This window comes from Falco cherrug, chromosome Z (assembly GCF_023634085.1).
Source record: "Falco cherrug isolate bFalChe1 chromosome Z, bFalChe1.pri, whole genome shotgun sequence".
Classification (NCBI taxonomy): Eukaryota; Metazoa; Chordata; class Aves; order Falconiformes; family Falconidae; genus Falco; species Falco cherrug.
The window spans coordinates 44774136-44888455 of NC_073720.1; the positions used below are offsets into that span (position 1 = coordinate 44774136).

At 40.3% G+C, this 114320-nt stretch overlaps 1 protein-coding gene across 4 annotated transcripts; it reads left to right on the forward strand.

The window, feature by feature from the left end:
* Positions 1–7164: 7164 nt before the first annotated feature.
* On the forward strand, positions 7165–102319 carry DAPK1 (death associated protein kinase 1). 4 transcript variants are annotated; one of them, XM_055698522.1, is made up of 26 exons: positions 7165–7733; positions 8995–9143; positions 51207–51428; positions 62557–62695; positions 64648–64777; positions 65056–65104; positions 65245–65271; positions 65695–65847; positions 65994–66039; positions 67697–67786; positions 69022–69114; positions 70697–70816; positions 72458–72556; positions 73332–73430; positions 74545–74643; positions 75918–76115; positions 77149–77346; positions 80713–80811; positions 86049–86126; positions 88825–89047; positions 91710–91898; positions 93690–93887; positions 96194–96332; positions 97535–97655; positions 99120–99308; positions 99930–102319. In XM_055698522.1, the coding sequence occupies exons 1-26, from the start codon at positions 7596–7598 to the stop codon at positions 101160–101162; spliced, it is 4518 nt and encodes a 1505-aa protein (XP_055554497.1). In that variant the 5' UTR covers positions 7165–7595; the 3' UTR covers positions 101163–102319. The 4 variants fall into 4 exon arrangements, with proteins under 4 accessions (XP_055554497.1, XP_055554498.1, XP_055554499.1 ...); XM_055698523.1 differs by having other exon boundaries at positions 7165–7406; XM_055698521.1 differs by lacking the exon at positions 7165–7733 and adding an exon at positions 8428–8572.
* The last annotated feature ends 12001 nt before the right edge of the window (positions 102320–114320 follow it).

The window sequence follows — 114320 nt, forward strand, 5'->3', positions numbered from 1 at the left end:
AATAGAATGTAATGTAAAAAGAAAGAAAGAAAGAAACAAACAAAACCACAAAACCCAACCCAAACCAACAAACAAAAAAAAACCCACAACCAAAAAAACCCCACCAACAGTGCTTTGTGCAGTATTATACATTAGGTCTTTGCAATAACATGATAGCTGCACATCAAAAAATAACTGCATGACAGAACTCCTTCTCCTTGCCTGTCAGTTATATTAGCTGCTAAATATGGTTTCAGGTACAAGACTCATCATTGTTAATGCACGCCTTTGTTAATTCAGGAACAAGACATTCTGAATGCTAACTTCCCATTTAGTAATTCTTTATGGATACAGTAGTATCTATTTAAGCACTATGCATGTAAATAATGTATCATTTTTCTAAGGTGAGTATGAATGAATCATGATGTTACTTTTATGCTGAGAATAATAAAGTAACATTCTGTATTTAAGTGGTGGACAAACCCATGCTACTCCCCACGTCTTGAAGTCAAGAGAAGCCTCTGGGTTTGAAAAGCAGTCCCTTTATTTAAGCACGAGTAAGAATTTCACCCTTTGTTCTGCAGGGTGATGCATGCTTGGAGGCTCACCCAGCAAAGTGACTACAAACTCTCCAGCCTGTACCTATATGAACAGTGGCATACTTCACCAGATTCAGAGTTCACAATGCTGTGTCTAGCATCTAGACCTCCAGATCTCTTTTGCCGAATCTCAGCTACAGATTCCTGCAAGAATTTTCCATCCTTATGGGCAACTGTGACAATCACTAATAAAATTAAAAAAAAAAAATTTCTTTTGTCAATGACAACAGTAACACCATTCATCACACCAGTTCTATTTATAGCTGATGGGCCTCTAGGGTATTTGGAGAAGGAAGGTCCTTGACTCAGGATGTAAAATCTTACTGGGACAGTTGAGTATGTAGGTATATGGCAGCTACTCTTCCTTTGAAAATTGCACAGAAAGAAAATAATTGCCAAAAAGCAGAACAAACCATCCGTCCATCCTAGTAGCTCAACTCATTAAGAGACATGTTCAGCTTTATCTGTGACACAATAATAATTAAAGGTTTACAATACTATGTGAATTAAAGTCATGCTGGGAGGGATTAATTCAGCTGGGGAAAATAGATTCTACCTCCCTTTTAAGACACTGTGCATCATATGACATGGGAGGTGCTCACTGCTGGCCATCCCCATCGTAGCTGCATCCTGCATTGCTTTGGAACATATTTTTTTGGCTGAGAGCCCTTTTTCCACCATGGTTATTCCCAATTCACTCCCAGCAAAAAGGAGCTACCAGAGAAACTGTCATGACTCCCTGATCCTTGGCAGGTTATCACAGCCACCTGTACCAAGGTGGAACATACTTAGGTTGCATTACCTTGATGTAACAATGCAGCTAGGGGAAATGAAGGGGATAGGGAGGGTCAGGGGACCAAAATTCAGCAGGCAATGGCTGAGCATCACAACCGTTACTCTTTACACTAAATAAAGTTAGAGATCGGCTTCAGAAACTGGCATTTCATCAGGACAGATTTTTTCTATATACCACAGAGAACTTCAACTGACCGGATTACAGCACTCAAACAATACACAGTATCTCTTTAGTCAGCCAGCCAAGATTAAGTGTCACTTACACAACAGAAGCCTCTTGTACTTTCTTCTATACTCTTTTGCTTGGTGAATTCACCAGTCTGCAAAAGCTTAGCTATGCTTCTACCTGGCTTTCTGCATGGCATGTATGCAAAAGCACTCTGCAGGAGCAGAGTGTCATGCATAGTACAGTACCTGGGCAAAGAAATCACACACAAAGGAAACAGAGCGCAAACTTCAAATTTCTTTCTTCAGAAATTACAGCACAAATGTTTCATTGCTTACTGTATGGGGAGGCAAGATAGGCAGATGGAATGTATGGACATGAAGCACGCCAAATGTAATTACTTTGTCTCCCAAACATCTAGGTGACAACTCCATGGAGACATACTCAAGGATGTTGTAGATTCATACTCAAGGATGTTTTGCTTTTGGAAAAGCCCAAATACACTGAGCAAATGCTGCATAACAGTCAAACAGACAATTTTTTTATATGCTAATGATTTAACACATAGGCATTTCACCAACAGCTGGAGAGTGCTAATCTCTTAAGGCTCCCCTTGTAGCTAGTCAGGATGCCAAGCAGCTGATAAGTTCATCCCATCCCATGATTTTCAAACTGCTGCCCTTGGTTGCCCAGTATTTTGAGGAACCTGTATCATGTACTACTAATCCAGCAAAAGAAATCCCCCACACTTTTACCTTCAAATATCACCTGCTGTACGCATTCTGGTTTAGCACTAGTCAAGTCTTGAGTTATGACCTCTTCTCCTACAAAAATTGTGATAGGCACATGCAAGCACTGGTGTGAAGAGTTTTGGATCAGCACAGCATACAGATTTTGAGATCCCCTTGGCAAGTTTTTTTTTTTCAGAAGAGAGGACACAATAGCACTAGCTGTAGTAACGAGCTACTTAATATGGACTCCACAACATTATATCTGTCATGCCAGACCTACTGAGACAGGAAAAATCTGGGGCAGCAGTTAGAAGCATTAATGACTTTATGTCTGGATTTTCACAGTACATCCTCAAAGGAAACACCACCATGTAGGTGTCTTCACTCACAGGAGCTGAGGGATGCAGTCTTAAGGAATAGATGGAACAAGGAGTTAAGCATTAGGATAATATCTTTCTCCAGTCATCATCACTCGCTTCAAGTGCAATATTGTGTAAGTCAGACTGATCCTCTAGACATTCTGCCTGTACAGTTTAGTCACATTGAGCTAAAAAGAGAAAAAGAAAAATCACTTTCAGCAATTAAATACACATCCGTAGTTTTGGGATTAAACTCCGTATTGCCCCTGCACTTCCAATGCCTTATCTGTAAAATGATTACATTAAATACTATTCAGCATTAATTTCTAAGGATAAGGCTATGACAGCTGTATTACCATACTATGCCAAAGGAATTTGAACCCACAAGTGGCTTTGCCAGGCAGCAAGCCAAGGCCAAGTGTCAGCAAGCATGTTTCCCTTCTAATAGCTGACATCGGCAGGAAACTGGTGTGAGAGGTTTGGCTGACTACAGCACCAAAATACACCGCCACAGGCACTATTCCATCGACCTCCTCTGCCCTCCACGTGGCTTTGTCTAAAGGTGGTTCTCATCCCTGGCAAGTGCAGTGAGTGCCTGTTCAGCAGCTGCAAGCATAATCACTTAGCAACCCTTGCTGCTACAGGGGTGTAGCAAAGGATAATTAAAGCAACCGATGTTTGCAAAGTGTTTGGGGACTGTTCAGTGGAAGTCATTATATAAATTTAATTACCCTTATTAACTTTTTTCTTTTATATATATAGTTCGATTTTTTTGTTTGTCTTGTGACTTGGATTGTAGAACTTCCCTTAGAAAAAGAAAAAAGAAGAAATAGAGAGAAAGACAGGACAGCAAGCGCTACCTCATCCTGTCATCTACTACCTTTGGAAGCCTACTGATCTGAGTAAATATGTTTTCATTGTATCATATATGACTGATAGGTGTGCTGAACTTTTACATTTCAAAGCTGAGTGGCAGGAATTCTAGTACATATTGCGCAAGAAACTGATGCAAAGCCCATAATTTTATGATAGTAAATGTTATAAATGATTATTATTATTAAACATGCATACCACAATACGGAGATGTCAGTCAAGTTCAAGGTTTATAGCACAATATACTGTACAAATAAGGCCTTCAATTTCCCTGTAAAATTCCTGAAGTCGTTTGAGAATTACCAAGGATTTCCAGCAAGTGTTTTCTTGATTTATTCTTTCAAATGTATGTTAGGAGTATTCTTTGGTCTGACTGCAGAAAATTTGCCAAACATGCTGTTACATGTATGGTAGGTTTTGTTTTTGTAGAAAAGCAAACTCTTTGAGCTCAGAATTAAAAAGCCAAACACTCCAAGGAATTTCTCATGCCACTTTAGAATACATATTTTATCTCAAGGAATATGTAATCCTATATGCAACATAAAGATACGTTATACTATTAAAAGTAATATTTTAACTAAATTTTAACAAATTACACATTTAACTTACTGAAATACACAATAACAAAATCTTTGTCAAAATGTTTTGACTTGGAGTAAATCTCTCCAGAAAGAAATAGTACTGCCAAAAATGTAATCATTTGCCGTTTGTTTTCTATTAAATAAATACACAATAACACAGAGACCAAATCTACACGGCAGAATAGTTATAGGAAATCCAAGTCAAAGAGGTGTAATTGCTATTTAGTTCTGATTGTGGTTAGTGGTTATTCTTAGGTCATTTGCCCTAAGAATCTTGATCTTAACTCAGATTCAGGGAAAAACCAGTCCACTGTAGATGTGAGTGTTCCTTTTTCCATGGACAGCTTGAATTTTTCAGTGCCAAAGAGCTGCCCTATGAGGGCATCATTGTAGAAGGGATGGCGTACAGCTTCGTAACCCAAACTCAGGAATGCGTTGCCCATGATCTGGGTTTGGGCTTCGATTCAGAGAGATGCTGAAACATGCACTTTTAAGCCCTGAAGTAGTTCAGATAATCTGCTACTCACTGGTCCAAGCCAGGAATTCAGTTAATTGCCTTACCAAACAGAGGCTTCACTGGGGGATGTACGTGATACGGGCTCCTCAGGAATAAACACATGAATTAGCAGGTCCTAGATTAGCTGTAACTACCTTGAGAGATGAAACACTTTTTTTAATGAGGAACTGACATAAATACCTAGAGAATATAAGAGGAACTAATCTTTCTGTGGCGCTTTCAGATAAGTGATGCTGATAATTTTCTATAAACCTGACTTCTATGTGTCTTCCAAAACACAACAATAAAATGTATTTTAGCAATTTTGAACAAAATAGTGTTTTGTTTATTGACTGAAATGCTAAGGAATGATTTTCCAGCCTGCAAAATTTACTCAGCACCACTTAGTTGAGTCTAGTTATAGTGCTAAAAGTATTGCCTTATGAAGCTACAGATTCTGCTGCCTTTGTCAGCAGCTTCGGGCCTCTGTGAAAGCAATCGATGGACTCAGTCTAAATGTCTGAGGGATGTGAGCCCTAATCACAAAAGTCACTGGCACATCTTCATCTCCTTTTGTAGGAAAAATGCTTTGGGTTTACAAAACCTGAGTGGCTCTGTGACATTAATGATCACCCTCCCATTCTGGTGTCATCCCTGGCATCTCTGATGAATATGGAAGAGCGCCTTTCAGGGGCAGCAACCAGATTGCCTTGTGAGAAATTAAAATAGGTTTGAAAAATCTATGAATCACCACAGAGAACATCACACACAACCCAGGAAATTTATTTTATAGTTATGTCAAAAATAAATGCTGATCTCATAAAAAGAAAACTATACACAAAAGAAATAATAGCCAGTCTAAATAGTTTATGTTCTTTGCCATAATTAGTATCTTACATTATTAGGAGAGACATCTTACTTGAATGACAGAAACAAATCCAACAGTGATCTTGAAAAGATTTATCCTGAAACAATACACTTAATATGCCTCCTTGTCTTTATCTTCATGTAGAAATGGCTGTGTAGATTCAGTAGCAAAGTGGCTAACAAGTGCTATAAATCACTTGACTTGCAGAAATAATGCAGCTTTCATTTCACTTAACACTGCTTGTGGATACAGATGCTTTCTGCAAATTTTAATTATTTGTAATATTTATTGAGAAACAGAACACTTGTTTTTCTACATAGTAAAATATACATGAACCACACGATGTAGTAAGCTGGCAGGCACAAATCAGTCCTTTGAAAACACATTTGTTGTTACTAATCTTGCTACTGATCCTCTTTCACACTGAAATAATCTTACCGACATCATCACTCCTGATTTACAACAGTATAAGTAAAAGTTAATCTTACCTTATTATTTCTGCTATATTGCAATAAACAAAAAAATACACATTGGCTTGAAATCATGGAACCATGAAATCATTGAGATTTTGCTACTGAGTTTATTAGGGTTGGATTTCATCCAATGCGCTATTAAACCTGTAAGTGTAAACCACAATCACAATTGCTGAATTACATTTGACAGCAGTTTAAAATTATTTTTCCCATTTACTACATGTGTAATCCAATATCATTGTCATGGAAGTTGATGAGCATTTTGAAAGTATAGAAATGGGGCTGGGTTTTCACTTAGATTAAACGTTCCTAGACTGCAAGATGAGCACCACCAGGAACAGACAAGCCCTTTCAAAGTGGACTACATCAAACACAGCCGGTTCGGTATTTCTCTGAAGAGACAGGAATGGCGCTTCAGCTGGCAAACATCCTTTGTACCTGTGTATACCAGGGCACAGAGGTGCCTCAGTGGCTGTCTTCTCTCAAGTGGAGTGTGACTCCTCCTCGTGCACACAGCATGGGGACATGTGCTGTTACTGCTGTCACAACAGTATTCAAATACAACTCTCAGGTTCATTGAGGGGCCTAAACAACAAAATCCAGGCATCCCAGACCTAGACAGAGAGGCGACAGAACAAATTTCCCCCTTCAGGTGTGGGCATTAAATGAAAGGGAAAAGAAACATTTTAAGTAATTAATTTTTCTGTTGATCCTATGCATCTCGGTAATTACCTCAGTTATGGCATATTGATTCCAACGTGTATCTGCTCCTACTTGAATCAATAGTGAAATTTCAATTCTTCAGTTAAAGTGGGACTGGGTCATAGAGGAGGAACTGAGTTGCATGTTTGAGAAGTGCTTGCAGTGCAGAATACATACAAGCTACAACAAATGTTACTGTATGAGCTCAGGGCCATCATAAAAAATCCCAAAACAAGTGAAAAACATCTGGAAACCAAGCAAGGCTAGAGTGCTTCAGATTTCAAGGGCTGGCTCCAGTGATTGTCCTCATTTCCAGCAAAGGAAGAATCTCTAAAACCAAAATGAACTTTTGAACCTGTATCCAGTGTTTGTTAGAAACCTTGAGCACTGTTGAAGTTCTGACAACCTGAAGCATGCAAGTCATGACTTTGAAAACCTGTTGGAGATAAATATGTAGAAAACAGGCTGAAGTCAAGGCAGAGCATCATACTTCTTCCTGCATGTCTGGCTATAAATCAAACAGCGAAGGGTGCATAGTTCTGAATGTAACTCAGTCTGAGGAGACACCACTGTGCTGCCCTCTTTGAAGATGGCTTTATGTAACTTGCCATCCAGCGATCCATTCAAGTGCCCTCCCTTCATTTTACAGATGACATCAGTGTAGGCACAAAAATTTTTGACGCTTGCCCAAGGTCACACTGTGACTCACTCAGAAAATTTCAGGGCTTCTGTACTTGTTGCCTTGTACCTGGAGGAGGCCAGGCTCTCTCAAGTGCTAAATCAAGTAAGTGTAAAATCATATGGCCGCGCTGAACTTTTTTTCACCTTTGATGAGTAATTCTCTTTCTGAGAGACCTCGAGAGTTCAGCTGGAAGTTAAAAGCTGTTCAGTTACCCGACATCATGTACTGGCGCAAGGCTGAACAACATGAATGGAAGGAAAATAGAGCAATGAGGAAAAATCTTGTGCAAAAATGCAAACACCGGTCAAAATTCTGACTTGGCGTGGTGGGACCAACACGCTACAGGAGCCATTGCACACTGGGGAAGCTGAACGTGAGCAGCACCAGCACGCGCGAACGCAGGGAGTGTTGGCGAACACAAAATACAAGGTGCAACACTCTGCAGAGACCGTTCCACGATTTTGTATTTTAAAAACGCCCATTGTTCGAGCCTGGTGATCAAACGGCACCTGCAGACCGCACCGAAACGCCCACTGTGCGAAGCGCCCGGGAGCCACGGCGGCGCCACGGCCCCCGCCCTGCGGCGGGCTCGGTGTGTGCGGGCCGGGATCCCCGGTGCGCCCCGGGCGGGCTGCGGCCGCCCACCTGCCCTCGCCGCCGGCGCGGCCCCGGGCAGCTCCCGCCACAGCGGGCGCGGGGTGTGTGCCGGGGCCGGTGCCGGTGCCGGTGCCGGTGCCGGTGCCGGGCGGTGGCGGACCATGGCGGTCCCGCGGGACGGTGACCCCCCCGGCCCCGCCCTGTCCCGCGGGGACCGCTTTCCTGACAGCGCAGGGCGCGGCGGCGGGCGGGAGGAGGCCGGGGCCCACCGCCTCCCGGCTGCCCCCAGCCCCACCGCACGCTGCCCGCGGCGGAGGCGCGGCCGCCGAGCGGGGCGGGGGCGGGGGCGCGGGCGGCGGCGGCGCACACAATGGCCGCGCCGGGAGGCGCTGGCAGGCCCGCGCCGGGCGGGGGGGCGGCAGGGCCACGCCGCCGCGGGCTCCCCCCGCCGGGCCGCACCTGGCCGCGGCGCACGGCGGCGGGGCAGGGGCGGGCAGGCCGCGGCGAGGGGCGAGGGGCGGGGGGCGGCTTCTCATTGGCCGGGCGGCGTCGCCCCGCGCGGCGGCGTCGCGCCGTGCCTGCGCGCCGGCCGGGAGCGGCCGCGGGGCTGTCGCCGCCTCACAGGTCGCGGAGCGGCCGGGGCGCCGCGGCAGGAGCAGCGGCGGCGACGGGTGAGGGGCGAGCGGGCGGCGCGGAGGCCGGCACCCGGCACCGGCAGCCCCTGCCCGGCGGCGGGGAGGGGAACCCCCGCCTCGCCCTCCCGCCCTCGGCCGGGGTCAGGTGCGGGGATGCCCGGGGGTTCCCGCCGCAGGCCCGGCGGCACGTCCCGGTTGACTGGGCAACGGAGCCGCGGAGGAATGCGGCGGGCGGCCGGCTGGGCGCCGGCGGCCGGCTGGGCGGCGGTGCGGCTTCCGCGGAAGGGGCGGGGGCGCGGGGCGCCGCTTTCTTCTCCCGCCGCCCGGGCAGGGGCAGGGAGGCGCCCCCGGCCCGCGGGTGCCGCTTCCCTCGGGGTGGGCAGGGGCGGGGGCGGCCCCGGCGGCGGGCGGAGCTGCCCGGCGTGGGCAGGGGCGTTCACGGCCGCGCTCCTCCGCAGGTCGCGCAGTCGAGCGCGGGGCGGCCCCGGCGGCTCCGGGGCGCTGGTGATGAGGGCGCCGAGCAGGGGCTGAAGCGGGCGGCGACCATGACGGTGTTCAGGCAGGAGAACCTGGAGGAGCACTACGAGACGGGCGAGGACCTGGGCAGGTGGGTGCGGGCCGGCGGGGGGGCGCTGCCGCTGAGCGCGGCGGGGCAAGGGATAGGGGCGGGCGCGGCTTCTACCCCTCGAAATGCCCCGCGTTGCCTTTCCGCCCGCTCTGGGGCGCCCGAAGCCGGGAGAGGGAGTTGGATCTTGGGAACGGTGCGTTTGGCTGTTTCATACGTATCTGAGGGGGCTGTGGAGCCGGGCAGCTCCCAGCCCTCGGCTTGGCGCCCTCCCGGGCGTGGTGCGGGCCGGGCTGCCGGCGCCGGGGCAGCTGCGGCAGCGTGGGGAGCGGGGCCGGCAGCGCGGCGGCGGACGTGGTGGGCTGCAGCACGGGAGTTTGCATTGTGTTGGCAGTGAAGGGCTCGCTGTGTATTGTGTGTTCGGTTTTACTTCAACAACACGATTTAAGAAGCGAGAGAAACTCTCGTGTTTCGTCAGTCGTGCAGCGGTGAAGTTCGCTGCCTGGGCATCGCCGTTGGAGCTGGAAGTCATATCCGGGGACGCGAGCGGAGCGCTGCAGGTGAAGCGCTGCCTGCTTGAACCTTGATTCTTGAATGCTGTGCAGTGATCTCCTCCGACCTCAAGCCTTGTCATGCCTTGTTTTTTCAGCGCTTTCCGTTTTTCAAAGCTTCTTTTACGTGCAAGGCCTTTTCATCACCTGTCCCCTTTCTTTTAAGGGGGAATCCAATTGCCTTTTAGCATAGCAGTATGGCAGAATCCATTTCTAGTGTTCATCTTGCCAATTTCAAAGCTTGGGATCAGTGTTTAATTGTCACAGGGCAGCGCGTGTAGGGTAGATGATCCCATGTCTGTCTACTTGTGTGTGCCTTTCCAGTGAAGGGTCCAGTAATAGCAAATGCAGTGAACAGGTCATTGGCATAGGAAGAACTTAGAAAAACAACACAGCTTCTTAAAAAAACAAAAACAAAACCAAAAAAATAACAACAAACCAACCAACCAAACAAAAAGCCCTAACATTATGAGAAAGTTCATTGGACTGTATTTAAAATAAACCTCACCCCATTTATATACAAGCTTGTTGCCATGAGTTCTACAGGTATGTGATGAATATGTGCTTTTATTTTCACATAGTGTTCTTTTTTCATACATCTAGAATGGCAGGCTGTGTTAGACAGCGAAGTCATATTAACTTACTGGTTATCATGGTAGAAAGACATGTTATCATGGTAAACCATAAGTTTAGGTTGAGTGGTCGATACTCTATTTGGATAGATAAAATGTTTGAATTTGATTTCCATGCTTTTTGCAAGAACACAAAGTGTACTGAAATTCAGGTTTAGGTTTCTGCACTCTTAAAATTATCCTTGTGCTTACAGACACTGATACATGATTTACTTTATAGAAGGAAACAAAGACACAGATCTTGAAATTATCTTATATTCATCTATCTTAATTTTCTTAAGGCCTTACGGGGAGATGATGATGTCAATGTGCTAGTTCAGAAAGTGTTGAGGTATATGTAACTTCTCTTGTATTTATTTTAAAAAGAAAGTGTCAAGTGTTTGGTCCCCCATACATATGTATGAAATAGAACAATTGCCCTTAGGCTAATTACGTAAGAAATGTTTAAATATACGGGGATTTTTCCAAACAGACATGCTTTCAAAGCCACATGTTAATGTTAAGCTCTACTCTAGTTTTTCCTTTAAAAAAAAAAAAAAAAAGGTAAAGAAAACTAAGGATCTCATCGTTTTTATCTACTTTTGTGGGACAATACCAGTGGATGGTAAAACATTGTGAAATGTTTGGCAGGGCTTTTGCTTTAAAAATTGAATGCGATTATTTAAAAGAGCCAAGGCTTTCACTTCAGCATCGCTTTGAGATACCAGGATTATTCCACTGTGAAGCATTGCCATAAAACCATAAGAGTAAGCAAATCTCGGGATAATTGTTGTATGGTTTAGTTCAGTGGTGTTTTAAACATCTTTTTAAACTGAATTTTCTAGGGTTGGTTGCAATATTCTCTTGTAAATCCCATCCGCTTCCATTCCTCCTTTACCTTTTAGGTAGGTTTCTCACTGTTACGTTTGCATATGAATGCAGTTGCAAATGTGAACCCTGAGGCTCAAAGCTCAGAAAGCAGTGAATATTAAAAACACCTCTGACTTTAAAATTTCTTGTGCTTGTATGGGAACCCACATTGTGATTAAATACTTGAGCTAAGCAATGATGAAATTTTAATTTGGAATAAGCAAAATTCCATTTTGCAATATCAAGGTGTTTCCTCCCTTCTTAGGGAAGAATTCTTTTATTTCCTCTTACTTAGCTGCAGTCATGCAGCAAACAAGGTGAATAAATGAACAGATGAGTTTTTATTAACAGAGGTGTGTTTGAATGAATGGAACCTGAAGTTCCTAGGCCAACCTGCCTTTTGAGAAAGCTCAGTGAAGATGCAAATACTCAAAACTTTAATCGCCACTATATTCCCTTGTAAATTATTTAGCAGTCTTCATTACCTTATAATAGTTCTGACAGTAACTGGAATAAAAATATCATTTGAATAAGAAAGTGATGTAAGAAAAGTATCTTGAAGAAAGTAAATAAGTTGTGTAAATGAAATTTTTGATAGAAACTCATACAGCAGGTTTAAACGCGGCTTGACATAAAGCCTAGAGTTGTTGGAAACAAGGAAAATGGATAATGGTTTGCCTGGCTTGAAATAAAAATGCACTTTCTAGTTTTCTGGCATTTCATAGTACCTTTGCAGAAAAAGTAATAAACAGTCCTCTCTCATTTTGCCAAAATATTTGAGTTCTGTTCCATTCTTTGGTTTGTTTTGATTTAAACCTGGGGAGAATAAAGAAAAGAGAAACTTGGGATTGTGAATGCTGACAGCATCACCCTTATTTGTCTTGCTTGTACATGATTTCTTCAACACGTTCATGGCTGTTGAAGTTGGCTTACCTTAGGCTTTTGTACCAAAACAGTCCTGTGAGACCTGTGGATCAGATGTTGTCATTAGCACAGAGCATGGAAGACTGAGCTCTTGATCATTGTGTATGTTGCATTGCATATACTTTTTTTCCATCATAGAAATTTGAAGTGATACTTGCATTGTTCAGATGCAGGCTACCTACAGATGTGTTAAGTAATCATCCAGCCGTGAAATTTCAAGAGGTGGTAGAGATTATCATGAAAGAGCAACAAATTTACTAAAGCTATTTTGTTAACTTTAATTCTGCCTGCAGTTGCGTGTGCATTTTAAATACCCAGCAACAGTGTCTTTACGTCAGTCTACCCAAAACATAGGAATTGGAGTTCATCAGTATTAAAAACCTCACCATGGTGAGCATGCAAATGAAGACCTTAAAACCAGATCAAACTAATAAATTTATTATTTTTTTACCCTCCTGTGACTGGCCTTCCTTGGGAGTTGCTGCAGTACTGTAAGAAATGCAGCATTGCTTAAATAATTACAGGGAGAGGTACCCAAATAAAGCTATGGTATACATGCGTGCTGTATCAAATTATGTGAATTGAAGAGACTTCCTGGTTTTACAAACAGCTCCATTCTCTTTCACCCCCCACACCCCCCTGTTTAGTTTTTTCTTTAAACTTTCATGTGCTTCCTGAAAGAGATGCAGATTACTGCAATAAAGGTTTGGACTTGGAAGAATGGTATTTGGATTGCACTATGGTTTGCAGTTTTTAGAATCTTGTCAATTCAAAATGTAGGAAGAGGTATCTAACAATTTTAAACTTCAAACTTGTTTGGACCTGTTGGACTCACTAGGCAAACATTTGCAACTTGTTTTATAAAAGCTATGATGAATCTCAGTGGTTCTGGTAACCAGTTTGTTTCTGCTTAGTAGCTTACTAAGCAGAGACACTAACAGTAAAAAGCAGTAAGCTAACCCTGCTATCTAAGGTATCTAATAGCTGTATCACTTGTGAGAGAAAAATGCATAGGCTAATATGCTGATAAGTGAGAAAGGGAGTTGTGCAAATGTGTATTTACAATCTGAAAAATGTTCTTTTGCCTTTGAGTGTTGCGTGAAAAGAAATAATTTTTTTATCTTCCCTCACCCTCTGTCCAGATGCTGGAAACTGATTTCTGTAGTCAGCAAGCTGCAAAGGCTGTCCGTCATCTATCCGCACGCCATAACTGTGACTACATTGCACTTCTGTGTTGGGAGGAAGCTAAAAACACCAAACAGAAAATACTTGGATGGCAACTAGAATTTGACCTGTGTGGCACTTTTCAGGCTTGGCAACCTAAAGTAATCTTGCTAACTAACCGACGTACTAAAATTATGCAAGTATTGACAAGCTCTGTTGTGAGATGTATAGGATGTGAAATTCCTTTGAGGTGATACTTCTTTCAGAGTGATCACTTTTAAAACCCATGCCAGTCATCTTTAATAATTGTTATAGTGTAACATTTTTTCCTATGAATTATCAGATTAGAAAATGATATGTGGAGGAAGGAGCAATGTGAAAGATGGTCTGGTAAGGCTGAAAGTATTGTATGTAAGGCATAAAAGTTTTAACTGTCATACACTGACACTTTCAGTGTCTGTGTTCTTGATTTTCTTGCTGTAACCTCATTTGCATTGCTCCAATAAAACGCATGTGTTAACTGTTTTACCCCTGTATGAAAGCAAGGTTAAGTACTGAAGATGGAGAAGGTGCAAACCTCTGTGGTGCTGTTTCCTGTGTTATTTGTACAGACACAATGATAAATATTGCACATGTGGAATTCATTGCTTCCATAGTACATATATATATAGAGATATATATAGTATGTGTATGCAAATTCCAGTAGAACGTGATAATTACAGCACATTAAGTGAAATATATGAGTTTTTCTGGGACAAGGACCTGGGAAGGTCATGAAAAACTGGCTACAAGTTGCTGTTTGAGCAGGTAGCATGGTTTGTTGGTTGTTGATGGTGTGTGTTTGGCTTCTTTTTTTTTTTTTTTTTCCCTCTCTCCAAGGGTTGAAAATTGTGAAATTCAGATTACAGCAAAGAACTCTTTCTGTGCTGTTAGTGAGCTGTGTAACTGTTGTATCAGTCTTGTTAGCTCTCAGAGGAGATGCTGGTTATTCTGTGCTTGTCAGCAAGTCGTGGCCCTGGTGGTTGTACCGGTACTGAAAAAGGCGGCCTCATAACTGGAGGAAAGTGTGGTGGGAGGAATTATTATTTTGCCTCTCAAGTTACTTTACCTTCTAGCTGTGCCTCAAAATGCCTCCTTTTCGCAAATGCATAATAACCTACAAGCTGCTGATTGTGCAGGCTGCAAGAGGCTGTCACCATACAGTGCTGCTGGTGACAATTACTGCCTTGTAAAATGTGCTGAGAGGTTTGCTTCATAAAAAGCACAAGAGGTGCAGATGGTTTTTGGGTAGAACTGCTTGGTCCTGCTTAGTTTTATTTCTCGCTCTGGGGGAGAATAATGCCTGCTTTGTAGGTTTTTTTAAATGAAGTGTAATTAAAACTAGAGCTTGCTGATTATTCTGTGCTTTCAGTTTAAAAGCACAAAGCTTTGTAAATCTAAACTCATCAGGAAGCAGATAAAAATGGTCGTCTTTGATTTCTTTTCTAGCCAGGCTCAGTGAGGCACAATCAGTACCGGAGCTGGTATGTTAGGGGTGTGCTGAAACTTCTATTTATGTCTTTCTGGGCTTTACTTTTTTGTCCTTCTTTGTTTGGGGGTGGTGGTGTTTGGTCTGTCTTTTTTTTTTTTTTTTTTTTTTCCACTCCCCATTATCTCCCTTTACAGATGTTTGGAGTACATCACTTTGTCTGCTGCAGCTGTGTGTACCAAAGAGAAACTGGCTCCTTTAGCTTAGGAGAAGGGAGGCCGAGACTATGTTATCATGGGAGCTGTGCACCAAGCTCAGTCCACACTGCTGGTGGCTGAAAGGAGCAGTATCACTTTCCTCTGTTGTGTGTTTCTGTGTAAGGTGGTGTTTGGTGGTTTTTTATGTAGTAGTGTGGTCAAAGGGGGGAAAAAAACCCACCACCTTGGACACTCAGATCAGCTGAAAGCAGTATGAAATCTCAGCCTGCATGGAGTTGTGATTGCCTCCATAAATCTATGTCAAGTTAAATATGTAGGAGGGATGGAGGTAAAGAGTTACTTTACTACAAGGCAGAAGAACATAAACCAACAACAAAGAAGTTAAGCTGGAAATTAGGAGAATGACAGACAGTTCAGTGATTCTAGAGTAGCTTTGACAAATGGTTGTTGCAGTTGCTCAGAGGTATTCAACGGTGTATCATCAGTTCTTTGAGGAAATGAAATGTTTCCTGTGAGACCCACAGCTGGCCTTAATGGCCAGGTGTCCTCCTGTTTTTGACTGGCTTGGTTAGCAGACCTGTGCAACGGGTTGGTACAATTTAGTATTCTGAAGAAAAGGTGCTAGTTAATGCTGTAGCTCAGTACTTGCTGTTTCCTGGATGGTAGTGGTTTGCATAGGAGCTCTGTTTCAAATAATACTGTTGTTTCTCAGACTGTATTTTGACCCCAGTGCAGGAAGGTAGGTGACACAAAGGAGAATTATCCAACAATCCTGAAAAGCATTCATCGACTTCATTCATTGACTTCCCATGCTGTCATGGTTTAACCTGGCAGACACTAGCTGCTTACTCCTGCCACCCATGCCCCTGCACCTACTCCCACCCCCACCCCCCGATGGGGGAGAGAATTCGAGGAAAAAAAAAAAAAGTAAAATTTGTGGGTTGAGATTTAGTAGAACTGGGTACAAAGGCTGTGCCAGGGAGTCTAATATAGGTAATGTTGAACTCTGAGATTTCATCACCTAGGGGGTGATACAGAAAGAGTGGAGCCTGCATGTTTTGGTCAGTTGTTGTTTTCCTGTTGATTTTGGTGCAGTTATGGAACGTGCTAATGCCAGAGATGAATTGAAGGGCCAGGTGTCTCCCCATAGCCTTGTGCATCTTGCTACATCCTCCTTTATATGGTATGCACAACTCTGATTCCTCCATTTCAAAGACTGTTGCTGTTCTGTTACAAAGTGAAGAAGAGATGCTCTGGTGATGAAGCTGTGAGGAGAAGCTTCTTGAGAGGAGATCTAAGACTTTGCTACATTTAGCCCAGCACCACAAAGCTTGGAGTGGTGTGACTTTTAAATGCACTGAAAGAACAAAAATACTTGGGAGGTACAGAAACTTTAGAAACTAGATTTACATTTACGGTGTTCGCAGATGAATCTGCAGGCTGGAAATTGGAAGGCTGTTTGCCTCCAGGAGAGTGAACTTGAGGACTTATCTTTGAAGTGAAACCAATGTGAATGGAGAACCTAAATTGTATCAAGACTGAGCTTGTAAAATTAAAGGGAAGGACTGCATGATACTGTCCTAGGAAAGGAGGAAGCTGGTAAGGATACAGTCATTGTGTGTATCTTAGATTAGTTTTAACCCTGTCTTTCAGAGTTCCGTTCCCAGGCGTATTGTAGTCCTTGAGGATGTTGTCCTTTTGTAGTAAAGGTGTTAAATTTTTAGTGTGTTGGAGTTCGGTGGTTTCTTATTGTTGTGCAACACGTTGATGCAGTGGAGAACATCTTGTAATAGGTGCTTTTCAGTCAAGTCCAGAATAGTTCACATGGTTTAAGACTGCTGTGAAACACTGCACTGAGTAAGACACATGATGGTCTGCGACCATATTCTCTTTTGATGTTTTATTTCCTTTCCTTTATTCCTTCCTGATGAGACAAGCAAATGTGGCAGACAATTTCCACTTCAAGAGGCGACTCTGTTGAGGAGGAAGCATCATTGCATGGTTGCCCAGACCATGTGCATGCATTGAGCACCAGCAGCAGGGACCTTGCTAGTGCAGTGATGTACCACTCTGCTAAAGCAAGTCTTCACCAGTGTCATCTGCCTGCGTGTGCAAGCAAGTTAGGAAGCTTAGATGGTCTTGCCTGTACTTAAAAAAACAAACAAAAAAATCTTTCACTGGGTGTTCACAAACATATTGAAAGCTTGGAAGAGTTCACAGTCAGTGTAAACTGTAACTGTGCATACAACCTGATTGAAAAGTATAGTTTAATTGAATTTTTTGCTGACTTATGCAGAGGAGTGAGCCTTTGGAAAGGAATAATTCTGCTTTGGGCAGTAGCATTCTGTCTGTGCACTTCTTGGTTAAGCAGGATGCTAAGTTAGCCTGTAACTGAACAGGTGGACTGGAAATACTTGATTTCCACAGTGTCTTTATTTGTGGTCAATTAATACTGTGTTTCTAAGATTTCACAAGTTATTTGAGGAACCCTGCTTTCTGTCTGGTATGTAAATTGGGCTTCCGGGCTCTTGTTCCTTTCCTCAGTTTTCTCTCAAGTGTCAGTAAGTAGTCCTCTAAGATTTGAGGTTCTGGGTGGATGTGCTGATAAAGTGTTCACTTAGAGTACCTGCCCACGTGCCTGCCATGGGAACTGGTGGAGGGACATTTTCCCTAGGTCACATAGTCTGTTGAAGCAGTGGTGTTTCAAAGTTGTTACTCCTACAGGACAGAGAAAGGGTGTTCTTTTCTGGAGTCTGGTGACTTTTAAACTGTCTTGTGGTAATAGAGAAGTGATATGGGGCCTCTCGTCTGTTCTCTTATTTCTGTTTTCTTAATTTTTAGTCATCTTGGTGACTATTGCAGGGCTGTCTGCTGTTGCGACGGAGGGAAGACACAGTCGCTCAATATGAGTGATCAGCAGACTTCCTTTATTGTCCCTTACAGTCACCTTTTATGCCTTGTTATAATTAGCTCATACATATTACAAAAGTTAAGCTCATTATTGGTTAGTTGCCTAAATACCAAGCCCGCCCCTTGTTTCTCTTCTGTAGTTATCTGTTCCCACCTGCAACATTCTTTTCCCACCGAAATCTTCCTGTTACTGTGTAACAAGGACAGCCAAAGACAGTGTATTTTGCTTTACTTCAGATAAGCTGAGAGCGATGTGCATTTTTGTCCAGCCAGCTGGACTATGTCTATGTGACCCTTTTCAGCTAGCCAGTTATCCACAATTCCCCCGTTTTTATTTTGGGCGACATAGGCTTGGTTGACCATTTTCAATAACAGCGTTTTAACACAGGAAAATACACAGCCAACTTATAAAATCTCAGTTCAGAAGTATAATTCCTGAAATACTTGAAAAATAAAGTTAGCTTGAAGCTTTAATTTAGATGCTCTTTCTGTTCCAGTGATATAAAAAGTTTAAAAACATTCAAAGGTAATTTTAAAGTTCTGAACATGGACTAATGCAAGCTCAAAACCCAAAAAGAAACCAAAATGATGTTTGACTAGGAATATTTGCAAATATTGTAGTGGAAAATCCCTGACCATTAACAATTTTCTGTCCAAATAACAACTGCCCTTATGCAACCAACCAATCCATACATTTTCTGAAGAATACCTCATTGATATCAAAGAATTAACAAAGGGAAAAAATTAGTTCTAAGCTATATACATTCATAAGTGGATTTTTCAATAGTTACATACAGATTTACACACTAAGCCATAATGGCTTGTAGGTGATACACACAAGAAGAGTACGTTGCTTATCTGTCTGAATGTCCATGCTAAATTTGACAACTATGCCACAAGCCAAGCCTACACGGGTGCTGTGTTATGCACGTTCCTTAACAAACAGAAGTATAATAGGTAAATTCCCAAGATCTAGTCCCCAACCTAATTATATTATTTTGTAGCCAATTAAGGAAAATAACACAAATGTGCATATCTGCATGTGTACACACCTTTTAGTTCAGAACAAATCTGTGATAAAAGGCCTTAGCCTTATGGCATCATTGAATCTTAACGAGTACAGTAATTAAAAATGCAGTCTTACTGTAAGTGCGATTTATGCTGACATTCCCTCAAATGCTACACGTGAGAATTTCTCGCTCAACTGCCTCAAGTTAAAATAGTAGTATTTGTTAATATGTATTAAAAAATCATTAATTCTCTACAATAGCAGTTGACTTCCATAACACTATGTAAGCAAAAGAGGCCTAAGATGGGTTTTCTGAATACTAACAATTTATTTTAGACTGTCTAAACTCAGGTCTTGAAAGATTTCACTCTGCCAGACGTAGGAACACTGTTGCACTCCAGTTGTGATATCCCTTTTCCCAAGTTGTCACATGCACATCTTGCTCAAGCAACATTATTGTTAAAGTTTCTCTCTGCTACATAAAAGCATATTGCACTTGTAGATATAAAAGACAGCAGCCTTACTTAGATTATTACCTTATTACCTCATAACTCTTAGTATACCTTGTATCTCTGATTTCATCACTTCAAAAATTCACCAGAAGCAGATAAAACCACAGCCTCAGACTAAACTACCCCTTAACTGTTGATTCAAATAAAGGCATTCTCTTCAGATATGCCTAATGCTTACAAATAGTGTTGGCTGGTTTTGATCAAGAAACTATTATTACAATAATGATCAAAAATAATAATCCCGTTTGCAAAATGCCTTTAAGCCAGCCTCCTAGTCCCAACCAATTTCCACATTCAGAATACAGCATAAATACAGAATACAGAATAAATTATCTCCATCAAGGCAAAAAGGCTTCTTTTTAAACACAGAAATGTTTGCTAGTTCAAGGCAGAAACCCATTTCTTGTAGGGGACATCTGAAGCACTTTTTTTGGTGGGTTTGTACTCAATTCCGTATTTTTCCTTCAGAAGCTTAAGCTGTTCCTCTTGTTTCAGGAGTGTTTCCAACTCTGATTTGTCGAATAGGTCCGTATTTCCCAAAAATATCATACATTTCCTCCGCTGTGATTTCATACGGCAGGTTCCGAATATAAAGGATCCGATTGACCTCTGGGGGCAGCCAGATGTCAGCTCGCTTGGCCGCTTGCATCGCCATGGCGCCGATCGGAGGGGGGGGGGGGTGCCGCCTCGGAGAGAAACCGCGGCCGGGAAGGGGCCTGCCGGGCTGCGCCGCCGCTCGCCGCTGCCGCGGGGGTCCCGGACGCTATCCCATACGCTAATAACCCGGGTAATGCCTTTTTACAATCTATGTCCCGAACGCTCCGCTTTTCTAAAAAGCATATGAGCGAATCGTACGTCGCTTGTCTCTCCATACCTTCGTCAGCGCTGTTGCAGCCTTTGCGAGACTCCGGCGACGCGTGGCCGGCGGGACCCTCTGTAGGTGCTCCCGGGCGCGGGGACTGTGCCCTTCCGCCTCCTGCGCTGCTTTCAGCACCGGTACCCGAATCTCCGTCGAACCGTGGCTCGCAGGTTCAGCCCTCTCTAGGGTCCCTGTTCGGGCGCCATTTGTCGCGACGGAGGGAAGACACAGTCGCTCAATATGAGTGATCAGCAGACTTCGTTTATTGTCTCTTACAGTCACCTTTTATGCCTTGTTATAATTAGCTCATACATATTACAAAAGTTAAGCTCATTATTGGTTAGTTGCCTAAATACCAAGCCCGCCCCTTGTTTCTCTTCTGTAGTTATCTGTTCCCACCTGCAACATTCTTTTCCCACCGAAATCTTCCTGTTACTGTGTAACAAGGACAGCCAAAGACAGTGTATTTTGCTTTACTTCAGATAAGCTGAGAGCGATGTGCATTTTTGTCCAGCCAGCTGGACTATGTCTATGTGACCCTTTTCAGCTAGCCAGTTATCCACAGTCTGCAGCTTAAGAGGATGTACTTCATTGAGACGGTCCTTTGTAAGCCTGTATTTCTAAATGAGACTATGAAAGACAGTGCTTAAAACTTAGAATCATATGTACTCTGTGTGGTGTGTGTTATTTGGTACTGTGCTTCCTTTGCCTCGTCATGTAGGTATAACAGGGTAGAGGTAACTTCTATGCTAATACCGTATTCTGTTCTGGCACGGTTTACAACTAAATTATTCTGCCAAGTTTAACAGAGATTGAGGTGTGGGATTTTTCCCCTTCATCCACAAAGGAAAATAATATTAGTGGGTGTTTTGCTTGGGTCTAACAACTCTGTGGCCAAGAACTCAGCATTTTCAATAGCTTCATCAATAAAACTGGCAGTTTATTATTTCTTCAGGAAAAAAAGTGGGAGCAAAAAAACCATGGGAGTCTTTGATGGTAATAAATCTTAACTTTCTTTCGATAGCTTTCTTCTTGCTGACTAATTCCTTTATTGGGATACTCGGATCTTTTACTTTTAATGAAACTGATGCAGATGTAATCCCAGAGATAGACATTTCACCTTATCATCTTCTGCTTTCTTTATCTTTTGGGCTGTTATGTTTTATGTGGGTCTGGGATATTTTTTGTTCTGCAAGTGTAGACTTCAAACATTTTGGTATGGGAGTTAGGACTTTTTTGGTATATTAATCTGTCTGGCAGTATTTTCTTATCTCGGTGAACAGGGCCATCTGCACAGAATTGCTGTTGAATCCCTGGGAAAGAAAAGCACATCAGGGAAGAGCTTAGTTCCTTATGTCTCATCTTTCCTCATTGCTTTTTATTTGAAAGGGCCTCTGCTACTATTTACTTCACATTCCTGTGTAAAAGAAGGATTGTTTTTCCTGCTTTTGTTGCCAGTTTTAACATTAACTGGAGAGCAAACCATTTCAGATTGTATCTTATAAAGCTGGTCCACTTCTGCTCCTTTTTGTTCCTTTAAAAAGAAACCTTTATGTTATTGTTCCTCCTAAGGGTGTGATAGTTCTTGGTCAGCGCTGCCCTACCTGCCTGCTGGCCTGCCTGGCTGTTCTTACAGGGTGGCTAAACCAGCCTGATGAGAGGGCCAGTGAATGGGATGATCCTGTTCCTCATTCGCTGAACTGCATTGCATTCTCCTGCTGCTTCTCCTGTGCCGGCACTGGCACTGTTCTGAGCGCAGCCTGGAAGCGGGAGGGGATTACAGATTGAGCTCCCTGAACTGGGTCACTTCGGGCACATCAGGCAAGTGTCAACACGAGCCCCACTGGCAAGGGCATAGGAATGTGTGGCCAGGGGGATGGGGAAGCCTCCGGCTGTGATGGATGCTGCTGGCTCAGTCTACTAAACTGCACGTAAAGCCTGCCTGTGCCTTTGTGCTCTGCATCAGTGCCATGCAGGTGTGGCCAGCTAAGACAGCGTGGAAGAACTGCTCTAAACTGGGAAGTAAAACCTGACTGTCAATGAACACTGGACAATGAGATTGGTGACTGCACGGTCTGAGTATGTTTTCCTGCGGCAGCAGCCATAGGGTAGTCAGACAAGCCCTCCTTTGCACAGAGGTCAGAGGGGGCGACTTGGAATATTTTTTCTAAGTGTTTTAAATTCCTAAGTGCCCAAGCTTGTCTGCGGGAGTGAGTAGTTGCGAATAAAGGCTGAAGAACTGGGGAAGCAGGCAATTACTTGGCTGTAAATAGCAGCTCATAAACCCATAATGTATATGGACAGTTACTAAGGCACTTGGTATGGGATTTGTGTATGCGAGACAAACTGTGCTTTGTTTGTAATGCCATGTCTTCTTAAAAACCTGTCTTCAGTCAAGAAAAAGCAGTATTTTTATCACTGGCTTAAATTTTTTTTGCTCAAATGATATATTTATAGATTGTATTGCTTGGTGAGTTTCTTCCATATTTAGCTAACATCAAATTAATAATTGGAGGAAAAAAATGCAGAAATTTTCCCAAGAAAAAATTACTGCCATCTTCTGTGGAGTATAAACTTGAGGTTGTATGTTTCTCCTTGTGCTCTGGTACTCAAAGGTTAGTAAGATACCTACAGATTTTACAGTGATGCTTCATACCTGATGGGAAGTATTGAAACATGAACACACCTTAACATCCACACCTTAACTACTCTGTTGTTTCTTGGAAAGTTGAGTCATAACCTGTTTGGGGCTTTGCCATCCATCCTTACTTCTGCTTTCAGAGATTAGATTTTACCCTCTTTTTAGCAAATGTTTCATGAATGGTCCATACCCTATCACCATATTAAATGATTTTTCAAAGGTACTGAAAAAGCAATGTTTTCTTATGCATCTAACAGGTACAGCTGTGCTGTGAGTATCATGTAGTTGTGTATTTTTATTTGTGGCTATTCAATGTAGGTATCTTCCAGCATCAAAATCTGCATAGTAATGTTGCCTAGAGGCACGTTGTTATTGCTTATTAAGATCATAGGTCATATGCAATAAAACAGGGAGGTTCTGAAAAGGTGAACTAGAGGAAAGCTGCTCATTGTGATGGAAGAGTGGATGTCATAACTGGGGTCTGATAAGCATTATCATGACATTCTTCCTTCTAAAACTGAAGGACAAGCACCCACTTCAGGCGTGCTTCAGAACCCGTTGCTACAGAAGAGAAGCAGGAAACTCAAAACATTTTATTTATGAAATAGCAGCAACAACATCACAAAAATATTTCTTCAGCTGGTATGTTTTAATATTCAGTCCAGGCTCCTGGTGTAAAAACTTCTGAACAAGGGATGACAGCTTTTGTGTTCAGTTCTGAGTCAGATGTTTGTCACATATCTTTTAACATTTAACAAGACTAACTTATGATTTAATGTTAATTGCTGAGCTGCTTTACGGATTTCTTGAAAAGCTGAAATAAAGGGGAGAATAAAGTACTAAAGAACAATAGAAGCATTGACTCAAACTCCAGTGTTAAGTACTAGCATGGTATATTATGCTATTTATTTATATAGGTACGTACTTAGGCACTGATCCTTTATGTACCTGTATGTGCAAGCTCCTTTTTAATACTGTAAATGGCAGTAAGGGTAGCACTTTGCTTGAAAATGTGTGCATTTCTGTGCATTATCCCACCTTCTTTCAGGCTTTTTCCTTTCCATCATAGATGTAATTATTACTTTAACTGTTTACAAGTATGCATACTCTGCTTTTCATATTATAAGATGGTTTCTGAAAAGGCTTTAGCAGATGTACATGTATTCAGATCAAATGGGTTTCAGCAAGCTCCAGCCCAAGCATCATTAATAGGAAATGGCTGACATCCAGCTGCCTTGGAGGTTGTACAGCTGTACATATTCCCTAGCTTATACATTAAATACCACTACATTTCGGCATGGACTTCACACTGGTATTTTGAACCAGCATATCTGTGAGTAGACCTCTGTCTGAAGCATTTCTTCAGTACTTGCTTAGGCAAATAAGATAACACCTAGTTCTTTAATCACTGAAGTATAAGTACTTGTGTTAGGGGAGCTTGAGGCGTGGGACCTTCCCACACTTTCACTTTTTTGTTTTTACCGTCTCCAAGTTTTACAAGAATGATATGTGTGTGTTTAGACTAAGTTCACTTTCATACTGGTTGTGTATAACTTTTATTTGTCATGTGATATAACTGACATCATGTTTAGTGAAACTTTTTCCCTGCCTGCATATTGACAAAGGACCAGCTCCAAAGTCCTCTAGAGCAGGTCAGTACTTTTTCCCTTTTGTTACAGTGTCTTAACAATGCACATGCCAAAGATCAGTGACTTTGAAGTGTTCTTTGGGAGGGAACCACAGAATACTGAGCTTCTGTCCATCTGACACTGCACTGGTTTTGTGTACTGCAGAGTACAAATGAGAGAGACAGGAAAGTGTGGTTTAGCACTGCTGTCGTCTGTATACTAGGAAGCTAAGAGCTCTTGAGCTTTGTGATATGGCTTAGTGTCATATTAAAAATAAAAATTAAAAAAAAAAAAGGGATTAAACATACCATGGAGAAGATTGTTTAAAAACTAACTGAAGCTTTCAAATTGTATATATAACAGATGTGCAATATATAATAGATGTGCACTTAGGCCATCTCACGTTGAACTATATTAGATGAAATTTAGAAGTGAAAAGTAGTTGCAGGGTAAAATGAATCCTCAACAAGGAACCATGGAAAAAATTGTTTATCTCTTCAGCAGTTTTATAGCCCTTAGAGGGCAAGTTACAGCATTTAGATATTATGCATGTGTTCACAAAAGAATAGCCAATGAGGGATTTTGTTCATTGTTTTATTTTTTTTTCCTGATAATGTTGTAATTCCTGTTCCTGCCTAGGCAATAACTGGATCAGAGAGTAGAAAAAAAATAGTGTCTGGTCATTGCTCAGCCTCTTGTAAAAAGTTTCAGTGATGTTGATAAAATTGCGTTTCTTGTCTCGTTTACTGGCACAGTGACAAGCACGCATGTCTGGTGTTACCCAGACTGTACAAGCGAATGCTGGATAATATGAAACTGAAGACAGAGCTGAATTGTTTATATACATACAGGAAGCAGGGAAGGTTTTGTGTGTGCCTGTCTGGTGTTTGTCTCTCACCCACCTATTCTAACCGTTAAAGCAGAAAGATAATTTAGTCTTTGTTTGGCTGCTTTTAGACTTAAAATAATTCCGTGAACTTCTTACAGCAATCTGTAAAGTTGTTTGTATGTCTTCGTTTTGTGTCTGCAGTAATTTATGTGTTTCCAGGACAGAATCATCAAACCATCAGCAATGCTTCCAGCTTTTTCAGTGTGTCTTTGCCTCTGAACATCTGCTGCCATCGTAGACCCAGAGTACTTTATTCATTCAAATTTGCATTTCCAAACCCCAAATGTGAATAGAAAAAAGTCTGACATCAGAATTCCTCCTCATGCAAGAGAATCTGTTTGAAAACAACAGAATTATAGAACTCCATAAAAGCATGTAATATCTCTTTGTTCTGGTTAACGGCAACAAAAATCTTCTTACTTACCTGACTATTAAGCCACGTCAGTCCATTGACAAAAGTGTACTTTGGAATGAACAAGATGGTACTGGTGAGCACATTGATGTAAAGGAGCTCCTTCTTGTTTCTGGGTACAGCTTGTAACTTTGAAAACCACTCTTTCTATTTGTACACAGATGCCAGTTTTTTGGTGCCAAGAATGTTCCTTTCATACACTATAAAGTTCTAACAGTGCAACTCCTCTTTCTGGCAAGGACTTTGTATGTGCTTGAGAGTTAAAATAAATCTTTCTACTCCTTTTCTGCTTCATCTCCTCCCCCACATACTTTCATTCCTTCACCTTCAACTGTGCTAAACTAATTTTCAAGAGCATGGTTTGACCTAATTGCTTAGCAGAGTATGATCATGGAGATATCGCATATATTGTCTGCTAACCCTGTGGTCATAACTTCTTTAAAGTCATGTGCTCCTTTGGAAGAAGATGACCCCATTGATGGGAGGGAGGGCTGTGTGCTGGTGCTGTCTGTGGAGGATTTAGCAGCTGCAAGATCTTTTCTTTTGGGTTTCTGGTTGTTTTTTTTGTTTTGTTTGGGTTGGGGTTTTTTTTAGGTTTTTTGGTTTGTTTTTTTTTTGTCAGAAATACCACTGTCAGTGCCAGCATTTCTTGAAAACCAGTCCTTCATGCTGTGTGGCACTTAAGAAAGAGACAGAAACTTTTGTATCTCTGCCTAATTGAATCATGAATCTGTACTTTCCTCAAATGAAAAATACCTAGGTGTGCATTCCTACATGTTGTTCCTTAGAAGGCTTACATGCAGGTGTAGGGTAAATTTGATAGACTCTGATGATTTGGAAACATAAATAATAAAAGACCAGAAAACAAAGTAAAGCAGGAGATGCAATGATAGCTGTTAGCCCCAAACGTTCAAGCAAAGGTGGTGAGAAGACAGGGAGTGCAGCTGCCTCTTGTTTGCGTGCTTGCACCCAGGGAGACCATAGTGCTTTCCTCACCTGCAAAACTTCAGCCTTCTTTTCAATACTGGTGGTGCTTCCTATCTAGTTCATCGGGGCCACCTCTGAAAAAATACGAAGCTGTAAGCTGCTGCAGAGCGGATGCTCCCGTCTGTTGAAACCTGGTTTCCTGCCCTTTGTTACAGTGGTGAGTGCAGGGCTACATTGTGAAAACTCTCTTAACACACGTCTGGTTTAAGCTCTGCATAGTGTAACATAAATGAGAGTTGAGTGCAAAAATGTTTCTCTGTCGCCTCTATGAATCAGACAGAAATTATTTCTGAATTCCTTGTATATGTCTATCTGTATAAAACAAGTCCAAATTGAAGTGGGGCTGCAGGAGTTTTTCTAGCCTGTGGAGTAAATTAGTGGCAGGAAAATCGACTTGCGTGTCACGTGAAGTTTTTAAGGATTATTGGTGTTAATGTTCTGCAAAGTGTGGTGCAAGGGAAAACATCAGTGTTTCCTAGCTGCCGTTGGATTCTTTAGCTAAATAAATGAATTATCAGCTATTCATTTTTATCTTTTCCTGGAGGACTGATTATGCCTCTGTAGGAGACTTCTGTATCATTGTGCAGCTCCTGCTGAATTCAGAGCTTGTCTGTTGTAGCATCTAGTAGTATCCTTCCTGCTGTTGTCATGCCCCTGTTTGAGTGGAGAAAGTAAGCTGAGGTGGGAGCGTTCTTTTGACTGTCACTTTCAGTTGAAAATTAGAATGCAGAAGATGTTGATTTTTTTATTGTTTTTGTTTGTGTTCTAATATTAGTTATCCCATTTTTCTGTCTTTTTTTTCATAATTAAAAAAAAATAGGGAGAAAAAGGTGACTGCCCTTTCAAATGTCACGTGTGTACTGCATACCATGTGTTGTCAAGGGTGTCCTTTACATTAATATTATTCTTTTTAAGCAGTTCTATTGTTCCAGAATTTATATTGTAAAGTTTTATGGCCCAAGGTCCTTGACTATACAACCTTAAGTCCTCCTGTAGTAGGTCTTATAGAGGTAAAGGCAAATGAGAATGTATTTGTGAAGGAGCTTACTCACTTTTTCTTAAAAACAAGGGGGGGGGGGGGGAAGAGGAAAGGCTTTGTGTGCCTGTTTGTGGGAATGTACAGGATGTATGGTATTTTGGTTTCTGAGCTTGTTTTTTCTTCCATTTTTACCCCACACATGGTATTGTAATCATCATGTTTTGAGAGGTCCTGTTCAGTCAGCTGCATAAAATGGCTTAATAAAGTTCTGTTCCCTCATCCCATTATATTGATCATTTTGGGGGGATTATGAATCTTTAAAAGCCTTTTAAGCTGTCTCATTTGAACACAGTTTTCTTATATCTATGAAGTAATGTTTTCTTTAGATAGTGTTTATGTGCTGGTGTTTTTTCATACCTTCTCAAGAATGACGAACTGCTGACATAGAGAAAAAGAGGTATCTTACAGAAACAGTTTCTCAGCTACAGTTAGACGTGAAACACTGGAAAAAGCAAGGTATCATAATGTGATGCTTCTTGAATCTATGAGAATTTAATCCATCCTTTTGGTAAAGAAATGAGCTTTATGGATATGGCTAATATCACCCTGTTGGTGGCTGTAAAATATGCATGCATGCTTTTGGGTGGCAGGTGCCTGCATGTAGGTGGTAGGTAATGCATGTTTATCGGATGCACCATGTAGCCTTATGCTGGAGTGAGAGCAGGTTTACTCTACTTTTACAATAGGTATATGTAATAGCTGTGTCCTTTTGCAATGTGGGATGGTGCAAACAGAAGTGAAGCAGAGCTGCAAGTGTCAGTTATTGCCTGAAGTGCTGCTACTCACCTTGTCTTTTCAGTAGCTTCCCCATGTTTCAAGGTTGCACAGAAAGAGGCTGGTTAATCTTTGTAATGCTCAGACCAAGTTAAGTACATTTGACAGTTTGTTTTTATGTCTAGCTTTGCTTAAATCAACTATTTTCTACCTTTTCTTCTCCCTTCTTCCTCCTTGGGTCAAGGTTGAGTTGTTTCCATATGCGATCAGAAACAACACATCACTGCTTTCTGGTCTCTGTCTTGGGTGTTACCTTTGTTTACATTTGCTTTTTGTCCTTTGCACTTTGCCAGCTATTCAATCTCAACATGATACTTGCTTCCTGATGCCTGTTGGATTTTTTCCTTGACGTTATCGCTGACTATCAAAATGTACCATGCTGTCCTGAATCACTTAATAAACACCCAGAAGCTGGGATTTTTCATGGTCAGGAAAGGATGGAAACATCCTGAGTTTTAGTCTGAAAGAATCTCCTCTATCTGTGATGTGCTCTTAGCCCCTTTTTGTCCAACATCCTAACTGTATTACCTACCTCAGAAAGTTACCTTGTGTGGTAACAAGCCCACCTTGATACTCTTTTTTTGGGGGGGGGTCTTTTTTTTTTTTTTTTTTTTTGGTAACTACAGTCATAGCTGTTTTAACCAAAAGTTACCGGAATACTGTTAGTTCAGCTTAAAAATCAGTCACAAAACAACAGTGAAGTTGGGATCGTTACTGTCAGAAGACATCTTATAGTGAATTCTTGCATTCATCTTAATTAACATTGCTAATTGTTAGTATTTATCTTGCTTATGCAAATATAACTGTGGTGCACATTTTCTCTGTAGCCATTTAGAATTTTTATTCTGAAAATTGTAATTGCTCTTATGTAGGGTAGGAGGATGTTGAGAAAAGAATTAGAGTAGATGTCTTCAAGTTTTTCACCTTCAAGTGCTTTTGAGAGGCCATTAAAGGTCAATTTACTGTTCCTTACTTGCCATTTACAGTAGCTGCATTGCTTTTTGAGCTCTTTTTTTAGGTGTTTAGTGTATGTAGTCTTTTGCATTTTAGGTTCGAGGAGGTTACTCTGAACCTGAATGAAATACTGTTTCAGAGATGAGCCTATAATGTGGCCTTTTTATCTGCTCATAATGAAGCAACAGTTCAGTTAATCACTTGTGTTTTTTCCTTTGGAGACACCAAAGTTGGTCCTGCATACAATCTCACTCTTGTTCATACAACCTTCCTGCTGAAATTCCCAAACATCCAAAGTGCACACCAATATGTTTCTGGGATGAGAAGACTACATAGTAAAGGAGTATCTTTATTATATTATTCATTTCTATTGGATTTTAGGTTTTAGGGGCAACTGTAGGTTTTGACCGTTCTGGTCATTTGAAGTGGCTACTGCTGGAAAGTTAGTGTAACGAAGTTTGATCTTTTCAATTCTGCCCCTTCAGCTTCATAATTCAGGGAGGAAGTCATCTATAGGGAAATTTTTCTGACCTGTTTTGCTTTTTTTGTCTGTTTCAATTCAAAACATTGAGCTTATATTTCATTTCAGGTAATCCACCTCTGTAACTACCCTATATAAAAATCAAATTTGATGCTTGCAGAATAGTACCCCAAATTTAGTGAACTAGCTGTAATTTCTTTCAGTTTTGTTTCTTAACCTGACTGTAATTAGCTTTCTGTAGTTGGAAGAAACTGAGCACTGTGGAAAAGTACTGGAGTTTTTGACTGAAACCCATATAAGTCCTAGTTAAGCTCTCCTTAGTCACATCATAGTGCATAAGAAATAACCTCATCTTTGTCTTTGGTGATGCATCTTAAAGGAATAGAAATTCTAGAAAATTATGCTGAATAACTACTGGTTGCTGAGAAGCAAAAAAAAAAAAAAAAAATCCACAAATCCAACAACAACCCCTCATGCCACCCTCAAAATTTATTTCCTTTGACTTCTCTGGCTAGTGTTAATGACTGGGATATGGCTGGGCAAGCAGAGGACTTGTGTGAGATGTTTTGCCATCACAAATGGAAACTGAGGGCGTAGAAAACAAGAACTCTGTGTTTGCAAACAACCTTTCTTGTTCAAAAAAAAGTAGTATAAAAGAAGTTGAAACCATGTCTGATATAATAATTTTTTAGTCTGCCTAATTTTCTGAGTTCTCTTCTGTCTCTTTTAGAGTACAGTCCTGCATCTAGACTTGGAAAGACACAGGACAACATTGGCTTTAAGAATTTCAGCTCATTGCCATTTCATCCTATGACACACAGTAGCACCTTCCTCCATGATTTGTGTGAACACCTTTTTTTAAAAAAATAATTATCTTTTAAACTGAATCATTGAGCATTAATGGTTAGATGTAATTTTTGATTGTGTGAGATCAGTTGAAGAAGAGGTGTGATGACAGGAATAAGTAGTTGGGCATGCAGGAGAGTAGGTAGATACCTACCTTGGGTAGACATCCTTGAACCAGCTTCATTTTTGAGGCAGAGTAGGAGAATATCAATATGTTGGGCACCTTTTCTGTAGTGCCATATGCTGCAGAATTGCCACTGTGCTAGCAATCCAGCCCAATAAACTTGTAAAGTATATGATGTTAATCTGAAAATTAGTTAAACTGAATTATGGAAAAATACTATTTTTGGAAGACAATGAGTGGAGAAAATTACCCAATTGATAATAAATAGCATAGACAAACCTCCTGTTGTTTTTCTTTATAGTACTGCTTTTTAAACTGATTTTATGCACTCTCCCGATTTTCTTAAAATGTTTAATATGTGGCCTATATAGCCTTTACCTTTGGAGCAGAGCTTTAGAATTCAAAAAAGCTATTACCTTCCCTGTTTTCATTTTTAGGGTTCCAGTGTTGGCCTGTTTTGTGCTACCCTGGTGGTGTTGACTGAAGGTTATTTTTTCTGCTAGTCACGTGGCAGATGGGAAGAAAAATTACAGCATAAAAAATCACGAGACCAGAAAAGCAGTGACTGTTTCTTGGTGGTGGTCTGGTTTCCATGTGGTTGTAGGTTTTCTGTAACATCTTCAAAGACTGCAGTGTCCCTTGGGCTCACTGTAATTCCAGTACCTGCTGTATTTGCCGTCATGAGAAAGCTGTGTTTGTCCTTAGGTAGCAATAGCAGTAACATCTACAGCCTGCTCAGCAGAGATCACGTTATCTATCTTTCATGCCACTTCAAGCCATTTTGTCATCTGGTTTCATCTTATCATCACATTTCCATCTCTGATAAACAGTCGTCTTCTAGCACCATGGTGAAATGGTTGTGTGCAGGGTTGTTTACAGCTGCATGGTCACTTGTCTTTTCCCGTGTAACTGCTACTGTGTTATGTCTTCCAAAAGGACATGGACTTCTGAGAAACCTTTGTTAGGAGGAGTTTGTGCTCACTGTGAAGATATTTTATATCTGTATCCCGTGCTTTGAGAAGGCTTTCAAAAAGAACAATAAGTACCTGAAGTTGTACCTAGTGAACAGGTAGAACTTGAGAATGACAATGAATTTAAGCTGAAGAGGTGTTACAGAAGAGGCTTGCTGGTGTGTCTGTGGCGTTGCCAAGATAACGAAAAGTAATTCAGAAGCTTTTCTGACTCTTTGGGTGTGATGGTAAGTTTCAGACAGGAAGGTGTGTTCCATTTGACGAATTTCCATGTCAGGCCTACAAGTCAATCTTTAACTGCCAGCCTTGCAGTAGTTACCATGTGTTATGACAACAGAGCTCTGCTTTTTTTTTTTTTGTTTTTCACCACCAACACACTATCACTTCAGTGATGTTTCTGGCAGGTAGACAGTCTTACAGTTACACGTGGAATAACACCTGTGTGAACTCATTAGTTGCTATAGAAATTTCACTAGTATTGAACTAGGAAGTAGGAAGGGAGCTGTCTTTATTGTTGACCCAGTGCTCTTCCACTTCTGGCAACCCGTCTTTTTTTTGCCCACCCCGAACTCCTTTTCCTTCTGGCATATTGTTGGCATTCAGCCCTGACTGTGGGGCCTTGAAGCTGTGGGGCCAAGGCGGCACTCTCACTGCAAATATGAGAGAAACACCTGACCTGTGAGGGAAGGGGGACTTTGACACGTGACTCCTGCTCTGCAGATGCAAACTTGGGTGTTACCGCTTTTTGTGGACAGGCTACCAAGACAACAAGTGGCTGTCACTAATTTTTTTTTGTGACTGCTGAGGAGTGTGCCACATATGGTTGGTCATGGTGGATGTGCTGTACAGGTTGCAATAACAAAACTGTATTTCCTGCGGTGACAGCCAGTCTGTCCAGGATGCTGTTTGCAGACCAGCACACTTGCCTTCCTGACAGGTGAAATGCTTCAATTCCAAGCATGAGGCAGGCAAGGGCAGTGGAAGAAACCAAGATTTTCTGAGGACCTGGGCTTGCTCTCCTTGGGCAAATGGAATGTGGGTTTTGGTCCCATATGCTTGAACTACATAGCAATAGAGACGTTCCCCCTGTTGTAGGAGGTGCGTGCTGCCTGCTGTGCCTGCTTTAGGGCTGCCTTCTGGCCTCTCCCCAGTCAAATGCTTGGTTGTGTTCCTCATTGTGTGCCAGGCTCTCTGGCTGCAGCAGCAGCAAGGAGTGATTCAGAGGTGGTACTGACTTCATCTGTGCATCATCTCCCTCCTGCTGGTGGAAGGGTCTGCTTCAGGACTCCCAGCTATGCCAGGGATGATGCTGGCTCAACCAGCTCCTGATCAGTGTGGAAAAAGGAAAAGATTTTCTGGAACCCAGCATTTTGGTATTAGTGAAATTGACTGAACAGCTAAAATGGTTTCAGAAACACTGAGGGGTAAAGGGGTAGCAGGACTCTCATTTCAAAAGGAGAGTTTTGCACACTGAGCAACAGAGGACCAAACACTGGCTTTGAGATGGGTTTCTGAGATGCTATGAATAGCGACTGAGCCTTCCTATGAAAAACCACGCTGCCCCCCAGCTTCACAGAGCCCTGTTTTGAGTGCTGACCTCCAAAGGAGCAGCCACTGCTGCCTTCTCTGGCTGGGTGTGAGACCTTTATGGGAGGTAAAACAAGAAAATGCTGCTTGCTATGCTCTGCCTTCGGCAGCACAGGTTTTCTTACTAAATATGGTAAGTCTTTAAGACCTCTTTCCCCAGAATGAAAAAGGACAATTAAAATTTGGTGTTCTTCATCAAACTGTTCTGCAAGGTCAGTTGTGGCAGATGCACTACTACACTGATCTCTTGCTCTCTTGTAGTTCCTCATTGATGTTTCCTCATGTAAAGAACTGAGAGAAATCCCCCATCAGAGTGATTTTTCTTTGTCTGACAGTTTAACATGAAAAAGAACAAAATGAAGCATTGAAGCATGACACTGGGGGAGAGCACATTGTGCTGGCCTCCCTGAGACAATTTGTATTGAACTGAAAAGCTGGTGGCTGGCAGTAAGAAGGGCAGGCTGCTGTTTCACCGGCACAGGGGGTATGTGCAGAAAGTTGTGGAGAGGCACATGGTCATCAGACATAATGTTTTTTATTAGTTCTGTGCCTCTGTGAAAGAAGCAATAGTAGTCCCTGCTAAGACAAACCTTACTTCAGGTAATGTTTCAAATAGATGTAACTCATGCAGATGCATACTGCTTTATGAGAGAAAAAGGAAGGAAATGCATAAACGGAATTTGTGTTCTTGAGACCACAATAAAATGCCTCTGTGAACTGGATTTGTAACAAAAAATATAGCAAAAACTAGTTACAGCTTTGCTTGCACTACTGGAGCTTGAGTCACTTCTGTTTCCTTGGGGATTACACCTTTTTCAAGAAGGCAGTAGATACAAGAAAATTTCAGGAATTACTGTCATTTAATACTTAAAATCTTTACTTGAAAAATCTGTATCTAGAAAATCAAATTAAAATGGACTATGGCTTGTGAAGTGAAATACTTCAGGATTGTCTGTCATTTATTTCCATGCGCAAAAATATATAGTAACTAGAACAAATGTATCTTCCATAAAGCAGTCTGTCACTTGTGGGGAACCTTTAATTAGAATACCATGTAATACAGAAACATCTGACCAAAACTTGCCAGAGAGCTTTGGGGCAGAGTAAAAATTAACTGAAAGCCTTTTGTACCCTTCCAGCATGTCAAGAGTACTCCTCCTCCCTAAGCCTCTGAAATCTATTACATAAAGAGTTAATGATTTTGAGGAAGTGAATTTCTAATGTTACTTTTGAGGAAGTCATGACAGCAAAAAGGGTGCAGTAAATACCTCTTGAAGTACGGAGGGGAAGTGAAGTGATGTACAGAGAAAGTTTATTGGAAATACTGAAATGCCACTGGTTCTGCTTTTTTCCAGGGCCTTGCTCATCTTAGTTGGGATGCAGGGAGGTCCCAAGTAGAGGCAAGATGAGGAACTGAATCTAGGGAGTGCACTGCTGGTAGTAGCAATGGGGAAGAAGTACAAATCTCGTTCATAACTCTCTGGAGTAGAGCACAACTGAGGGATAGACTCGAGTACTGTTCTCTGTAGGGCTACTACCCTCTTGTTTGCCAGCTCGAACTAGAGAATACTAGCCTTCTGGAAGGATACCCTAGTCAAAGCTCTGTTTACGAAGTAATTTGTGAGTTCAAATATCACTTTGTTTTGGAGCTGTATTGAGACATACTTCATCCCTTAACCAAGTGTCCCCAAGTTATCCCACCTGTTTTATCTCTGGTGTAGTACCGTATATCCATAATATATAAAGCAAGAGGGTGGAGCAGGGCCAGGCCAGGTTATGTACAATGATTTCCAATTCTGCAGTGCAAAGGTCTACAGAAGTACCCCTTGGTTAAGACCATAATTTTGAAAATGTTTCCTGTAGTTTGTGCACTCATTTGCTCCTGGCCCTTGTAAGGGGAGGAAAGGATTTTGATTGCAGCTTGCAGTGACTATTGTGCTGATGTCCATGTGACTGCATTTTTATTCTGATGTCTAACTCTTCATCTGAGTAGAAAGAGCTGCAGCACTGAAAGCTGGAATTGATGGGTGGGAGTCTTTTGTAGACTGGATGAATTACTGTAGGAAGTGAAACTGTTCCAATGCAACATTGGTGTTTATAAATACACAAGTGTTTGGAATTACAAATCTCCTGGCACCCTGTTAGTCAAAACCAAACTTAGAAAAAGGCTCTCTGTTTTGGCACAGAAGCTGAGTTTTAGGAAAACTCTTTTTAGTAATGCTCATATGGACTTAGAACTTTTTTTAAGTTCTCACTGTTGATATTCATTGAGCAGATTGTTTGTATTAATGAAAGTATAGGCACTGCTTAGAACAGTCTCCAGCCTTTCCTTCAATGTAAGTTTTCATAGCTTTCATAAAGGTCACAGAAGTAGGCATGTGGCCTTTGGGCTGCTTCACAATGCTGACTGTTGAAGTAAGAAATTGAGGTGGTGTGTTAGGTAAGAGCTTACAGGGGAGAGTTTGTGCACTACGTTCACACGCAGGGGTACAGCTGGAGTAGAGCAGGCATGCCATGCCCACACAAGGATAACCAAGAGACAGCTTCTGCTTCAGATGGGTGGCTGCCTGTGCACATGCTGCCTTGCAACGTAGCTGCAGTCCTGCTTTGAGTAAGCACAAGTTGCTTTCTCTAGCAAGTTTAAACTTAGAAGCTATGCAGTAGATTAATCTTTCAGCCCAAGTACAACTTAAGAGCAAAAATAAAGCACCACTTGCCACTCAAGGAACTTAGACCTTAAGTAGGTTGTAGTAATATTGGAAGTATGAAAGTCTGAATCCCAGGTGATGGGATTTGGGTAAGTTCTGGATGTTGTGGTCTCCAGAGATCCTTTTGTTCAGATGATTTTAAATCTGGATAACTACATTTTCCCTAATCTTTCTTGAGGCACAGTAATTTTTATACCTACATTGAGTAAAATACATATTTTGGAGCATTTGGGAAAATATGCATTTTTAACTATGAGCTGGGTTGTATACAATACAAAGCTAGAACATGATGACATCTCTAGAAATCACTTAATCCATGTCTCTACTTCAAAAGAAGATCAAATCAACTGCATGTAAGTACAGGAAAAATGTTTGTATTCTCTTCATGGCAGCACCAACACAGAAATAAAGCTTTTAATGCTCTTTTCTTAACTAAATGCATATTGCTGACATTTCATGAAGGGTCAAAGTAAGTGCTTATGGACAGAAAGCATATTAAAAATGGTGCAAGGATAATCAGATGTTTCTTGTGACGAAGTGGATACCACTGAATCTGGAACACAAATGGACAGAATCCCAAAGGGGGGTGGTGGTGTTACTTTATTTCAAACAATTAAAGAGAACCAATAGATGAAAAAAATTATGATGCACTTATTTCTTTTACTCATTTGAAACAAGCTTTTTAATTTTTAGTGATCTCCTCTTATTCTTAAGTTCTGAAAAAGTTATTCAGTCAGCCCTCCAAAGACTTGACATTTTCCCCTCTCCTCAAATTCCGCCTGGAAGTCTTAACTGGAAACCTCATTCTTGTTCCACAAGGAGCACTCATGCAAATAAAATGCATGCTTAACCTGAGCCTGTGTAATTATTCAGCAGTCATGCTCCAAATTTGCCATCTCTCTTAGTGCTGCACAACAGCACTTTCAAATCCCTACCAAAAGAAGAGAACACTGTGTTTTTAATGAAGGGAAGAAAGCGGCTGGTTTTGGCACTGGTGGTTTTCATCCGTTACTTTCACAAGTACACTGTGATTGTTGAAGCACAAAGTCCTAAAATGAAATATTTCCATGTTAAACAAAACCAATATGAAAGTAACAGAGAGCAGCAATCTTAAATTCAGCATATTGCAGCATTTTTATGTGTCAAAGTGAAAATGCATAGATTGAGTTTCTAGGTCACAGGCTCTGTTTTCCTTGGAAGGGGTTGGAGAGTTTGTGTTGAAGAGTTATTGGGATTTGGGTAGAAATGGTTTTAAACAAAAACAAACAAACAAAAAAACCCTTCACAAAACTTATTCTTATTTTCTCCCTCCCCTTTCTCCAGCTATTGAACTGTGCTGTGCACTCAGATTAGTGAGCGTATGAATGCTCCAGACCTTTCTGTCTTTGGAGTAACTTTTAAAAAATATTTAGGTGCTGTAAATAGGAGCTATATGCAATAAGCCAAAGAAAAATTTGCTATGTTTTTAGACAGTTGTTCTATTCAGTTCAGTTATGGTGAGACTGTTAATACCACTACTTAGAAAAACTGGGAGCTGGGACAGAAAGAAGTAAGAAACCTAAAGCAAACCAGTACAAATTATGTTAACAACTTTGGAAGAACAGTGGATTGGAATTAAAAGAGATCTGTAAAACTTCATACATAACAGAATTCTAGGAAATGAAACATCTTGGTGAATACAGAAACCGCAGGTAGTTTTTACCTTAACCGGAACAGTACTTAAAACGGGTCTGGCCTGGGCCGAGAAGTGAAAGGATAGGTAAATGTCCAAGATTTTCCTACTGAAATACCGTTACTTAAGGAATAGGTTTGGGTGGGTTTAGTTTTAGGGTTTTTATGCATGTGAGATGGGAGGAGGCAAGAATACGGGGCAGGGGCAGGTACTTTTCTATACTGATGCTGGTTATGCAGCCGGATTTGGAGATTAATCCTTTTGCCAGTGCTGCAGATTGATGGGTAACCACATGATGTGCTGTCTGCAACCTGGTAGTCAAGTTAAATTTAGACTTTGTGCATATATGTTTTTATTTTTCACTTGTCCCTTAAAACGCTTGTTACAAATGTTATTCAGCTATCTAAATAAAAGAGAGTAAATAACTTTGAAAGTTAGTAGATTTGTATTTTTTTTAGTATGAGGTATGTAGAAGCTTTAAGTTACGGTTTACTGTTTATTCCTTTGTTTAGATTATAGTAAAGAATTTGTTTAAGACAGTGTTCTAGCTAGAACATGCTGTGAGTCCATCTGTCTCATGTATCTGTCGCTGAGACCTTAATAGGTTCTGACTGACTTTCTATGTAACAAATAAGCTGTAAGGTGCTGGGAAGGTGTGAATGAAAGGGAAGAGAAAGGAAGTGTAACTGTTGGGGTCGGTTTGTTGATTTTTTTTCCAGGTGTGTTTCTTTGGTGTGCTTTGCCATATTATTGCAAAGGTAAGCTGGGCAAGTTGGAAGGAAATGAAGCATTGTGCTCAGGACACAGTGAGTGCAGCAAAAGGGTGATTTCAAGAGGGGTGTCTCTGCTAGGAGGGGCTGTGGGGAGTGCTGGTTCATTTATTTGACTGTGCCTCTGGAAGAGGTGAATGTGTAAGCCCAGGGAAAAGCAATAAGGAACAGAGCACAGTGGAAGAAGTGAAGAAGACTTTTTCCAAGTTTTGGACACTGTGGCTTAAATGCCTAGATCTAACAAGGTACAGAAGGGGTAGACTTGAGAGTGCAGAGGTTGGAGTCAAAGGTGGAGATCATAAAAATCTGGAATTAAGAGGGCTTAGTGAGCAAAATACATACAGTGGGCTGACAGTTACGAAAATAATGAAAGGAAACCTTTCAGTTATATTAAAAGAGCACAGTGAATGGCATGAAGAGGGCTGAAGATGGTAAACACCAGAGACAAACAGCCTATGAAACCATGCAGCTTATTAAAAAATTAGTATTTCAAAAAAGGTGAAAGGCAAACAAGCAGTGTTTCATTTGTACTGTGAAACTTTGTCCAAGAAAGGCTACTAGTAATTGTCACGGTTTAACTCCAGCTGAGAACCAAGCCCCACACAGCTGCTCACTCACTCCCCCTCAGCCAGAGGGATGGGGAGGAGAATTGCAAAGGAATGTAGAACTCGAGCGCTGAGATAAGAACGATTTAACAATTTAAAAAGAATAAGAAGGAAAGAACAATAACAACAACAACAATAATAATGGTGATAGTTATAATGGAAAAGGTGGGGAAAAGGATAAAATCCAAAGGGAAAGGGAGAAAGGAAAACACATGATGCACAGTACAGCTGCTCGCTGCCCGCTGACAGATGCCTGGCCAGTTCCTAAGCAAAATTCGCAGGCCCCAGCCAGCCCCCCAAGTTTATATACCAAGCATGACATCCCATGGTATGGAATACTCTTTGGCTGGTTTGGGTCAGTTGTCCTGGCTGTGTCCCCTCCCAGTTTCTTATGCCCCTCCAGCCCTCTGGCTGGCCCCAGAGAAACTGAAAAGTCCTTGACTTAGTGTAGACATTACACAGCAACAACTAAAAACATCCCTATATTATCAACATTGCTCTCACAGCAGAGCCAAAACACAGTGCAGTACTAGCTACTAAGAAGAAAATTAACTCCATCCTAGCCAAAAGCAGGACAGTAATACAGCAAAATGAGTGCTGCATGATGTTGCACAGTGTGTCATCACATTGCCATAGTGGGCCACTCGGTGACAGCAAACCTCATTTATGGGATATATTGTAACCAGGAAATCAATTCATGATTGGGGTGGAAGAAAGAAAAGGAGGGTGAGTAGTAGGAGGTGCCATATTCCAACCTCTCTTAAATCTTGGACTTGTCAGCTTTGTTTGCCCTGCTAGTATTTCTAATCAGGAGGTGGAGTAAATTCATCAGACAGTTGCAGCTGTATGTTTAAAGCAATAAAAGATTTTATTCAAAGGTCTTCACTGGAAAGAAGATGGAGTATTACATTTAACAGATGGAAGCTACTTCCAGCAATCTTCCAAGTGCTTCCTAAAGTGATTCTATCATACCAGTGCTGAAAAGAGAAATACTACCTAGAGAAATAGTTGGAAGATTTCTGTGTGAATGCTTAAATCTTCTGAAATATCCATCGGTAGTATAAAGTCTTACACATTTATGTAACATTTTGTATGAGGTTATTCTGTGTCATGTCTTGATCATAAAGTAACGACTTCATGTCTGCATTTTTTCACTTACTTTGCATCTGAATTGTATAAATTCCTCTCTTATTGGCTATGAAAAAGAAAATTATAAGGGTTATTTTTAATGCCATAAAAAATTTGAAGACAACCTGGGAAAATGGAACTTAAATTAATTTTACAGTTATCTAAATTGAGGGAAATTGAGTCATGGGGAAACTTTTCCCCCTAAAGAAAGATGAAAAATCAGTAAAAATGTTAAGCTGAATCTAAGACTAAGTAATGTAGCATATAGGAAACACGACTTGGGCAGATTTAGAGGTTAAACTTAAGAACTGTGCAGAGACTTTAAGATGCACCATTATTGCAAAGCATTTTCTTCTGAGCAGGTGGCTTTTGAAGGACTTTCAGAGCTCTCTGTTACACTATTGAGTCGCTGTTTGCTGGTTTGAGTTTATGGGTGTTGACTCTTATTTAAAGTCCTAGGTAAACTTTATTATTTAATGTTTTTAACAGTGATGAAATGCCTTGGTAAGCCTTGACTGTCTCACAATTACAGCCTTTGTGTGGCAGTTGAGTTTAGATAATAAATATTTATTGAAGTATTGTATATACAAAAGACTTAACTGGTTTGTACCGAGCTTTCCATTCTTTGCTATAACTCCCGTATTCTTCTTCCTTATTATTTTGAACTAAGACCAATGGTTTCCTTAAATGGAGACATATTTGTGTTCAATGCAGGTAAGGTCTTCAGAGGTGATGTTCTTTGTGTGATTTCTTTATATTAAATTTGCTATACATGTTTCTGTTTTAATCCTTGGTTATAATTTCATATCTTTGACTTTATTCTGGGTAATGAAAATGTTCTTGAACATTGTTCCTATACTGTAGTGTGTGATGCACTGTGACTCAAGTACTTATCTAAACATCCCTTTCAACTAGTGAAGTAAGCCACAGTTCAGTCACATCTAATTAAATATCAAGGAGGTGGACTACATAAGGAAAACAGAAATGGCCTCTGGTTCAAACAGAACCTACACTGCTATTTTTTTCAAGTGTTTTCGTAACTGTTTTCACATTGAATCACACAATTAAGCATCTCTAACTTTGCTTTTCGTAAGTCCTTCCACTCTTCTCCCCAGTCCAAGGTCATAGGCCAATGCTTGGGAATCGTGCAGAGTAGATATTTGCAACTTTGTGGGGATATCTGGTGTTACCCAGTCAGAACATACTTTGCATGCTGAAATCCTGCTCAGTTTAGAGACCTGACTTGAAACAAAGCCTTCCTTAAAGGGAAAAAATGTTGAAGGCACTCTTAGATAAGAGGACTGCATTCTGAATTGGCTACATAGCAGCCATACTTGGCAAGGGCTATGCATTACTCTTCAGGCAAAGTACATCAGCAGGATGCAAATATTGCAGGTTTTTTGATTCCTTTTAATCTCTCTTTCAAGGTGCTATGTTTCTAATTAAAACACTTTTCAAGGACAGTAACTCAGTTACTGTTTACAAAGCTAGACTATATCAAATATCTATGCATTCACCCCACAGTATAATGTGTATAAAATAAACAAGAAACAAAATATCAAGTCATGTTTTATTTTTATATCCTGCTTTTACAATGCTGTTGTCCTGATGTATAGAGAGGTACTGACATATTTATACTTACACAGAAAGTGAGTGAAAGCATTTGCATGTATTGCATGTAAACAAGAGGGAAAGAGCTGGGCTGTTTTTATTCAACTCAGCCTTTTTTCCGCTTCATGAAATTAAGCCTAATCATTGCTAAATTACATTTTTTTCTAAACTTCTTGTTGCTAAATGTAAACAATTCTTTAGTCATCTGCAGTTGAAGTTTACTGTCAAAGTGCTGATATGTAACATCCGCTTTTCATCATCTCTGTGTGATGGACTGTACTGGTTAATAAGTGCTTTTCAGCTCAGCAAATGTATGTACAGGTGTGTGCATGCATGCATGTTCCAACAGTTTGTTAAGCATTAACTATGTTAGAAAAATATTGTCAGTTCTTAGAGCAGAATGAAAAAACCCCAAGCAGGTCAGCTCCTTTCCTTTAGGTGACTGTGTTGGGGGGGGGGGGGGGCTATAGGAAGGTATGCTGGTGTGCTTGGTCTAACTTGCAGCATGTGGGTACGATACACTAAAAATGTTCCAAATCTAGCTCTCTTTCATCATCCCCTTTCTCTGAGCCAGCCAGAGCCATCTGATTAATCTGTTCATGTTTGACAGTAATTACTGTTCTGGGGAGCTGTGTTCAATGAGATGCAATCTTGACCGAATTTGTACATGGATAACGGTCTGTGTTGTAAGCCTTGGCAATGCTACTCACAGCCTTGATCACTTGCCTTTTTAAACGTGTGGCCCAGAAAGTGATGTAATACTGTAATAAACTGGTATCATGAAGACACTTTGTAATATAGCCTTCCATTCAGTACTGGGTACAGACACATGTACACAGACAAAGTAGTAGTCTTCTGTATTTCCATTGTCCCTCACTTTTCCCCATGTAATTATTCCTCTGAAATTTTTCATTCATGACTCGGAGCAATATAAAGCACATAAGAAATAATAAACAGCAACACTGTAGTCTCTTTCTTGTGCTCTGTCATAGATAAAGGCCTTTGCCATGCTATTATGTCCTCCCTTAGGACTAGTGGCTCCTCATTGTTTTCATAGAAAACCAGAAGAGACTGAAAAATCACTTTTCTTGTAAGCTTAGTAAACATCTAGAGAAGTCTTTTAGCAGCCTAATGAAACTGCAGAAAGCAGCAGAGCAACAGAGACCTCCAGTTTCATCAGTGTATTGTGCTGAGGCTGACAGCACAAGAGGACTTCTGCATGAGATAAATACATAGCTGAAATGCATGATGAGTTGCTTTTAAAATAACCAAACCACAAAAATATGAGGCATGACCTTATAAAATGCTGGAGAAAAGAAAAGATTGGACAGATTCCCTACTTCTCTGATTCTTCACTTTCTGGTCCATCCTGCAACCTGACTTCAGTTATACAAAGTTATGGTAGGTAGTTTAGTCTGTGGAGGAGCTTCAAAAGTTAACTTATCCCACCTGCTTCACAGAGTGAAATCTCACGGTTCGATTGCTTCATCCTGTGATACCATCTGCTATATATACAATCAGAGCATTTATCTTTCTATTAATTTCATTAGCAAATTTACAGTTACACTGTTAGAACTGTATTTGAATAGGTAGGACAGCAGATGTTTCAGTTGATTTATGCAGATGAAAAGCGGTATCTGATAATGTAATGTTTTTTCTAACTGCAAGTATTTCTTAGAATATTAATACAGATTATTTTGGAAGTTTGTTTTTTTTCTTAAAATACTATATAAGGGAAGAGTTCCTTTTTTACTTTGGATGTTTTGGTAAAACTAAATTAAATATTTGATGTAGTCATACTGAAGGATAAACTATTTTATTGTCACATACATTGAGCCACTATATTGGGATCAGGGTACTTCTGAAACCCTGGTTTAATTGGTGGTAATTTGACACCAAAAGAAACTCCCTTTCCTAATTTCTGACTTAGAGTATAAGGGGAAACTATGGAGTTAATAAGTGTATAAACATATCTGTGCATAACAAGGAACTCAGAAGTTAGGAAATAGCAGTTTTTAATACATTTGTGTCTTTGCTTTATAAATCTTTCATGATTTGTTCCTCTGTTTCCCCTTCCTTGTTTTTCCAAAATGTGTCTGCATGCATTTTACTGATGGCTGAAAACTGTAACTTGATTCAAACTCCATACATGTTGGAAATGTGCTGCACAACTGCATAAGGTGTGTTACACTTCTGCCTTTGTACTTGCAGCACTCTACTATTCATAGTTTCATAGTCAAGTTTAATTAAGTCCTTGTATTTGCTTTTCTATATTAGTAGTAGTTGGAACAGACCAGTCTTAACAATGTCTGTGGTGCATCAGATTTAAGCTGATTTATTCTCCTGCTTAGTCACTCATATAGCATTTGAGGAGTATTTTCTCTTTAGCTTAAAAGCTGTATCACATTTAACTTCTCTTCCACCTCTTTTCTTTAATATTGTTTTTTGTATGTCTCCCAAAGTTACTACTTCTATTGTGGTATGACCAGTGCACCCTTTCCTGTAACAAGTGTTTATGTGCAGCTGAAATGTGTTTATGGTGATAAGCAGGTTTCAGGTGCTGGTGGGTCTTTCTCCTATGGAGTAATCGGGTGCTGTACATGTTAGAGTGGTTGAGTACTTTGAGTGCTGCCACTTGGGCTCACTGTGGGCTGTGAAAATGCATTTCTCTGCCGTGGACACAAAGCAGACAGCTCCACTGCCAACTGGGAGGTGTGTGTCGGTGTCAGACTTGAAGTCTAAACTTGTTACTTACATTGAAAGCTGTTTTGCCAGAGCTGTTAGAGAAAAAAAAAAAAAAAAAGACAATAAATAGCCTAATCATCTCTCCAGGATCCTGTATCCTTCAGATACAGCTGTCCTGCCATGTTCTCATCTTTGTGTTGTTTGCCATTATTTCTTTTCAGAGCTATCCAGTACTTTGAGGGCTGGCAGCTAAACAATACTTCTGGCATTTTCTCAGTGCCCATGCTAGAGAATTAAACATTGCAGGGCAAGGGAAGTAGCACAAAAATTCTGAGCACTGTACAAGTATTTCCAGCTTTGAGAGGCTAAACAAATATGGTACAAGCTTATCAGTCAGTCCTACATTCATTCCCTATCTGCCTGTACTCTGGTTCGCTGCAAAATTAAAAATGTGATTTGAGGAAAGGGCCCTTATGTTCCCTAACATGCCCTCTCAGGGATAAGAAAAGTTGTGCATGCACATGTAGAGAAACTCTACCTGGCAAGATAACCTTGTTTTAGAGTATCCCTTTTTTTTTTTTTATCTGTCAAGATCAATGAAGAGTTTTCCTTGCAGGCATAATGCTGGTGGCTAGTGCTGAAGTTGCTACTCCATGAAACAGGTTGGCTTTTGAGCATGGTACACATGAAAGACTACGATTTTCCAGTCGCATCTGTTTGGAGTGCTCTATTAGCCTCTTAACCATGGCTTAGCCCACCCTGCTAATGCTGATAATAGCTTTCCTCCTCAATGGGGCAAGTGTAATGCTTTGTGCAACTGACTCTCAGCTGCAGTACTGCAGACATTATACATGCAAGATTGGCTCTCAAGTGCCTCATAAAGTTTACTGTCTTTTTCAAGACCATAAAGAAGGAGAAAGGAAGGATGGGAAAGAAGTTGCCTCCAATTTGGCATTGCAGCTGAACTGAAAATGTTGTTTCACTTGATTTAGGAGGTGGAGAGGGACTTAATGTAGCTGTAACCCTTCACAGTTTGTGGAGAAGTGTTCCTTTCCTTTGGAGAAGACTTAGTGAGGTTCTGCTACATCACCAGAGAGCTTTGTGAGAGTTAACCTTATTAGTAGAAGCAGTTCAGATGCCCTTGATGACAGTCATGGGGTGGCAGTGGTGACTGGTGGAGCTGACTGAGGCTGAGATGCTACTGGAGGTGGAAATCACCTGCTCAGCTGGCCTTCCCTGCTGCAGATCTTGAAGGAATGACAGAGGTGTCTAATAGTATTATGTCTCTTTCTTTTTTATTAGTATAATTTTAAAAAGTAAAGCAGTCAAACAAATAGTAAAAGCAATTGGATCTTAATAAATCCCGTTTTCAGAGTTGAGTAGTGAATACCAGATTTTTAAAACAGGGGAAAAAAAAGTGCTTGTCAGAAACATACCAAGACATCTTACTACTCTGATATGAACATAATGTTCTTTTTCTTAGTCTTATCCTCTGCCCCCATTAAACTTTGTTTTTTGAATGCAGCTCTTAGAAGCTGGCATAGAGGATTCCCCCATGGTTGCCCTATTGTGGAAATAAATACTAGAAAATTGGTCCCTGGAGGTTACTTGAGCATCTCTGTGTCCAGCATGGACCTCGTTTGGAGGCTTTCTGGGGCAAGAGTTCCACTCCCCACAGAAGGAGCAAGCTGGGAACTGCTGGTGCAGAAAGCTAGAAGTGGGGAGGAGTATAGGGTGTCTGCCACCACTAAACACTGATCATCCTTCTGGAAAACATGAAAAGACTTTTTTGTTTTTTCCCTTCGATTCTAAAACGTCCAACTCTGTAGTTAAAACTTTCCATAATTCATGCTAATGAGGAATAGTTCTGTGATCTCACTAAGCCAGGACCAAAAGAGGGTAGAGTATAGGCGCTTTATTGGTGAGTCCATCACCTTTCTGCATAACTTTTGCATATATATATGTGTGTGTCATCTTATGATGTAAAAAAGATGGAGAGATGCAATGATTAGATAATGGGATAAGTACTTGTTCTGAAGCAAGTCTGAAAAATCACTGGATGGGGAGATATCATGCCAAGTGTCCCAAAAAGAGGAGATTTAGGATAGTAATTAACTGCTGGTTCAGTAAGAATTACAAGCTCACAAAACAAATTACTGTTATTACCAGAAGTATTTGTTCTCACATGGAGCTGTCATCCTGTTTCGCTGTTTAACCTGAGTCTGCCACATGGGAAAAAATTTACTTCTGTTTTTTTTTTTTTTTCATTTAATTGTCTCTTAAATGGCAATCATTTTTTTTACTCCACCCACTTTAAATCAAACCTACAAAAGCAAGTGAACTTAAAGAAATAAAGGGGTTTTCAGACTTTGAAGATGCTGTATGAATGAATGCTGGATGTGAAACTATAGGATCTGTGGGAGAACATTACTGGAGATAAATGTGCTGGATCATACAGAGCTGACTTACAACAGCTTGTCACTGCAGTTCTGTGTGTTAAAGCCCAATAAATACCCTTTGATTTACACCTCTCTTCTGCTTTAAAACAAGAGTTTAGAGTTGTAAAATGGTGTGGCTTAGGGATCCCAGGCATGAAATAGCCCCTTTGATTGCAGCTTAAGTGTGATCTGCGTGTGCAGCATTTAATAACAAACAACTAATTGTGTGGTTATGTGCTGAATACCACAACAGCAACAATAAGAAGGTTATTTGGTGTATAACTGGCACGTACTCTAGATACCTGTTAGTTGATAACTTTATTGCAGTCTTGAGCAATGTCAAAGATTTCTGGAGCCTGACAGCCTAATAAATAATGGATGGGACCAATCTATAGTCATGTGGTTTTAAACAATGTGTTGGTCTTCTGATAACACTTTTGTATTGAATTTTGATAGATCGGGACATTCTTTAAACAGGTGGTTGTAGTTGGAGAGAGAAGAAAATTAAAAGACTGGGAAAATAAAGCTACATAGCTCAAAAGGGGAGAGAAGAGTTCTGCTTGTCTTATGTGGCCCCCTTTGTTTCAGTAGGTCAGCCTCATGCTGTAACATCATGGCTGACCCATTGCCAAAGTAAGATTAAACAGCCTTACCCTTAAAGGCATCAGAAACATGAAGTGGCTTTGGGGAATCATGTAATTCAAATATATCCATATTTGTGGAATATGTGTCCAATAGTGTGGAAAAGTCATCCTTCTTGGGCTTACAGATCCAAAGCCAGTGCATGTTTAAAAATACTTAGTGTTTTTTATTTAGGAAAGACTAAAATGCATTATACCCTTCAGTGAAGAAGAGCTGAAGGAAAGATTCTAGTATGGTCTAAAGATCAGAAACCTGAATGCCAGAATCTTCCAAAAGTCAAGGATATATGCTTTGTCAGTAAAACATAGATAACTCTTAATCCCAGTCACCTTTTATATTTAAATCTTATTGGATATCAATATGTATTGTATGATTCAGAGTTACTTTTCAGTCCCAGCTTCTCCAGAGCTGATGTCAGCAGTAATTTTGGGTTTTGTTGTTGTTGCCATTGTCTGGTGTGTGTTGTGGGTTTGTTGTTTGTTTGGTTTTTTTTTTAAATGAAGCAGTAGCTTTTGCCGGACTTAGGGGCAAGCATTGATAAGAAAGTGGTTAGCCACACAACATTCAATCCTATGGCTAAATCATGAGCAGAAATATTTTTCTTCCTTTGTCAGGCAGTTTAGCCTTCTAGCCTGAAAGCTAGCCAGGTGGCCAAAAGGCAAGCAATGATTTTTTACTTTTTTCTGACCTGCAAGCTTGAGTAGCTGTTCAGAGTTGTGGTGATGCCTACATCTGTCTACTGCCTGACTGCAGTTTCTCTGGAACTGTGAACTTTCTGAGAAGCTGATTGCTTTTTAAATATAGCTGAACATCTCTATGAGGTGTGCATGTTGTGGGTGAGAAAGTGAGATAATTGCTTCTTTTCACCCTGTCGTGGTTGAACCCCGGCTGGCAACCCACGCAGCCACTTACTCACTCCCCCTGACCCAGATGGATGGGGAGGAGAATTGGAAAGGAACATAAAACTCAGGGGTTGAGGTAAGAACAATTTAATAGGTAAAGCAAAAGCCATGCATGCAAACAAAGCAAAACAAGGAATTCATTCTTATATACCAAGCATGATGTGCCGTGGTATGGAATATCCTTTTGGCTAGTAGTTCGGGTCACCTGTCCTGGCTGTGTACAACCCCCACCCCCTCACTGGCAGGGCCCAAGAAAACAAAAAGTCCTTTACTTAGTGTAAACATTGCAAGGCAACAACTAAAACAATCCCTGTGCTATCAGCATTGTTCTCACACCAAATCCAAACCACAGCACTGCACCTGCTACTAAGAAAAAAATTAACTCTGTCCCAGCTGAAACCAGGACACTCACCCATAAGTGAGGGCCAGAAGACTCTGTTTGTACTTCTCCGCAGCAGTGTGAGTACCTAAGTGCATGCTCCACTCTGGCTGGCTGTCCACAGTGCAAAGTTGCTCAGACCATGGAGATCAAACCTGGAGCCACTGTTGCAGGGAGAGTTGCGGAGTTGAACGGAACCAAGCAGAGGGTTGATGTCCCTTAGAGTACATTGTCTAGGACCCTACTGTCAGTTTAGGATGATGCAGATCTTCTAGAGGTCCTGTGTCTCATTTGCAGTCCCATATGAATGTCTTGGGTGTCTGAGAGCATCTCAGATGGCACTAGCTGACCTAGCCTAGGCAAGTGAAGCAGGTGTTCTAGTCTACATGTAATGAGCAAGAGGATATGGTGTGGTGGAAAGCAGTGCTCTGTCTGCTACGGTTTGTAATACTGTGTTGAGCCCTGTCTGGTGAACCTGACCCTTGACAACTTTGTGCAGAATTTGGGGGAGGGGGGCCCAGGAAATTAAGGCAAGGATTTTTTTTCATGCATCCTGAAGTCATTTCACAAGATCATAAACTGGTTTCATGAAATAATGAAGAATGAAACTTGAATGGTGATCGTAACATTGAAATACAACCAAACCTCAAAACTTAAGACGACTGTTAACTGCTTTTCTCAGAGTTTACTTCTCTCATAGCCCATGGATTCATTCAAAGGCTTCCCAGCTGGTGGTGGCTACTCTGGAGTCCTTTTCCAGTTCATAGGAGAAAATCCCATCTCTGCCCTGCATTCTGTGGGTGACAGTCCTTTAAGCCTTGCCCAACTGCATGTCCCAGTTCAAAACAGTTTGTCACCTGGGGTTCTGTATGGGATCAGCATGGTAGTGGTGACCCAGCAGCCTAAAGTACTCTCATCTGATCAGCCCTCTAAAGTAAAAAATCATGACTGTGATTTTTCCTTACAACATTTTATTATCTTCATTTATTGCATAACACTGTTGCTTGTCAGTTATCATCTTCTGTATTCTATCTGTCATGCATTCCTTAATTAGAATTATATGTGCCTACATGTTACATTGCTGTAGTCAAGCCTGCTAGGCTGGCCTTTGATTTAATTGCAGTTCTGAGTCTACTTTAGGGGACACTGCTTCTTCAGTTAACAGCTAATTAACAGCTAATTAATTTTCTGGCTAACTTCAGAAAATTTTCTCATTGTTATCACTTTGTAATTTTGTGCATTCTTCGTAGAGTGAAATAGACCAAGAGCAGAATTGGTAGAAAATCCTCAGGAAGAGATTAAGAAGACTTAAAGGGAAACTCGGCAGTATTAGAAATCTTGTTCTTGCTTTAACTCAGCATTAGATTCCTGGAGATTTCTGATCTGAATCAATGTATACAGCTAGCAGCAACAGGCTTATACGTGAATGATAACGTGCTGAAGTCAGCAGCTTCCTGGAGTTTCTTTTGGTTTGTAATACAGTCACAGGTTTTTGTTCCTCACTGCCTTGGTGCTTTGCTCACCTTCAAAGTCTTCTTACATAACAAGATAACATCAAGAATTACAGTTATTGTATTACTGCATTTAGTCAGTGCTTTTAAAAACCAAAGCAGTGTCCTGAAACCCAGTATGGTTTTAAAAACTTAGTAAAAACCAAATGAGGATAGAACAAAGTGAGTATTGACATGCCACATAGGTTGAAGGAAACTAAGGGCTGTCTCCCTTGCTGAACAAAAAAAGTTATCCTCAACATGCATATGGAAGGAGAAATCCAGAAACCATTACTTTTGCGCAGTAGTCCCTGATGTGCATATTTGTCAGAAATCCAGTGGTCTACACAGGTGTTACCTTTTACTTACAGATATGTTGGAATGTGTATGTTATGTATGCTTGTGTGATGTAAAAGCAGCGTCTTAACTTTTCTGCCTCCTCTAGGGTTTTTTTTCAGGTTTTCCAGATTGCATAAAAAATAGTCATGTGCTTTAGTTGAGTTAGTAATTCAGAAGTAGAGCTGGTTTCCCCCACTGTAGTAAGCAGATGCTAAACTTCCCTGAATCACTCATCTTCATTCTTTCCTTCTTCTCCTTTTTTAAACTTTTTTCTTTTTTGATTGTTTGTTTTGTTTTGTCTTGTTAGTGGGCAGTTTGCTGTAGTGAAAAAATGCCGTGAGAAAAGCACTGGTCAGCAGTTTGCAGCAAAATTCATCAAGAAACGGAGAACAAAATCCAGCCGGCGTGGAGTGAGCCGGGAAGATATCGAGCGAGAAGTTGGCATCCTAAAAGAGATTCGACATCCTAATGTGATCACGCTGCACGATGTTTATGAGAACAAAACAGATGTCATTCTTATCCTGGAACTGTAAGTAACTCTAGAGACTGGGAGGAGTAACAATATTTTTTGTTTGTTTGTTTTAAAAAAGTAGATACTTCTCTGAGAATCACAGTGATTTAGTGGATGTTTCTTACCAACCCAAAAGAAGATAGATACCAGCCTGAGAATTCTTTGTTTTAAGTCAGAGTTGTAGCTTCTTGATTTCCACACATATTTCTCATTCTGAATGTACTATAAAAGTTAAAAAAAAAAAAATGCAGCGTATTTAGGATTTGTTTCTGCTTGTTATTTTAATCATTATTGATGTTATGGATCCAGAAGAATAGCTTGGAGCTACATAAACTGATTTGAAGATTAAAGCAGAGGGAAATAGAGATTCTAAGTGGAGATTAGTTTAGCAAATTTTACTGTGTTTTGTGTTGCTATAAAACAGCACCACGGACTACTTTTTCTCTTTTTTTTTTTTTTTTTTTTTTTTTAACCCCCATAACAGAGAACAGTTTTCCCAGTTCTGTCTTGTTGAAATGTAAACTGAACTTTCATATCCTTGTTTTAGTTCCCATTTTTCTTCCAAGGTTATTGCTAATGGATTGACGTAGATATATTGGCAGAGTATACTTCTGTGTTGTTTCAAGTCTGACTTCCAGTTGCTCAAAGATTGCAAGTTTATAAGTTAAGCTTTACTCATCTGTTACAGTTTGGCAGTGTCTGCTGGTGGGACTTACATGTCTTTACATAGTTTGGATGCCTGACACTACGTTATTGCTATACTTGCTCTCTATCAGTTAAACGTGCTTTAGAAGAAGTATTTCATGCAAGCAAATTATTTGGTACCAGAAAACTGGGAAGTAGCTTTGGAGTTTCATCTTTTCTGCAGTATATACATGAATGATACTGCTTTGTTATGTTAGAACATACTTTTGGACTTTTAGTCCAGCATGTGATGATTTACTGTAATACTGGTAGTCTGGGTTGGTTTTTTTAGTTCCAGAAGTATACGCTTGCATTAGTTTGTCAACTTTGGATAACTTAAGCCATTATTTTTTTACAAAAGCTAAATTATCAACCTGTATGAAGTAAAAGTTCCTTACATTTCTAGCAGAGTATCTATCATTTCTGGGGTTTATTCAGAACTCTTTACATGAGTGGTGAATACACAGCAAAATTAGTGTGATGCTTCTTCCTCTCACCACTTGATACTAGCTCTCACATTCTTTCTGTCTATAACCTTACTGTTGGTCTGTCACTGCTTCTGCAGTACTTTCTGCTCTGTAATCTCTCCAGCTGAAATCAGGCCAGTGAGTGGTCTTGAAAGCTCAGAGGAAAACTCAGTAATCATGGGCAGTGGCAGGAGGCATGTGGACTATTCTGCCCCTGCCCTTTCTACATGGGATGGGAGCTCTTTTGGCAGCAAGATTTCTGTGTCTGTCTATGTGTACCTACTAACGTTTACTGAATGGAAGCAGATATTACTTCTGACAACGTGTGTTAATATTTCATAAGCTTGATAGTATGAAGCTCAGCAAACTATTTGTATTGCAGTTTAGCTAATTGTTTTGCCTGCTAACAATCCCCATACAGTTTCCGTTGTAGCCTTACTTTTTTGTCATTTTTCTGAACTGCCGTGTGAGTGTTTCAACTTGAAGAAGTGCTATTTGGGGTATCACGAATGTAGCAAGTTTATTTATTTAAAGGGTCAAAGAGGGAAAGATGGCACATTAGGAATCCCTTTGTAAACTGAACATACTAATTGCCGTAAAGTTTTTGTAGTTCTCAAAATCACCATGGTGTTACGTAAAGCTATTGAAAAGGCAAAAGATTGTTGTTCTAATCGCGTGCTTTGACACTTAAATATGTAATCCCTTTCTTCTAATACTCGCATTTTGCCTAGGGACCTACTCCTCTGACATTCTTTGTTCTTACAGAACAGTTTCAAACAAACAGAAATAAAACTGAAAGCTTATTTAATAACTTGTTTTGCTACCTCAGAATTCATCCGAAGTGGCCATTTTTCCTTCTGATTAGAACATAGGATTTTTCCTGGGGCTTGTGTCCCTTTATGACTGCAAGATGATACAGTATATCACATACAGACAGGATTGCATTTCAGTCAATTTTTCTAGTATTTAAAGAGGAACTAAAAATCAACATTCTAGCTATGTATGAGAAATTCATAACAAAACAAAAACCCAGAAGAAACACTGATTTCCTATTAGTAAGCAAGTGTAGTAATGCAAGCAGCAGTGAGGAAAAGTTTTTCTGGTTTCTGTTCTTGGTAGAACCTGCAGCCCACAGGTGTCAAGGCACTGCAGCTGCCCTTTTGGTGCTGCCATATGTTAACATGCACAGTCTCAGTGTAACACGGTGTGTTGCCTGTTCGCTATTGACTTTTATTTCCTGGTTGAGCAAGCAGTTTGTAGTATTGTGTGCAGTCTCCTAAATATTTTTCTGCACTGCATCATTAATCAGCTGTTTCTCAGAGGTAAGCGACTGACTGTAGAAGTTTTCGCTTCATTCCCTTGCAGCAAATATTAAATCAGTCAGCAAAGTATTCAGGGTGGTGATTTGTATGTGGAAATGTGTGAGCAGTTAGTTAATTATTGCAGTGGCAGGGTCCTCATAATACTGAATGCAAAACGGAGCTGCATGTCTAAACGTTTATCGACATGGGTGTTTGGAGGGTTTTCTCTCAAACCTACCTTATGTTGAGAAGCTGGCCTAGCAAAAAAAAGTATTACCAAACATTTACTTTCTAAAACTTTTGAAATCAAATGGTTCCTTAAAAGATTCAGCACTCACACTCAATCATGAGATATCCTTGAAGAGCCTTACTTTATTACAATCTTTTGGTATATTTAGAGAAATTGGGCATATTTTCATGTTTCTAGGTCTTACTTAGTGGGAAGTGTCTCCTTGATTTGGAAATAACCTTTGAAATTCCCAGTCTGTGGACACTCCCATCTTCAAGGAATGCTGTGCATATTGCATATGAACTAGAAGACACTGTCTCTTCATTTTCTTCTTTTTTCCTTGTATCACACAAATAACAGAATAAGTCAGAATTTTATACTACTGTTTTCTATCCAGGTGCAGTAACTAGTCTCTGTTATGTGTTAGTGATAGTAAGCTATTTCTGGTGAGCTCTGCTGAAGCCATGATTTTACTGGACTTCACAGACTAGAAAACACAGATGCCTCTGTTGCACAGTGATAAGTATTTTCTTTCTTTGAGCACATTTTACACCTACTTGGTTCCCCTTTTGCTGGCCTTGGATACATAATATCTGTCTTTTCTAGTTTTTCCTTCTACTTTACTATGTACTCATTTAGACTGCACACCTACAAAATATACTCAGTTTGTGGTGCATTGTGGAAGCTTGGTTATGGTTTCCCAGTGTAACCACAAAGAATAAATACCCTTATCCTAAATTATATAGTAGTTCCTTAGAGTGCTCAGAAGTAATGCACATGGTTTCGCCTTTTAATATAGCTTGATTGCAGTAGCTCACTTTTCTCACTGGGAAGCTGTGGAAGGAGTTAGGTATTCATCCTTCTTTCTGCAAAAAACATATGAGAAAAAAGCATTCCTTGACTGGAAATCTTAACTGAAGACCATTAGTTCTTGTAGCATAGTTCTGAGTGATTAATATCTGTTTTAAAAATTCAAAAAAAGGAGTAGAAAGCTTTGAAAGTCTTAGCTCAGAAAGACAGGAATGACATTAACTTACAAGTGATTGTGCATTAAATACTATATTTCTTGCATTTTTAAGAAGTTAGTTCCTGTATGTTTTCTTTAAAATTTCATCCTGTGCATCCCAATGTCTCAGAGAGAGTTGCCACCTTAATAATATTAACCAAAACAACACAACAGAGCAAGGAGAGAATGATAGATCCGTGTATAAAAATTCTGATGATGTCATGAGTTGCTCATTGAAGGTAAAGAAGAACAAATAACGATGAACTCTTTAAATTCCCCTTCTATCTTATTGGGGAGTTAATTCAACTTGTTATAATAGCTTGGCTGCCAGAGAAGCTTGAAGTCTGCACTTCATTTTGAAGTCTTTTATTTTCAGTTGTCTCTTGATGGAAAGAGCTCTGAGGTTTTTGTGATTTTTCCCTGTAAATCATACAAAAGTTGTTCTTGAGTGGCCTTGTACTGAATTTTGAGAGGAGGATTGAATCTTTAGTGCTTACTGGGATGTAATAGCAAGTAAGCAAGCTCTGCAATGCTAATTTGTTTTGCCACTTTTGACTTGAAAATCCTGAATTGCAGGGCCACAGAGGACATGTAGATGGGTAAGAATGAAGGCTTGACAGGGCTGAAAAGAAAGATGCTAGAGCCAGGGTGGCTGTGCCACACGTTGAGTTCATCTTAGAGGGAGAGCACTTGGCTTCTGGGCTCTGCAGTCCCTAAGCGAAATACATGGCACTCTTGTGTGCTAAGTCTGAATGCTCTTTGTATGTTAAATTTGAATGTCTTGGGTAAGATCAAAACACTAAGGTAGTCTGCTGAGCCAAAGTGGTGGGTTAACAATGTGCATTATCCAGACTCTGGACATTTACAGAACTTCAGTGATGAAAACCTAAATATTAGCTGTGTTTGGGTGCATGAAAGATTCACATTCATTAACATCATCTTCTTAGTAGGACTCAACTGCTTAAATCTTAGTCTGGATGTTGGTGCCTGTGTTCTTCTGGATGGTCATTCTGAAGGCCAATACTTCTTGTTCAATGTAATTGGAAAAATTAGGCACACTAGAGAGGATTTCATGACAGTTAGCATCTCTGATAGAAGGTGGACAAATGAAAATGATACGGCATAGTGATGCCATTAAATGTCTTTTGATTTTTCTGGTAGCTACCTAAAGAAAAAACTCAGTACAGTGTTGTTCAGCCGGTAGGTAAGGTAACAAGCTAACAGCCCTGGTCTGCTCTTTCAACATATTTGGTACACTTTGTACTTCTGAGGAGTGGGTTTGTAACTGAACGATTGGTAAAGGCTGTGAAATGAAGTGGATGATGTAAACCCCCTTAACCTTAAATAAAACAGATGTAGCAATATTTTTGGTCTAGTCTTGGACTGCCAACTTCTGTTTCAGAATAATGCAAGGAGTCATACAAAAGACATTTGACCACAGAATCCTTAGGGAAGACATTTCTTTTACAAGTTGACAGGAGGAATTTTTGGATTAGAGAAGAATACAGATAATGTATCAAATTAAATCTGCTTTAAAAAATGGAGTACATTGTTTTTGCAATTCTTTAACTTTACTAGCTAATGTTGTTTTGAAATCTAAGCAACATACAGTAAACCTTGTGAACTTCAACTTACTGGTTAAGTTTCTTCCAAACAAGGGGTTTGAGCTTAGGTTTTGGGGTTTGTGTGTGGGTTTTTTTAACTTCATTAGAAATAGTTAGATAATCATTAATTTCCATTTAGGTGCTATTACAATATGAGCAATGTGACCAAAGTGGCATGTGACTGAGTCATTACAAGGTGACCATGCTGACTTTGAAGGTTAATTGTTTCTGAGTTCCCTTTGTAGGTTCCCATAATGACTTCCTCTGAGATCTGGTGATCAGTTCTGTTTCATAGTTAAGAAAGCCTGGCAACTTGCAAAAGCACTGTCAAGAAGTCCTTTTTCCACCGGTGTGATACATCTTTCCCAGAGGAAGATATGTGAAGCAAACATACCTGTCAGCCTTCCTTCAGGAAGGCTGCAAAATGCTTTTACCACTGTGCATTTTGTGAGAAAGAATGCCACTGACCCAAGGCTTTATTTTACTTGTAGCAGTTCAGGAAAGCTAGCACCTCTGCCTAGAAATATCAGGAAAGCAACAGATACCAGCTTTGCTCTTAGTAAAAATGTTTATACAAAATATTTCTAACAGTGTTCTGCTACTCAAAAAAAATACAAAATGTAGTCATGTTGTGACACTGAAAATATATTTACTCCTTCTGTGTTATAACATGGTCAGTAATAATAATAAATAATAATAAACCTTTAGGTTTAAGGTGTGACCTTCATCAATCATAAATTCTTACTTTATTGAGCAAAATATTTGAATAGTCTATTATGACTGAAAAATTGTGATTCAGTTTGAATGTAAACAGAAAGGTTTTATACAGGAACATTAAAGAATTCTTGCTTTAAAGGCAGTATGTGAAGGTGAACACAGAAGCTTTGCAGCCATAAAGGAATTTAGCTGCAGCTTGATTGTAATCAGGCTCCTCTGTTAATCTGCAGTGGTATAAGTTGTTGCCCATCAGTTACTTGCTAGCACTTTGGAGATCAGATTTGCATTACAGCACAGATCAACAGCTTAGAAAGATGTCTTGTAATTCCTTACCAGCAAACATAGAAATTGAACAGAGAGAAGCTCAGTGCTTCCAGAGGATACTGGGTATGGATACTCTGAAGTGCTCTACAGGTAGAAAAAGACTAGTGCTTGGTGAACTGCTTGCCTCTGCTCCCTTCAGGAAGCAATCTTTATCCAGCTGGTGATTGGCAGCAGTCTGTTAGATGCATGGCGCCCCTGCAGAGCCCCAAAGGTAGGCTAGGAGTGAGTTTGCATGGCTTTGGAATCCTGCACAGCAATCTGGTTTCAGCCAGTTTTCAACAGGGTGTTTGTGCACCAGCCACCCCAATGCTAGCTTAGAAACAAGGCCTGGGGCATTCTGCTGGAAGTGGAACCAGTGTACTTCTGGGGAGAGGGTGACATTCAAAAAGATCAGTCATAGGGGCTGATATATGGAGTTGTCTGCACCTTCTCCTTTATGTTAAGACAGCCTCTGTACATGAGGTGGGATGTGCACAGGTATATTGGTGAAATGGGGTTTTCTGCTTGTCTTCTGGCTCCAACTCTGAAGGTGACCGTGGGCTAGTAAAATGGGCAGTGTTTCTTTACTGTGGGACTGTGTTATCCTGGCCGAGGCACAGGCCTGGACTTGAAAACCCAGCAGCTTTTTCAGGACATTTGAGAAGAATGCAGTAGCTTACACAGCTGATGTCTATACTGGCTCATTCTAACCCATTTCTTGATCTATGATATCTGGAAGTCCGGTCAAGATCATGTAGTGATTCTAGATATATACACTGGTTGTGAAATCTGTGAAAGCAGGCTCTGTGCTGATAGACCTGGCAGCACTATAATCCGGTGAATTAACTGTGGAGGTGAAACTTATAAGGGATATTGACTGTGGACCTGTATTAATCCTCTGTGACTTGCTTGGAGTAATTGCCTTGCAGTGATACCATGATTGTCTATATACCTGTGGTGGTGCAGCTTAGTATCAGACCTGCTAGAGTCAACAGGAAGGCAGGGGATAAGCAGTTGTCTGATGGGTGAGAAGAGGAAGCTAAGAAACACAATCTGTGTTACTGAGCTCCTGTGGAGGTGTGGGTCGCAGTCCTTCATGTATGGGAAAGGCCCCTGCAGGCTGCCTGGAGCGGAGGGACCTTTCTGGGAAGCTGGGGTTTTCTGAGCTTCTCGGTCATCTTGTGTGGGCTGGTGTAACGTTGTATTCATCATTGCTATACAACCCCATTTCTCCCATGCCTTATGTTCCTGCCGGTGAAAGTAAGCAGCAGCAGAAGCTGGCTGGGCACTGTGCTTGCCAGCAATGGTGGTGCCCAAAGGCAGAACTCAGGGTGCTGAGCCCGACTCACATCTGAGGAGTTAACAACAGGAGGTCGCAATGGCCTGCCCTGTGAGGTGAACCCATGTAGGATCTCACCCTAGGCATTAAGGGTGAGGTGTGTAATGTGAAGGGGCACGCTAAAATTCTGTAGACCAGAGGTGCAGCTGCTTCGGAAGCGAAGCTTTTGAGTGTATTACAGCCAGTCCCTTCTCACTCATCTTAAGCAAGGGCTGAACCTACAGAAGCACACAATGCTTTGGAAATATCTACCACTTTTGCTAATTAGCTTCCAAATTTAAAAAATTAAGAATTTAGTGTGTTAGTGTCTCAGGACCTCAGTTTTAAGATTTGCAAGCACTAGGTATATTACCTGTGAAATACAGCTAACATTTTATTTGGCGCTGTTACAAGGACTATGATACGATTAAGAAGCGTCAGTGTAACCTGTAGCAAAGACAGGAGGATAGTACTCAGCAGTGCTAGAGAGGAGCTATATGCAATCTCATGCTACTAACTCTTCACAGATGCGACATTTTTGAGACACAGAAGAACACATGTATGTCAAACTTGTAATTTCATACTGTCTAAACTTTCAGGGTACAAAATTGCACAAAATGGAATGATTGCAGATAAGAAGAAGCTGAAGATGAAGAGGCTCCTTCCATTTTACACAAATGCAGTTATGTTTCTTTGTTAGTTGTGTTGAAAATAAGTAAAGTATCTTTAAAATGCCACCAGGAATTAAGAGTGAGCTCTAACAGCCATAAAACATCCCCATACCTGCATGACACTGTCACAGTCTGTTTTGGACTGCAGAGTGGGCAGCACAGTGTTGCAAGTTGGCATTGCTGAAAATGCATCCTCTGAGTACTTCTGCTGCATTTGTGACAGCTGGTGAATGCTTTAGGCATCAGCAGGTGCTTTCAGTGTTTCACAGGTTGGGTGATCTACATGAAAACTAGACTGGATAACTGTGTGTTTGTTGCAGTCTTTCAGCCCCTTCCTCAGCTGAGGGTCTGGCTGTGCTGGCTCGCTGAACTGTGTGACTGTTAGCCCAGTGCCAAGTCAAGCTGAGTGCATAAAGGTGCTGTGTTTTGCTGCCATGGCTGCCCACAGCTGGGGAAATAGCCACAGTGAGTCTGTCTGCTCCGTGTGGCATGGCTGTGCTCCAGTTGACAGCCTCCTGGCAACTACAGCAAACGTTCACTTGGTAACATGTGGAAACAAGTTCCATGTGATGTGTAAGGCCCTTAGCTCAGTAATTGGGAACGAAGAGAAATGCCAGCACTGTCACCACCCACGTTTCTGTTCATCATCACAAAGTGCTGCAGCGGTACAGCCTGAAAAACTTTTTTTTTTTTTTTAAGTCAGAAACAAAGAATGAGCAAATATGCATGTGTATCCATTTCTAAGATGTTTTTGACCAGCCTTTGTAAAATAATGAACTGTATTTAATCTTTAGGAGTTCATTTTAATGTTTCTACAACAACAACCAAAAATACTAAAATTACCTCTCTTCCTTCCAGTCTGTAATTCTTATATTTAATGGTACTTGTCACGGTTTAACCCCAGCCAGCAACTAAGTACCACACAGCTCCTCTCTAACTCCCCCTGCACCCCTGCCTTGGTGGGATGGGGAGGAGAACCAGAAAAAGACTAAACTTGTGGGTTGAGATAAGAATAGTTAAATAATTGAAATACAGTTTAAAAAACCCAAAACAACAACAACAATAATAATTGTAATTAAAAGGAGAGAGAGAGAGAGAAGAATACAACCCAAGGTGGGGCAGGGTGGGGATGGGACGTCAAGTGACACAATTGCTCACCACCCACTGACCGATGCCCCTCCAGTCCCCAAGCAGTGATCACCAGCCCCGGCCAACTGTCCCCAGTTTCTATACTGGGCATGATGTTCTATGGTATGGAATATCCCTTTGGCTAGTTCAGTTCAACTGTCCCGGCTGTGCTCCCTCCTGGCTTCTTGTGCACCTGCTCACTGGCAGAGCATGGAAACTGGAAAGCCCTTGACTTAGGGTCAGCACTACTTATCAACAACTAAAACATCAGTATGTTACCAATGTTGTTCTCATGCTAAATCCAAAACACAGCACTGTACCTGCTACTAAGAAAATTAACTCTATCCCAGCCAAAACCAGGACAGCACTTTGTTTCAGTAATTGCTTTCAGGCAGAAAATATTACAACAGAAACAATAACACAAAACAATACTTTCTGTATTGCCTAGGAAGCTTAGTGAAAGCTCCGAGAACTCATTAAAATACACTTTTCATGCAATTTACATTACAATAATGCAGATTACTCTTTAAAAGTAGACATGATAAAGAAGCCAAATTGTTTCCAGAATTTTGCCCACACTTTTTAGTTACTGTTCTCTGTTAATCCCATTGTTTTTCATAATCAGAACTTTAAATCGTGAAGAGGTTATTTTCTTCCCTGCAAAAAGGCAACATAAATTAAGGTATATATTCTGAATTTTTTTAAGATATCAGTACAATGCAAAATATAGGGGATAATATGATAATCTTTGCAGTCTCTAAGACACTTATGGTAATAATGCTGTTTTTATAAACCAGAAAAAGTTTGCCACGGTGGACAGTCATCCTCAGTGTATGTCCTTAAACTTAAAGGAGATGGGTTGTGTTTTAAGAACAGTTGTAGTTCATGTTTACTCTTCACTTCACTTCAGTATTTCTTTTTCTGTTGACAATTACTGTCACTTCAGTGAGGCTGCTGGCTGAGTTGAGAAAAGGGTCGTCTTCAGTTTATTTCTCTCCCTCAAATGCAAACATCAAGATGTACTTATGTATCCTTCTCACTTCTTACCTCTCTTCTTTCTGCCTGTGCAGCTCAAACTCCTGCTAGAAATAGTCTTAAGGGCAGTCATGACTTCTGCTTGTAGGAAAGGTGTGGTAATGTTAGACTAAAAATGCAACATATGTGCTGAGTGTAATTCACTGTTTCGAAGAACAGAATATATTTTCAAAAAGTTGAATGATTTGAGGAGTTTGAAAACTGAATAGTAGGACTGCTGCCAGTAAATATTTTAAAATAATCTTTAAATCCTGTATTTTTCAATGAGGGTGGTGGACATCTTTTACTAGCATGAAACAAAGTTTTGTTTTCTAGATGTCCCATTACATGAGTATGTTTTGAGTATACATACTTCCCATTTAATTTCATTCTTTTAAATGTGCAAACAGAGAGTAGGTGGGGTTTACTTCATTTAAGTTTAGATAGAGCCAACCATCTTTGGTGGTTTCTTTTAAACCTTTTTTTGTTTAAAAATAAGACTTTTTTTATTGTATTCTTTTCAGGGTGAGGAGGGGTGGTTACTAACTATTTTGAGTATTGAATTAAGTAATTTTAATATTTTTTTGGTATTGACAAAGTTTAAAGCATCTGGATCCTTTTCAAAACTGGTTTGAGAATAGCTATGCTAAAAACCCATTGGTTGAAACAAAAGCTCATCAATAACTCTGCTTCTGTTCTCCAAGTGTTGCAGGTGGAGAGCTGTTCGACTTCTTAGCTGAGAAAGAATCTCTCACAGAGGAGGAAGCCACAGAATTTCTCAAACAGATACTTAATGGTGTTCAGTATCTCCACTCTCTGCAAATTGCTCACTTTGATCTTAAGGTATGTTGAGCAGATAAAAACTTGAATAACTGTAAGCAACATCCGTTCAAGTCCTTTTTAACACCAGCCACAAATCTGCCGTCATGCAGATCTTGGCCATAGTTTCGTTTGCTAACTTGTGTAGACAGGGGAAAGCTCAGCCACTGAAAAGAAATTACTGAACCGTAAATAGTTGCCATCTGGTTTTAGTGTGGGATTCTTCATGGAAAATGGGAACTTCCGATGAAATTAAACAATTCTGAGCAAGCAGTCTTGAAATAAAAAATATTATGATTTTATGGAATGTGGTTGGGATCTGGATGAAACATTCTAACAGAATGCCTTTTTTCCAACTGTTTGGGGGTTTTTTGGCTGTTGTATACATCTTATGTTCATGTGAACATTATTTATAGGTACTATAATTGAAACAGTACAGAGTTAAGTACAAAGGTTCTTGCAAACGAAACATAACAGATAATTTCCTCTTCTGTTTTTTGTTTTTGGGGCTTTTTTGTTTGTTTTTAGAAAACCTGTTAATTGCATCCTTTTGGTTATAAGAGAGCTTTTGTGTCTAAACTCAGTTACCACTTTTTTTAATATTTTGATTTCAGAGTATTCCTCTATAAGATTTTTTTTTTTAGAGGTAGGCAACTGAACATTCCATGAAGTCTGCTGAAGTCAGCAGCTATGTCTATAATAGGAAAAGGAGGCATAATTACGACATTGCATTGCAGTTCTGAAAGGGGTGATGTGTTCTGGGGATGAGGTAGGGAAAGGAATGGTTTTCAGGGAGAACGTACCTTTTCTAGTCTTGTCCTCATTACATACAGTAATAGATTTGATCTTCGTATGACAGCAAGAGAAAAGAACTACGAACCTAGTAAGAAATACATTTCTTACAATTTGAAATGTACATTTTTGCCAATGTGCTTACAATAAAGCGAAGCATCCTTACACTGGATACTAAGAATATGTGAATTAAAGTATGCAGCAAGAATTACAGTGTGCTGAACAATAAAAATATGCAATAGAAATATAGGGAGGGAAGGAAGAACATTATGTTTGCACATATCAGCCCCTGTAATTGGGGAAGAGAAGTAAAAGAAGGGTGATGAATAGCCCTTCTTAATGACTCCAGAAGTTCATAACGATGTAAGCAGGATGGATGTAGCTCAGGGAACTCTTCAGAGCATGCCAGTTTATGGGGATGACAGGATATGGAGACTAAGTAGTTGGTTCTGTATGCTAGTTGGGTGTGTTGAAGTGTAGAAGCAGGCTCCTTTAGTGCTGCCCTTGACATTTTATCTTCTGATGTTGTTCTGTTTTTGCAAAACTTTGTTGCAAAATAATCCAAAGCCCATATTTTGCAATAAACTAGAAAAGACATGAGAACCTTCTTGTTTTTGTGGGGGGGGGGTTGTGGTTGTGTTGGTTTTTTGTGTGTATGTTGAGCCTTACAATCTGGGAGCTAGACCACTCCAAAAAGTTCTCTTGAAGATCCAAAGGCAACAAGATATACCTCTCTGATTGCTTGTGTGATGTGAAAGAAACTTCTTTTCAGGGAGTAGTGTTAACCAAGCCCAAATAGTAGTTTATTAGACTTTGTTTCTGGTAAGCTCCAAGCACTGCTCAAATGACCATAGCACAGAGGCTGTGGCCTTTACTGAAGACATCATGTTTCACTTAGAGTCCATCCACATGAAAACTGCAACTGTTGTATCTACAAGAGGTAAAATGTTGGCCCTGTGGAAATCATACACTCTGTCATCAACATGAAATCCTAATTCACTGTAGCTGATTTTTAGCATATGTTAGATTGTAATAGGAAAAAATGGGATTTTTCTGCTGGAGAGACAATTAAAGAGGCAGAAAGAGGTAAAGAGAAGTATTCAGTGCTGAAGAATGCTGGTATGTGTCAGACATTTTGTACCTATGTATAATCTCTCTTTCTCTCCCCCTCGTCCTTCTCAAAGCCTGAAAACATAATGTTGTTGGACAGGAATGTACCAAAGCCTCGCATCAAGATTATTGACTTTGGTTTAGCACACAAAATTGACTTTGGAAATGAATTCAAAAATATCTTCGGAACACCAGAGTTTGTTGGTGAGAAAACTGGTTTCTTCAAACTATTCTTTTTCAGTCTGTGAAACAGTCTGTGTGGCTTAGCTTGGTTTGGCTGAGGTACAGGTTATGCAATTTGTGTGTAATTCATAACATTTTGAAATTTAGATGAGCAATTTGTAGTGTTCATATTATACTTATACTTGCATTAAGATGTTTTTATCTCTCAGCATCTTAGCTTATTATCTCTGACATATATAGGCTCAGAGTAACAGAACTGTTCTTTGACTAGGTACTGATCTTCCTGCTTTCTCCTTTAGCTCCTGAAATAGTAAATTATGAGCCTCTTGGTCTTGAAGCAGATATGTGGTAAGTTATTGGATCTTACTTGAAATAAATCTCTCGTGATTATTCTTATGTTCTAACCTTTTTTATTTTTCTCTCCTCTCTCCGCCTCCATCTCTTTTTCTCCCCTCTCCCTCATCTTCGCCCCCTGCCCTTCACTCCAGGAGCATTGGTGTAATAACTTACATTCTGTAAGTACCAAAATATATGGGTGGTTCTTGTAAATGCTATTTTTTAAATTCTGATTCAATCCTCTGCGGTTTTGGTGGTGTCCATACAAGTCAAAACATTGATTGCATATCATGATTCAAGCTGAATGATCATAAAAGAAACAGTATAGTTTTTGAAAGAATGGCCGTTAATCAGAATTTACATAGCATGGGAAGCTGTCTTCAAATCTGTAGGTGATTTTCCACAGCAGCTTCATCTTAATCAATATTCTCTGAAATTACAGGAAAGGTTTTTGCCCTACTAGATCACACCTGCCTGAAAATACCTTTGCAGTCTTAGAGCAGAAAAGAAAAAATGTTCATGTTCTGCTATAATTTGATCTCAGAGGGTTGAAACGGCAATATTACAACATGTAATGAGAGGAATGTCTGTCTGTCTTATAGTCTAAGTGGTGCGTCACCATTTCTTGGAGACACCAAACAGGAAACACTAGCAAATGTGTCTGCTGTGAATTATGAATTTGAAGAAGAGTTCTTCAGTAATACCAGTGCCCTCGCTAAAGATTTTATACGAAGACTTCTAGTCAAGGATCCAAAGTGAGTTGTTTCTCTTGTGTATGCACTGTTGCAGCCTATGTCTCTAGTATTTCAAATGGCATTATATTTTGAGATATATTTAATAAACATGTGGCAGTGTGTATTTTTTACTATCTGAAACAGCTCCATCTTTTATTCTATTAAAGGAAGAGAATGACTATTCAAGATAGCTTGCTGCATCCTTGGATCAAGGTTAGTATGTAATTCATTCTCTGTTGCCTGTTGCCCTGTTTTTAATCATTCTTCATTTCGTACTTCACTTTTTCTTTTCAAGTTACTTAACAAGGAGAATTGCCATAATTGTTTAATGTAACTTTACTGTTTTGGAAAACTGTGTGAAAATTAATACATGGAGAATGTGGACTTCATTAACATCTCCTCTATGTAAGTTAGCAATAGAGAAGTAGCCTGCTATTGAGATTAAAATCATGCTTAGGCAGAAAAGCTAATCTTCAGGGAGCTTTGGACTGACAAAGATAACATTCTCTGAATCCAGTCCAGTTTCCTCTCACATTTTTCATCTTCTAATTTCATTGTTTAGATTGGGTAAAAAAGGGCCTTTCCTCTTTAAACTGAAGAAAGCAGTTGATGCAGAGCTGGTCCACTTCTTTCAGTGATACACAGTGGTTGGTTTGGATTGAGCTGTTAGTGGTGCTACTAAGTTGAGAGGGAGAAAATGGGACCTGTTGTTCTTAATGTGTGTAGTAACACCTACCAGTTAGGTTTTTTGATTCTGTATCACATTCTGATTGTGAGTAGTAAACCTCTGCAGTGCCAGTGATTTCCCAGGTCTTGGGGATACACAGTGGGTATTTGACCCCACTCCACTTCCCAGAGAACCAGTTAGCAGCATATTTATCTGTGCCACAGCTGCTCCAGTTCACAGTTCAGCACCCTAGGGCAGACATTTCCACACCAGTACACCAAACTACAGATTTGACTGTGCTTTGCTGACTTTTTGCTGGGTTAGTCTTAAACAGTTGAAAAGTTAAGCATGTTGAACATGTTAAAATGATCTTTTAAACCATTGAAGTAAGCATTGTCCAAGTTTGTGTCTCAGGAACCAAGGTCTCCACTGCTGCAAAAAGACATATTCTTTTGTGCCCTGTTACGTTCCTTTATATCTTAACTTTGTGGGTATTCTACCCCCACCCCACTGATCTATATTGTCTTTTCCCCTTCCCATTACTACCTTTACCTGCATTTCTCCATAGAAATGACTTAGGGTATGGTATCATATAATAATGCAAAATTTGGTATACTCCACTGGTTACTGGTGCTTAGCTTTGGCCTATGAGAAAGTTCAAAGGGTGCGGCATTAGAGCTTGCTGCACAGGTAGGTGGGATGTGATTTTTCTTAGGGTCCCAGCAGCATCCACCTTATTACACTGAGACTGGAACAAAGTTTGACTGAATTTAAAATCAGCCAGGAAATCTAACCAGAAGACAAGATTTATCTAGGAGATGATAAATAATAATAAAGGAGATGATCCAATGCCTCCATCACAGAGGGACATGAAGGATAAAGCCGAATGTTCTGTTGGCTGTTGGCTTTTTTTGTTTGAATTCAAAAAATAAGTATTTTAGTATTGCATGAAATATTCTTAGGTCTGAATTTGCTTTAGGGCATTTTATGTAGAAATTCCATCTGCATGCCCCAGTAGGCTGTGGATGTTAAAATGATGTGCTTACAATTACTTCATTTTTACAATATATTTACAATATTATTATGATGTAAATAGAAGTCATCACTGAAGAACAGTGTCTTACATACAGGAAGGTGCTTTATGAAAGTTCTGGTTGTAATTTGTGATATTGTACAACAGCTTGATTTTTCTTTTGCGCATAGCCTAAAGACACCCAACAAGCACTTAGCAGAAAAGCATCTGCAGTGAATATGGAAAAATTCAAAAAGTTTGCAGCACGACGAAAATGGAAAGTAAGTCATTCAACAAATCTTCAAAATGTTGGTGACATAGAGATGCAGAAGCATTACCTGCTCCAGGGAGACATCAGTGCCTTTAGGAGTCGAGAAGAAGAAACTCATTCCTCTTTCGTTTGGGATAAATTAGGTGCTTGAGTATGGGGGTATGGGAGAACATTTCTTGGTTAATCATCTGCATACAAATGCTTGTGTGTGGATTGTTCATTTTCTGCATCCAGCTGAATGCTGTCATCATGTGTCTTGGTAACAATTTCAGAGAAAAGGCATTTCTAAGTGCCAGTAAATCAAACATACCTTAAGCAGGCCTCACAGAGTTAGTTATTCCAGTGGTTATGTCAATGTGCAACAAAGTAGGAAGTAAAACTAGTGTCTTTTGCAAAAGATTTTTGGTCTGAGACTGTCAAACCTGTTTAGAAGCTTGGCATCACTTAATCTTTCCAGAAATGGGGCAAGATATTAGCTGAAAGTGTTGATCTGTGCAAGGAGCAGTGCATCAAAACAGTTGTCCCTCCTCCTTCAGCTTGCACACTGGGGAGTTCACACTGAACTAAGCAAGGGTAAGACTGTTGTATGAGAAATCTCTTTATCATGGGGAGGGATGAGACATGAAACAACACAAGTCACTATTATTAAAAAGGCATTTTATTCATGGTCACAGTGGCCAAGAAATAGGATGATTTTGCTAAGCTATGGACCAAAGCTACAAAATACCCAGCTGTGCAATACATTTTTTTTGCTGTGGTTTAGTCTGTGATAGATGAACATCTATGGTATTTTTAAAATTTTAAGTACTAGACTGCTGCCCTAGAGTGAAATGGTGGGTCTAGGAATATGGTAAGAAATGCTGTCAGCTAATATACATTTAGTTTAGGTTTTCTGTATGTACATACTTTAAAATATGAACATTTAAATATTTTTAGTGTGAACAAGAGGATGTGGTACAAATCTGGTTTGGTTTGTATTTGAACAGCTTGATGAAACAGTAGCAATCAAAAAATATTATATAGCTTTGCTTAGCGCATATGAATAGCCTATTTGGATTATAAATGTCTAAAGAAATTAAAGGTTCAAATGCAATATAAAACAGAGGTAGAGGGGGTGTTGAAGTCAGTTTGTTTTGCTAATACAACAGTATTCCTTTAAAATCTCTGCAATAGCATCTTATCACAAGAATTTGGATTTGATTTTTTTTTTTTACATATAGCTTTTTTCTTCTTATTTTTAAAAAGCAATCAGTGCGCTTAATATCCTTGTGCCAAAGATTATCAAGATCTTTCTTGTCCAGAAGTAACATGAGTGTTGCTAGAAGTGATGATACTCTGGTAAGTGTGTACTTGCATGCTTAGAATGCTTTACTACATCTGAAACTTAACATCTTCTGAAATTATTCTAACATACATATTAGGCTATTGAAAAATGTGCATAATTCATTAATCTCATATGTAGAAAGTAATAGATTTTAAGGCTACAGAGGTCAGTTATCCATAGTCTAATCTTCTACATGACACAAACCTTGAAATTTAATTTATTAATTACCATGGTGAAGCTGATAGCTAGTGCCAGAAATTCATCTATCTTGTTTTTGAAGTTTGATTCAGGAGGATTCTTTGTACTGTAGCAATTATAATATGAAAAAGTTGCATCTGAATTTTTCATGGCACTGTGTAGAGTAAAATAATACTGCATTTTTTTAATAGAATATTCTGAATCACTGAGACCTTCATAGATCCAATTAATTGCTAGACAGCAGTGTCACGACAAATGGTTATTTAAGTAGGAAATTTTAAAACCTGAGACAGTACTTAGTGGTATTACATACATCTACTAGACTTGAGTAGTCAGGAGCAGTTGTTGTGTGGTTTATATTTACAAATGCTTGTAAATACAAAAGCATTCTTATTTAGCTTACTGTCCAGGTTTTAATGTACACTTCACCAATTCCCTGTGATCAGCAAAGTATGTATGTTAGTATGTTTAGAGCTGAGTAACCTCATCTTTTCTGTGCATTAATATGATCAAACTTCAAAAATTCTGCAAAGCCCTTTTTATCCATATTATCTTCCCTGTGTCCCTCCTGTGCAAGTCTGCACTCTTTGTTTCCAGTTTTCCTCCTCTTACCTTTCTCTTTCCATGCTCTTTGATCTCTCCGTCTTGCCCTCCTTTCCCGGCCTCCCCTACCTCACCTATCAGTATCCCATTTAACACTGCATCAGCATTTCACACCTGTGTTGCAGCAGAAGGAATTGTAGCCTAGTGTTAGTGTTCTAAAAAATCTGAAACCTCAGGGGAGAGGAGGTAAGAGTGGTCCAAACATTGGGCTCAGTAAATGTCAGTTCTTTGACATGTTAGTGCACAGGAGAAAAAGAAAAGTCATACCTGCAGCACTATCTGGGCTCATTACTCATGTTCTAGATTTTTAAATGGTCCATTTGAATAGATGAAAGCTTGGTCCAAAGTATCTCTCCTGTGTCATATACCTGGATGGCGTGAAACCTGGTACTCCAGTTTGTATTTGTGTACCTCTGGGGTTTTTTTAATGTTCACATAGATGCATGGAATTAGTTTCATTTCCTGCAAGTATTGCATCTATTGTAAGTCCTAGAAAGAAGAAGAAAATACACCTAATAAAACAAACCTGTTTGGAATCTCCATGAGTATCAGGTTTGTGTGTGAAGAGGGAAGCATATTGTACTAGAAAAAGCGTGGGGGTTTTTGGTGTGGGTTTTCAAATAACATGCATATGTGTTAGCCATATGCTTCATGAAGGATTACAACTTGCAGCTGAAACACTCTAGAAGAACTTGAAAATTGTACTTTTCAATCTTTTTAGATGTCTTGGCAGCTCTTGAGAGGGATTTTTTCCATGTAGCTAACAATTTTTCTTCTTTCTCATTTAATTACAAGGATGAGGAAGATTCTTTTGTGATGAAAGCTATTATTCATGCCATCAATGATGACAATGTTCCTGGATTACAGCACCTTCTGGGGTCTCTGACAAATTATGATGTCAATCAACCCAACAAGGTAGTGTGGTTCTGTGTTGAGGTGTGGGGGGTACTAGCTATCACGCTGTTGAATAGAGCAACGTGGTTGTAGAACAGAAATAACATCTGAAATGAAAAGGAAAAGGCAAGTGGATGGGAAGTAATTCTGCCTTCCTTTACGAGAATTTTTAATGTGTTCTGTGTTTGGTATTCTGAAACTACCCGAAAATGGACCCCATTTCAGGGAAACCAGGGCTTTGAGAAAGTATTAATCAAATCTATTGTCAGGAGCTGTGATGTATCAGATAACAGCCTTTGCTTTTGTTTGCAGTTGTTGTTTCTTGTGGCAGAATACGTAGGAATAACCAGATTGCCAAAACTGACTTTGCAAAGCACTATTAGAATCAAAAGAAACTGCAGAAAGTGGTTGTGTGCACATAATATTAGATGGTGTCGTTTGTTCAGAAAGGAAATTACTTGCCTACTACAGCATTTCAGTGTGCTGTTGATGCGCTGATGGGAGTATTGGAACTGAAACCGAGAGACCAAAGTTCTGTCACTGGCTCTGCTGTTTAACCTTGGATAAATCATCTCTACTCTAATTTCCACTTTTTTGAATGGTTATACTGACCTTCATTATGAAGTACTTAGAGAAATATTCATGAAGAGCAATATAAAAGTAAAGCGTCTGTTACTTTATTGTTATGTGATCTTGAACCTGTCAAGAAATAACTGTATATTTTTGTTTTAATGATGCAGTACATTTAACTTTCCCTTATGTTACTGGTGGCTTGTGTTTTTGAGGTGGTGCAGCAAACACCTTGAGTAATCTGGCATGAAATGTAGATATGAAGAAGTTGCAAAAGGGAACATCCTTGCCAAACTGGGCTAATGATAGCTTAACATTAATATTCCTAATTTGAAAAGCATGCCTTTAATGTGTGGTGTATCATTTATCAATAATACTGTGGCACTGGTGAGGCTGCACCTCAAATATAGTGTTCAGGTTTGGGCTCCTCACTACAAGACATTGAGGTGCTGGAGTGTGTCCAGAGAAAGACAGCAAAGCTGGTGCAGGGTGTGGAGCACAAGTCTTATAAGGAGCGGCTGAGGGAACTGTGGTGGTTAGCCTGGAGAGGAGGAGGCTCAGGGGGGACCTTATTGCTCTCTACAACTTCCTGGAAGGAGGCTGTAGGCAGGTGGGGACAGGTCTCTTTTTCCAAGTAACAAGCAAGAGGACAAGATGAAACAGCCTCAAGTTACACCAGGGGAGGTTTAGATTGGATATTAGGAAAAATTTCTTCACCAAAAGGGTGGTGAAGCATTGAAACAGGCTGTTCAGAGAGGTGGTGGAATCACTGTCCTCAGAGGTGATTAAAAAATGCATAGTTGCAGCATTTAGGGACATGGTTTGGTGATGGACCAGGCAGTCCTGAGTTAACAGTTGGTTAATTGATTCAATGATTTAGTAAATGTGAATTCATCTCAAAAATATGGAAGATTGCTATGCAATAAATTTCTTTGAACAAAGGGGCAAATTATTTTGTAGACAGTATTCCCTGAACACTTGATTTAAAACTGGAAATCCAGTGATGCCATTCAATGCCTGCCTTCTGTTCCACTCTCTTTCTTAATCCTTCAAAAATTAAATATATTGTTCTTGCTTGTATTTCATTGTTAGCACGGAACACCTCCGCTACTGATTGCTGCTGGCTGTGGAAACATTCAGATACTTCAGTTGCTTTTAAAGCGTGGATCCCATATTGATATTCAAGATAAGGTCAGGGTTCTGCTTTGTCACCGTTCTGTACAAGTTTTTCAGTACATTTAGCAGAGGACAAACAGTTCAGACCAAGTTGTACTGAAAATGAGGAAACCTGGGCTGTAGAGCCTGTTTTCTGTCTTACACTGCAAAAAGAGAAAAGCAAATCTTTAATGATGTCCTTTGTTACTAGTGCGTGTTCTCTGATTTTGATCACTTTATTAGCTGAAGTAATTTGAATGATACTAATCTTAAAATGCAGTTCATGCTTACAAAATTGCCTCAATTAGTTCAAACTAGTGATTGTCCTAGAACTCAAGGGGTGAACTTTATTTAATATGGAATGATAAGTGCACATTTTAATGATGGGGAATATCGCAACTAAAACTTGTATGTGATGGAGGGTATGCTTTGCAACAAGGTTTTTTTCAGAATGTGTTGTACCACAGGTTCATTTAAAGCAAACTTGAAGCACTGCCTGCTTTTCTAATAGATGGTAAAGTAAGTAGCAGGAAGGTTTTTGTCTCATGGCTTCTTTCCAAAAGATACCCTTACAAGGGGGAAGAGGATTATTCTTGCAAACAGTTAGTGAGCCCATAGAGGGGGTTTTGTTGTCATTGTTGCTATGTTGTTCAAACAATTTGAAGTATTTTCAAAAAAAGTATGTTCATATAGGCTTGAATAGCTGTTCAATACATCTGTGTACATCTAAGTGCATGTATACCTCAGCTGAAAATCTCGAATTAGGATTCTAAATCAATCAGTAACATCTATAATCAAATATTTTTGACAGGCCGGATCTAATGCAATCTATTGGGCTTCTCGACATGGTCATGTAGAAACACTGAAATTTCTCAATGATAATAAATGTCCTTTGGATGTTAAGGATAAGGTAAGAAAATAATTATTTTTCCTTTTTCATGCAGACAGCCTTTTTTTTATTTTTTATTTTATCAAAGAGAGAGGTCTTCCAGTTGGAATGATTTTCAGCTGTGCCGTAATTCCAAGTATGTGACTGGCTTTTTTAGTGTGGTTTTATAAGCTGACATACAGGGCTGTGTTAACAGAGTTTCAAAGTGGCTGGATGTACTGATCGTTTTCCTAACAAATGTTAACCAAGTGTGCATATTAAATGTGGTGAGTACATGGTGGGTAGGTGGGGAAGTACAAACCTAAATTAATTTTTGCTTGAAGACTAGATTTCTCATTGAAATTCAGGGTAAAATTGTGATTCTGCTTTCCATTCCTCTTGACTGAAAATCACTTTTGTCTGACAAGTAAATTTGACTGTTACAGAGGATAATGAAGACTAGCAATTAATAGCTGATAGCACGTACCTTGTCTTCAGCAGTATTACTTGAGCAACATTTGCCCAGAGAACTAGTTGCTTCTAAAATATCACACTGTATCGATGTTTTTATACTAGCCAAAGCTCCAGCACAGAGACAACTATACTTGTGAAACACAGTTTGCTTTGTTGAGGCAACTAACGCACAGAAAGGCACATCAGCAAAATTAGTGTTCAACTCCTTATAGGGCTGCTCTTTTTCATATAATTTCAACAAAAGATTGCAAATAATTGCATGTAATGAACAAAATACACCAGGATATACCAAGGTGTTAAGCCAGCTCCTTTCATTTGTATATACAGGGTGGAGGGAGAGCATACAGAAATAGTATGAATAGAAATAGGACATCTGTTTCAACAGCAATAGCTACCAGTTCATATCGCTCAGAAATCCCGTTATGACCTGGAACAAATTAAGTAGGAAAATAAGTTCTGAAAAAGGAATGTCTTTGAAGAAATAAGTTGTCAGGTGGTAGTGTGTCTGTCACATACAAGTACAGCTTGTAAGCAGGAGATCTGTGCTGACCACAGCTGTGCCACTGGGTTACAGGGAGGGAGGAGTACTGCATGTAGCATACAGGCATTCAGGCTGTACACGGCAATGTATATCTAGGGGTGACATAGAAAATTACACTGGCATGTTCTTCTGCAATTGCAGTCTGGGGAGACCGCTCTTCATGTCGCAGCTCGGTATGGGCATGTGGATGTGGTTCAGTTTCTCTGTAGCATTGGATCCAATCCAAACATTCAAGACAAGGTGAGTCCTGGACACTGTTTTTCTTCAACAAATAAGACTTTAGTATGTGTGGTCAAAACTCTTTTATTAGTCTTTGCCTTGGCTCCAGCTTGTTTTTGGCCTTCGTGGGACTTTTCTGAAGTGTCAAGCACTCATTTCTAAAAATGAAAGAAGGGCTCAGGAAGACTTCTTTAGAACTCTGAACTCTTGTGAGAAAACAGGGAAGAAAAATCTTAGTAGAAAAAAAAAAATCCATTTGACCCAAATCTAACTGTGTGGGGGAGTTCCATAAGCCTCCCCAAGTGCTGCATCCTCTAGAACTATCTTCATATTGTTTAAGGAGCAGCAGGCCAAGGGCCCACAGGATGTGCTGTTTGACTATTTCTTTTTCCTCAGATTTTTGCTGAAATCTTTAATACAGTCCAAGTCCTCTACTATCATCATCATCAGTTGTCTCCTCATTGGTATTTGCCAGGTACAGGGAGGATAGCCCATTTCTTGGAATTTGATAGAACGACTTTTTTTCGTGCGTTTTAATCCTCCCTGCTTTTCAGTAGCCTACTCTCAGTAGCATGTTTTTGTAAAAGATTTGAGTTTCTTAATGATGCTCCACATAACTGATATGAAGTACAAGGAAATTGAAGGTGAATATTTTGAAGCTTCCTGGGTTCAAGCAAAATGCAAACTAGAACTTCAGTCACAACTGAACTCAAAACATACAGTTTGAAAAACTTGTCATCATGCACATTTAAAGGATTCAGGTGTCTTTAAGTAGCCACGTCACTGCCTACACTCCTAAATCATTAGAATGTGCTTTTTGAATGTGGTAGACAGACTGCCTCAGACTGCAAATCCAGTGGGATTTACATCTCCTTGGTGAGTGATCTGTTTGAAACACAGGGATGTAGAAGTTGCTTATGAATGAGAATCAGTTTTCAAGTGAGAACCAAGACAGTGAGCTTCAGGAGCATGGAAACATCTAAGCTGAGCTTACTGACATGCAAGCTGTTCTCAGTAGATAGCTTTATGGTGAGAAATACGGACCCTCAGAATCCAGGTAACGATGAAAGTCTAGTGTATTACTGTAACCACATGATACATCAGCAGGCGTTATTCTTGTTATAAGAATGTCAGCATTAGAGATTACATCTTTTTATAGGGCTTAGTTAGTAGACTGTCTTTTTTTTTCCATGTCATCTTCCTGTCTTTAAAAGTTAAGCTGCAGAATTGTTCCTCCTAGCATTTTGTTTAGCTCTTTTTTTTTTTTTTTTAATGTTTGTTTTCCATGTTGATAGGAAGAAGAAACCCCACTGCATTGTGCTGCTTGGCACGGCTACTACTCTGTTGCCAAAGCACTCTGTGAAGCAGGTTGCAATGTGAACATTAAAAACAAAGAAAGGGAGACTCCGCTCCTGACAGCATCTGCCAGGGGTTACCATGATATTGTTGAATGCTTGGCAGAACACAGGGCTGACCTTGATGCAACAGACAAGGTTAGTCTGAGTTGCTTTTGGTCAGGAATTACATCCAGACATCACATGCCACACAGCTGTATCTCTCTGAATTGCTTCATTTGAATGCTGCAAGCCAGCATTGTTTCCATGACACGGGTTTTCCGAGCACTTCATATGGAGACTATTGATGACTGCAGTAGTCTGTAAAGTTGCCCATGGATTATTTTTCCACGATTGGGTTTTTGCTGAATTTTTATCAACTTATTAGTTACCATCTTATGAGTAACACTGTGAAAAATGGTAGGAACATTGCGTTAGGTAATTGGCAACAAAGTATTAACTTAAAAGATGGATTTGCTGTTTGCCTTTGATTCCTATGGGTTGGATAAATCACACCTATTTCCAATAAACTACATTCTGACAGTTTAAAAATATAACTCTATTTGATTCAGAATCAGTTTTTGCCTTCCATGGTGTAATCCCAACAAATAAATTTGGCATTTCATTGCTTATACTTTTTATATGCTTGTCATTTTAGCTACCTTTATTGTTGATGGTTACTAAGTAGTTACTAAAGCAAGTTCAGAAAAATGGTTTTTCTTCTGAAAGAATTAAATTGTTTTTTCCAGTCACATTGTCTCTTTAAGTTGTTCCACAAAGAAGGAAAGCTCTGTCTCTAAAGTTACTGATCGCTGAGCAGGTTGCATGACTTTTGCATCACTAACATCTGTAAGTAAACACTAGAGTGGTTTACTACAATATTCAGCTGGTTGTTACAGTTGGTCTCTCTCCCATCTCCGAGGGAGTCATCAGTAGAGAATGTGTATTTTCTTTTCATCTATTCCACTGCAAAGCCCAGTGGCTTAATAGAAATATGCTTTTATCCCATAGCTGATCTATTCTGACAGATACTGTGCATCTCCCTGCCTCCACCCTCAAAATAAAAATAAAAACCACTGTGGTTCCTGAGGCAAGTATATGCACCCAGTTACATGAAGTGACTGTGACTCTGCAAAATTCTTTGATTTTTAATGTTATTAAATCTCACTTACAAGCTGTCTTGTGATTTCAGGATGGTCACACAGCCCTACACCTTGCTGTGAGAAGATGTCAAATAGAAGTAGTTAAAACTCTCATCAGTCAAGAATGTTTGGTAGATTTCCAAGACAGACATGGCAACACGCCCTTGCATGTGGCCTGCAAAGATGGGAATGTTCCTATTGTGATGGCACTCTGTGAAGCAAGTTGTAATTTGGATGTCACTAACAAGGTAAATGAAGTACAGGTACTGAACTACTTTAATAGCTCACCTATTGCATTAGATAGCCTTTTCCAATTCTCTGATACGAAAAATGCTTTTCCTTTCATTTTTTTCTCTCTTGAAGTGGCCAATTGCAAAGCATTAAAAAACTCATCTTGCAAATTTACCTACATTTGTTTCAGTTGAATAGATGATTAAAGATCCATGAAGAAAGAGCCCAGGTGAATTGTTACCATATACTTTGCCACTCAGCTCCAATGAAGTATAAGCCAACCTTCTTCCCTAGCTGTATAGCTTTGCTTTGTGCAGATTACATCTAGATGCTGAAGAACAGATGAAATGCATTGCTGCCGGCTTTGGTTTGACATTATTTAGTAACAGTAATTTATATACAGAATTGAAGAGTGGTACATTTTTATGAAAAATCTGCTTTAAGTTCTTCCAAATTATATGAAAAGATCTGCACTGTCATCTAACAAGGGATTTAACTCAACTGCAGATTCTATTCCTGGTTATAAAAATAAGTGTCATATTGGCTGCTTTCTGTTTTTCTGCATTGAGTTGATTTATTAAAATAAATCCTAATCAAACATTTATCTTAGAATAGAAGAACTTTAATTTATCTATTAAACAAATTGTCACTGGCAGGGTACAGGAAGTCTCAGAATTAAAATGTTAAATGTAAAATTATTTTCAAAAGTTAATGTCAGCAGTCTGCTTTTGGGGAACTTCTTATTGCTCATTGTTTCACAAACATGTGACAATTGCAGGAAAACTTGGTAAATGTTATAACCTAAAAATGTTGATTCTAGTGCATATTGCTGGATTACTGCCAGCTAAAAATGTGAACTATCTATAACTGTTGTAAGCAACGTTCCAAAAAGAACGTTTAATAGCCCATCCCTAAATCTGAGGTACTAGTGCCTTGCTTGCTTCTTCTGGTGTGCTAGTGCTGTAGTCTATGTAATAACTGAATGTGATCCTTTACAAGTTTAATATTCTGGCTTTCCTCCTACAGATCTTTAAGAGAAAAACTGTTTAAGGAAACTTTCCTTCAGTTAGTTTGAATAGAAGGTCAGCCATTGGACTCTGCTGACAAGTATATGAATCTTAGGGCTTGATATTTACCTCTGAACATCTTTCTCTGTGCTGTGTAAATCTTACATTTGCTACTAACTTTAAAAGTTACTCATAGGAATCTTTATGTTGCTATCTGCAATTTGTTTGATTCAAGTGTTGTAGCTTTTTTGTTTTCCTGGAAAAGTACATATTCTGGCGATCACATTTTGCTAGTTAACTCTTCCCTTTATTACCAAAGCACTGACCTTCTCTGTATTAGGCAGCCAAAGAAAGTTGTGGAGCTTTTGGCTTGAGGGTTGTCCAATGCGATCACTTTCAGTGTTAATAATTAAAATCACCTGCTGCCAAGTGAAAAAAAGTTAAAATTATGAGCTCCTCAATCCTGCCTCTGAGCTTAAAACCGATTGACTAGGCAATTAAATCCAGATCCACAGCTGAGAACACATTTTGGGGAAGGTGAGTTAATGCAGCACAAGGCTGGATTAGCACCTCTTTTCCTAGTGAAGAATGCTGAGCTGGGATCAGTGGCCTGGCCTCAAGCATGCCATGAAAAACTAAGCACTCTTCAGGTGCTCAAGGGGGGTGCGATCATGGCTACAGAAGCTATGGTTATAGTTTATGTCCTGTTATTCTTTTAGGAATCATGTATACTAGAGCGATTTTTAGAGCGCCCTTTATTTGAAAGAGTGAGTCTGGGTCTTGTCAAATAAAGAATCTATTTCTGCTGGTCATTTTCAGCAGCAAGCCTCATAATGGGACTGCATTAACAAAGCGACCATTTATCCTTGGTCCTTATATCTGGCATTGTCCCACATGTACGTAAGACCAATTGAGGACACTGTTTGTTTATTCCAGACTGTGCAGTAGAATATCATGTGGATTTATTTAGAATAATAGAACTGTTTAGGTTGGAAAAGGCCTTTAAGATCATCAGGTCCAACCATTAACCCAACACTGCCAAGTCCACCACTAAACCATGTCCCTAAGTGCCATGTCTACAAGTCTTTTAAATACTTCCAGGGATGGTGACCTAACAGCTTCCCTGAGCAGCTCATTTCAGTGCTTGACAATTCTTTCCATGAAGAAATTTTTCCTAATATCCTATCTAACACCCCCACACCCCCTGGTGTAACTTGAGGTCATTTCCTCTTGTCCTGTCGCTTGCTACTTGGGAGAAGCGACCAACACCCTTCACCCAACACCTTTCCAGTAGCTGTAGGGAGCCATAAGGTCCCCCCTGAGCCTCCTATTCTTCAGGCTAAACACCCCCAGTTCCCTCAGCTGCTCTTCCTAAGATTTGTTCTCTAGACCCTTCAACAGCTTCATTGCTCATCTCTGGCCACGCTGCAGCACCTCAGCGTCCCTCCTGCAGCGAGGGGCCCAAACCTGAACACAGCATTCGAGGTGCGGCCTCACCAGTGCCCAGGACAGGGGGACCATCGCTGCCCTGGTCCTGCTGGCCACACTGTGTCTGATGCTATTTGAGTTGAGGTGTAGGGTTTTGAGAAGCCAGGCATCTTTTCCGTTTCCAGTTATCAGAAAGTTAGTTTTGATTTCAAGTACTCTTTTGTGAAGTAATTTTGTGAGTTTGTTTTTGAACATAGGGTTGAAACAGGGAGAACAATATTGAAAATACAAAAATATGTGAAGTAATAGTAAGAGGAATTAGAAGCAGAGAATATACAGTGGTGGTATTTATAACAGTAGGTCTGAACACAAAAGACCAGATGTAAATGTCATGATGGCCTGTTGTCAGTGGAGAGATTCATGGAGAAAAGCAGAAATTGGGGAAGCAATACTTACAGCATTTTCTCTCTGTGAGTGAAAGCACAGGTTCTTCCAGGCTGGCTTCTTCCATTCATCCCTTTTATTCATTCGGGTGGACAGGGGAGACTGCAAATATGTAATATTCAGTAATACTTGGATTGAAATAGAATCCAGAGCTTTAAAGATTAAGGACTTAGTGTTGCTTAACTGGATCATATTTAATTAAGCAAAATGCAACTAAATTTACTAGGAATTAGAAAGATTCTCTCAAATATAGTAAAAAACCCTCAAGGATTCCTCAGCAGTTGTGGGGGATTTAGTTATAAAATTGTTTCCCTTTTTTTTTTTACGTAGTCAATCTAGTCTTTGTTTAAGCAGTTGTGCTTAAGCTGTAATCAAAAGCACTTTTTCTTAAAGTTTTTGCAAGACATCAGTATGTATAATTGTACAATATATTTGATTATTAGTCATAAAATTTGGAGTTAAGTCCTTTGACTAAGGCAATGACACTTCTTTTCACCATGTTAGTATGGAAGAACACCTTTACATCTGGCAGCAAACAATGGCATTCTTGATGTTGTCCGGTTCCTGTGTCTTACTGGTGCCAACGTAGAAGCTTCAACCTCTGTAAGTATTGAGAGATATTTTTATGCTTCTTGCATCTTTGATGTATGCCAGTAGGAAACAAATTCATCTCTTAGAGGAGGGTAGAAAAAAAGGACAATGGTCTAACATAATTACATTTTTTAAATAATAAATAAATAAATAAATAAATCAGGTTGTTGTACATCCACAGCTTGAAAAGCATTCTCTGTTTTAATTTTGATTTAAAATCTGAATTTAAAACTGATTAAGGTACAGTACAGCTACCACGTCATCCACACCTAAGAATTTCTTCACCTAAAAATTACTTGTAGCATTGTTTTCTATAAGCACAGTGGACCACTGTCATTAAGAGGTATGGCATTTCACATCATGTACCGTACAAATGTATTGTATAATCTTAAATATTTTTCTTGCTTTCAGGGCATTAATTGTTTTTTTATTTTCATGCTGGGAGATGTGTGGGTGCATGGATGAGCGAACTAGTGTGCAAATATCCTTGTAAAATAGATCATTTGTACCAGTTCAATCAGCGCCACTGCTTCCAGTTAGCACCACTGAAGGTATTTTTCATTCTCACTAAGGTGAGAAATGTCCTCCTAGCTGACATACCCACAGCAGGAATGAAATGTCCTTCATCATGCACACACCATACACACATGATACATTATAGGCATCATACACACTGTGTTTCAAATAAACTGACCATGTTTGATTTTCAGATGCATTGGGTCAGTTTACATTGTTACTTGCCCTAACCAATGCATTTTGTTCTGTATATTGACATCATGTTGGGATTAGATTTTAGTTAAGTGCTTGTTTTTCAAAGTTCTTCACCTAACAGAAGATGATACACACAGTATCTCTGATGTGGCTGAAATGGAGAGAAAAAGGAGAAAACTTCTGTTTCATTTGCTTTACCCATTTGGTAGAAAATACAGTTGGTTTTGTTGTCTTCCTGTACATTTAGCAGTGTGGGGTTTTTTGTCTGTGTGCATCTCATGTGGCAGGAGAATAACAACTCAGAATTGTGATTTAAACAAGTTTAGCATCTAAAAATGACTATTTGATAACTACTAGATTATAGATTGCCATGTCCCCTGTTAATAATAATGAAATATGCGTGCAGTGGACTTTATGGGGTATTTTACAGATTTTCCTGTGTCATCTGTTTTTGTCCTCTTTTTTTCTTTTTTTTTTTTTTTTTCAATGTCCCATTGTGTATTTGTATTTTCACTACTTTATACTGTAGAGATAAGATTTAATAAAGAAGTGGCGTGGGAATTCATGAGCTGTATCACTTCATTTATGTCATGACAGCAGTGTTGGTATAATTGCCTGTGTGGACCCTGTCCTTCCAAGATAAATGTAGTCTTTATCTGTTTAGTTTAGATCAGTTTGAAGGAGATAACAAAGTAAGTTGTGCTGATACTTAATCTGACAGGAGAAGCAGACAGAATATACATAATTATCCATTATTCCAGCAGTGTTATGGCAGAGAGAAGGGAAAAGGAGGAGAGAAAGGGAGGAAGTGCATGTGGTGATTTTAATAGCATTTGAGTTTTGCGTTAGTTTGCTAGGTGGACATTAAACTATGAGAAGTCTTATTAACAGCTCTTTCTGGGCCAGTACAGTAGAATTAATTACCTTTTTCTTCTCTCAAAATGCCATTTCTGAGGAGATAACTTTTTCAGCACAGTTAAGTAACTGGGCTGCAGGATGATTTCCCTACCTCCTCCACAGGCTAATGTCCATTTTAGGACAAGTTTGATTTTGAATTTGATTGCATGAATGTTGTTAAATGACCTTAGAAAATCATAATGCTCCTGGAGTGTTTGAATATCACCCAAAAAATTCTGTTATGCCTACATGCTAGCTGGCGTCATGTTCTTGGCTTTTCCTCACAGAAGTTTCGAAAATTATACCAAATTTAAAATTGTCAGATTACTTAAAAACTTTGAATGATGATGCTTGCAAATAGCCAGTTAAACTCAGGACCAGCTCTTGCAGGCATAGCTATCTGATTTGTCACAAAGGAGCCAGTCGGCAATTGCAATGAATTATTACCACCAGGTGTGAAATATGCATTCATGGATCCTGTAACCAAGCCCTTTTCACATGCCAGCTTTGCTTGCACATCGCTATTCCAGTGCATAAATAGCCTGTGCTTTTCAAGAAAGCCTGAATAAGAAAATAATTGCCTGAAATCCATTTGCTATTTTGCTTGCGTATGAGTTTTCTAATTCTTGTTGTGCTCTACAGTTCATGCTGCAGTAGACATCCAAAGAATGAAACACCTTCATCTTGTTCACAGTTTTGGACAAAAAAGAAAACTTTGTTCTGTTAATTTCTTTTGCATGGAAGAAAATGCTTTTTCCACCTGTTACCTCAATCAATAAATTGAGCTTCCAGATTTGAGCCTAAATTTTCAAGAGACATGTGAACTGAACTGCTAACATCTGTCAGTGTGAACATCTCAAAATGCTGGTTTTGGTGTAAAGCTGACCTAGAGTTCCTTCTGCTGTACTTGGTGCTTGTTGCAAGTGCTCTGGTGTATCCTTCACCTACTGCAAGGCTTTTCTGGCTGTCTTGTTTGCTATGTGGTCTGATGACCACGGACTTCAAAAATTATGCGTGTCAGGCAGTGCCCATGCTAAGGCATCCCTCCATAAGGGAAGGTGAGCTAGGAGCCAAGAGTAAACAAGGCCAACAGGGACAGTGTCCTCACCAGCAAGGGCCCAGTCCCACAGTACCCAGGCAAGGCGAGCAGGGCTGGGCTGGTGGTGGCAACCTGCTTTGGCCAAGACTCCCAGTCACCAGAGAAGTCTGTAACAATGAGGCAGGTCTGAGGTTGTCAAGGTCAGGAACTGTGCTCGTTGATCATGGTGGAAGGGTCTGGTCACTGCCAGGCAAATCCACAGTGAAGAGACAGGTTCAAGGTCCAACCCAGAAGTCAGGGACCAGGTCAGTGGGATACATGGCCACACGCAGACATATAGCTGTAGTATTTCTGAGGTGAGGACCAAAGGCAAAAGCTACAGCTTAAGAGCAATGCCGGAGCAAAAGGTAGTGCAAAAGCCTCTGATGGGGCTTCCTTTCAGGTCATCTTCCTTCATAGCAGTCTGAACCAAGGTTAGACAGCTGTATCAGACAGCTGCTCTTGACCTCAAGAACCTGTTAGGAAGTGGGGATAGAGCCCTGGGTCATGACAGAGACATCCTGCTGTTACAGGTAGGCTTGCTCTGTGCACACATCTGCTTAGCCTTAATTTGAACCATTCCTGTTGCCATTTTTGGGAGCAGTCATTTCCATCCCATTATAACTGTGCACACTGATCTGGCTCTGGCTGAGCTGCTGCCATCCATACTCCTTGCCAGATGTTCACCAGATGGTTAGTTCCATTGTGTTTGTGACCAAGTAGCTGTGCCTGAGCTAAAACCCCTGTTTTATCAGGGTACAGCTGTTTAGCCAAGGCCAGGCTTGGAGCCGGAACAAACCCCCATGGAGCAATGAGACACAGCAAGCAAGAGTGTCACCTCACCCCAGCCATGCCAGGGCTCTTGTGGCGTGCCCACCAGAGGTGTGTGACCTGCTGTGATTCAAAGGGACAGTGCCTGTGCAGGGATGTCACTGCATACTTGCTTGGTGCTGGAGTTTTCCAAGCCACCTCCAACCTCGTGTTGGAATGGGAACATATTGTGCTCTGGAACAGTGCAAGGCCAGGCTGTAGCAGTAGCACTTTGGACTTAAGAGAAGACCAGATGTTTGAGGATTTGGATAAAATTCACACTTAGGTTGGTGAAGGCCACATCCTGTTACCACAGGGATTTGTAGGAAGGGGATCAAGGTTTCCCCTTTATTTGAAGGTTTTGGATTCCCCTGGATGTGCCCAAGACTGGAAACTCAGGAAGCACTAGAAGTTTTGAAGCAGTTCTCCTGATGGCAGGCTAGCTACCCAGCCACTGGACCACTCTTCCTCTCATGCGGCAGGCACTCAGGATTAACTGGGATTCAGAGGGTAGGGTCAGCACAGACAAAGGATGCTTCCCCTTTAATATGTCTTCTCTAAGGAAAATTATACATTCAGATGTTTCTTCACTAAAGTTGCAATTATATGTCAACTATGGAAGGAATTTAAGGGTAAGGTATTGGTTCATATTTAGTCAGTTCATGCCATCATGTACAGTTTTAGCTGTTTCTTGCTAATGCTGATGTTCAATTCCTGTTCTGTCTGAAGTTCTGGAGTACATAATAACCTTTATGGAAACCTGCAAATGCCTTTTGTAGGTGGACACAGAGTTGTCAAAGATATATATTTCATATGTAGGGATAATAATTACAGTAAACTCAGTAACTACTTAAAACAATGCAGGTTTCACATGAAAAACTAGCAAAATCGAAGCTAGAAACCCAAGAAAGGGGTCTTAGTTTTCCACTACTAGTTAATAATTGAAAGCTCTAATCTGAGAGAGTGAAAGAAGCAAAATGCTCATAAATTATTTATCTGTTACTAAAATTTTAAAAAAATACAAAAGCATTAATGTAGTTATAAAAGTGAAAGTAGTGAGCCATTTTTCTTTCAATATGTTATTTAATATTAAATAATTAAATTATTTAATATTAAGCTGCTGACCTGTGAAACATGGGTAATTAAATGACAAGACCAGAATGCTGAAGGCAGCTTTGCTTCTCCTTTTAAATTTGCTGTTGCAGTTTAAACCACATCCCTTACAATGTTCTCACTTTCTGGAAATCTCCAGTGACTGATGCTGCTGCCATTCTTTATCCATTAGTAAACAAAATTCGCCTGCTGTTCATGCAAGTGAATATGCTGATTTGTCCCCTCCTTGTGAACTAGTTAAACTTTTAGATCTGTTCAGTGTGTAATATCTAGAAATCACTGCCATCCTCTAACTGGTGAGAAGAGGAATTCAGATGGGGGAGTACTCGCATTGCTCTCTGGTTCTGAATTCAAAGTATCTTGTTACAGTGGCATCCAGACACCAATTTGTAAAGGAAATGCCATTTTTCTGCATTGGACCTTCTTTTTTTTTTTTTTTTTTTTTTGACAATTTTAAAAAACAGATTCTGGTGGGGAGTGATCATTACTAGCTGTTAGTTGGGGGGGGGGGGTCTCCCCATTTCATTTGCATCTGACAGCAATTCTGTTACTGCCTTGAGCAGCTGAGCAATGTTGCATGTGATTTTCTATATTGTAGAAAAAAGAAAGGAACTGCTGCTAATAATTTGTGTTTTAACAGGATGGGAAAACAGCAGAAGATCTCGCCAGAGCAGAGCAGCATGAACACGTAGCCAGTCTGCTTGGAAGACTTAAAAAGGTTAGGAATGCATGAATTGTGAGGTTTTCATGTTTTTAAGAGGCCAAGAAAAGTTTGACCATGGGAAATCATACAATAAGATATTTGTCCAAGCCATTCTAAAAAGCTGTTGCAGAAATCCTTACTGGAATGGTGTATTCTTTTTTTCTTTATTCTCATATATTTAATTTAAAATAATGCTCTCAGTTAAAGCTAATATAGCCATATTAACAAAAATGGCTAAGCTAGTCTGCACCACTGATCTCTTATCCTGTATCTGACAGTGCCTAGTAAAGCATCTAAGGTGTTTAGAAGAAACTGGAAAATAAACTATTAAGAATTAGCATATCCCCCAAGAGGACTTATTTCCCCGCCATCACCGTTTTAGTTAGATCAGTATTATGAAGTATGAGAGGTTTGTGCCCCTTCTGAAAACTGTAATACCATGTGAAATAATTGCATGAGTTTTCAATGTCTTCTTTTAGTTCTGCAATTTCAGTATCTCCAAATCCCCAGACAACTAGAATGGAGAGCTGCTCTGGGCTTGTTTTAAGTCTGACACATCTGATACACATCAATTATTCTGGATAGGCAGTGTCACTCATGCCATAAAAGTTCAGGGACCACCTGCCTGGAGAGTATGGGCAAGACCAGTTAAAACAATCTGGTTTTAATTAATGAGTCTGTGGAAGTCTGAAATAAATTACTATTTCATAGTAGCAATAGAAGATGATGTACCAGACATTGCCAGGGTGGAAGAAGAATCATGTCCTTAAAATGTATCAGTGAAGGTGTCAGAAAGTGCCAAAGTTCAGGCTTCTTTTGCAATGATAACTTTTGTAAACACGTGTTCTAACAGGATCGATTTTGATTAGTTGTATCCCTGCACCGAACCCTTGCCTTTGTCTGCATACAGGTGGATAAATGCGTGGGTTTGTCCCACTGTAAATATGGAACAGTACAAGTTGACCTAGAACAAAAGGAAGAAGGTCAGATAAATTGTTTCTGAAAGAGATGTTGATAGCTGTAACTGTCGTCTTGATAGCAGATTATAGTTAATTATTGGAGGCCTGTCTACATATATGGGGAAAGTATATGATAATTATATACTTCATCAGAGTACACTTTGCAACAGAGAATCTGATCAAATGAAATTACATCAAACCACTGAAATTATTCTAGTACTACTGAAAATGTTTGATATAGTCTAGTGCAGTGTATCTGACACTTGTTTTATTTCCATTGTCTGTGGAGGGTTTTGTCCCTGATGGCACTCACATGAAGACTCCTGTCAGTGGCTCTTGCAGAGGATTCACTATTAGCCGTGGGGGGGTGCAGTATTCGCATTGTGACTAAGTTATTTAATAAATGCCTAATAGCGGAGAAGGAACTAAATTACATGCACTACTGTTTCTGAGCTTAATTGCCGCATGCTTATAATTTTGGATGGCTGTAGGTGCTCATTTAATGACTCATCCTACATGTTAAACTCAGTATAAATGTAGAACAATGGAGCCTCTCTTAGCTCCAGATGGAGGAATGAAGGAAGGGAAGATGAAGCTAGTTCCTTTTCCCTTCCAGCTTTTTGCTGTCTCCCTGTTTCCTTAAAACAGGCCTTTCTGTGGTGAGAGACAGCTGGTAGTTTGCTGTCCTGCGCTGCATTCCCCCTTGTTGAGTTGATTTTTCAAGCTCAACTTGTGTGGGAAATAGAGCATCCATGTCTGATTGCCTCTTGCTGTCTAAAGAGGAGAGACAGATCTGATTTGTTCATTCCCAACTCCTTGGCAGGAACAGGAGGAGTATCCTTCAGATACTACAAGACAAGATACAGAGGGGTAATGGGATTGCTCCAAGTGGAAAGCTCTTCCACAGAAGATGCGATTGGATTTGAGGAAGGCTTGTGTAGGAGAATGAGATTGCAGCTGTGAAAGAGAAAGTGAGTGCATGCAGAGGGCATACGTGTGAGAGGAGAATTGAGTAGGGAGGCAGATGTGTTGAGGCCTGGGAGTAAAGAGAGAAGCCAGTCCGGAGGATGTACACTTGCAGTAGAGGGGTAGAAAACTGGAATGTGAATAGTATGCAAGAGGTCTTTTAAGGTAAAGAAGAGCAAGTGTGTGGGGAGAGGAGAGATAGAGTGGTCTGGGAAAAGCAATATTTGCCTTGCAAAGAACTGTAGTGGAAATAAACAGAGAACTGGGTGGGGGGAGGTGGGAGAGGGAAAAGGAGAATTCTTCCAAATATGTGAAGTACCAAAAAAGTTGATGTAAAGAAGAGGGGGAATGCACATCAAGTTTTTGGATTGCTGAGGTGGTAGCTGTCGCTGCAAAATTATTCAGTGCTGCATGTATTTATATATATTATTGTGGATAATGGTTACACTGCTGAGACTGACAGGTAAGAATGGGTACAGGAAGAGGCTAGTTTTTCCTCCTTTGCCCTCTCCATCAGAGCTCAAAATGATCCCATTCACTGATGTTGAGCCTCAAGTCATATGATTTTCATGAAGACTCAAGGTGGCTCTTGAGAGCATGCAGTCAGCTGTGCGTGGTCTTCCTACCCCTGCTCTTCTGCCAGTATCACTTGATCATGATGAAGCAGATGGAGGAACTGATTCAGATGAACACCAGCCTGGCAGTATCTAAACCCTGTGTTTTGACTTTGTTGAGAGGCAGAAGTTCCCTGCCACACATTTTGATTTTTTCTTTATGTTGAATTTTAGGATACGCACCGGGGGCTTTTTATCCAGCAGCTGCGGCACACGCAGAACCCACAGCCCCGGATCAAACTGAAGTTGTTTGGACACTCTGGTGCTGGGAAGACAACCCTTGTGGAGTCTCTCAAGTGTGGCCTGATACGAAGCTTCTTCCGAAGACGCAGGCCTAGGCTGTCCTCCACAAACTCAACTAGATTCCCTCCATCTCCTTTGTCTTCCAAACCTTCAGGTATGGCTTCAAAGCTATAATGTTTGAACAAGAAAACATTTTCCTCTTACTCTGTGTAGCTCCTAAGGAAGACCTGTTGGCTGCACTGCAAAAGACAGGACAGGCTAAATGTGTAAGAAACCAAAGCAGAGAGGGTGTTGACTTCTCTGTGCACAGGCTCATACCTGAAGTAAGAGCAAAGAGGAGCAGCAGGTGTGGAGGGTGCAGAAGTAGTTAAGGTTTTGTTTACTTACATGCTCCATAAGTGAACATGGAGAGTGGAGGACAGTACTTGCAAACACTGCTGTTTATTTTTCACAAAAAGCCCTAGGCTGTGAACACCAGTGTCATGACCAGATTCCACTGTCGTGGTTTTGTTAGCCTTTTTTGTTCGAGTAGCTTCACCAAACCGTGCAAAATTGAAACAGATGCTGCATCTTTTATGTGATCTTTTAAGTACTAACAGAGGATTCGGAACTACCCCTGATCCCTTGGAGTGCTTTTCTGTAAGGTACAGGAGGGGATTAACCCATTCAGAGGTGTCTAAAGTTGATTCCAAATAAGGTAAAAATGGAGGTTTTCTAAACTGAATTAAGTGTGTGTAAACAATAGGGAGGCTTTGCCCGTGTAGCACCAGTTGGCCTGCGTGAAGTGGCAAGAGCTGCAGGATCTGGAGGAACTAACCAGGTTTACATTTCAGCATGCACCTGGCTTTGGAAGAATCCTCAATGGTGGCAAGACAGTGGAAAGCATAGTGAACTATTTGTCTAAGTCCCTCTTCTAACACTGAGAGGGTGCACAATATATACAAGCTAAGCAGGCACTTTGAGGAGCTCAAGTTTAAACTGATGTTTAGAAGTATTTGTACTATGTCAGGTTTAGATGAGGTCAGGGTTGCCTTTTTCTTTAAAAACCTTTGGATAATGCTTACAGAGTGGCTTAACAAGACAAGTTACCTGGCACAGAGATTGTCATTGCATTTGCAACTGATTAAATGAATCAATCAGAATGTCTTGATTTATTTATCTTAATTTACTGTGTTGTACAAGGGGAGATACGTTGTAGAAGAATGGCTGCAGAAGTGTGGCCACAGAATCCCATGCACTTGAAAATAGTTTACCTACATATAAAGCCAGAAAGTTGTACAGGGCTGTGTACACTTGAAACTTGTGCAGTTCTATGCAAACAAAGCAACTATGGTATTGTTTTAATGTTTGACATTTTAGTTTTTGCTTGTTTCTGTTTTTTTTCTTTTTGGATGAAAAGCAATATATAACATGTAAAAAATATGATGGGTTGAGTGACATAATCAAATACACTTTTAAACCATATAGACAAGTTTGGTCTATACTTGATCATGTGCTGAGTTTTTTTTAAATTCTGAAAAAGTAAGTGGGTGAATTCACCATGTATTTATTTACAAGAGCGTAGAGATTTAAGTACTACACTAGAGGATCAAACATGAGCATATACTTTTACAGCTGACAGGTAGTGTCTTTCTGTATTAAAGCCCATATATCAGAATTCATCATCTGGTGAGGGAAATAAATCTTTACTTTCTCCACTAGATGGGGCAAGGCAATTAAGAAGTCCTTTCATTTCTCAAGTTACTCTTGGGGAATCTGAATTAAGCATGAACTTAAATTGCTTATTAGTAAAATAATTTTGGTTAAGAAATTTTGGTTAAGAAAATTTGGTTAAATTTTGACTATGACATGAACATAGTCAAGTGTTGTTTGCTGCAGTTCCCTCGCACCAAGTTTTAAAGGTATGTCAGATATAACTTCATATTGATGTAATTTATGGGTTGATGCTTTAGAAGAAAAAAGGACAGCTTTTTAGAAATGTATTGTGAGAAGAAAACAAGCTTCCAGTGTTTGCAGTGTGAGCAACAACAGCTACTACTACTGTGCTCTGGAGGCAGTGTGTCTGTCATTAGCTGTAGGGAATCAAGAGTAATGACCTTAGTGTCCAGGTTGAGGGATGAGATGCAACTAAGTTTATTTGGCTCAAAATAAGCCCCCAAATTAGTAAATACATATGAACAAAATTTGCTTACCTTTTGTGAAGTGAAAATGTTCATGCAGGACACCTGAGAAGTAAGGGCTGTCAGTGCTTGTTTTAAGGTATATATGTACTACAGTGGCAGTGTGGGGCAGCGCAGTGGGAGATGAAGAGAGAATGAAATAACGGTTTTGTTAGCACTGAGTGAGGATGAGGCCCTCAGGAGGAAACAATATGGGCTTTTCTCTCACATCTCCCCAGAAACAGTTGTTACACAGTGATATTTTTATCCTGACTTACAGGAAGCAACTATATGAATATGTAGCATTTCCATGCCCATAAAAATAGACCATGCCGTGAAATTGCAGCCCTTAGCTAAAAAAAAACATAGAAGAATTTTAACTATTGGAACCTTTCATTCACAAATTATTCCATTTTCTTCTGTGCTTCGCACCCAGTGGTGTATCTGCTAAAGGGCAGTAAGTGCTACATGAGATCATTCTAATATTTTCACAGTAAGGACGTAGCTGCATACGCTCACAGCTTGGTAGGCGTCTCCTTTCTTTGAAGAGCAGTTTGGGGGGGGTTAATCAGTTTTTATGCTTTGAATACTTATTTTGAAGTGATCTGGTTGTGATTTTCACATGGTTTATAATCTTATTTTCCTTTTCTGACCCAGTTTCAGTAAGCATTACAAATCTTTATCCTGGCTGTGAGAATGTCAGCGTGAGAAGTCGTAGTATGATGTTTGAGCCTGGCCTGACCAAAGGAGTATTAGAAGCTTTCGTTTCACCTTCTCATTACTCTCACTTCTCTGTTGATGACCAGTCCACCAAGGCCATTGACATTCAGAATGCCTGCTTGCATGGTAAGTAGAGCCCTGGGCTGGCGTCCCTTAATGCTGTGGGATGGTTAATGCCACGTTGCTTGTTTTTAACAACAAAAATGAAAGAAAAAAAAAATCAGACTTGATATGGTAGTGACTGTGGTTGAGAATCCAGCACTGGTGGGGTTTGGTTTGTTTAAGCAGGAAGTAAATCTTCATGAAGTTCTGTATGAGTAATACACATAGTAATAGCTTGTGTCAGATGCTTATAGCATCATATAGTAATGATTTTGAACTGGGGCAGGAGGGATTTGGTATAGTAAGAGTGGGTTGGAAAACCAGTTACTATGGGAAGTCTCTTTCGCACTAGTATGTCCTTTGGGGATTTTATCAGGTTTAATCTGGTCCCATAGACCCAAATGTCCTCACCATGTAAGTGGCCCCCAGCTGTATGAAGGACCTAACATTCTCACCCCATGACAGGGCTGGAGCATGTTTGGTGAGTCCCTAGAGCACACCCAACATGGTGGGTGGAGCTTCATGGTTTTCAGAAAGAAAGCTAACTGCTTTGTGATTGAAACCAGTTAGCAGTAAGAGGGGTCGGTCAGAGAAGCTGTCATAAGGACATGTGTGGCTTTTGACTGTGAAGACCGTACAAATGGTTCACATACACCACCAGCCATGCTAATCCTTATACAGGTGTCAAAATCTCTCCCAGTAGGATCTCCTCGTAAGGAAAAAGCTTTGCACACCTTAGAAGCTGCAGTTTTCAGGCTGAATTAGGATTAATCAAGATTTTGCTTTGGATAGGGAAACCTATTTATGAACGCAGTGTATACACACTAACACATGCAGTGACAAAATGGTTTGTCCTAGATGCTGAAGAGTTTGCCGTATAGTTAAAGGTTGTTCTTTGTCCAGCTAATTTCCTCTTTCAGTATAATTTGAAACCAATGAAATTCTGCAGTGAAATAGAGTTGCGTTAACAGACTGTCAGACGGGGTTTCTTTCCATGCTGTGTTGATACAGAATGAAAGGGTGCACACGGATGAACTCTGAATAGCTGTACTCATAACAGCAGATTTGAGGTTTCTGGTTTTTCTTCTAGAAGTGTGAGGTGCATCTTACTGAGCATTTTTTTAAATAGAGATTGTGCAAGTGTGCCAGACTTCACACTAAACATATAGTGCATCTGGGAGGTGCCATGCAGTGCAACACACCAGTACTTTTCTCACCTGAAGCTAAAGGAGATGGCAAAAAGCAGCACAGTGCTGTTGGAATCCTTAACGTGGTGATTCTTCAGCCCTGACTTAACAATGTGTTATGAATAGTACAATTTTGTAAAGCAAATGGCTTCTTTGAGAATGTCCTTCAGCTGTTTTTAATACTAGTGGTGGCATGTTAAAAAGAAAAATCAATAAAAATGTTGAGCTTTTTGGGGTGAGCAGGAAGCATTGGGAGCCATTATTCTTGTTTTTCAAGGGAATTACAAGACCCGTTGCTGCTGTGCGAGGCAGAGACCAATTTAATATGTAAGGCTCCATGCATTTAATGCACAGATGCTCCCATGTGGCAACCAGCTGAATGTCTTAGAGAAGTGAATGTGAAAGAGGAACAGATCGTGAGGACCCCACCTTCTCAGCCTCTGAAACTGACTGAAACCCATTCTCTTTGTTCATGATTGCATTTGCAGTCTTTATTTTCTCAAATGCATATGGTTTAGCTTTGTGAAAGTTTAAATCAGGTTGACTCTCATTTGTCTTTCCATGGCTGAAAGATGCTTTATTGTTACTGACAAAGTGTGATCTATTCAACTGTTCATCTGTTTTCCAGGTGTTGGTGATTTCAGCATCTGGGAATTCTCTGGGAATCCTGTGTATTTCTGCTGTTACGATTATTTTGCTGCAAATGATCCCACTGCAATTCACATGGTGCTTTTTAGTCTCGAGGAGCCTTATGAAATCCAGTTAAACCAAGTGACCTTTTGGCTCAGTTTCCTGAAATCGTTAGTCCCAGTTGAGGAGCCAATAGGTACGCTCTTCTGCCTGTTAATGGAATATTTGGGGACTCTAGGATAAAGCTTCTTGTGTTTCTCAGTAACTGTTTATCATCTGTGTCAAATACTGTTACTGTGTTTTCATCCACATGCATTCAAACAAACTTTATATAAGGTTTCTTAGAGAAAGGAAATTTTATCTGTTGAACAAGCCTGAAGAGTTGTACATATGACTTAGTCCAACCAAAAAGGGTCATGATGTACAGGGCAGCCTTTGTGGCACTGGGATTTACATCTGTAAAAGGCAAATATAGTTTTATGTCTCATAATCTACATGGAAAAGTGTTCCAGAGGGTTGGAACCATTTAAAAGGTAAAACCAGTCTTAGACACATTGCTTAAGTGCTATTTGTATCTAACCCCAATTAAGTGTTTCCAGCATAAATTAGTCTTGTCAGTGAGAACAGGACAGAACCATTGTGGACTGGCATACCTCTCAGTACATGCACCTTTAACATGTTTAACTAGAGTTGTATTCAGACTTCAAATATGTTCACCTTTTGGTGCACCAGGGTGTACAGAAATCCATATTTCTTGTAAATTTCATTTTGCATATTCTCAGACTTTGCACAAGTTTTAAGGAAGTTGACTTGTTTTATATTCAACCTTTCTAACAAACTGAAAGTTACTTCAGGCAAACAATTCTTTTTTTCCTTAAGATGTCTAGTTCTAGGTATATATACCATATAACTTGTTGAAGTTTGTAGCTGAGCATTGGTCTGCAGACTGGGACAGTTTCATGGACAAACCAAGCTCAGACATGTGTCTTGGTTCTAGGAACCAAAATGTTATTACAGTCAGTGGATCGAACTCAGTGCTCATGAACATTTATAATGCTGCTAGGAATTCACCAGACAAGCATATCAAATACTTCCATAGTGCAAAGAGTATTTCCCCCGTCTTTTTGTTCTGCTTAGTTCTGTATGCATTGTCTGAGCCAGATAATGATGAGCCAAGGCAGACCTTCAGTTGTCAGTTCAGGCATCTGCTTGTAATTGATTTTCCATTTTAGATCAAAACACAAAGTTAACAATATGAGCATTTGGATCTAACTGATGTGAAATTACTTCTGGAAGTAAAAGCTTAGAAATTTGCAGAAAAATATCAAAGCTGAAAATACAGTTAGTTTGCAGTTGCTGAAAGCTTTTCACAGCTCCTCAGTCTAGTGAAGAAACTTAGTTCTTGGTTTGACCGAGTTTGAATTTGAGGTAATAGTTTCTTCTTGCTGATCTAATTATCAGCATTCTTCAGACACTTTGCTTAAATCAGTGTTTACACTGGTCAGTTCAATTTGGGTACCCATACATTTTTGTACTACTACAAATAAAAAGTAATATTTAGTAACTGATGTTAGCAGAAAACTCAAACTTTTGGAATTACTTCCCAGTTATTTTGTCTAGGTCCTTTAGCTGCACCCACCCCACACACCCCAAAAAAAATATTACAAAATACTTACCTTGAAGTGCTACACTGCAGTTTGGGAAAATGTGGCTTTTTATGAATACATCAAGATTCTGTAGCTCTTAGTTGATGAAAACTGAGCAGTGATGTAGGCATATTTCTCCCATGTGAAGTTTTTTTCAGACTAGAATAGCAGGATTGGATGTACTATCTTTTTGAAAAATAGTCTAATGATGTCTTCTCATTTCTGGAAGATCAGTTTGAGAAAAGATTGAAAACTCTATGTTCTGTACTGTCACCTCATTCATACCATTTGTGTCTTTCTTTTTTTCTCATTCTTTTTCATGGTTTCTGCCAGGCTTTCCTACTTAACTCTCACCTAAGTGAGAGGTCATTGTGTAAGTACTGCAAAATAGCGTTCATACCAATCTATGACTGTTGTAGATTATTTGTGTTCTACTTGCAATCCTCTACTCTGCACCTGTAGTATTAAGGACCATCTAAAGATTATGAGAAACCCTTTCAAGAAGCTGTTATTTTAAATTATTTTTCCTCACACTACCATAGTTTGTAGCTAATAGAGAGATCATTAGTGTTATTAATGTTTTTGTTAGAACAATGAAGTCATGTAATATCAATGTATCTGATGTTAATCAAAGAGTCTAGCTATTCAAATTGAACATTATGTAGACAATCCTGTAGGCAGATAACAGCCAAGGCACCAGTGGTGTGTAAGCACAGTGGCTATGCTTAAGAGTTGGTAAATCCACTGCAAAAGTGATTGGTATGAAGAATGTAAAATGTATTGCTACTTTCCTGTCTCCGTAAGACGGCCATGTTCATACGCTTATAGTAAGGGAGTGCTGTTGTTTCTGTTCTAGCATTTGGTGGGAAGCTGAAAAGACCACTGCGTGTTGTTTTGGTCGCCACACATGCTGACATAGTGAATCTTCCACGGCCTGTTGGAGGAGAGTTTTGGTATGACAAAGATATGTCATTGTTGAAAGAAATCAGGAACAGGTAAGTCTATATATGTAGTGTTTGAACATGTCAATTGGAAAGAAAAGGTACTATAATGCACAGAAATATGTAAAAGGTCTTTATATGGCTTATGCTTTGTGATCTTATGATATTTTGAGTATGATCATACTGCGTAAAGATAGAAATGTTTACAAATAGTACAGTGAGTGAGCTGCTCACTTAAGTGAGCTATAAAGATCCAAGTGGTGCAAAAATGAATTGAGGCATAGGAAGTCTTACCCTGTAAACACTGGGATACATCCAAAGGTCTGTATTGGCCATTTGTCTTAACATCTTGGTGCTCAGGTTTTGCACCAGTCTCAGAACAAAAGTTGGCTGTTCTCAGCTACAAACTCTGGGTGTGAAAGAGGGGACTTTACAGGAGAGCTGCCCTTTGCTCTGAATTGATTTAGGATGGGTAGGGAAAAAACTTAAAACCAGACCAGGAGGTAATTCTTACACAGTTTTTGAAGAGCTGGATGATCTGGAGTCACAGAGGTTACAAGGTCATCCAAAAGGTACCTAGAAGCTAGGGAACTTACAGCCTTCTTCATCTAATGTTTGGAAAGCATGCTAATTGTAGATGGAAATAGGGATTTTTTTCATGAACATACTATTATATAAAGGTGAGCACATAAGTGGGCAATACATGGAACCATCCATACCTGTAAGCGTAGACACTTGTCTGAACTGTACTAGAAACAGATCTTTGGTGTTAGAATCCTTTTAAAATGCAAACCAGTCCAGAGTTAGGAAAACAAGTATGTGCAGCTGAAAAGTCAAAAGTAAATGAGAAAGACAGCTGGTGTCAATAGCAATGACATCCAAATTATTTAAATTGAGAAGAAATAAAACAATAAAGACCTTAAAAAGAATTAATTCCTTCTATCCTTTCTCTGTTAAAATGTTTGATTTTGTAATTAAAAGTCCTGTGATTCAGTTATCATTTTCTTATGCCTCTTCAGTCTTTTTCCTTAGCTAATACAGCTTTCTCTCAATATCTGTTTATTTTCAATAAAATTAGAGAGCAGCTATACTGTCTGTGCTTATAAAATATCTTAGCACAATCAGTACTTCAACCTTTTCATCATTCCTTGAAGAAAAAATAACTTCTGTGTAATTTAAGACTGAAGTACAACTAGATTAAGAAATAAAACAGCGTTTTGAACTAAGTATATAATTGTTCGCTTTTTCTTTTTTAGATTTGGAAATGATCTGCAAATTTCAGACAAGTTATTTGTCTTGGATGCTGGAGCATCTGGGTCTAAAGATATGAAGCTTCTCCGAAATCATTTGCAAGAAATAAGAAGCCAGATAATTTCTGTAAGTAATATCTAATGGTCTGGGTTGGCACAGCCAAAATGTGAAAATCTTGTGTAAATTTAGTATTTATATTATGAAACTTAAATGAGTGCTGTTCCAGTTTTTTAGCAGCATGCATGACAGACCTGGTGATGAACAAACTTCTGAAGTTAACAATTCAGTCAGCATTTTCAAAACTGTATAAGTTTTGTACAGGTCACAAAAATTATCTCTTTTGAAAGGAAATTATTTGGGATTTTCAGTACAAAGTTAGTTTCCTGTTTTGAATTGACAGTGATTGGATTTCAGCATTGGCCCTTCTTTTGTTTTGCTTTTTTTTTAATTTTTTTTTAAATCAGTGTAGCATTACAGAGAAACAAAATATATTTCAGGCAGGTTTTTTGTGAAAAAAAACAAAAACAAACCAGAGTAGAACAGTTTCCTTGACTGTTAGAAAGATAATTGCCAATATAAATGTGTGAACTAATATGCATTAACTTTTTACTGCACTACTTTACTGAAAAATATGTTACGGAGTTGTGTATGTGTAGGTATATGTGTATGAGACTAAAGGTAAAACAACCATGGTTTCATGTTACCACCATGAATCCACAGAGCCTTCCATACTGAGGGTGACCAAGTCAAGTTGCTATGTAGCCTGTGCTAAATGCATTTAATTTAATTTAAATTCCTTCATACCAAAGGCCCTCTTACTTGTGAGACACAGACTTTTGCAGCTACTTCTGAATTGGTATTTTTTTTTAAATTAATTAAAAGTAACTGTATTACTGAGTTCATTCTGTAGATCAAAGAATATGTTTGGGTTTATGCAAAATTCAGCCTATTTTATGTTCCAAATGATCTCTTGATTTAATAAGCTTCTGTTCTGTGACAAAACTTTATTGTAGCCATGGTCACTAGCTTGAAATCAGGAGGGCTTTGCTGCATAAGAAGTGTGTGATGTGGCTTGAGAGTGTAGGATTAAGGCTTCAGTGATATCCAAGACAATCAAGAGATAAAAAGTATCATCTTTATTTCTTATCTGGTACCCTGCTGTCTCACCTGCTGAAGTAAATCGGTCCTGTACAAATACTGATGAGTACAGATCTTAATTAAATGTTGGCAATTTCTGAAATAAAGATTACCTTCTAGATGCATGAAGGCAACTGATACATTTTGACGTCACTATTCTAGGTGGTCACCACATTTGACAAGGCAGGACAATATAAACTAAACTTTGATCCATATGTCAGTATTCCCTTTGTAATAACGGTGATGTTTGGAAAGTTTGCTCATTTCAATGAAAAAGTTGTTTCTGGAATTGCCCATCACAAGGGGTACTATTTAGACATGGATATACTCATGGATGCATTAAATCTTGTAACCTTCATTGGAAGAAAAAAAACCCCAAACCCCAAAAAACAATCAGACTGTTATTCTCAGCAGAGTAGAATTACAAATGAGTGTTTTCTGTGCCTTTGTAAGACTTGCCCACCTATGAGTCATCTGTGTGAAAAAATAATCTCCACACTGCCTTCATGGAGAAAAATGAATGGACCCAACCAGCTGATGTCCTTGCAGCAGTTTGTGTATGATGTACAGGAACACCTTAACCCCCTAGCAAGTGAAGATGACCTACGGCATATTGCACAGCAGTTGCATAGCATTGGAGAAGTAAGTGGCTTTGTCTAAATTGCATCTCTATTAGCAACATAATGCTTTGGTATATTATTGCTTAATGAGATTTAAGCAAATGTCTGTAGTTCGGTGGATTTTTTTTTCCTCCCTGTTAAGACACCCAAAGAAGTAGAAACTGGTTAATAATTCTTTTTGTTAACGTTATTGCCTTGTGGCTCCTATTTCATTCAACATTATTTCTTTGAGACAGGAAAAGTTACAGTTTATTACTACAGTTGTAAGAATGTGAAATACCCAGAAAGGATAAGTATGCTATCATCTTAAATGAGGTAGTGCCTAATGTGTTCACTGCATATGAGAATTTATATATGTCTGTTAGAAATTGAATCATAGGATAACACCTTTGCATAAATAGCTTACAGGGCATGGCTAGGCTTTACAGATGTTGGGCTGTAATGGCTTTGTTGCTAGCGGAAATCAAGAGCAAAACCTGCACCTTGTTCTGAATACTTGCAAGAAATTAAAATGCATTGTTTGTTTTCCTCCTATCAGCAGTGTTAATTAAATGATTGTGTCAGTAACTTAGGAAGGAGAGAAGGTGAGGTATCATCTTGTACTTCACAAGGTGTAAATAGTAACTTTCATATTTATAAACAGATTAACATTATGCAGAGTGAAACTGTCCAAGATGTTGTGCTTCTGGATCCTCGCTGGCTCTGTTCAAATGTCCTTGGAAAAATCCTGTCAGTGGAGAACCCAAAAGCCCTCCATCACTATAGAGGTCGGTACACTATAGAGGACATCCAGCGTCTGGTGACAGATAGCGACGTGGAAGAGCTGATACAGATTTTGGATGCCATGGATATTTGTGCAAGGGACCTTAGCAGTGGAGCAATGGTGGATATTCCTGCTCTTATAAAGACTGACAATCTCCACAGGTCTTGGACAGATGAGGACGATGAGGTGCTAATTTATGGTGGTGTTAGAATCGTTCCTGTGGAACATCTTACGCCATTTCCTTGTGGAATTTTTCATAAAGTTCAGGTGAATCTCTGCAGGTGGATTCATCAGCAGAGCACAGAGGGAGATGCTGATATACGTCTATGGGTGAACGGATCAAAAATTATGAATCGTGGAGCTGAGCTTTTAGTGCTGCTGGTCAACCATGGTCAGGGTATAGAGGTTCAAGTCAGAGGACTGGAAACAGAGAAAGTCAAGTGCTGTTTACTTCTGGATTCTGTATGCAGCACCATTGATAACTTAATGGCCACAACCTTACCAGGCCTTCTGACTGGGAAATACTACCTTAGTCCTCAGCAGCTGAGGGAACATCATGAACCAGTAATGGTCTACCAGCCTAGAGACTTTTTCCGTGCACAGAGTCAAAAGGAGACATCACTAACTAACACTATGGGGGGATATAAAGAGAGCTTTAGCAGTATACTGTGTTTTGGGTGTCTTGATGTCTACTCCCAGGGAAGCCTAGGAATGGATATTCATGTATCTGATCTGAATCTACTTACCAGGAGAAAGCTAAGTCGACTTTTGGATCCACCTGATCCTATGGGCAAAGACTGGTGCCTTCTGGCCATGAACCTGGGCCTCCCTGATCTTGTTGCTAAGTACAATACAAATAATGGAACACAAAATGACTTTCTCTCAAGCCCAGTCCATGCCCTTCTGCAGGAGTGGAGTAATGCTCCTGAGAGCACTGTAGGTATCCTAATGTCTAAGCTGAGGGAATTAGGTCGCAGAGATGCAGCAGACTTTTTACTGAAGGCATCTTCTGTATTCAAAATAAACTTAGATGCTAATGGTCAAGAGGCTTATGCTTCCAGCTGCAACAGTGGCACATCTTATAATTCGATTAGCTCTGTAGTGTCACGGTAAAAGCAGGTGTTTTGGATAGACATCTTTTCAAACTGCAGAAAGGATAAAAGATACAGTACAAGAGTTTGTGCATTTCTATTTATGAGGGTTTACATCAAAGGATCTTTATCCTTCTCTACCACCACCTTTTTGTGCATAAACTTTCTCCTTTAACTGTGAATTGTTGCTCTTTATCTATTAAAAAGGCTGATGTACTTCTGGTGTTTTGAAATTATTCCTGATATATAATGTGCTGCTTAATACTGCCATTTTGACTGGAAAGTCTTAACTTTTGGATTATGTACTGCAACTGTTTATAAAAATTCTCCCCGTAAAAGGTAGGGGGAGAGGAATAGCACATATTACCTGACGTGTATTTCTTACACCCATTTTTTTTCTTTTCCTTATGTCCTCTGCTTAATTTTTTTATATTTGTAAGGAGAGAAATCCACCATTTGTGGTCAATCCAACTGAATTTAAAACCACATTGTTTATAGCTGAAAAAGCGAGTGCCTTTTGCAGAAGGGAGGGTGCAGTTGATTTGAATGACCCTGCTGGAGTTACAAGAACATGCTACCTCTGTTTCACTTAAATTGTCTGCATGCTTATCATTGCAAGTGGTGCTTGCCTTTTTAATTTTTCCTGCACTTCTAAGACATTGGTAACAACTCATGCTGAGCATTCTTGTGCCAGTACTATGGGTATAGACGTGATACCTAGTCAGCTTCAATTACAGTCAAATCATACTATGAAAATCTCTTGAACTTGCCAATTATCATGCTTCACTATTTCCATGCACCTCAGGTAAAAAGTTCGTATCCCTATAGAGTTCCAAAAAACACAAGTCTTGCATACTGCAGAATAATATAGCTGTCAGTTGTAATTTGTGTATAACAAAGGTTTTCTACTATTAGATCCTGCATTACTTACTTCCTGTACTTGAAAACTTTGATGGGGATAAAAACAAAGGAAGCAAGGTTTCTTGCAGTGATAATTTTAAAATTAATATGAGGGAATATGACCCATTCTCTGTTTCAAAAAGCATGTAATTTTACTGGTGCGATGTGTGTTTGTTTATATATATTGTATGTACATATATTAATACTATTTTTTCCTTAATCTCACAATGTAGTAAAATTTTAAAAGGTTTTTCTACAAATAAACTGTTGCTTGTTGCATCCTTGTTGTTCCTATTCTGTAGCTGACAGGGGCTGAAATTTCTCTTCTCTTTACAGTCGCAGTCCTGGAGAGGCAACACCTGGCTTCTGAAGTTCTGGGAACCTCCTGTTTCACTTCAGGGGGGTTTCCTAGTACCCCGGAGCAAAACTTATTTGTTTACTGCAGAGGTGGTTCCTCCGCAGCAGAGGGATTTGCATTCATTTTTACAAGCGGCAAGCCAAAGCAGTTTGCTATGTAGCTTTTCCTTTGTGGTATTTTTTTTTTACAATGGGAGCCAAAACAGCAGATGTGAGTCTGTCTGTCATCACGAATCCTCCAGATTATGCTGTGTTGCAAAGGGGGAGAATGCTGTGCTGTGTTAATGGTCCTTTACATTAAGGATCCCCTCACCACACAGGGGACTGTGCAGCTGCTGCTGCTTGTTTAAGCTCTTATGATTACTGTCATGTAACCCCAGCCAGCAACTAAGAACCACACAGCCACTCACTCCCGCCTGGGAGGAGAATCGGAAAAAGGTAAAACCTGTGGGTTGAGATAAGAACAATTTAATAATTGAAATAAAGTATAATGATGATGATGATAACAATAATAAATAATAATTAAAAGAGCCATAACAAAATGAGAAAGAAATAAAACTAAAAAAAACCCCAACCAATTGATGCAACAATACAGTTGCTCACCACCTGCTGTCCCATGCCCAGCCAGTCCCAAGCAGCGATCTCCCTGCCTGGCCAACTCCCCCCAGCTTTATATGCCAAGCGTTACGTTCTCTGGTATGGAATATCCCTTTGGCTTGTTGGGGTCAGCTGTCCCAGTTTCTTGTGCACAACTACCACCACCCTAACCCCTGACTCACTCAATGGCAGCTTAAGAAACTGAGAAGTCTATACAGCTAAGAACCTCAGTCGTTATCAATATTATTCTCATGTTAAATCCAAAACACAGCACTGTACCAGCAAGAAAATTAACTCTATCTTAGCCGAAACCAGGACATTTACTCACTGGTAACTGCACAATCTGTACAGCACTCTATGGAGGCAGCTCTGCACACCACCTCCTCCCTGTGCATGTTACAAAGGAATTAAATAGACTCTTCTTAAAATGCTGGCTGCTGTTTCCCACTACTTTGCACATTTTACCCTTTCTTTATTAAATCACTGGGCTCCTTTGTTAAACATGAACTGTTAGAAGTCCAGTCCTCAATTAGAAGTATGTTGATGAGCAGTCCTACCCTGAGGTGTCTGTACTCTTGATACTCTGCCTCTGACAAACTGAGTTCAGCATCTCCCACCACTGCTCAGAGTTGCCCAGCTTTCCACAGCCCATATTTGCCTGTTAGTTCATGGCCACCACCGTGCTTCACCTTCCAGCTGTGGACATGATCAGCACTTGTGTCAGATTCTGGTATGTGGAGGGGTCTCTCCCATCTCGTAAGACTTCCGAGTTTTCTAGCTGGTGTCTTTAGGCCTGTTGCTCAGGTATCAAACTTGGAGTTACTTCACTGAGTCTGTGTGACTGCAGAGGAGTGTGACTTGGTGTCACAAGTCTTAGGAAAGCGGAGACTACTGTGAGACGTTTTTCCAATGCAGGGCTGTCAGCAGTGTCTGTTAATTTGGGATTTAATTCACCACTGTACTACTTGTGGTGGAGTGGCAAGATTTTGATACCAGCTACTTCCTCCCACTCATGCCTCCCCAGATACTTTATGTGTGCTCAAGGTGCATGGTCAACTTGCCAACATCGATGCAGTAGTCTTTATCTCTTTTTCTTTTTCTTCTTTTTTTTTTTCTCCCCAACAGCATGTTCCTAACAATTCTTTGCTTCCATTTACTGTGAAATGCAGACCTGAGAATATAAATTACTCAGCAGATGCTATGATGAGTCTTTGAATGGCAGTCATAGCCTATTGCATCATTTACAGTTTTTATGGTAATACATTGAGAAAAGCAAATCACAGTCATAGGGTAGATTTGGATTGCTTTCCTATAAATCATGTGTCACTGACCAAAAAAAAAATAAATTATTGTCCCAAATGAGAAGTTTGACCAAAAAAAGCTAATAAAGTGATACAAGTGAGCATCCCTTCAGTTGCTTCACTTGTATTGATTTCCTGTTTTCCTTTGTGGATGCAAGCAGAGGCAGAACTTCATTCCACAATTTTCAGAACTGTGTTTAAAACGTAATGATTCTGCCTGACTCCAGAAATGGATGAAATGCAAGTCTTTGCAAGGTCAAAGAAGTTTAGCCATAAATTTACAGTATGTATAAGTTTGTGCAAGGAACATGCTAAGCTCAGCTCCTGCTGGTGAAATAGGTGAAGCTGCATACTAACCAGTAAGAGACTCTTCCTTGCATTTCTTTGAAGCTTCAGAGCAGAGCTTCTGATTTTAAGGATAAAGCAGTTTACCTCCAACATTCATTTTGTCTTCAAAATCTGTAATATAGACAAACTCTCAAGCTTGCAACACAGTTGCTGAAGACCAAGATGCATTACAGATGATCTTAAAGTTTATAAATGTATGTTGCTGACATCTGCACTCAGATTCTGAAGAAATTTTCTGAAGAAGATAGGAAGCAAGCATTTTATTGTAAACCATTTTTCCAAGTAGAGTCTTTTCTCCCTGGCATGCAGCAGCATGTATAGGATAGGAAAGTGCATCATATTGGGTTTTCCTGGTTTTACTCCCTGTGGCAGTTCTGCTGCCGACCTGACTGGTGAGTTTAGAAAGCCAGAGATCAGTGGCTAAAAGCAAAAGATTTTGAGGGTGGGACAAGAAGGACAATGAGAGGTGACCTTGGGTAGAGGTGGATATATATGGTTTTTCTCACCTTAAAAGGTTGTAAACTGGAAGCAGCCACAAATTTTAGGATCTTTGTGATTCAAATGATTGAGAAAGTTATGAAACTACAGAGGTTTAGCAACTCTCAAGTGTCAAGAGGCTGACAAAGCCAGAAGGTTTAGAAAGTAGCCAGAGCACAGTTTCCTAAATGGTGAGGTCTCTAGAGAAAGCAACAGTGAAGCTGTTAGAGCTGGCTGTGCTGGAGCCAATTCCAGGTCCTAAACCTGTGCTGGCTGAATTGTCCACTCCAAGGAGAAGTTACTTGTTAGTTCATTGCAACCTTTGTATTCCAAAGATGCTGTGCTGCAGCATCATTGTTTAAAATGGGTGCCTTGATTTGAATCACATCACTTTTTCAGTTTTGCCAAGGAAATGGAGGAGTAATGCCAAACAAAGTAAATGAAGCGTGCTGTTGGCTGAAACCTTTAAGTCAGAGGAGATGGAGCAGTGCAGTTATCTTCTTTGAAGGTGGCCCAAAAAATCCCATGTACAATATTAAAATTTATTTCTGTTTCACTCTTCGTCTGTTAAACTTAGTCCAACTTGGAAGGCAAGGTAGGGGGTAGAAAAGAGGAAGAAAATAAATTTTTAACAATGCCTGAGGTACTTGGCTTCCAAAAGGGTTACAGCCAAGCCACTCAGACTTTGCAGGTAGAAGTGTTTGGGTCTCCAAAAGTCAGATGAGCTGCATGGAAGAGGACTGATGGTACTCCTCGGTGTGGGTGGCTACACCATTTATTTTAACAAGCTTTACAGGAAGTAAGGCCAGAAGCTTAATGCTTCCTCAAAGCCAGATGAGTCTCAGTGGCACTGGTTCAGGCTTGCATTAACCAAACTGACCTAGCGTTTCTGCACCAGCCAGACTACTCTGGGTGAGGTCCAAATCCAAAACTTGCATATTTAAAGATCATTCTTCAGAATGCAACCATGCTTCTGAGTCAGTTGGATGTATCTTAAAAATCACAGGCCTCCCTGAGACGGGACAAACCTGGGCTGTGTTGCCCAAAGTTTGGGTCCTGCTGTCATAAAGCGTAGGACACCTACACAACTAATATACACTCAAACCTCATAGACAGAGAGGAAGACTAGGAAGAATCCTGTGCAGGGTGATAAGGTGTCTTGAACAGGAATAAATGCTTCAGCGTGCTGCATCTTAACATAGGTTTGCTGGCAAAGAGATGTTGACAGCATGGGCCCATACCTCCTCCTCCGGCAGAAATGTCATAGCACCTGCTGCAATAGCTTAGGCATTCCTGGTGGCTCTGTGTCTACGTCATTATCTTCGCTCTCTCCTATCTGCACAGGATCCAAAGAGTGCAGCTCAGTGAGGCACCTTCCCTGCGGACTCAGGCACTGTCACAGCTGAGTGTGACTGACCTCAGGAAGCTTTGGGCCATATGTGTTGGCAGCATAGCCAGGATCACTTCTGCTGCATCTCAACAGCTGAGGCAGGGGTAGGGGGAGGAAGCAGGGGGGTGGGGGGTGGGGGGGGGGGGGAACGCTTACCCAGCAAAGGTGGTGGAATTTGCATGAGTGAGTAAGGCTGAGTGAGATACTAGCATGTGGTGATGCACAGGGAGGGGAGGATAAAGTTGTGCTTTTCAAAACTGTTTTCTGGGAAACATGGGAGAGAAAGGAGGGCTCTTTCACTGGGGGGTTAGACTGCTGATGCTAAGTGATCACGTGTGTATGACTCTGAGTCACTGTGAGTGCTTCACTTTTTGAGCTGCTCATGGCATTGCAAAACCTGCTATGTTAGCCTGGCCACAAAAAAGTATACTTTGATCATTGTAAGTCTGTTTCCCCCTACAGATGAATCAGTCTTACCTTGACACCCCTTATACAGGGCGGCTTGCAAACCAAAGTGTATGTAGCAGAGTGAATCAGCTAAGCCAGGGGTCCTGAAACTACGGCCCGCGGGCCAGATACGGCCCCTCAGGGTCCTCAATCCGGCCCCCGGTATTTACAGACCCCCCGCCCCCCCTCCACCGGGGGTTGGGGGGGCAACCAAGCAGCCGCAGATGGCTGCCTGCCACTGCATCCGCGCACTGGCCCCCTGGTTAAAAAGTTTGAGGACCCCTGAGCTAAACAAAGGGAATGCAGAGAGAAGGGTCATCTGCTGAGAACATTGGGATAATACCAGATAATACTGCTATCACTAAATTTACTAACAAAGCACTACAACATTGTAACACTGGCATCTTTTTTTAGTTCTTTCTATTGCTTGCAAATGTGAAAAAATAAAAATTATTCCGCAGAGTGCTGAAAGCAATCAACTATTCCTAAGACAAAGCTTTTATTACTGCAGAAAACAGAGTACGGGTCTTGAATTTTGTACTGAAGGCAAACTGTCAGTGAACATGAAAGCCAGTGCCAAATCCACGTGAGTTGCAGGACAGAAGCAGATCCTACTTTCCTAAACCTACGGTGTGGATTATTTCCTCATTCCTGAAGTGTGTATCTGCAGAAGAAGCAGGAAAGAGATTATTTTGGAGGCACTTTCACCCATTAAAGGCTTTGGTAGCTAGGATGAGATTCTTTGATTTGGTCATACATAAGCCACCATGTTTTACAATTAGAACACTTTGAATCAAAATTTTCTACAGACCGTATTGGCAGCTGGAGAATGTTATAGCAATTAGCCTGGAAATCATGGAAGGTGGTTAGTCACTGTAACCAAATTAACATGAGATAGGTTGGGCCAGATTTGCTCTATTGGTTCAGTGAGAAGGCTTGCAGCTGCTCGACCTGGCAGCCAAGTGCCAGTGAATGTTTCAGAGGAAGCTTGAGGCAGTGACCTGCGGTATCAGCCTGTTTACAGAGGTTCAGGAAGGAGCTGCGTGAAGGTTTAACTGATGGATTAACAGTTTCCATGTACACTTCAGGAACTGAAACAAGACACAGAGCTGGGAAGTGCTACGGGGAAGAGAAGGATTTCCAGACCTTTCTATCTACTACCTGGCTGAGAAGTGCTCAGGAAAATACAAAAAAGGAACCCGATCTACTGGTGTCAGTTTGGGTGTACAGGATCAGTGTAAAGGATGGACACAAAGCCACCAAGTGAGTTCCCCATTTGCCATTCACCTCCAAGGCCCAGCGTCTGCTTTTACTTAAAACCAGAAGAGTATCTTTCGGCAGATGGTTGAGGAGTGTTACGGGAAGAACCACTTCCCCAGCTGTCACTTAGCACCTTACTGTTTCTTACCATCACAACTAGGGAAGCTCTGTAGGAACTCCCATAGCACCAAAGAAAAGGATGTCATGGAGAAGTCCTGGCTTCTTTTGTGCATTCTTCAGTAAGGATATTCAGTTATTTAAACATTCTAGTCTTCTACAGCAGTGCAGTAGTTTCACAATTCCCTTACCAGACCTGCCTTTCTGCTTTAAATTACTCAGCGCAGTCGCTCGTGCTAAATGCTGTCTGCAGCACCAGCTGAGCGGGGTGTCACACTGGGGAAGAGCACAGGTCAAAGCGAATGGACATGGTGGCTGCTGGCGCTGGCCAGATAAACTCAACGGTCCCAGGGCCTCTCTCCACTGCCAATCCAACCGTGCTCCTGACTCCGGCACAATTTGGCCACACAGCATGGATGTGATCTCTGAATTTTGCATGGCTTTCACTGCAAATAGAAAATATCATGTCTGTTGAAGAGAATAGAGGGATGGCTGGCATTTTCTTTATGGTACGAATGACTTGAAGCATTTTTCACATTCCACTAGTGAGCTCAGGAATAGGCTTCATAAGCACAAATGGATGGCGATAAATTCAGGTTTGACATTCATGTGTATTTGTGTAAAGCCCAGTACGCTGCGCTGAGCAGCAAGGGGAACATTCCTGCCTAGTTCAGTGTCCATTGGGCTCCACTTTTTCTCTTCCATTCCCAGGAGTGGGGCCAATTTCTACGCAAGTTCTGGAAACCACCTGTTTTCAGCAAGTGTTTATAATCTCTGTCCCTGTTCCACAGTGTTTTTAGGGTGTGATTTCAATGAAATCTCTAGAAGCAAAGTTTTCCCCAACAGAGAAACATAACCTTTGGCAGCAATTTTCCATTCTTACGAGCTACTAATAGAGACTGCTGCCAACTGTTATTTTGACTGGTAAGTGAAGTAATATGCTAATTGTTTCTGTCATTAGAAGAATTAGTTTCAAAACATGATAGAACCACCCCCTTCAATCCACTATCAGTCTGGAGCCACAACTCCTTATTATGCATCTACCTAGTAACTCCCACAGCAGAGTCATGACTTCTGTATGCCTCTGTATAATAGAGTGAATGAATGAAGACAACCCTCCCTAAAATATATTTAGAGTATTGTCGATCCATGCATATGCAGTAGGCATGAAGCTTGTGGTTCCTTCTACAGGTGGTCAGACCTACAAGGACCATGTATGCCCCTGCAACCTTATTCTTAATATCCACCAGTCCCAGAACCCCCTGTTGCACAAGCCGAAGCCAAGTTTTCCATTAGCTTGGAGGAGCTGACCTGCAGACCTGGTCTCAGTCCTACTCAAGGACTTACATTTCTCTGCCTATTCTTTCACTCCTGTTATCTGCCCACAACTCCATATGTTTATCCAGCTGAGGTGAGCCGCAAAAAGTAAAATATGCAAACAGTGCTAATGATGAATTTGAGAAGCTGTAAGATCAGGTGCAAGTACAGTCATTTCAGTTGCAACAACAAGCTGGTTTTACTCTCTTTCTGCAACTCCCAGTTTCAAAAAAAGATCTGCCAGGCAAAGCCAGTTGTCTTTTTCAAATCTAGGAAATAAAATGAAGTCTAGAAAGCTTGTAGCATAAGTGATTAGGGCCGTATTCTGAAACGTAACTATTAAGAATTTGGGCTGGAATTGCTTATAGGAAACATTGTCCAAGAGCACTGTCTTGCACCAAGTGAGAGCCTCTCTCCTTTGCTTAGTAGAAATGTTTCCTGTCTTTGCCCAGCAGAAGACTCTGCCATGGACCAGAGAGTGCTTCCCAACCCTTACAAATCCCAGCTGGAGACATACTGTGTCATTTCTATAATTCAGACAAGCCCTCCATTAGCACTGCCAACAACAGCAACTTCTTGATGTGCTTTGTTGCCATGGGGCAAGGTGTGGTGCTGGGTTATTAAATTGCTTCTGCCACTTAGTTTTCATCTGACGCATGCTTAATTGTGAGGATGTCCTTCCTATTGTTAGTGTTTGAATCAGTCCAACTGTTGATGAGAGACGTAAAATTATTTACAACCACAGCCACAGTGATACGGTAGAGCCAAGTTCAGACTCTTGGCATGTCTCCTCACATTTCCCAGCATTAGCCAGGAGTGGTACCGTCTCATTCCTGATGGGCAGAGGCGCAGTACTTGACATGGCCCAGGGACTGTCCTGGACTCCCTCATGGAGAGACAAGGTCCACAGTGTAAGACATAAGTGAGAGAGAGAAAAAGACTTCATTCAGTGTTCTCTGTCATTTCTAGCAATTTCTATTAATTTTATGAAAGGGGAATGGTGCTGAAATTAGAATGGAAGCGTGAACAGTAAGGAAATGTGTGAAATCAGTGGCTTCTTGACCTTGTCAAACGGCTGGGGACGTTACATACTAGTAGCTATTGATCAAAGGTGCAGTGTTCAGCAGTGATCAAAGGCTGGTGTTCTCCCACAAATTTCACAAGCTATCTGGCTTTACCATGTCACAAACAGCTATTGTCCTTCCTTCCGATATTTAGTCCACTGGGGCACCAAATTTCAGGGACAGTTTCAAATCTGGGAAGCCAGATGTGCTCCTCCTAACCTCTGCTACCTGAATCCTGTCTGTAATTGCTAGCTCCAAGGAGCCAAGTAAAAAAGACATTTGGGGGAGTAAGAATGGAATAATTAAGTGTTGAAATACCCAGACTAGAAAACACATCGACGGCATTCAGCTTTGTGAAACATCTACACTGCTTTCTGTAGGGAGAAGAGACAGTTTTAAATGGCAAGAGAGGGCAGTGATAAACCCTCTGTTTTACTTTACTTACCCAACCTCACTCCCTGTGATGCAGCCAGGGTTTTTTGAGAGGCTGGCCCTGGTTCATCCATAGTCCTGGTAAACAAGGCACCTGTGAAATAAGATTAAGCACTGTTTCTAAAGACAGCACATGTTCTGGTATGGGTTCCTGGAGAGCCCCGTACATCCAGTTCTGGCAGAGCCCCTTTACGTTGATTGCAAGAGGGAGTCCAGTTCTGCCAGTTCAGTAAGTGCCGTGTTCAGCTTTATCAAAGCTCTCTTGGAAAGGAAGCATGGTAGAGGTTAGTGGGAAACTGTAAACAAAACTAAGCATGCAGCAGCTAATGTAACTAGGTGTTTGGGGCAGAAAGAGAGGAGCAGGTGCTCCTCTGGCGGATAGCCACAGTTCAAAGCTTTAGTCTGTATATTTTGGTCAGGAGACTGCCGGCAACTGATCAGCAAGTCTGTCCAAGGCTGACATCTCTTACTCACAGGGCAGTTGGTGTGGGTGGGTGCCTGTGTGTTTATAACTGCACTCAAGACAGCCGATGGGGGTTAGATACCCTGTTGCAGCAACTTCTGTGTTTCTGACATTTTGCTTTTTTTTCTTTCTATCTTCAGTCCAGAATATTGCCACAACAACTGAGAGAGACAAGCAAAGAGTTTGTATATGTAAGGGTAGATGATGCTGGCTTGTCAGAATCCCTGCTCAGCTTGACACAGGAGTGACTTTAACCAACTTTAACTTTTAACTTCTACTGTATCTCAGATCAGCACTCTAGTCTTGACACTGTAAGATTTGATGGTTCATATTCCTAAGTATCTTAAGCTATTCTAAAGCTGTGTTGCACTGAAAGCAGACGTCCTGTCCTCTCCACCCTTGCTTTGCAGTCTATCAGGCTCACACTAGTACCTGGCATGCTCAGCTAGTTCAGCTCACTGATCCAGCAGGAAGCTATCACTCTGTCTTGAAGGCTTTGTCTGCAGCCCAATGACCTTGCCGCTACGGCTTAGAGCAGGAATGAGAAGTCACAGAAGAGGGAAGGGCCAAAATGCCTTTTTTCAGGAGTAACGCTGGTTCAGATCAGCCTAAGATAACCACACCCATAAATAGTTTTAAATCCTGTAAAGGCTTGACTTTAATATTTGTTTTAGCTAAAAGCATTTACAAGGGCATGTAGTGATAGGACAAGGGGTAATGGCTTTAAACCCAAAGAGGGTAGATTTAGATTAGATACTGTGAGGGTAGTGAAACACTGGAACAGGTAGCACAGAGAAGTTGTGGGTGCCCCATCCCTGGCAGTGTTGAAGACCAGGTCGGATGGGGCTCTGAGCAACCTGGTCCAGTGGAAGGTGTTCCCCTGCAAGGGGGTCACAACTAGATGATCCTTAAGGTCCCTTCCATCCCAAACCATTCCACATGATTTCCACAAGCTCTGGCAAAACTCTGTCCAGATGTCAGCAGCCCTTGGCAGAAAACACACTTTAAAAAGATCACAGTAAACTAAAACAGTCCTTTACCCCCTTTTAGGAAATCAGCAACTATTCCAAATCCAGAAATACTGGAAAATGTGAGATGGCAGAGCCTGTGTCCTGGGGGACGTTTAACAAGGAAAGCCAGCCTTGAGCGCTAATCGCATCTGCTCTGCTGTGGAGGAGAGGGCAGCACAGCAAATGCGCTGCTGTGGGATTGAGCATTCCTGACTCACGGCCATTCCTGAAGTACTAGGAGCTGCAATTTGTTTTACTCCTGTTAGCAAATGAAGAGTGACAACCATATTCCTTTCCCTCTCTCCTCAAGTTCTCTCCGGGTACAACTAATTCTGGTCCATCTGGTGATGAAGGCAAGGTTAGTACTGAAGCAAGGAAAAGGGATTTTGCAGTGCTCTTGCCTGTGCCACAGGATCCTTGTGGCACTGCTGAAGTCACAGAGTCCATCCTTGACTCAGCCCTCTGTGCAAGCAGGTAATAGTGCTGCCCTGCCTCCAAGGGCTGGGCCGAGGCTCAGCACAGGCAATATTTCTAAAACTGGTCGAAGTCTTGGTGCCACAGAGGCTCTATACCTTTAGATGACCATTTCTTCTGCTTAAGCTCCTTAGAGCTGTGCAGGGCATGCTGTGGTCCTGCAGCACCGTCACAGAGATGTAGACATGGGCCATGCTAGCTTAGCTCAATAGGACCTGGGCTTTACATGCTGCAACAGAGCAAACACCAGGAAGAGAGGCAATCTGGAGATGTGCATGAGAAGATACAGAACACGAAGAAGAATTATGGTACTACTTGCCATTAAATATTTCTGAGTAATGCTCATCTGTGTGTCATCTGACCCCTTTCATCTCTTTCAGTGTACCCAGCAGATATTTTTAGTCTATTGGCATTTGATTTGTTGCTTTCCTTTCAGTCAGAAAAGAAGAGGAAAAAGCCCTGATTTTACAGACAGGCAGCAGCTGTTTTAAACACCACTTCTTAAACCAACATAATGAGCAAATTGAATTAAAAATCAAAGTACTGTCATAAAACAAAGCTCAGCCTTCCATTTCTTGCACACCAAGTGTTACTGGTGGTTTCAAAACCTTAGTCTAAATCACTTTGCCTGAGATAGCCTTAAAAAAACCGCCAACAACCAACTGCTGATTCTGCAATGGAATCAGAAAGCACTTTCACTAGTATTTTAATAAACCCCAATGAATGTAAAGGATACTCTGTGATCCTGCTTCTGAAGAATGGTGTTCATTAAATCCGCTCATTCTTTGACCTCAAAGCAGCAGGAACAGCCACGCTGTGGCTGACACACGGTCCTGGTTGCCTGCAGGGGCCATGCTCCAGGACCAGCCTGCTCAGAAAGACACCACACTGAGAGCCAGAGCAGAGGACAACTTGGTCGCTGATGCCAGGTGAGGTGTGACCAAGGATCAGAGTACTGCTTTTCAGTGGTGGGTTTCCCAGTATTGCAGCTGGATGCCAAACTCTGGACAGTGTCACAGCTAAACATAACTGTAGGTCAGGGTGAGCTTTGCTCTGAGTCATCCATGTTTTCTCACTAAAGAAGTTACAGCACCTCTCCTCTCACCCTTTGACTCTACTTGCAGGGAAAAGGGTGTTTCTTGCATAACAGCATCAGCTGCAGAGATATCAGTGATGCAGCCTCCTTGCAACTCTCCTGGCCCTGTAATGTTTTCTGCATTGGGTCT

What these genes read in the sequence shown, in the direction of transcription:
- DAPK1 (XM_055698522.1), top strand. Translation starts at nt 7,596, where the DNA reads ATGCAAACACCGGTCAAAATTCTGACTTGGCGTGGTGGGACCAACACG. An exon ending in GGTCTTGAAGCAGATATGTG is followed by an intron (nt 65,105 to 65,244) that starts GTAAGTTATTGG and finishes CCTTCACTCCAG; the next exon opens with GAGCATTGGTGTAATAACTT. An exon ending in ATTTGGATGTCACTAACAAG is followed by an intron (nt 77,347 to 80,712) that starts GTAAATGAAGTA and finishes TCACCATGTTAG; the next exon opens with TATGGAAGAACACCTTTACA.